The sequence below is a fragment of the Lygodium microphyllum genome, chromosome 24 (genome assembly GCF_053477565.2).
Source record: "Lygodium microphyllum isolate KBCC chromosome 24, Lygodium_microphyllum_v1.1.10, whole genome shotgun sequence".
Taxonomy (NCBI): Eukaryota; Viridiplantae; Streptophyta; class Polypodiopsida; order Schizaeales; family Lygodiaceae; genus Lygodium; species Lygodium microphyllum.
The window spans coordinates 106,614,604-106,758,782 of NC_141158.1; the positions used below are offsets into that span (position 1 = coordinate 106,614,604).

At 42.8% G+C, this 144,179-nt stretch overlaps 1 protein-coding gene and 1 pseudogene across 1 annotated transcript; one reads left to right on the forward strand and one right to left on the reverse strand.

Annotated features, from left to right (window-relative positions):
* Nucleotides 1-2,706: 2,706 nt before the first annotated feature.
* Nucleotides 2,707-96,775, forward strand: LOC148015488 (polyadenylation and cleavage factor homolog 4-like). Its single transcript, XM_087666095.1, has 7 exons — nt 2,707-3,555; nt 33,580-33,681; nt 55,259-55,528; nt 55,615-55,707; nt 67,778-68,416; nt 68,605-70,698; nt 96,077-96,775. The coding sequence occupies exons 1-7, from the start codon at nt 3,010-3,012 to the stop codon at nt 96,122-96,124; spliced, it is 3,792 nt and encodes a 1,263-aa protein (XP_087522221.1). The 5' UTR covers nt 2,707-3,009; the 3' UTR covers nt 96,125-96,775.
* Nucleotides 13,606-19,676, reverse strand: LOC148015489 (uncharacterized; annotated as a pseudogene).
* Nucleotides 96,776-144,179: the final 47,404 nt, after the last annotated feature.

A 144,179-nucleotide genomic window follows, 5' to 3' on the forward strand; every position in this document is an offset into this window, starting at 1 on the left:
TTGTTTAGAAAAAAATTCCCCCTCCACCTCAAGTTATTGACTTTTGAGATATTTCAAGCATTAAGGAGAGGGAGAAACATATGTTTAATGGCTATGGTTAAGAGCATACATGGGACAGTTGATTTGAGCAATCATAAGCAAAGGAGCATTTGTGTTTGTAATACTTTGAGGAATAGGGAAAGGGGGAAAATATGCTCAATGACCGGAGAATTGAATTTTCATCATCCACCATCACATTGCACTTGGTGTAAGATGGTATTTGGGGCTTCCTAAACTCTTACAAGCACTCATGCCTTTATTCGTAATTAGCTCTTCAAATAGATGATACTTTTTCAGACATGGTGCAATATTCGTCTTATTGTTTGAGAAATCTTCACATGCTCACAAACCCTTGGCAACACTTCACCCACACAAATTCTTTCTTCCTTATGAGATCAAAAAAATTTCAAGTGATTTTGCTATGATATTTAGTTCAATAAGTCCTTTGTTTTATCATTGCTAGTCCCATCTACCCCTGAATGGTTACCATCTATTCATAGGTTTATTGAAGCTAGTTGCCTTATGGAAGGTTGAAGATTGCATTGTTAAAATAGCAAAATGGTCATGGTGTCTTTTATCTTTTGAAAAGTTTCAAGCCTTCATGTCATAATATTTATCTTCTTAGAATGCAGAAATAAATTGACAGGCTTCACCTCTGTGAGTATTCTTTTACATCTTCTATTTCTTTAAACCCCTTCTCTTCCATTTACTCCTCTCCTTGAATCTCCCTTCACCCTAATATCTCTTACCCTCGTGGTAGACTTTCGACCCAAATCGCTTTGACACTATGACTTTATACCTATGGCCTAATGTCCTTTTGTATCACTTGCCTTGCTAAACATAAACCTTTAAGGCATGGGCTAGGGCTTGTTAATGTTAAATGCACCTAAGTTAATTAGCTCAAGGTTGTTCTTCCTGCTAGTTCTTGGATTCCCTTTTCAATTGATTTTAATTGCTTTCACATTTTCACCTCGTCCATTTATTGTTTTGTTGTAACAAAGGAGTTGTATTTGATATTTGAAAGGGATTTCAAACTCAAGACAGTTCAAAATTCAAGTGCTAAATCAAGATCATCATATTGTGAGGGTGCCACGAGAAGAGGAAGACATGAGAGCAAGATTATAGGTGCACACTTATATTTCTATTTATTGATTGGGGGATTCTAAATAGGTAAATAGTATATTAATTAGGTTTTTGCTTGGGATTCCAATTGGAGAATGCACACCTTGATCTCTCTACCTCTTGTCCTTTACAATGTATTGATTAGATTAATATTCTTTTGCTTAGAACATATCATTACATCATTACTTGTATCATTGGCCTAGAATGCCACTATGTTTTGAGCATGTAGCTCTGGAGAACCCTGATCTACAAACCCTACTCTACACTTGCATTCTCAATGCCCCCTCAAGGGTAGGTTGTATTTTCATTACATGACATGATTAAATAGGACCTCCCCTTAATCATGGCCTAATATTTATATAATGAACTCAAACTGGAATAGTTTTTGTAAACTCTTATGGATGGTGGGTAGTGTCCCTCTCTTGTTGGGTGGCTGGCATCTTAAATACAATACTTGTGATAATTTGCAAGGGTTTTGGAAAGGGTATTTGATTCGCTTAATTTGTCAAGTCTAATGGATGGTGGGTAGTGTCCCTCTTGGGTGGTTGGCATCTTAAATATAGTACTTGGGATAATTTGCAAGGGTTTTGGAAAAGGTATTCGATTCACTTAATGGTTGATATTCTTCTTGAAACTCTTTCTCTTGGCCTTCGACCTTTGTCATCTTCAATTTCCTTGGTCATATTTGTGCTTGCCTTTTGGTTCTTATTGTCTTCTTGTCATTGTTGACCTTTGACTTTACCATTTGCTTCAGGCCTTCTTGGCGATGGATTCCATGTTAGTCTTCTTGGTCTCCATTTACACTGTTGTCATATGCATTTGCCTCAATAGTAGACATCTCATATTCTGTTTTCTTTTAGATAAAAGACATTGGAAGCTTGAGATGTATGTACAAACTTATGATGCTCTTAGAATTATTAATGTGATGCCATTTCTAGTAGTCTATTTGGTACCCTCAAAATGCCCCATATGGGTAGAGGTGCATATCCACTAGGAATTGAATGTAGCTTCTAATACAACTTGCATAGGTGCCTTATTGATGGCTCCATGTTAAGGGTGCTAGAAGAGTGGCATCGAATTTCGACACCTTTGATGATGGCAATTGAAGAAGAAGGATTTGTTGATGAACGGAGGAGCTTTGCAGGGTTAATGAGAGTTGTGTTAAAAAAAAAAAAAGGTGGGCAGTAATCATGCTATTAGGAAGATCATTGTGCAAAAGTTTTGAGTGAACGTGAGGGATCGGAAGGGTTTAAACTTTTGCTTTGCATTTAGTGAATTCCATCACAATATTCTCCTCTTCGTCCAATCAAAAACTACCAAAAAGTATGCCATAATTGGGGTATCAAACATCACTCTTTCTCGAAGGTTGTTGTTTCGGGGGATCGAACCTCACACTTTCGAGGGTAGCCTGGGTATCCTAAGCTGGTGGATGGTACTCATGGTGGTGCTTTGGAGTTCTTGGGATTCCCTAGTGGCACAATGTTTTGGAAGGGGATTAGCAAAATACCAAGGGTTTGTTGTGCCAGGTGGATAAGCACATCAGGGAGAAAGGGAAAACGCACAGTAGGCAGAGTCACTCATCATAATTCATCGTAAACACAGACATCATCGCTGGGAACGATGGCGTCCGTCGCGCACACAAGGAAACACAGGCGCGCGTTTCTCTGTAACCGGGCTTCGACCCTCGGGCTGTGGCGTCCGGCGCAGCAATCCCTGCCAGCGTCTCGAGGTAAATGAAGCGCTCTCGCCTTCGCCTTGCTAGCAGAAGACGAAGACGACGACGAAGAAGAAGACGATTAATAATATTCCGCAACTGCCAAGAACGGGCCCTGCCTTCCACCCTGAGCCATGGAGCCCCGGAGGCCTGTCCTCTCCGATAGACTGAAAGAGTTCCCCCTGCGCCGCGCGGCAGAGGTCGATGCTGGCAGGAGGTTCGCCGTCGAGAAAGAGCGTCAGGTGCTCGGCCGGGAGCACATGGACAGGCTCGTCGCTCCAACTGCTGAGAGCTCAGAGGACAGGCATCGCGATCGTGGCAGCAATGTGTTCGATACGAGGCGCCCGGAGTTCACAAGGGAAGGACGGGGTATGGCTGCTGTACCTGCGGGTCCCTTTGGTGGAAGGGTTAGGGATCATACAAGCAGAGAAGGAGACGAGGATATGGATAAGAGCAGAATAAGTGTAGATGACGATGCAGCTGGTGTGGCAGCGGAACAGCAGAAAGAGCGGGAAATGTCACCTGCAACAATGCAGGAAGTCATTGCCCAGTATGATGAGGCGCTGGCTGAGCTCACTGTTAACTCCAAAATCATCATCACCAGACTTACTATCACAGCTGGTGACAACATACAGGCTGCAGAGGGAATTGCTGCGATCATCTGTGACCACATTCTAGAGGTACTATACAGGTTTATGTCTTCAAATTGTGTGAGCAATAAGAAAACGCAAGGAGTGTTGTTTTTTTTATAAAGCTGAAAGTAATGCCATGGGATTAATTGGCCAAAGGTATCTCACAGTAAACATATATCTCCTAAATGAGACACAGAACTGCCCTTTTATAGGCTGGCACAGGTTTCACTTTTGTGCAAACCTCTAGAGCTCCATAATGTGTGCAAACAGCCCAGAATCAAATTCTCACTTGACTCATGTTGTTTGGCTCACAAAGCTGATATTAGCTTTCACGAACTAGTTGAAGAATAGCTCAATATAACTCACATTGAAGTCAATCTCAAAGTCAAGGCGACCTTTGATGCAACTCTCTATTAGCCTCTCATAACTAGAAATTTGCATCTGGTTATTTGAAGGAAGTGTGGACATTATAAGAAATTCAGAGTGGATCATTCTTCAAATGAATGACAGCTTCTTGCCATTTGGAACCCTGCAGAGCAGATGGTTTTTGACAAGAACATCATTTCAGACCAAACGACCTCAACTAACTGTGTTTTCTATCGCATTTGCAAATCAGTTTACAGTAATTCAAGCCTGCTTCCAATTGAAATAACTGCATTTCAGCCAGTGAGTCCTTACAGCAAGAAGAATCATCTGGTGTTCTGAATTGCTAGCAGCTGCAGCTACTTTAGACAGTGGTCTTTGAGGGAACGGTGTGGTCCCTCATACCCGTTATATAGAGTTATCGACATTGATAACTTTGTTTGGCTTTGGGTAATACAGTGTGGTGAAATTGGCAAGTAAACGCCCGTATTTACCCAATTTAACTTCAGATTATCCCCTTCCTTAAAGGAAACTCTTGGAGTTCATGAGTAAGATTATACTCACATGGGATGTGGGATGCGGATAGCCAAAAGTAGGGGATGGGGATGGGGATGGGAGGAGACGATGGTACTTAAAAAAATTCATTTTATACTATCAATCTTAGGGGGAAAAAAATAAAAGCCTATTGGAGCTTCAAATGGGAGTTGTACAACCATAAGCACTATGATAATTTAGAACTTCACGTTTAGGCACCAGTTTTAAAGATAACGTTATTATAACCAAACATGATGGACAATTCAAGTCTTAACCATGATTCATTTATCAATGTCAAAGGAATGATAGTAGAAGCCAATATATACGTAATGACTCATGGTAGTAGTACATATATGCATGATGGACAAGGTAAAGGTGTACCACAACAACTAAAGCCTATTGCCTAAACCGTGGTCCAAATCATAATAAACAAAGAGAAGAAGCTTGATAAACATAAGTCAGTACTAGCAGCCAAGATTCAAGTACAAGTAACCGGACCGATAAACATAAGTGCCATCAACCATGACTCGAATACAACTAACTAGTAGCTAAGAGTCTTGAAATCGGCTTGTGGATCAAATTTATAGGGCAATGAACATAAACTTACAACGTACACATTATTTAATTCAGCAAAGGAAATAAGTGACACAAAGGACTTGACAGCTAGAGTGCTCTTGCACAATAGATGAGATCATATTGGCTCTTAATGTGAGCGCTTCTTGTGGTATTTCTTTAATATTCAAGACAAGCCTTTATTTGAAATACTTGTGGTCCGCCTATGTGATCAATATGGTTGTCTTAGGTCAAAGACTCTCCTTGCTAATGATTCATCGTGTATGTGATGCTTAAATGGGTCACATTCGCTCCAATTGCTATGTCCTCAGTTGCTCTCACAAACCTTGACCAATGATGTGAATCAATCTTAATTACACACTCAAACCGGTGCATCTTTAAGCATACAGAGTCACAATCACTCCAATGTTGACCAACATGATATTGAAAAACGCAGTGATGGTCTCTCATTGCTGCCACATTGCAATCAATGAAGAATTTGTATGAATCTCCGCCCCAAACCGATGCACAAATTGAAGTAATCCAGACATATAAACTTGCTGTCCTCCATAAACCCTAATCTTTGATATGCATTTGCCCTATCGATAAACATTTGCCCTAATGTTTTCCTTGAATCTTTAATGATTTGGTGACCCAAAACAATGGGCAAATTGGGGGTTTTGGTTGGAACGTCTTCAGTAAGTAATTTTCACACCCAAGTTGACCGGTGTTTGCAAACCTTGGCCACTGATTTGTTGCAAACAGCAAAGTCTAATTTTGATCTATTGTAAAATAGGATTTGCAGTCAGATAGAGAGAAAGGAGAAGATAAAGATTGATTCTTGGTTGTCTAGCACCTCACGATGGCTGCAAAACACTCTCCTCTTGATGTGTACTATAAAAATCTAGCAAGCATGCATCTCCTCTTGCTGTTATAGCTCTCTAAAACACAAGAATGGGAGAGAAAGAGCCCCAAATAGCCAAGACCCAGTTTTTAAATGAATAACAAAATGCTTTTTAATCAAATCTTGTTTTTGATTAAGAGCTGATTAATGACTCGATCATTAAGTGTAAGGGAGCTGCTCATTAAACTAAACTTAAGCGTATGGTCTGCTTTATAACTTAAGTGTCCTAAGTGAGTCGCTTATTGGGTGAAACTTGTTAGCATTTTTGTATTTTCCATGCTTCTCATCTTCTAGTGTTGGTGACAAAGAGAGAGGAGCTCTAACTAGTCATGCATTTTAGTTTCCAATCCTAGTATTTTAGTGCATTTCAATTTTTAGATTACTTTAGTGTTTTCATTATTGGAGATTGAAGCGAGTCCCATGCATTTTAGTTTTAGTGGAAGTTGAAACTAGTTCTGATTCACACTGTAAGAAGCTGGGGTGACTTGATTTAGTAGGGCAACTACATTTATTGCAATTTCCTACATCAAGTAGTAGAATAGAATCTGTCAGTTTGAAGCAACTTATCCATCCTATAGAATTGGAATCATGGTGCTTGCTTTAGTATTTAAAGAGCTTTCCACAAGCAAAAGATGTTATCTTTATGGTTTGAAATAGAAAACTTAGGAGGCTGCTCCACATAGGCTTCCTCCTCCAAATAATCATTTAGAAAGAGACTTCTCACATCCATCTGGTAGATCGGCCAGCCGTGGTGGGTGGCCATTGCAACCAATTAGCAAAATGATATCCACTATGCAACAACAAAAGGAGATGCACACTTGCTGATTTTCTCATGATGAATCGCAAGAGGAAAGTGCTTTGCAGCCATCTTGAGGTGCTGGATAGTCAGGAATCAATCTCTTTATTCTCCTTTCTCTATCTCGGGTTTTGCAAGCTTTGTTTTGCAATAGATCAAAATTAGGATTCGCTGTTTACAATAGATCAGCATCTTGGGTTTATAGAATTCAATCATCCTGGGTGTGGAATTGCTTATTGAAGACATTTCAACCCAGACTCCCAAATTTCCCCTTGTTTTGGGTTGCCAAATCATGGAAGATTTTGATAGACATAAGGGAAAATGTGTTGAGACATGCCTTATTTTCCAACCTCTAAAAGCATCAAATTCAACATTGAACTCAATTCAAATGCATGCAGAGATTAGAGTTGATAGAGTGTAGGTTTACAAGTTTGAATTACTTCAATTTGAGAGTGATTTAAAGATGCATTGGTTAGAGTAAAGCCCTAAGATTGTTGGATAGACAATTAGCTCTTGAGGCCTCATTCGACCGGATTGGTTTGGAATTGAGATTTGTGCAAATTTTTCATTGATTGCAGTGTGGTAGTAGTGAGAGTCCATGGATGCATTTCTCAATGTCATGTTCGTCAATGTTGGAGTGATTGCGGCTCTATATGCTTGAAAACACACTAGTTTGAGTGTGGAATCGAGATAGATTCAAAGCTTGTTGGTCAAGGTTGGTGAGAGCAATTGAGGATATAGTAATTGAAGCGAATCTTGTCCATTGAATATCCAAGCGGCAAGGCAGCCTTTGAAGGTGTTTGACAACTATGGATGCCAGATCAGTGTCAAATGGGTAGAGATGGAGCAGAAAACTGCAAATGCAGATTGTGATGATGAGGTGGCAGCTTGAGGAAGGTCCAAAACTGCAGAACGCAGCTGTAGAAGATGTTGATTAGGCTGGGCGGCAGCAGCAACCGCAAAACACAGGCAGCAATGTGGTCGCCTATAGTGGACGAAAGCTGGACAGCACTAAACACAAAGTTGTCGGTGAAGATCAGCAGCAAACACAAGCTTTGGTGTGTAGTTTGTAGCTTCTAGAATGACAAATAGATGGTGGCTGGGAATGGTTTGAATCAGCAGTGGATGGCTAGGCAACAGGTGCTTAATGTTAGAGGATGATGATGGACAGCTCTGGTTGAGATATCCTCCGCAAATGGTGTGTGGACAGCGAAGCTACAGCATTTGCAAACTGTAAAAACGAGATTGGGCTGAATGGAGGGCAATCTCTCTACTCATATAAAGTTTGGGGCCTCCCAAATCAAGGTTTGCATTTTACGATGCTTTAATCTTGTCGATAACATTTCATTAAGTTATTATTCAAATGTGCAAAGTTGTTTAGCATATGTGATGCACATGGCAATTATTTCATGGTAACAGGCCAAGGACCTCGAGGATCAGTGGGTGTCAAATGCAAAAGTTGTGATAAGTTATGCCAGCTGGGCTTTGGGGGTCAATTGGCGTCAGTTTTGACCCTAGGACAGTTATTTGGCCAATAAGTGTGTACTATCACATGTTGCTATATCCACTTGGATAAACTTGTGCAACCATGACCTTATATTTTCTTTTATTTTCTATGTTTTTTAATAAAAATTCTTTGATTCATGAGGAGCCTTTTTTAAATTACATTTAATGAATCATTAGGTTTCCATTAAAGTTATATTGTATTACTATTAAATTTGTTAACTTTATAGTTAATAGAGGAACTAAGATATTTCTTAAATGAGCTATTTGTTTATTAGGTTTTGATGTTTTGGATATTGAAATATTTTTGTGATTTAGGGGCTTGCACACGATACTGGGGAGTGAGCATAAAGAATATACACTTTACATTTTAATGTTGCTCATGTTTTGTAAAGGGAAACTATAGTGGATGCACTTTGTTTTGCTTGAATGTTGAGATTAATATTATTAACTCTTATACATTACAGTTTTAGACCTTTACAATCTTCTTGATTTCTAAAAAAATTCCATGGTAAAATGACTAATTACCCAATATCTGTTATATTAGTGTGACTAAAATATTGGACAATGTCACAAATGATGACAAATGAATATCTCAATATTTGTTGTGGAGAAATAAACTACTGAACACAAGATAGAAGAGAAAGAAAGAGAGAACACTGCAAAGAAGAGAACTAGAAGAATGCTTAGGAAATAGAATCCATATATCAAACACGAGATAGTTGCGGCTGTGTGGACATTGGCACTATCTTCTCTCTCCACCAAGGTATGCACTGGATTTGCAAGTGATGAATGACAAAATGTGGAGAAGGAGCCCAAATAAATAGGCCAAACAAAGTGCAAATAATGCATCGGGTCGGCCAGCAATAAATGTCCAGATATGCATCATACATGCCACAATAAAATGCCTAAAGGCTGCAAATGCTGTCACTCAGCTTGGAAAGGCATTAAATGCAGTAAACACAGCAGTCGGACATCAAAATGCAGGTTAATCAGCAAAAAAATAATGCAAAAAATCAAAACACAGCTTATTGGACCAAAACGCAGCTGACAGCAGGCTAGAAACTGGGTGATGGACAGCAAACAGTAGTTGTCAGGCTGTAGTCAATGTGGAGCAGTTGGGAAAGTCTAACAATTAGCAAGGTAAGACATGTAATCAGCACCAAACATGAGACAATCACGTACAAGAGTGAGTCACTGGTTGCGTGGACACTTGCACCAGCTTCTCTCTCCACCAACGTATGCATTGGATCTGCAGGTGACGAATGATAGAATGTGGAGGAGGAGCCCAAATAAATAGGCCAAAACAATGCAAATAATGCATTAGATCGGCCAGCAATAAATGCCAAAAATTTCATCCTACAGGCCGCAATAAAATGCTTGAAATAGCTAGTAATACTAGGTATGGCCCAGACTCACTCATGAGCTGACAATACCACTAACAATTTCATGGAGCGGGTTTTGTAGACCATATCATGCCCTTTGATCCATGATCCGAGCTCCCCTGACATTTTAATTGTCATTAAATGCAGTTGTTGCCCTAGTGTCACTTAGTGCCAGGGTTAGGGTTTTCTATGAAGGTTAAGCCGTTAGGGTTTCATTTTATTGTAAAAAGGCACTTTGTACGTCATTAGCAAATAAGTGTGGCATTATTCATTTTGGTTGCTTTGAGTATTGTATTCTCTTTTACTCATTAATACATCACTTGCCATTTTTGATTGACTATTTGTAATCAGCCTTTCTTCTCAGATAGGGTGGTAAATGACCCGATTAAGTACTATTTACAGCAATTAACAAATTCACAAAATTGAAATGCACACTTTATCTTATAATCTTAGACATTGGACACCTTGTTGGCTGCGAAACTGGCATTCCTCTCGGTATTTATTTAACTTAATTGAAGAAGAAGTTGATGTACAATGGGATTCTTGCAACCCCTTTTGGTATTCCAACTTCCCTTGCTGTTCAAAATGACCAGCAAGTCTTCAATCTGATTTGCCCCTTGATTCGGGCATTCAATTGGCCTTCACATGTTTCGATGGAGATGGAAAATGCCCCAAATTCATTGATTTGCTGGTCCCTCCACTTGAATTTGATTGAAAACAACTTCAACCCTATTGAATCCAAGTCTTGGAGCTTCCAATTTTTGACACGCTTCTCAAGGTTGCTACTAAACCCTAATTTTTGCTGCAGATTAGGATTTACAGTAGAGAAATCTGAAATTTCTCAGTCTCTGGTGATCTCAATGCTATAATCTTCGGAGGAAGGCTGTAGAAAGGTTGGGAGATGAGAGGGAATGCAGATGAGAGAAAATTCAGACTTTCTTCGTGAAGAACTGAAGAAAATCAGTCATTTGTTGTTGTTGCCCTGTCTCAACAGTCTGTAGATGTTATCACCTGCTGTTGATTGGTCTTCTCTTGCCCGTGGCTGCCTCAGAAGGTCCTCCAATGGCTGCAAATCAGACCAACAGCAACTTCTCTCTCTCTCTCTCTTACAGGTTGAATACACTAAAATGCCTCTCTCTAGCCTCTAAAGACGTTTTTCAGTCTTGCATGGGTATTTTCGACAAGTGGCAGTCTTCCCAAATGGTTTTTCCAGCATTATCCATAATTAAGTATTAGTTTTCAGTCTTTAAATATTGAAAATTAATCTAATAAATATTTTGGTGCCTTGAAAAATAATCTCATCGGCCGATAATTAAATTGGTTGGGCAACTTCCATTCCTGAGTATCTTTGCGGCATCTTTGACCATCAGATTGGCGTTAAGTACCATTAAACACTACTTCTCTAGTGTCACCAACTGACACTTATGGCCAAATGAATGACCTAGGCCAACAATTGGCACCAAATACCACCAAGTACATGTACAACATAACTTATGGCAACTTTTGCCTTTGACATCCCGTGATTTCCTCGGGTCCTGGGCTTGTAAATTTACTCTAACCCCAATTAAACCTCATATATATAACATTCACTTAACCATGTGATTAAAAATTAATCCACATGTTAAGTGAGGTTTCAAAAATATATGTCCTCATGATAGCATTTTTGTGCATCAATTAATTCTTTCATTCTTATTTATTCTCTATTGAATTAATTGCACAATTACTCCATACTTTGGCCAACAGTGGATAGTGAAGCTACAGCATTTGCAAATTGCAAAACCGATATTGGTTTGAATGGAGGGTAGCATGTCTATATTCAGAAAGTTTGGGGCCTCTCAAATTAGGGTTTGCATGTGGGACACAGAAACTCTCTAGCACCGCGTTTCTTTTTAATAAAAGGTTTTAATTTATTAATTAATTTGAGTTTTGGGGCTGTTTAAATAAGGCTAATGCATTTTTAGCTCAACAACAGGTTGCTACTTTGTGCCCCAAGCATAAATGCTGACATACACAGGGTCTTGCATATTTCCAACCATACTCAAATACATTGGGCCTTGCACACCATGCATTGGCTGTTGCATACCATAAGGATTTGTGCCATACATTCTGGTATGCGATCCCTGTCCAACCATAGCATGAAAAATCGTGCTTCCACCAAAATATCATGGCTGCCCCATCATAGCATGCATGCTCGGTTGTCCAAAATCCATTGGATTAGAACTTCCATGATGGCCTTGCATTTACATTCCTCAATTGTTTCGTTTCATTAGCATCTTTGGGAGCTTCAAATGAAGGGTTTGGCATTACCTTCCTTGCACCTTACTATCCCAAACATGTGGAGATGCCTTCTTCTTCTTGCCTTCAGTGTCCTTCTTTGGAGCATTAAAAAATCGGGTAAATTGAGGTACGAGGATCTTTTGCCAATTCAGCAAAGAGATTTGCTGCTGTCTTGATCCGATTCTTGAATAGGTTGTCAAATTCCTCTTTTGCTGGTCATCAGCCTCAGTATGCCTTGAAGGTCTTGCAACTTGCCCAACAACAACATTTTAAGCTTGTTGTCCATGGTGAGCCTTGTCCAATATTAGACATTGCATTTTTTTCATTCCCATGTGAATGTTCTATCAAAGTGCAACGGTGCAAAAGTGTATGACCGAGATTGAGAGAGAGTGAACGCGGAGAGAGAGAGAGAGAGAGAGAGAGAGAGAGAGAGAGAGAGAGATATGAAATGATATATTAACGTCTACTAAAGGCCAAAATGACCTATGAGACCATGAGTTACAATCATGTGTATAATGGTACAACTGGCTGGGCAAAATATGTAGCACAAGCAGAATAAGAAAGAAAACTAACTATGGCTATGTGTAAAACATAGAGCTCTATCTAGTAACAATGAGCTCCAAAATGGTACAATCTCATGTGGGTATGGAGAGCCTAGCTCTAGCTCGAGCAATAATCCTCTGTATCCGCCTATGAAGGCGTCGTCAATGTCTCTGTCGAGGCCTAGGACGTTTGATTGGCTAAGCTGAACAGCTCGATCACTCAGTACTCCTTGTCTGTGTGTGGACTGTGGCGGTGAGAGAGGCTCTCGTGTGGACTGTGGCTATAACTGTATTGAAGTCTTCTGAGTCTCCTTTGCAAAGAAGTTTGTGAGCTGCCTCTGTGAAGGGCCTTGGTGTCTTGGAGCAGTTGTACTCTTGAGGCGCATGTCACAAAGCCGTTGTATCTCGAGAAGAAAGAGGCCAAGGCATCGCTGATCGGTAAAATCCATGACTCTGGATAGTGGTCCAAATCTGTCTCTAAAGATATAGTGGAAACAACCGTGGACCTCATAATATGCTTAGCAACGATAGATATAATGCTTCTCTGCCTTTGGCTCTAATTGGCATATCTAGCATACGCGCTCCTCTGGTGGGATGGATCTATATTTGCCAATCTCAATTTCTAACTGATGTGAGGAGGTGCGCAACTAGCCAATAGTACATCTGATCCCATGGGAAAGGTGGGTGTCCATGCATTCGGGCGAACAATAAATCCATCATCTGTGGTATGAAGGAAATGCTAGCGGTAGAAAGCCATCTTTGTCCTTAGCTCCTGCTCTAGCATCAACCATGTCCGCCTGATATCCAATTGGGTAAGATTCATCCTGATGATCTTGCGAATCTCTAACCTGCTCAAATCAAGAGATGGTGCATCAAGGGAGTACTGGAAGGGGGGTAACTTGTCCGTGCTAAAGCCATGTAGCTCAAACCAAGCCAACATCTGTGCATACCAACATGAAGTATCACCCTCTTTGGCAAGCTGCCTAGAGGACTCAAGGGCCAACCATGCATGTGTGTGTCTGGATAAGTCCCATAGGCTATGTATGTGACCGATCGGGTGAGGGCATTTACCACAATCGGTGTAGCTGCTAGCTTGGCTTTGATGATCTCATGTGGCACTGAGGCCTTACATCTGATCATCCTGGATATCGTGGACACTAGGGGTCTCTCCATCGACCTCCATCCGTCATAAGTGTGCCTTGATCTGCTACGATGGTCAAGACTGGGCCCCATATCTGTACTTCATAAAGTAGTGTGGATGTGACCAGGGTATCGAAGAGTCATAGCTTGGTGCGGAGTTCTTGGAATTGCACCTGTGAGCACATCCTCTCCAAACCACCAGTGTTTGTTGCCTCTCGCATAGAAAAGGTGGGCCCTGTGAATAAGACTCCCAAGTATGTATAAGAATCCACATACTCCAACTCCTCAAATCCATATGTGAATTTAGGTGCTGATCTCTTGACCCACTGTGGTGTAGTATTAAATACCATCACCTTGGTTTTACCAAGGTTCATTGAAAGCCCATTGTCCAAAGTATAGGAGTGTAATGCATCCAAGTGTCTCTGTAGACCCTCTGGAGAGTCAGCTATCAATACAATGTCATCTGCATACAATAGGAGAGGTATCCAAGTGCCAGCTAGTGGAGCTCCTCTATCTCCTTCCTGTGAAATATAATCAGCAATCCCATGAATGTACATGCCAAATAATGTTGGAGAGAGGGGGGATCCCTGCTTCACCCCAATGGTGGAGTAAATAGGTGCTGAAAGGCCCTTAGGTGTCCAAGCCCTGCCCACAACTCTCTCATACAGTGCCAAAATACCCCAACTGAGCTCTTTCGATACTCCCATGTCATGTAATCTATGTATAAGCCTGTCTCTCGGTATTGTGTCAAAGGCTTTGCGGAAGTCCACAAAGCAGCAGTAGGTCCGTCGACCATGGGCCCTTCCCTCCTCAATGATCGCTCGGACTGTGAGGATGTGATCCAATGTGGAGAAGTCTCTCCTAAAGCTAGCCTGTCCCTGTGCTCTAAGACCCCACATCTCTGTCCACTTGCTTAACTCATGCTCAAGGATGGAAGCATATAACTTAGCCAATGCATGCCCAACCATGATAGTTCGATAGTTATTGGGTAGAGTAGGGTCCCTTGACTTGAGGATAGGCACAATAGTGTTCATGCTCCAGCTTTCTGGTAGGCCTTCACACATGGCTCTATTAAACATGTAAGCTAGGACTCCTGCCACCAAATCTCTGTTAGAGATCATAGCCTGTTTAGGCAGCTGCACAGTCAGCAGCAGCAGTCGGACCAGCAGCTGCAGTCGGACTGTGCAGTCGGACTGCCACGTGGCAGTCCGACTGCCTGCAGCCGTTTTTACCAGGCTGCGCCCTATTTCTGGCGCCCTGTTCTAGGTGATTTTTCGCCTATTTATTGCTGACGTTTTCAGCAGTCTGGCCACTATTCTCTGTCGCAGATTACAGACCGGTGCTGTGCAGATTTCTGTCTCTGTTCACAGATTTCAGACAGCAGACAGTGCAGACTGCAGCAGACTTCGAGGTGGACAGCAGGTCGCATCGTTGGGGTGGAGACACGCAGTCCAGCGCACTGCGCCCGTGTATATCTTTGTATTCAGCATTCTTTATACAGCAGATCTTCATTGTACACTGTCTCTTTCTCTCCCTTTTCTCTCTGCGTTCTCTCTCTCTCAGTCCTACGCTTCCGCACCGCTGCACTCTGACATGGTATCAGAGCAGTGTTTGAGGGCTGACTGAGCGCAGAATCAACCTGAAGGGGAGTTTCCATCGCGACACAAATTTGCGTTTTTTGCGTTTAAGGGCAGACAGGAGGGCTGCGCCTTGGAACAAGGCTGAAACGAGTGTGGGCGCACAGGAAAGGAGTATAGGTGGTGGATTTGCTGCTGTTTACTGCTGTTTGACGCGGAGAAAGTTTGAGTTTTCAACCTAAAAGTGCAGGTTTTGCTTTTTCATCGCCTCCGGCGGGTGAAGAAGCTTCGGGACGCGGAAGAGCCTTAGCAGGCTGAGTTTACCCAGTCAGAGGGGGCTGCTTTTGCGTTTGAGAAGGCATTGCAGGTGAAGATGTCTACAGAGATGGACTTGGAATTCCAGGCGATTATGGACCGGAAGGTGCCTGTCCTACCGGCTCTTCCTACAGATCAGAAGCTCGACGGCGACAACTACCGCATTTGGCGCGTTATGATGTTGGCCATTCTGGAGTCCTATGATTTGGCGGAGTTGGTACAGGAAGATATTGACCGGCCTTCGGTAAGAGATGAGTCCAAACTCTCTTCCGATGCTCGTGCGGAGTTGGCCAGGGCCCAGTCTCATTGGGACAAACTGAATGCCAGGATTCGATCCTTTCTCTTTCTATCATGCACTACAGCCGTGATCGCTCACATCGAGCACTTGACGGTGGCTCGTGAGATATGGCTGGAGCTTGATCAAATGTACAATCGGATGACCCTGATGAAGAGGGTTTCTTTGGAGGTACAGATGCGGACCTTGTCCGTCAATAAGTCTTCTTCGCTAAGGGAACACATTAACAAGCTAAGGCAGCTACAGATGCAGGTTCAGAATGCGGGGAAGCCGATTTCCTCCGAAGACATGGCGATCACACTTTTGTCCCAGTTGCCGCCATGATTCGGTACATTTTACTCTGCCCTTATTGCTTCGGGGCGAGAGTCAACTCTTCGGTGGGAAGAGTTGGTTCCTATGGTCTTGGACCAAGAGGAACAGTTAAAGGGACAGAATGCTTCCAAGACGGAGGCGTTAACAGGTCAAGCCTCTCAGAAAAAGGGGAAGGACCAAAAGAAGAAGAAGGGGGATAACAAGTCCAAGAAGGACAAGGAGAAGGACAAGGACAAAGACTCCACATGCCATATTTGTGGAAAGACTGGCCATTGGAAGAAGGATTGCCCTGACAAAGACTCGAAGGACACCAAGAAGAAGGAAAACAAGGATTCTGGAGTGGTGGCTGCACCCTCATCAGCTGCATTTCTACATTTAGTTGTCATTGAGGACGCTTCACCGAATGCTTCTGATGCTGCGATGGCGGCTCCCCAATCTCGAGAGTGGATTATTGATAGTGGTGCCTCACGGCACATGACTCCTTCATCAGATGGTGTTGCCCAGCTGCGACCTTCGCGTGGGCAGGTTCTCATTGGAGACAGCTCTTCAGTTTCTATTGTAGGTCGGGGTAAGATGCAGCTTATTCCGGATGGACGAGGTGGCACCCATACCTCAGAGGTTTTGCATGTACCAGGATTAGGGTACCATCTCCTTTCAGTTCATAAGATTTGCTCCCTTGGTCTTTTGGTGGAATTTGACAGTTCTACAGTACGAGTCCTTGATCGTGAATCGAGGAAGGTTCTATCATCTGGATATGAGGAGAACGGCATTTACAAACTGAAGTCTTCCACTGCCCTCTCTACTCTTCTTCTTACCTCACAGTCACAGTCTGAATTATGGCATGCTAGGTTTGGTCACCTGAACTATGACTATCTTCGGAAGGCGTCACGGGGACAGCTTGTTCGAGGGTTGCCGGATATAGTGGTGAGCCAGCAGCCATGTGTCTCCTGCATAAGGGGGAAGCAGCATAGGGATGCCATTCCCCACACCGCTTCGCGGCGGTCTACTTCACCGATGGAGTTAGTATCTACGGATCTATGTGGCCCTATGAGGAATGAGTCCCTGCGTGGGAGCTCGTACTTCATGCTGATCGTGGATGACTATAGCAGGATGATATGGGCCTACTTTTTGGCACTAAAGTCAGAAGCTTTCTCGCACTTCAAGGATTGGCTTCTTTTTGAGGAGAACCGATCAGGCCGGAAGTTGAAGACCTTGCGATCCGACAAGGGAGGTGAATTTGTGTCTAATGAATTTGCTCGGTTTTGTGCAGATAGAGGAATTCACCAGGAGTTTGCCAATACCAATACTCCTCAGCGTTCTCTCTCTCTCAGTCCTACGCTTCCGCACCGCTGCACTCTGACAATCTCTAGCATGGATCAAGTGCTCAGCTACTAGTCCATCATGATCTTGTGCCTTTTCTCTGCTAAGTCTGTTAATGGCCTCTCGGACCCTACTTTCTGTAAAGAAAGTGTTGGTCTCTGGACAAGGCTCAAATGGGTCAGGAAGAGGTGGTTGACCCTCCACAATATAAAGACTAGCTGCATACTCTTCCCATACAGCGGTGGACGTAATAGGTGTGGTCGGGCAATGCTCTTTGAAAAGCCTCCAAGCCTCTCTCGAGTCCTGGCTCAAGAATAACTGATATAGGTCTCACTCTAGCTGGGCCAAGAATGTTCTCTTCTTTCATCATGTGAGGCGTCTAAAGAGTATCTGTGCCTGTCTGTGGGTAGTGGACCTCAGTGCTATCTCTCTCTGTAGCTATACTCTGGTCTCACGGCACTCATCATCATACCAGCTGTTCCGAGGAGTCACCCCAGTGGAGGCTCTTTGTGTGGGTCGTGAGTGTGGGAAGGCTACACCTACAACGATGTGTAGGGCCTCATTGAACTGTTGAGTCAGCTCCTGTAATGGAACGTTGGGGTCTGCATCATGTAACAATTTGAGGATCTCTTCCTCATAGATATCCTCTGTCTCTCTGGAAAAGAGCTATCTCGAGTGTTGGTGAGCTACATGATGGGTGTGCGTGTCAGTGAATTGGAGGTCAATGGTGAATGATAGGTAGGCATGATCCATTGCAACTCCGAGAAGGCGTAGGGATACTTAGAGGTCTCGGATGTGAGATATTGGCATCGGTGGGTCAAGAACATAGTCTACTGTGCTGGCACCGTGTCGGTGAGGATACCATGTGAAGGCGCCGGATAGGGGGTATCTAGCCATGCCATTGAGAATGGCCAACCTGTGTGCTGTGCCCATCTCCATAAGGTATCTCCCATATTTGGTGACTTCCCCCATATCCTGAGATGTCCTCTCCAGTTGTAGCTTTGACACATCCTGCTCTTGTAGCATCTCCTGAGATGCATCAAAGAAAGACACTTGATGGGAGGCTGTCCTGGCATTAAAGTCTCCTAGTAAGATAACCTCTCCCTCCTTCGAGAACTTTCAAATATCCTCATCCAAAGCCACATATGGTGATTGCCCCTTGGGTAGGGCGTATCGGGACGTCATAGGGGGGAAATAGCATATGGGAACATACAAAGTGCATTCCTCACCACGCACTCTCACCCACATGTATCTGGCCTGCTCATCTCTGCGGACTACCTGGATCATCTGTTGTAGCTCCTCCCTGAATAACACTGCCACTCCTCCCGACCCGTGATTACTGTGGTCTGTGCGTGTCTCCTTCCTGCAAGCCGATTCCCACCTATAGCCTGTCACCCATGGAAGTGTAGGATGTGGTCCTTGATGTGTCTCGGAGTAGAACACTATATCTCTCCCTGAATGTCTCCTCAAAAGTTGCCACATCCAATCGGAGGGCTCCATTACAGTTCCAAATTGCCACTGCAAGGTTGGTCCCATAGGTCTCACACCGTCATTTGTGGCGCCTCTCCATGATTACCACTCTCCCTCCTCTGTAGAAGGGAGTTTGCTCTCCTCCTTGGCTGCCTTAATTTTTGGCATGCACTCTCTCATGTGGGCTAGTTGGGTTGGTGTGAGATTGTCACCCAAAGACAGACCGGTCCCCTTCAATGTACGGCGTTGAGCTAGGAAGTCTCTCCTAGCCTCCATGGTGGGGATTCTTTTGAGCTCGCCCTTTCTGTGCTTTTCTTGCCCACTCTCCAAGCAGAGACATGCGTGTCTTTCTTAATATTCATTAATGTGTATAGCACCTTGGTGTCCTCATCCACTTTTTCATGCATCTTCAGCCCCGTCACCCGAACATGGAGTGCTCTCATTTTCCTTTTTTGTTCCTCCTCCAGTGTGTCATTGATTATGCTTGTTGTAGGTGCGTGTGCTAGGTGTTTCCCCTTCTTTGCAATTTGAATCCATTGCTCCGCCTCCTCTATTTGCTGTTGGGTTTTCTTGAGCATCTCTGCCCAAGAAACAGCCTCCTTCGTCATCTCCTTTTTTTGGAAATGTTGTACTTCCTCTTTGATGCGGGTGAGCTCCTCGGTCATGCTAGGTTGAATTTCTCCTTCCTCTAGCTTGGGGCTGAGTTGAATGTCAGTGAGTAGCTGCCTAAGTGATTGAATCTCCCCATCTTGGGCTTCTATCTTCAATTCCAACCATTTAATCTTATCGTTCAACTGCCTGTTCACTATGCTCAGTCTGTTGTCATACTCCTTGACTTTGTTGATGGCATTGGTAATCATCTGCTCTATTTGGACCTTCTCCATTTTGGGGGCGAACTCCGTCTTGTTGTGTTGGGCCTGTGGGGGAGCTCGATTCAGAGTTCAGAATAGAGAATAACCATTTCAGTGTATGTGAGGAATAGCCATTTCATGACAGGTTTACTGTCTGCAACAGGAGGGATTGTGGGACTAGGAGATGGCAGTAGGGAACTGGGGCTGCAGAGGTGGTACTGTGACTGGGCAGTGACGGCAGTAATAGGCAGCATGCGCAGTGATCAAAGGGGCAATGATGTCGACGGGCTGCGGCAGTACGTCTGACATGACGGGGCTGGTCGGCAGTGACAGGGCTGGGCGCACGTTTGACAGTGACGGGGCTGGCCGGCAGTGATGGGGCTGGGTGCATGTCTGATGTGACGGGGCTGGTTGGCAGTGACGGGGCTGGGCGCACGTTTGACGTGACGGGGCTGGCCAGCAGTGACGAGAGAGAGAGAGAGAGAGAGAGAGAGAGAGAGAGAGAGGGGTCAGGCCGGCAGTGATGAGGGATGGTGAGAGACGGGGCAGGCCGGACGGGGCTGTGACGGGGCAGGCCGGACGGGGCTGTGACGGGGCAGGCCGGCCGCCAGCGTCAGAGACCTTCGTCACGCCAACGTCACGCCAGCGTCAGAGAGTTCGTCACGCCAGTGTCAGAGAGAGAGAGAGAGAGAGAGAGAGAGAGAGAGAGAGAGAGAGATTACGAAAAGAAAAGAGAGAGAGAAGAGAACACAGATTTGTGTTATGAAGAATGGCGAATAAGAAATATAGATATGTACACGGGCACAGTTCGTATTTCTGCGTATCTCCACCTCGATGATGTCACCCTGCTGTACACCTCGAAGTTAGCAGCAGCCAGCACGATCTCTACCCTGAACAGAGCTTGAATTTGTGATCAGAATAATGCCAAAGTGTGCTGCTAATTTGCTACTTATAGCAAAAAAAATAGCAGCAAAAATAGTAGTCCGCCTGCCAAATCTGGCTGACTGCCCGATTGCTGCTGATGTGGCAACTGCGCAGGCTGATCTGTTTGCTGCTTGTCTAGGGGATGACCGGATGGCCATGTCTCTAACACCCCCTCTCAGATCTCGGACACGGCAGAAGAATTCGGGATCGGGAATGTTGACAAAGTAAAACTTGGGGAAGCGCCTTCATAAACAAATCTCTTAAGTTGTCCTTTGTCTTGTAGTAAACCACATCGATAGTCTCATCTAGAATCTTTCTCTGGAGGAAATGGTACTGGATCTCAATAAGCTTCGTCCTAGCATGAAACACGGGGTTCCGAGCCAAGGCAATGCGACTTTCATTGTTGCAATGAAGTGTAGTAGGACTGGTTGGCGGACAACCGAGCTCCTCCAACCACCTCTGAAGCCACACCATCTTGCATGTGGTAGAAGATGCCACTTGTTATTGCACCTTAGTCGAAGGTAAGGCAACCGTGGGTTGCTGCTTAGTGCTCCATGAAACAACACCTGCACCCAAGGTAAAGCAATAACCTGTCGTGGGTTGTCAGTGGTCCACATTGCCAGCCTAATCTGAATCACTCCGACCGGTAAGCACAAGATTTGAACCATTTGTACCTGCTGGATACAAGAGCCCTAGATTGAGGGTCCCCCTTAGAAACCGCAAAATCCTCAAAGCAGCTTGACAATGTATCTCTTTAGGTTTAGTCATGAATCTGGCCAACAAACCGACATCATAACACAAATCAAAACGAGTGTTGAGAAGCCAAATCAAGGACCCAAGGACCCAATAAGTTGCTTGTAACGGGTAGCATCCGCCAAAGGAGAATCAACATGGGTTGTGGCCTTCTAATTCGGATCCATAGGAGTCGATAGAGACTTCCTTCCATCCATCTCAAACGTAGTCAAGAACTCTTGCACATACCGTTGCTGAGAGATGAAGATCCTCATACCCTAAGAAAAAAATGAAGTCCCATGTTCATCATCTCGAATTGCTCATGAAGTGCTGCCCTGGTTGTTTTGACCATCTGTACACGATCACCTATCAAAATCAAATCATCCACATAGAGCACAAACAAGGCATGTGCCCCCTCTGAAATGTGGACATAAAGTTGTGGATTGGCCGTGGAGCACCGATACCTCAATCTCTATTGGAGGAACGAGTCTATCTTCTTGTTCCAAGCACGTAGAGCTTGTTTGAGGCCATAGAGGGCCTTCTTCAACTTGTACACTTGTCCATTTGATGAGAAAAAGCTAGGAGGTTGCTCAACATAGATTTCCTCCTTCAAATCACTATTGAGGAAGGCAGACTTTACATCAAGCTGATAAATTGGCCATCTCTTGTGGCTGGCTAAGGCAAGAATGACTCTAATGGTAGCCATCCGAGTTGTAGGTGCAAAGGTGTCATGGAAATCCACTCTTGGCCGTTGGGCGAACCCTTTGCTACGAGCCACACGTTGTGCTTATCTAGAGTACCATCACTATGATATTTGGTCTTGAAGGCGCACTTTACACCATTCAACTTTCTATGAATAGGTCAAGGCTCAAAGTCCCAAGTGCCATTCCGCTCAATAGCATCCAACTCTTGCTCCATAGCCTTCTTCCAATGTGGTGATTGCAAAGCCTCCTTCATAGAGGTGGGCTTCCTATCCTGCATAAGACGAGTTATAAGACAATAGTTAGAACAAACAAACTCAATGGAACATACTTGGTTTCTTTGAGAACGTCAAGGGCCATCTTGCGGCTGCCACTCCTCAAGGATCCATGGAGTGTATCACGTTCCCAATGAGGAGGAGGATGGATCACTCCTTGTCACTCTCCATTTGTTGAAGTCTCGGGAATATCCATTGGCAGTGGCTCATGTGGGGTGATTGGTGGTGAAAAAGAATCCTTATCTGAAGAAGAAACATCTCCAAGACGCAGGGGCTTCAAAGGAACAATCTCAGGTGTCCAACTATCTCCAGGATCTCCAAGTACAGGGTGCTTGCCACCCCCCTCTGAAGGTAGATACTAGAACCTCCACAAATATCACATCATGACTTGTGTAGACATCTCGCTTAATGACATCATACAAGTGGTAGCATTGGGATTGCAAGCTACAAACACATGTCTTTTCGAAGCCACTTCAAACTTGTCCCTTTGAATCTTTGAGATATGAATATAAGCATCACACCCAAAGATCTTGAAATAAGAAACATTTGGCTTGGCTCCAAAATAAGCCTGATAAGGGGTTATACCAACCACGGTTGAAGTAGGTGACCGATTGAGGATGTGGACAGCAGTAGCCATAGCCTCGGCCCCTAGACATTGAGATGTCTGATAATGCTCCATCATGGTGTGAGCCATCTTGATCACACTCCTGTTCTTCGGCTCCAATATGCCGTTCTCCTGAGGTGTGTTTGTGTTGGCACACTCTTGGTGAATACCAGGATTTGCACAAAATTTGGCAAGCTCGTTAGAAACAATCTCTCCTACCTTGTTTGATTGCAAGGCCTCTAGCTTCTGACCTGCCGATTGATTCTCCTCAAAGAGCAACCAATCCTTGAAGTTTGAGAAGGCCTTCAACTTCAGTGTCAAAAAGTATGCCCATGTCATTCTACTTAAATCGTTAGCAATAAGCATGAAATACAAACTCCCCTTAAGGGGCTCAATCCGCATAGGTCCACAAAGATCTGTAGAAATAAGTTCCAAGGGTACGGAAGACCACCTTGAAGCCTTGCTCGGAATGGCATCATGATGTTGTTCTCCACGAATGCAAGTTACACAAAGCTGCTAGCTTACCACTATGTACCTTAGACAAGTTGCCACTGAGATGTCTTTTGAAGACAATCATAATTCAGGTGGCCAAACTGAGCATGCCATAGCTCGGATTGTGTTTGTGAAGTAAGAGGTAAAGAAGGCAAAAGGAGATTTCAACTTGTAGACCCCATTCTCCTTGTAACCTAGAGAAAGAACCTTTCTTGAGCCACGCTCAAGAATATGGAAAGAATCTGTAACAAACTCAACTGACAGGACAAGAGCACAAATCTTGTGTATGGAAAGCAAATGGTAACCCAAACCTGGCACATAAAGCACCTTGGAAGTATGAACACCACCTCATCCATTTGGAATCAATTGCATATCACCACTACCCTGTATGGAAATAGAAGAGTTATCTCCTATGAGAATTTGGCCATGCAAAGGCTGCAAATGGGCAAAACCTATATAGAAGAAAAGGGGTCATGTGCCTAGAGGCACCATTGCAACAATCCATCCACGGGGTGTGGGGCTATCAACGCAGCATTAGAAGCCTTTGAGGTTGATGTCTGAACCACCTCCAAATGGAGGAAAGCAGTTGACGAGGGAGTAGCTGAAACCAGCCTTGCTTTCGTGTATGGGTGGTAAATCCCTGATTACAACTTAATTACAGCAACAAACAATAAATGCAAATCTGAAAATACAAATTTACCTACTAATCTTAGACAATGCACATCCGATTGGCCCCAAAATTGGTGACCCTTTCAATATTTCTTTAGCTTTATTGAAGAAGAAGTTGATTTACAATGGGATTTTCCCAATCCCCTTCGCAATCCAAACTCCCCTTGCTGTCCAAAGTGATCAGCAAGTCTTCAATCTGATTCGCCCCTTGATTTGGGCACTTAATTGGCCTTCACCCACTTCATAGACGATGGAATGTCCCAAATTCAATGGCTGGCTAGTCCTCCACTTGAATTTAGGTGAAATTCACCTTCAGCCTTGAAAAATCCAAAAATTGGAGCTTTCAATTTTTGGCATGCTTTTTGAGGCTGTTGCTAAATCCTAATTTCTGCTGTAAATTAGGCTACTGTAAATTAGGGTTTACAATAGAGAAATTTGCAATTTCTCAGCTTCCAAGGGTCCAAATGCTGAGATCTTCGGAGCAAGGCTGTGAAATGGTTGGGAGATGAGAGAGAAAGTTGTAGAGAGAGAAAATTCGGAGTTTTGTCGCAAAGAATGACTAAAAATCAATCAAATGTAGTTGTTGCCTTGCCACAATAGCATTAAATGCCGTCGCCTATAGCTGAGACATCCAAATCAGCTGTCACCTTGTACGTGGATGCAATCGCCCAATTGTGGAGGGTTTGAATCTGCAATCGCCGCCTCAAAACTCACTCGTGGTTGGATACATTGGCTGAAAATAGGCTGGCCATGGTTGCTCACAGCTCTCCCACATTTGCTACAGCCAGAATGATCTTGTTTTTCCTCTTCTTTAGCCTTTCACCAGCCTGTATAGGCAAGTTTGCCAAGTGGCAGCCTTCCCAAATGGTTTTTCTAACATTATCCATCATTAAATATTAATTTTCAGCCTTTAATTACTAAAAATTAATCTAATAATTATTTTAATGCCCAAAAAATTAATCTGACTAGCCAATAATTAAATTGGCTAGGCATCTTCCACTCCCGAGTCTCTTTATGCCATCTTTGACCATTAGATCGGCATTAGTTACCATTAAACACCACATCTCTAGTGTCACTTGACACTTATGGCTGAATGAATGACTTAGGTCAATAATTGATACCAGGTACCACCAAGTACTTATTGTACTTGGCAACATAACTTATAGCAACTTTTGCCTTTGATATCTCGTGATTTTCTCGGGTTCCAGGCTCGTAGATTTACTCTAACCCTCGTTGCACCTCACATGTGTAACATTTACTTAATCATGTGATTAAAAATTAATCCACATGTTAAGTGAGGTTTCAAAAACACATGTCCTCATGATAGCAGCCATCGGTCTGGAATCCTTTTGAATCCTTCTCCTCCTTGGTGTCCTTCTTATGCTTGTCAAGGCAATTCTTCTTGGAATGACTTGTCTTGCCATAGATGTGACAAGTAGAGTCCTTCTCTTTGTCCTTCTTTGGTTTGTTGTCCTTTCCCTTCTTTTGAGAGAAATGCCTCCGACTTGAAAGCATTTTGTCCTTTAAATTGTTTCTCTTGGTCCAAGACCATAGGAACCAACTCGTTTCATTGAAGTGTCGATTCTTGCCTTGAAGCAATCAAAGTAGAGTTAAAAGCACCAAATCTAGGCGGTTAGTGTGATAGAAGAGTTATCGCCATGTGACATGTCTTCGGATGTGATCACCTTCCTTACATTCTAAACCTGCATTCTGAAGTTGCTGTAGCTTGTTCACATGCTTCTGCATAGAAGATGACTTGGAAGGACTCAACGTCCTCATTTGCACCTCCAAAGACACTTGTTTCATAAGAGTCATTTGGTTCTATATCTGATTGAGCTCCAGTCAAATGTCCCTAGCCGTTGTTAAGTGTTCAACATGGACAATCATGGTTGGAGTACATGAAAGGAAGAGAAAGGAGCAGATGACGGCATTTAGTTTGTCCCAATGTGCTTGAACCTTTGTCAACTTTGCACGGTCACTTACAAAAAGTTTCGATTCGTCTCTCGATGTAGGATGGTCAATAGCCTCTGTAACAAGCTCTACCAAATCATAGGACTCCAAGATGGCAAGCTGTCATGGGGACGTGAAATTTTGAGATGCTTTAATCTTGCTAGTAACATTTGATTAAGTTATTAATCAAATGTGCAAGGTTGTTTAGCACATGTGATGCACATGGCAGTTATTTCATGGGAACGGGCCAAGGACCTCGAGGATGCAGTGGGTGTTAAAGGCAAAAGTTGTGTTAAGTTATACCAACTGGGTTTTGGTGGTTAGTTGGTGCCAGGTTGGACCCTAGGACAATTGTTTGGCCTAGTCAAGTTGCAAATGGCCTAGTCAATTTCATTAAAGGTGGGTATGCTTAATTTTGGGCAGGATCAAAAGGGCTGAAATTAATTTTCAGAATTAATTAATTCTGAAAAATTAATTTAATGGCTGAAAATGCAATATGAAGGTTGCCGCTTGGCAAAACTTTCCCATGCAACTAGGGAGAAGGCTGTTGGAGGGTGGTGGAAGTTGAATTGCAGCCATTCTGAGCTTGGTATAGGGAGAGGTGGTGATCAGATTTGGCTTTGAGAGGCGACGACGATTGATCGCGCGCAGCGATAGGACAGGGGGCAACATGTTTTCTCTTCCGCCTCAAGAGAGGCGGTGGTAGAAGAGGAAGGCTCACTAGCTAAGGTAGCTGAGTTGGTGTTTTACCCCCCTTTTGAAGCTATTGGTGCCATCAGATTTGTCATCAGAGCTATGAATCAAAAGATACATTTCAGCTGATTTTCTCTCTCTCTACAACATTCTCTCATCTCCTCCAGTCTATGCTCAAGCATTCCCAATAATTCTCAGCCATTGGTAGCAGAGTACAGCAAAATTTGGTGGACAGGAGAGAGTTTATTGCTGTAAATCCTAAATTACAGCAGTAATTAGGGTTTAGCAGCCACCTTGGGACCCCTGCCATCAGTCAAAGGTATGTACACTGAAATCGGCACCGGAAATTCGTGGAATTGTGAGGATTTCAGATGCCAGCCCATCTATTGTGAACTCGGGGCAGCATTTTGACTAGTTGGGGTTCCATTAGAGCAAGTCTCGGGTGAAAATCAAGGGGCAATTTGCCCGAATGCTTTGCTAATTATTGGAATAAATCTCGGCTTGTAATTTATCCATTAGCAATTGAAATTAAAGAAATACTGAAAGGGGCGCTAGTTTTGGGGCCAACAGGGTATCCATTGTCCAAGTTTATGAAGGTAAAGTGTGCACTTCAGTTTATGTTCATTTGCTGATTGCTGTAATTAAGTGCTTAATCAGGTTAAACCACCCTATCCGAGAAGGTAATTTATGAAGGTATCCATTGTCCAAGTTTATGAAGGTAAAGTGTGCACTTCAGTTTATGTTCATTTGCTGATTGCTGTAATTAAGTGCTTAATCAGGTTAAACCACTCTATCCGAGAAGGAAGGCTGGTTACATGGTTCCATTGCCAGGACAATCACTCAATCTCTTGATTTGGTGAGCCCGAGGCACCTGATTGCAAGACAAAGCTTTGTGCTAGTGCTGATTTTTGTGCTCAGCTGAGAAATTACAGCAACATGTCTTCATACAGTGAGATGGAATCATAGTACGAGGGAGTTTCGAAAACGGGGGAAACGGAAACGGAAAAAACCGTAGTGTCGGAGTTTCGGCCAAATTTTGGAAACGGGGAAACGACATTTCGGATTGTACACTAAAATAAATACAGTATTATGTGGGTATGTAAATATATCAATGCCTACAATAACATGTACCCAAATTGCATACAAAACTTTTCAGTCCATATCATATGATTGAAATCATGATTCATTATACACGTCACGACTCACGAGTGAAGATTGAAGAGTCAAGACTCAATGGTTGAAACTTAAGATAGCTTAACACAATTAAGACTCAACTTTCAAAACTTAAGGTAACAAATGAATTATAATTTATGACTCATGAATCATCTATGATCTAAAGAGTAGTGAAGACTGACATCAAGAACAGTGGAGACTGACATCAAGAACAATGGAACAAGAATCAAGATGCATAATAAGTGAAATCAAGATACAATGATACATGTAACTACGTCATGTGAATAATCAATTAAAACTCCAAAGTCCAGTGAGCACTGAGCACTGTGCACTAGTCTCTAGACTCTAGTAACTACTGAGTAATAAGTATCAACATCAATGAACAATTGGCAACTACAGTCTGGACAACAAGGCCCAATGTCTTTGTTGGGAACGCATGTCAACTTCCAAGTGGTCTTTCATGCGTGTTACACTCCCCGATTTCTCCAATCCAGACTAGTTGCACCGTCGGAGCCCTCATATCCCTTGATTGGAGTGACGTGTCTCCAATATGGATCCGGTGCCATGATTATCCTTCAGGTAATGGGGAGAAGAAGAAGAAGAAGAGGAGGAGGAGGAGGAGGAGGAGGAGGAAGAAGAAAAAAAAGAGGAAGAGGAAGAGGAAGAGAAAGAAGAAGAAGAGGAGGAGGAGGAGCAACAACAAAAGAGGAGGAGGAGGAGGAGGAGGAGGAGGAGGAGGAGGAGGAGGAGGAGGAGGAGGAGGAGGAGGAGGAAGAAGAAGAAGAAGAAGAAGAAGAAGAGGAGGAGGAGGAGGAGGAGACGGCCGTGGTGGCGGGAGCTTGAGTGCCCGAAACGGACCGCAGGATGCTGAAACGCCGGTTTGCCGTTTCCGTTTTGGTCTGAAACGGCCGGTCCATTTTGGCAGCCCCGAAACGCTGTTTCGGGGTACTATGGATGGAATCAAGTAGTGATGATGCCTCTTAGTATGGACATTCTCATGGGAATGAAGGAAATGCAATGCCTAATCTTGGACAGGGCTCTCATGATGGACAACAAGCTGAAAATGTTGCTGTTGGGCAAGATGCAAGGCCTTTAAGCCGTCATGAGGTAGATGACCAGCAAAGTGAAGAGGAATTTGATGACTAGTTCAAGAACCGGATGAGGATGGTAGCAAATCTCTTTGCTAAATTGGCAAAGGATCCTCAGTTCACCTGATTTTTGAATGCTCCGAAGAAGGACAACAAGGGCAAGAGGAAGAAGTCAACTTCTACACCTTCGAGACAGCAAGGTGCACCGAAGATAGTGCTAAATCCTTCACTTGAAGCTCCTAACGAGGCGAATGAAGCTAAACAGTTGGTACCTATGGGGCAAGGAATGCAAATGCAAGGCCATTATGGAAGTGCCAATCCAATGGATTTTGGACAGTTGGGCATGTATCCTATGATGGGGCAGCCAGGATACTTTGGTGGTAGCACGATTTTTCATGCAATGGTTAGCCAAGGGCCGCATACGGTAATGCATGGCACAAATCCCTATCATATGCAGCAGCCAATGCATGGTGTGCAAGGCCCATTGTATTCAGGTATGGCTGGAAATGTGCAAAACCCTATGTATGGTAGCATTGGCTTGATGCCTGGGGCACAAAGTGGAATGTTTGGCAATGCATCTGCACCCCTGAATGCTTATGGGGCTCAAGGAATGACTGCTGGTCATCCAAATGCTTCATTTGGGCTTGGTCATGATGTAAATACAGCAAATGCACCCTTTTTGCAGCAGCTAGTGTATGACAACTTGACTCCCAAAGGGGAAGCAAAAGACTATGATGAGGGTGGAAAAGTAGTGAAGTTTGAGTCCTTCAATGGTGCACAAGATAGGCTGAAAGCTTTGATCTTCATTCAGCAGTTTGATGCAGCCTATTTAGGCGGAAACTTCACCGAATCCTCTAAGATTCGAAAGGCAGCCACTTTCTTGAAGGGGAATGCATTGCTGTGGTGGTCCACACTCTTGATGCAAGATAGAGCACCGTCAACATGGGTACAATTCAAGCAAATGTTTGCATCGAATTGGTTGACTAGTACCTTTGAGGTGGACATCATGACAGCTTGGAACAAGCTTGATGCTAAGGAATGCAAGAATTTAGAGCAATGTTGGTTAGTTTTGATAGGAAGTGGCACTTGGATTAGCAGAGAAGGTTAGAGGATCTTGGTTGTACTTCATCTATTTGCAATAAAAGTTAAAGAAATACCGCAAGGCGCATCAGTTTTGGGGCCAATAGGCTGTCCATTATCCAAGATTAAAGCGGTAACATTTGCAATTTCCGTTTATGTGAAACTTATGCTTGCTGTAATTAGTGTTAACTCACGTTATTTACCATCCTATCCGAGAAGTAAGGCTTGTTTCAATTCTTGCATAGCATAAGGAGTTGTGCCATACATCCATGTATGTGGTTCTTGACCCACCATAGCATGGATACTAGTTCCACCACAAAAGTACCTTGGTTGTTCCATAATTGCACGCATGTCCTATTGTCCTAAACCCTTTGGTTTGGCACTACGAAGATGGCCTTGCATATGCTTCAATTGCTCTACCAGCATCATTTGCTTATGCTCACTTCCCACATTTGAAACATCATGTTGGTGTATTGGCTCTTCCTTCGGCACATCTTGATGTCTCGAAGCTCTTTGAAGATGGTTTGCTCTTCTTGCCTTTGTTGCTCTATTTTAAGGAGTTCTAAAGGTGCTCGAATTGAGGATCATTTCAGGTACTTTGTTCTAAGCTGATCTTTATACTAGTCATCAAATTGCTTTTTCTCTTGTTGGTCGTTAGTCTCTATAGGGCCAGAAGGACTCACTTTTTGGTCTAAATCAACATTATCAGCTTGCTATTCATACTGTAAGCCTATTGCAAGATTAGGCATTGTATTTTCTTCTTCATTCTGTGCTTTTTTAGAATGAGATGCGCCATCATTGATTCCATCTTAGTATTTGAAGACATCCTTGTTGTAATTGCTCAGCTGAATATAGTTTCAGCACTAGAGCAATGCTTCTGACCTTCAATCAAGCTACCTCGGGCCAACCAAGTCAAGGGATTTGATGGTATCCTAGCAATAGAACGTTGAAACCAGCCTTTCTTCTCGGAGAGGGTGGTAATAACCTGATTTAACAGTAATTACAACAAGTAAATAAATTACATAAATTGAAATGCATACTTTACCACTTTAATCTGGGACACTGACAGCCAGTTGGCTCCAGAACTGGCGCCCCTTGTGGTATTTCTTTATCTTCATTTGCAAATGGATGGAGTACAATGGAGATTCACTAATCTCCTCTGCTAATCCAAGTGCCTCTTGTTGCCATTAATGACCAGCAAGCCTTCAAACGAATTTGTCCCTGGGTTTGCTCAGGGATTGGTCTTCACCGTACTCCTTGAGAGACAAATTTAGCCCCAAATTTGATATTGGTTGGTTGGCCTCTTGAATCTCCCTGAAAATCTTCAATTTTAGCTACTAGAATCCAATTCCTATGCTCTCAATTTTGAGCACGCATCTTGAGACAAGTGTGAGAATCCTAATTTTTGCTATGAGTTGGGGTTTACAACAAAGTTTGAGTGAAATCTCTTCCTTTGATGACTCAAATGGTTGGATTTTGGAGGTGGTTGGAGGGTGAGAGAGAATGCTAAAGAGAGAGAAATTCCAGACTTCCATTGCAAGAAAATGAAAGAAATCAGCTGCTTCACCTATTGCCATAGTCTCTTCAAGGCATGTCACCAACTCCTAGAGGGCCTCTTGCTAGTTGGAAATGGCTTGTTAACTGTTATAGCAGCTATGATGGCCTTCTCTCTCAAAGATTGCACAAGGTTAGAATGACCCTCTTTCTCTCTCTTCCAGTTTCAAAAGCGTTTTTCGCACTTGCATGGGTAAGTTTTGCTAAGTGGCAGCCTTCTAATTTCATTTTCTAGCATTTTTCAACTTATTAATTTAATTTTTGAATATTAAATTTTAAAAACAATATAATAATTATTCTAGTTCTCAAAAAATTAATTTCACCAGCCAATAATTAAATTGGCTAGGCCAATTTGTCTTCCTAGTATCGCTAGGTAGTTATTGGCCCTTATACTAGCATTAATTAATTAATTCTTAGTCTCCAATTTCACCCTTGACATTAGTGACTAATAAATTGGCCTAGGCTAAAATCTCACACTAGGTACCACCTAGTACTTGTCAAACATAACTTATTATAACTTTTGCCTTTGGAACCAACTGATATCTTGGGATTGTGGGTCCCACAGTGAGAAATAATTATAACTTGCACCTCACAGGTGCAACCCACCTTTGCACATTTGATTAACTTTTAATCAAATGCTAAGCAAAGTGAGAAAATTTCATGTCCTTGTGACATAGGCCTACTTAAAATAGCCCCAAAAATCAATTAATGCTGATTACCAAAAGTAAATGGCTTATTTTTGAATGATAGGAAAAATTATTATTAAAGGATATCCATCAAAGCTGATTGGTCATGTGGAAGTGGTGGAATTCTCTATCAAAGAGGTCAAAGGTTGAAAACATGCTTTTGGCACCAAAGACAAATAAACTTATAAAATGAGCACTCATGTTTGAGTTGAGCAGGAGGAGATGGCTGCTCACAAATGTGTGTCGAAGTTCAATGGTCCAAACAGTTTTTTCCATGTAGCTTTGCATTTTCATGCAGGCATCACTTTTTGGGTGTGAACTGCCCTTAGTTTAAGTTGGCCTTTTGGGGGACTGTTCTAGAGGTAATTAGAATTGACCAATAATTTGGTAATCAACTAACAATAGGTTTGTCCTAATTTAGCCCAGTATAGCACCTGTGCAGCTGTTGTTGCCTTCAGAACTGCTCCAACCCTGATTGTTTGCCACTTTAGCCTTCGATGCTCCTGCCAGCCACTAAAACTGCAGCTGCCTGGCCCGATTTTCTCCCCCTGCTGTCCATGCAGCTGTTTCACCCTCCCGCACAGACATCTGCATCAGAAAGCACAGCCCTTGGCTGCTACAAGCTCAAAGTTTGCTGCGGTGGGCCGCTCTTTCATTCAAAACACAGATTTCTGCATGTCATGATCAGCATCCATCTTCAAAGTTCATAGTCCCTCCTTTGAATGCCAGCTGGCTGCTCTCTTTTTGGGTCATATGAGTCACTCCACTTTACTGTTCATGGCATCATCCCAGTCCACCTTTGACACTGCACAGCCTGAACCCAAGTCCTTTGAGGCCCATGTGCTGGGACTTCTATAATGCGGCATGCTTTTAGTGTATCTCCCTTTGCAGTTGGCTCTGTTCTTCTGCATTGTACCTTGGTTATGCAGTTTGTGTCTATTCATTCGGTCCTATCATCATTTTACTTTTCGTTTTAATTTGAGCATTCATTTGGTAGTCATACTTGATTAGCCCACTTCTTTTCACAGGTGGTGCCCAGGTCTACTTTGATGTTTCAAGCTGTCTCTTTTCTCACTAGTTATTCTGTAAACATGTGTCTAACTTCAATGGTGCTTGTCTCAAACCTTCAATGCATCTAATTAAGCCTGTTTACATGTGATTTATGAGGTAGGCGATGCTGTTCTTGTTGTTAATTGAAAAAAATTTACACTCGTTAAGTTCTCATTTTGTGTCTTTATCCTTTTTTTCTAGGTGATTTCCAGGTGTTGTAACCAGACTGAAAAACTTTTGAATTGACACATGTTCTGTTTTGTAGGTTCCTAGTGATCAAAAGCTACCGTCTCTCTATTTACTCGATAGTATAGTGAAGAATATTGGTCGGGAGTATGTCAAACTCTTCGCTGCAAGGCTACCAGAAGTAAGCTATATTTTTTGGAATTACATATTCTTTGTGCTTTTCTGTTCTTCAAGTGTTTTAAGCTTGTCTATTCTCTTTAGTCACATCTAGTTGCTTAGTATGTGGTGGGCAAGCAAATATTGCCATTACTCTAGGAAGATGTGAATTCTGGCCCAGTGGCAGAACAAGGGACGAACCATGTCAGTCAGAGTGAAAGAGCTACCAACTGCCTATTATGAACTGTGTTGAGAATAAAGGCCCTCGTGCCTTTTAATGTGCTCGGGTGTGAACACACCCTTAGCACTTGTACTCACACATATACATCTATCTAAAAACCTAAAGTAGTACCCTCGTCATTGTACCCACAAATCATGCACACTCTCTACTCTGCTCTCTCACTCTGTCTCGCTGCGCATAATGAACACTGACTGCATCGATCTTTGTGCCTCCTGATCGCTACAAACTGGTATCAGAGCGGGCAAGAGACAACTCAGGTGTTGCAGAGTCCCAGGTGGACTTGACAAGCAGCAATCGACAGTTGATAGGTGCAGGGGAGTCGCAGGCAGGCTCGTGAGCAGAGGAGACAGTCGACTGGTGCAGAAGCGTAACGGACAGCAGCAGTTGACTGGTGTAGAAGCGCGACGGGCAGCAGCAGGCGTGACGCGACCAGCTGACGGACGACTAGCGGGCGACCACGCGACAGGACAGCAGGCCTAACAGATGTTGGGCTTCATGGACACTGATGGGACACGAGACTGGAGGCGAGCTGAACGGCGCAGACGACGGATGCGTGGCGGCACGGTTGAGCGGGTCAATGGACCCCATCACAATTTTCTTTTAAAATCAATTTTTTCTTGAAACTCCCTTTGCCAACCCCTCCCCCCACGCTGTCGGGTGTTCACACCTGCGAGCATAGAGTGCAAATCTGTCTTGAAATTTGGGGGTTTTCCCAAATTTGTGCCTGACACACATTGCAATGTTCTCTGGACCAAAAAATTACAGACATTGAAGACGCATGCCTCAGAATTTTTTTGGGGATTCTCAAATGCAAGTGAGATTTTTTCTTGGATGAGTCAATTTCACTGAAATTTGTGCAATCTTGGCCCGAAAATTTGGGGCTTTTCTCGGATTTGGGGATTGTGATGCAAGACAAGACAATTTGTCTCAGAAATTGCAAGAATTTTGTGACATCTTGCCTCTGACATTTGGGGCTTTTCATGTACATGCACAAATGGGGCTGAAATTTACCCAATTTCTCGACAGTGATGCACATTGGACCCCGTGCAATTTGGGGCTTTTTCAGTTTGGGCAAAATTTGTGTACCATTTGGTCATTTTATGTACATGTAGGTTTAATTCCATGCAATTTAGATACCTAACACTTGGAAAAATTTGGGGGTTCTGTTGAAATTGCTCTATTTTGAAGGAGCACATAACTTAGCAGTTTGGCAAAAACAGTGCTACAATATCCTGTTGCAAAAGAAGCAGGCAAAGCGAATCAAAACCAAAGGGGAAAAGCCCGCAAACATGGAACAGGACGATTGGGATGAGTTAAATGAGCTTCCACGCTCAACCATTGAGCTATCGATTTCTGATGCCTTGCTGTTTAACATTGAAGGTTTGGATTCTGCATATGCTATATGGACTCGACTAGAAGAACTGTATGCACAGAAGAGTGCTGCAAGCAAAGTGTATTGGCTGAAAAAGCTTATGGATTTGCGTATGAAAGAGGGTATAGCAATGTCTTTTTGCAAATAAAATGTGGCTGATTATATCACTTAGAAAAACTGATTACAACGGAGTGCTCATGCTCAACAGACTAGTTGGAGCTGATGAAAGTCACAAGTCCATCATGTATACAAGCCTCTCAAGACGGTCTGGGGGAGAAAGGGACAAGAAGCCATGGAGGGGGGATGTATTGCTATCTGGGGCTGCTTGCCTATATCATGAAAAATAGGTCACGGCCGCCCCAAGTGCGCATGAAATGACCTCGGAGCTCTTGACGAGCCTTGGATTTGCCCTACACATGATCCCATCGGCCGTGGAGGGAGTGAATGATAGAGGTCCAAAGTTTTGCTAAAGTCACATGTACTGAAAGTCTCTCTCCGTCGAAAGCCTCCTGACACCGCGCCTTCCAGATATGCCAACCAATAAGACTTCCTATGATCTCCCATATCTTAGAGTGGTCTGCTGTGGGCTCTAGTACTTGGCGGATGGGTAGAGTCTCCAAACGGACCATTGCGCACGACCCTACCTCGCTAATGAATATCGTGTTCTGCATCGCGGCCTCATACAGAAGGTGGCGGCCCTAGCCGACTGCCTGCTAGCAGAAAGCTCCCCATGAGATACATCCAAGGCTGGGTGCTATACAACGAAGGATGCAACATGCACCTCTCCACACGAGCTGCGCCGCCTCACACGACCAAAGGCAGTGCTTTGGTGTTTCTAGAGGCTGTTGTGTGCAATGCATACAACCTCTTTTCTTTTGCATCTGGACAAGCCAACTTCCCACCACCAAGCCTCCATGTGCCACTAGCCATAAGAAATATGATACCCTCCTCGGCCTCCAACTATCCCATAGGCGGCGCTAGAAGGTCCATCGGAAAGGCTCCATGATGCCATGCTCTGCTCAGTGCCTGCTACGTGACAACGCTCATTCCATATCCTCTTGTATCAATACGCGTCTGCCAATCCTGGCAGTGTACTCTAGGAACCTTGGTGGCTTCTTGGCGACCGCTATGGCTGGCCATAGCCACTCTCTCGGGTCCCATTCCAGCTCATCAAACAGGTTGCCCTCCAAGATCTAGAGGTGCCACTCCCTAAGCTCTTGTCAGAAGACAAAAGGGTCCAATTGCCATGTCTTCCCTTGAAGGCCAATCACATGGATTCTCTTCCATGAGAGGACATCTAACTCCTCATCTTGTTGCCCTCTGTCAAGGGCCAGACGCCCTCCCTCTTGTACGGTGAAGAAGGTCCCAGGTGGAGCGCCAGCTCTACCTGCCACCTGTAGGGGGATACCTGCTGGTGAGAACGTAGCAGCCCATACCTCCCCGGGCTTTATCGCCTCTTGTCTCGGGAGAGTAAGCCACTCCTAAGGTATTGCTGCGTCTATCTCTCTACTTCTCAGCTCCACTCCTCTCTAGCAACCAGATCCTTGCTGCAGTACCTCCTTATCCACCATCCTGTACACCTCCCGCCATGTCTTGATGGTACGAGTCGGGCCGGCCTCCTAGCCAGCCCATTGGATGTGGGGGTGCTCGCCAAGCTCTGCTCTTTCCGGATCTTTGACCTGGGGGTTTTAGATGACCGGTTGACGATCTATCTCCTCCTGGCAACTTGGGGGGCTCTGGATTAGGGCCTTGCGGAGGCCTTGCCACACGCAGATCAAGCTGCGCAGGAAAGGTGATCTGGGCAAGATGATTGGAGTTGACGTGAAGATTCATCTCAGGGACGGCCTTCAATCACCGCCAAGCCTCGGTCTACAGTCCTGAAGACCCTCCTGCAATAGGACCTTCCATGTTTGCCCTTCTGGTGTGAGACCGTGGACAACTAGCTTGCCCAAGAGGGCCATACTTTGATACTCTGGATCTATGATCCCCAGGCCTCTCTCTGACTGATGCCCTATGATGGTCATCCACGCCACCTTGGCCTTGGAATCCCTGGAATTGTCTGACCCGCACCAAAGAAAATTTTGAACTAAGCAGTGAAGTTGCACTACGCAGGATGAGGAGAATCACCAACATGAGGCGATATACAAGGCCGTCTCTAGAAGGACATGGTTAACCGCCAAGGCTTGGCCTGCTAGTGAGGGGCGAGACGTACTCCTGTAGGTTAGCTTCTTCCGAATAGAATCGAGGACTGGGAGAAATTGCTGGGCGGGAGTGATGTCGAGTCCCACCTAGAACCCTAGGTAACGGATGGTCTGTCACCTATCTAAATCCCAGGTGGATGTCCCACTCCATGCTAGAGTCCGGGTCTGTGAGGAAACGAACCGACTTTCGCCAGTTGATTTTCGCTCTTGTTGTAGAACAGAACACCTCAAGAGCCAGCCTCACTCTCTCCAGCATTAACTCATCGTCCTCTATGTAGAGTGTTGTATCATCTGCATACTCTGAGTCTAAGAACTTAGTCTCCTCTCTCACGAGAAGTCGGAGGCCGCATAATCCGCTCACATGTGACCTGACGAAATGAGACATCGCCTCTGCAAAGGGTAGAATCAGATACAGGGCCAACACCCTGTCATAAGCTTTCTCGAAATCCAAGAGTAGTACAACGAGTCTCTGCCCATTGTGTTGCGCCCACTCTGTCGCCTCAAAGAAGGTGAATACATTGTCTAGGATGCTCCTATCCTGGACAAAGCCTGTCTGTGTATCATGGATGATATTTGGAAGCACGGGGCGTTGTCGCCTACCAATTATCTTTGCCAGTGCCTTATAGGCCACTGACAATAAGGTGATCGGTCTCCATTGGGAAAGCTCCAATCGGTCTTCCCTTTGGGGAGGAGATTAATAAGCTTTGCCGAAAGACTCCCTGGCATTTGTCCTAAAGTGAAAATCTCTTAGAAGGCCATCAGTAGGGGGTCCTTTACCACCTCCCAGTAAGTGGTGAAGAATGCCTTGGAGTGGCTGTCCTCTCCCGGGCATTTCTGCCCGTCCTGTGTATGGAAAGCCTCCTCTAGTTGTTAGAGGATCACAGCCTGATCAGGAGCAGCAGGGCAGGTGCAGTTGGACAGGAGCAGTAGTGACCAGTCGGACAGAAGCAGCAGTGTGGCAGTCGGACCTGTTCAGGCAGTCGGCTGCATTTAATGCAGCCGACAGGCTGTTTTCTGGCGCCCTGTTTTCGCCCAGTTTTCTGGCTATAAATAGCCGACTTCTCCAGCAGTCTCCCACACTTCTCTGCTCGCAGATTACAGACCGGTGACACGCGCAAATTCTGTCTCTGTTCGCAGATTTCAGACAGGAGACAGTGCAGACTGCAGCGGACTTCGAGGTGAACAGCAGGTTGCATCGTCGAGGTGGAGACACGCAGTCCATCGCACTGCGCTCGTGTATATATCTGCATATCTTTGTATTCAGCACACTTTATACAGCAGATCTTCATCTTCCACTGTCTCTTTCTCTCTCTTCTCTCTTTGCGTTCTCTCTCTCTCAGTCCTACGCTTCTGCACCGCTGCACTCTGACATGGTATCAAAGCAGTGTTTAAGGGCTGATTGAGCGCAGAACCAACCTGAAGAGGAGTTTCTATCGCGACACAAATTTGCGTTTTCAGCGTTTGAGGGCAGACAGGAGGGCTGCGCCTCGGAACAAGGCTGAGGCAAGCGTGGGCGCACACGAAAGGAGTCCAGGTGGTGGATTTGCTGCTGTTTACTGCTGTTTGACGCGGAGGAAGTTTGCGTTTTTAGCCTACAAGTGCAGGTTTTGCTTTTTCATCGCCTCCAGCGGGTGAAGAAGTTTCTGGACGCGGAAGAGCCTTAGCAGGCTGAGTTTTCCCAGTCAGAGGGGGCTGCTTTTGCGTTTGTGAGGGCATTTCAGGTGAAGATGTCTACAGAGATTGACTTGGAGTTTCAGTCGATTATGGACCGGAAGGTGCTTGTCTTACCGGCTCTTCTTGCAGATCAGAAGCTCCACGGCGACAACTACCGCATTTGGCGCATCATGATGTTGGCCATCCTTGAGTCCTATGATTTGGCGGAGCTGGTACAGGAGGAGATCGACCGGCCCTCGGTACGAGATGAGTCCAAACTCTCTTCCGATGCTCGTGCGGAGTTGGCCAAGGCTCAGTCTCACTGGGACAAATTGAATGCCAGGATTCGTTCCTTTCTTTTTCTGTCATGTACTACAGCCGTGATAGCTCACATCGAGCACTTGACGGTGGCTTGGGAGATATGGCTGGAGCTTGATCAGATGTACAATCGGATGACCCTTATGAAGCGGGTTTCTTTGGAGGTACAAATGCGGACCCTGTCCGTAAATAAGTCTTCTTCGCTGTGGGAGCACATCAACAAGCTAAGGCAGCTTCAGATGTAGGTTCAGAATGCGGGGAAGCCGATTTCCTCCGAAGACATGGCGATCACACTATTGCCCTAGTTGTCGCCACGATTCGGTACATTTTACTCTGCCCTTATTGCTTCGGGGCGAGAGTCTACTCTTTGGTGGGAAGAGTTGGTTCCTATGGTCTTGGACCAAGAGGAACAGTTAAAGGGACAGAATGCTTCCAAGTCGGAGAGGCTGACAGGTCAAGTCTCTCAGAAGAAGGGGAAGGACCAAAAGAAGAAGAAGGGGGATAACAAGTCAAAGAAGGACAAGGGCAAGGACAAGGACAAAGAATCCACATGTCATATTTGTGGAAAGACTGGCCATTGGAAGAAGGATTGCCCTGACAAAGACAAGAAGGACACCAACAAGAAGGACACAAAGGATTCTGGAGCGGTGGCTGCACCCTCATCAGCTGCATTTCTTCATCTAGCTGTCATAGAGGACTCTACACCGAATGCTTCTGATGCTGCGATGACGGCTCCCCAGGCTCGAGAGTGGATCGTTGATAGTGGTGCCTCCCGGCACATGACTCCTTCATTAGATGGTGTTGCCCAGTTGCGACCCTCGCGTGGGCAGATTCTCATTGGAGATAGCTCTTCAGTATCTATTGCAGGACGGGGTAAGATGTAGCTTATTCCAGATGGACGAGGTGGTACCCATACCTCCGAGGTTTTGCATGTACCTGGCTTAGGGTATCATCTCCTATCAGTTCATAAGATTTGCTCCCTTGGACTTTTGGTGGAGTTTGACAGTAACTCGATGTGAGTCCTTGATCGTGAGTCAAGGAAGGTTCTATCATCCGGATATGAGGAGAACGGCATCTATAAATTGAAGTCATCCACTGCCCTCTCTACTCTTCTTCTTACCTCTCAGTCACAGTCAGAGTTATGGCATGCTCGGTTTGGTCACCTCAACTATGATTATCTTCGGAGGGCGTCACGTGGACAGCTTGTTCGAGGGTTGCCGGATATAGTGGTGAGCCAGCAGCCATGTGTCTCCTGCATTCGGGGGAAGCAGCATAGGGATGCCATTCCCCACATAGCTTCGCGGCGTTTTACTTCACCGATGGAGCTTGTATCTACGGATCTATGTGGCCCTATGAGGAATGAGTCCTTGCGCGGGAGCTCGTACTTCATGCTGATCGTAGATGACTACAGCAGGATGACATGGGCCTATTTTTTGGCATTAAAGTCAGAAACTTTCTCACACTTCAAGGATTGGCTTCTCTTTGAGGAGAACCGATCGGGCCGGAAGTTGAAGACCTTGCGATCGGACAAGGGCGGTGAATTTGTTTCTAATGAGTTTGCTCGGTTTTGTACAGATAAAGGTATTCACCAGGAGTTTGCCAATATCCACACTCCTCAAGAAAATGGCATTCTTGAACGGAAAAACCGCAATGTGATCGAGATGGCGCGCACCATGATGGAGCACCGACAGACCCCTCAGGTTTTGTGGGCCGAGGCTGTGGCTACTGCCGTCCACATCCTTAATCGATCCCCCACTTGGGCCATTGATGGGATGACCCTGTTTGAGGCTTACTTTGGGACGAAGCCTGATGTTTCTTACTTTAGGGTCTTTGGGTGTGATGCCTATGTTCACATTTCCAAGGCTCATCGTGATAAATTTGAAGCAGCTTCCCGAAGACAGGTATTTGTTGGCTACAGCTCCCAGTCCCAAGGCTATCGATTGTATGATCCCGTCAAGCGGGATGTGTACACTAGCCGCGATGTGTGGTTTGTGGAGGTTCCGGCCATATCAACGGGTGAGGAGCATCCCGTTCTTGGAGATCCAGGGGAGAGTTGGGCTCTTGCTACAGTTCCATTGGAGCCTGTGCCTTTTGATTATGATTCTGTTTCTGACACAGAGTCTACTGTTCCACCGGTCACCCCTGAGGAGTTAGCATCGGTGGATATTCCAGAGTCTTCCGCTGATGGAGAGAGACGAGGGGAGGTTCGGCTTCCTCCTCGATGGGCCCATGACACATTCCGTGATTCAGGGATCGAGGGGGTTCCTGAGGAGTGGGGACCGTAGGATGGTCCGCAGCGGTCATGGCGGCATCAGGCACATTCTACGAAGCTTGTTTGCTCTAACTATTGTTTGATGACCCGTGTTATGCAAGATCGAGAGCCCACCTCCGTGAAGAAGGCTTTACAGTCCGCACCATGGAAGAAAGCTATGGAAGCTGAGTTGGAGGCTATTGAGAGGAATGTCACTTGGTCACTCGTGCCCCGCCCCCCCGAATAAGAAGGTGATTGGCGTCAAGTGGGTCTTCAAGACCAAATACCTTAGCGATGGTTCTTTGGATAAGCACAAGGCTCGCCTTGTTTTTACATTCCGCACCATGGAAGAAAGCTATGGAAGCTGAGTTGGAGGCTATTGAGAGGAATGTCACTTGGTCACTCGTGCTCCGCCCCTCGAATAAGAAGGTGATTGGCGTCAAGTGGGTCTTCAAGACCAAATACCTTAGCGATGGTTCTTTGGATAAGCACAAGGCTCGCCTTGTTGCTAAAGGTTTTGCACAGCGCCCAGGGATTGATTGTCATGATACTTTTGCCCCCACTGCTCGTATGGCGACCATTAGAGCCGTTCTTGCCTTGGCTGGCCATAGGAGAGGGCCTGTTTACCAGTTGGATGTGAAGTCGGCCTTCCTCAATGGTGATTTGAAGGAGGAGATCTATGTTGAGCAGCCTCTTGGCTTTGGATCCTCAGATGGGAAAGTCTACAGGTTGAAGAAGGCCTTGTATGGCCTCAAGCAGGCTCTGCGTGCATGGAACGAGAAGATTGATTCGTTCCTCCAGTCTCAGTTGGGATATCGGCATTCCAAGGCTGATCCGCAGCTTTATGTTCACACTTCCGAGGATGGTTGTGTGCTTTTTGTGTTGTATATTGATGATTTGATTGTCACAGGTGATGATGCACAGCAGGTCCAAGAGACGAAGTCAGCTTTACATCGGACGTTCGAGATGACAGACTTGGGTCTACTCCATTTCTTTTTGGGCCATGAGATTTATCAGTCTCAGAGGGGGATCTTCATCTCTCAACAGAGATATGTACAGGAGCTCTTGGTGTCTTTTGAGATGGAGGATTGTCGGACCCTTTCTACTCCTGTGGATCCGAACTGGAAGGCCACTTCCCATTCAGCTTCTCCTTTGGCGGATGCTTCCCGCTATCGTCAGTTGATTGGCTCTTTGATTTGGCTTCTCAACACACGGGTTGATCTTTGTTTTGCTGTTGGGCTCTTGGCAGGGTTCATGAGTGAACCTAAGATGGTGCATTGGCAGGCTGCTCAGAGGATACTTCGATATTTGAGGGGAAGTCTGATTTAGGGATTCATTATCCAGGGACAGATGGTTCAGATCTTGTACTTGCAGGTTGGAGCGACTCGAATTGGGCCGGTGATGTGGACCACAGGCGGTCTACTACAGGTTATTGTTTTACCTTGGGTGCAGGTGTTATCTCATGGAGTAGCAAGAAGCAGCCCACGGTAGCCCTTTCGTCTACTGAGGCAGAGTATCGGCCCGCGTCTTCCACCACATGTGAGGCTGTGTGGCTTCGGAGATTATTGGAGGAGCTTGGGTGCCCCCAGACTCGTCCTACTTTGTTGCAATGTGACAATGAGAGTTGCATTGCCTTGGCACGGAACCCTGTTTTTCATGCTCGGACGAAGCACATAGAGATCCAGTACCACTTCATCAGAGAAAAGCTTCTGGATGAGACCATCACTGTGGAGTACTGCAAGACGGAGGACAATCTTGCGGATTTGTTTACGAAGGCACTTCCCCAGGCTCTACTTCGGAGACATTCCAGATCCCTCAGGCTTTTGCCCTGCCCAGGCTCTGAGAGGGGGTGTTAGAGGATCACAGCCTGATCAGGAGCAGCAGGGCAGGTGCAGTCGGACAGGAGCAGCAGTGAACAGTCGGACAGGAGCAGCAGTGTGCAGTCGGACTGCACAGTCGGACTGCCACGTGGCAGTCCGCCCTGTTCAGGCAGTCGGCTGCATTTAATGCAGCCGACAGGCTGTTTTCTGGTGCCCTGTTTTCGCCCAGTTTTCTGGCTATAAATAGCCGACTTTTCCAGCAGTCTCCCACACTTCTCTGCTCGCAGATTACAGACCAGTGACACGTGCAGATTCTGTCTCTGTTCGCAGATTTCAGACAGGAGACAGTGCAGACTGCAGCGGACTTCGAGGTGAACAGCAGGTTGCATCGTCGAGGTGGAGACACGCAGTCCAGCGCACTGCGTCCGTGTATATATCTGCATATCTTTGTATTCAGCACACTTTATACAGCAGATCTTCATCTTCCACTGTCTCTTTCTCTCTCTTCTCTCTCTGCGTTCTCTCTCTCTTAGTCCTACGCTTCCGCACCGCTGCACTCTGACACTAGTTCCTTCTTTGTGAGGGGGCCTAGAACGGAGCGTTCCATCTCCTGTGTGATGAGGGATGGGATGTGATCTCAGACTTGCTGCCTACATCGCTGTCCTCTAGTTGAAGTTGTCTCTTGCTGGAAAAGGCGTATGTAGTAGTCGGTGCCAATCTCCATCACCTCGTCTAGGCTAGAACGAATCCTTCCATATTGATCTCGAAGGCTGCATATCTGCTCTCTTGAGGTGCGAGGCTAGTGCACCTGGAAAAACTCCCTGCATATCGTATCCCCCTTTTGCGCCTAGAAAGCTGCGGAGGTGCGGAAAGATAACTTTGAGAGCGTGTCCTCTAAGCCAGCAATGGCTGCTCACATGCGCGCCTCGTGTGTGGAGGGTGGGGTCCCTTGGTGTCTCCTGTAAGGTCCTGCCATAGTGCTCTCTCTTCCTCCCAACTTTGCTGCTTGGCCTATATGGCTACCTCTTGGCAGATACTACTTGACTCGGCTAGGACCTTTGCAACCTCTCTGCAATCCGGTCCCTCGTACCCTACTCCTTGTTCCATCTGTCTCGTTACCTCCTCCCTCCTATAGATCGAGTCAGGGATCTGATAGGATCGTGTATCTAGGGTAGATGTTGGGGAATCAACTGTTAGGAGAATTGGGCAATGGTGGGACAACGTGGTATCCAACAACTACCCAATCTGGCCTCCGCAAGAGCCACCCCACTCTCCCACATAAAACCTGTCCAACCGCTCTAGCAAGACGTCACCTAGCCGCTTGTATCCCCAAGAGAAGTTCAACGACCTCTCCCTCCCGCGGAAGGCAGGGTCTCTCCAGGTATCGCGTGTTCCTATTGCCAGTAGAAAGACCTCCCATGCTCCCTGCTCCTCCCCAGCCATGCCGTGCTAGTTTCTGCCTCTGCCCTGCTGGTCCTTCAAAGCCTCTAGGTTGTTGAAGTCTCCTCCAACGATTTAAGAGTCCACCCTTGGGAGTCCATTCACAATCTCCACCCAGAACCTGTTGCGTGACCTAATCTCCGTAGGGGCATAGACATTGAGAACTCCAAGGTACGAGTCCCCAATATCCAGTCTAATCCATAGAACCCTCCCTGCCACTATCGTCCCGTGGTCTCGTACACAGGCGGTGAGACTCGGGCCGATAGAGGTGCATACGTCTCTAATCCTGCTGTGGGCACCTATGCCGTGCTCCCAGTAAGTGTGCGAGCTGCTCGGGAGTACCTTTTTAACCTGCTGGGCTTGGGTGGGCGTGAGCTTGTGCTCCTGTAGAAGTAGGATGTTAATCTGTCTCGCAAGGGCAGGCTGCAGCTCTTGCCGAACAATCAACTTTTTAGAACCACATGCCCCACTGTAGTGGAGACTGTTCACGTTCTTGGATGCAAGGTGTAAGCTCATGGGAAAGCCTGTGACTGATCGAACAAGCATCTATTCGGTGTGGAAGCTACTCAAGAGGAGGAGAAACTATGGAGCATGCAAGTGCGTTTTGCCGCAGGTCTGGATGGTGAACTCCAATCCCCAATGGTGCCCCTCGGCCGGGACCATAGGGGTGATAGATGCTCCAGGTGGTACTATCAATGCATCTATCAGCCATGCTGAGAGTGGTGATTGTACATTGGTAGAAATGGGCCGTCTGGGCTAGGAGCCACTCGATCACATCCCGCGGAGCTCTCCATTGTGGAGGGGCTCGAAAGATGATGCTCAAGTGTGAGACCTCGGCACCAGCCCACCAGTTAGTGTCCATCATGCAACTAGGCCACTGCTGTGTAAACAATGCTAGTCCTTCATCTCCTATCCATTGGGAGATGTGGTCCTCCACCTGACTCTTCAACTCCTCCTCTATCTATGTTGTCGTCCAACTCCCTGAGTGAGAGGACTGAAAGAAAAAAGCGTAGTTTGGTCAATCCCGTGGTGCTAGTAGATGGACCTTGCCTCTCCTTGACTTACGAACCACGAAGATCCCCACCTCTAGAGGTAGTGGGAACTCTCCGCTCTTCGCAACTCTCAGGTAGGACCATGGGCCACTGCGGAAGAACTCCTGTGGCAATAGCTGTGCTTGTCTCGGGAAAGTGTGACGGGTGGCAGGGGCAGATAAGTTGGTGGTTGTGTGGGAGGGGGAGAACTGCCGGTGCGAGGAGGATGTAGGCGTGTGTGGCTCATCACCCACTGTGGGAGGAGGGGGGTGGGTGTGGGAGGGATCGCTTGAACCGGGGGCGGATCGGGGGGGGATGCTCGGCAAGGAAGGTGGTGGGGGAGAAGAAGATCAAGGGATCGTGGGATGGTCGGAGGTACATGGCGGGTTGGGGGGGGTTGGTGGCCCTGGAAGGGGGGGGGGGCATGAGCCTTGGTCAGTGAGGGGGGTGGGTGTGGGATCTCAGGTGAGGTAGTCTATGGCGCGGGTGATAGATGTGGGGGGCTGCAGTCCCCTGCTGGGTGGAGCGGGCAGGGGGGGTTGCGGAGTGCTCTGCCGAGGGGGCGTCGCTCACCCTCCTGCTCCTTGCTATCGAGGCTTCGTCTGCGGAACTGGCTGTGGCCCCCCCTGCTGTCTCCCTCTCTGTCGTCTCTGGACTTCTGTGAAGCTGTTAATGTCCACCTGTGGGCCTGTCGACGGAGCCGCCTTGGCTCCGAAGCGCGTACAGTTTGGTACCTGGTGCCCAAAGTCATGGCAATGCAGACAGTGCCCTGGTTGCCCGGTCATTGTGATCTGCTGCTTAAAGGAGTGACCTCTGGCCTCTATCTCTAGGAACTTGCATATATTCTTTGTCTTTCACGGCCACTCGTACCTTGGGGACTCTTACAGCTCTCATAGCATTCGTGAAGGAGGCAGGAAGAACTATGCAGAAGGGCCGGTACTCTAGCGCCAGTCCGTCGAGGAAAAGTAAATTGACTGGGTGTCTGAGAAATCTGTTGTGGAGCTCAAATGACTCCACTGTGAAACCGCTGTACGAGGGAACCTTGTGAATGACCCCCATCGTGGAGGCATAGGGCGTTTGCAGAGGTGAGACAAACCAGGAAGATCCCACAGCCCATGAGGATTGCCTCCACGATTTGTGCTGTGCCAATGCGCAGCGTGGAGTTGAGCCAATCCTGAAGCTGGGCCCTGGCTGGAGAGTGTCCTATTATCTGATCGAAAATCGTTGTTTCTTTAGGCTCTAGCTTTGTGGCGCGGACGGCCAAGAGCTGTTCCTCAGAGAGGACAACGCGCAAGGTGTTTGGTTGGGGGGTACTCGTAGAATGCCCCGGCGTCTGACGAGAGGTTTCCATTGCGCTTTCTTATTGAGAATCTACCAAACACACTGCTATACTTCCGAAGGGGGGAGTGTTACTGCAAATGGAGGGAGCAACCGGGGGGAGGGGAGGGCGATGGCGAGGAGAAAAGGGGGGGGGATTGTGTTTTCTGATACCGATAGAGGCACTGGGCAGCACGGATGATGGCGTGGGAGGCTTGTAAGCAGGTGGCCACAAGGTGGAGGAGACGAGAGAGAATGCGGGTGAGGTACCAGGGTAGGGGGGGGACTAGGCGTGGGGTAGGTACCAAGGTGTGGGGGGTGACCAAGGCGGAGGGGAGGTATGAGGCGGGGGGGGAGGGGGTTTTATCAGACGGGGAGAGGGGGGGGGAAGCAGCGTGATAGTGGGAGCCACAGGGGGGGGGGAGGTACTAGGCGGGAACCACAGGGTGCGGGGGCGCACAGAGGGGGGGCAGCGTGATGGCGAGGAGGGAGGGGCGCAGTGTGATGGCAAGGAGGGGGAGGCACAGCTCGATGACAAGAAGGGTTGCAGTGCGATGGTGAGGAGGCAGGTGAGAGGGACGGGGGAGGCTCGATGGCTAGTCAGCGGGGGCGCAGTTCGATAGGGTTATGGGGGCGAGGGCAGCGGTGCGTTGGTAGGAGCTCGGGGTACAGCAATGTCTATTTACTTGAGTGAGTTTAACTCCATTTTTAGCCAGCTGGTTGCCTTGAAGTTCTTTATTGATGAAGAATTTAAGGCTACATTCTTGTTTTGCACACATCCAGAGAGTTGGGATACATTCAAGACTGCTATGAGCATTTCCAATGCGATTCTTTTGTATGCTGATGTAGAGATTGCTATACTCATGGAAGAAATGAATCAGTAGAACAATGCATTCAGTAAGGCTTCTAGTGCTTTGCATACTAGGGGCAAATCACAGTAGAAAGGCAAATCTGATAGCAAGGGACGCAATAAATCACGTGGCAAAGATGTTGAATGCCATCATTGTGGCAAGAAGAGTCACTTTAAACGTGACTGCTACAAATGGAAGAAAGAGAAAGGAGAGGGCAAAAAGACAGATGATAGCAAGGAAGAGAAGAAAGAGGGTCAGCCCAAGAAGAGCAGTGCCAAAATTGAAGAGGTGAATGTAGTCACTCATGATAGTGACAGTGGAAATTATGTCCTTTTGGTCTTTTCACACTTTGGTGCACATGTTTTTCTTGCAAATACAAATGATGACATGCATACCTGGATTCTCGATTCACGTGCTTCCTTTCATGCCACCCCTCATCGTGAGTGGTTCTCTGCCTATATAGGGGGTCGACATGGTGTTGCCCATCTTGGGGACAACTATGCATGCAAGTATTGGCAGTGTGCATTTGCAGTTTCAGCATGGCTCTGTCTTCACACTTCAGCATGTTCGGCATGTATCTCAGCTCACCAGCCAAGTGTTTCTTTGTGGCATGGCTACCTGGGACACATGAGTCAAACATGAATGAAAGTGCTTTCTCGTTTGGGTTACTTGGCCTTGTCTTTGTTATGCTGATTTTGAGCATTGTGATCATTGTATTCATGGCAAACATGCATAGATGTCTCATAAAAAGTCTCTTTAGCTGAAATCTTCTCCTCTAGAGTTATAGTACATTTAGATGTATGTAAGATGCTAGGATTATCTGTAGGGGGAAAGAAATATTTGTCACCTTTGTTGATGATGCTACATGAAAGGTATGGGTTTATCCTATTCATAGTAAGAATGAAGTGCTTGCCAAGTTTAAAAAATTCTTGGCATTGATTGAAAATCAAACTGATAAGACACTCAAGTGTTTTCGCTCTGATAATGGTGGGGAATATGTGTCTAAGGCCTTTCAGGCATTTTGTGACAGCAAAGGGATAAAGAGGGAGCTCACTGCCCCTCATAATCCATCCCAAAATGGAGTTGCAGAGCGTATGAATCGGACCATACATGATAAGGTCCGTACGATGTTGTCTCATACTGCATTACCCCATGGTTTTTGGGCGGAGGCTGTTATGACAGATGTACACTTGATTAATCGGTCACCAAACAGGTCTTTGGGGGGGGTGAGTTTCCCAAGAAGCGCGGTCTGGCAAGCCACCTTCATATGCTCACCTTAAAGTGTTTGGCTGCGAGGCTCTTGTGCACATTTGTAAAGAAAAACGCAGCAAACTTGAGCCAAAGTCCTGTAAATGCATTTTCCTAGGATATGGTGACGAGGGTGAAATGGGGTATAGATTATGGGATCCCGAGAAAAGGAAAGTAGTACGCAGCAATGATGTTATCTTCCGGGAAGATCGTATGCATAAACAGCCTGAAAATATCGAGGAGGTCCACACGGTTATATTCCGGGAAGAAATACCTTTTGAACAGCAAAATGTGTCCGCTATACAGCAGCAAATACCTGCTGTAAATGAACCTATAAATGCAGAAAATAATGCTGGAAATGATCAGCCAGCTATTGCCCATGATAATGAGCCACTACATGTGCAAGAACAGCGAGGACAACAAGCTGTTAATGCTGATTTGTAGGCTGAAATGCTAGGACAGCATGCTGAAAATGGAAATTTGTAGGAATGGCCAGCAAACAATGATCATTGGGTTAGGAGATTGTCTAGGGCTACTAGACAACTTGATAGATTTGTTCGTGGTGCAAACAATGTGGCTAATTGTGTCATGTTGATAGATTGTGGTGAACCATCTTGCTTCAAGGAAGCAATGAACAGACATGACAACAATAAATGGTATAAAGCCATGTCAGAAATGGATTTTCTTGAGAAAAATGGCACCCGGGACTTGGTGCAGTGCCTAAAGGGTAGAAAACACTTCCATGTTGACAGACTCTGGTGAACCATCTTGCTTCAAGGAAGCAATGGACATAGATGACAATAAGAAATGGTATAAAGTTGTCAGAAATGGAATCTCTTGAGAAAAATGGCACTTGGGACTTGGCGTAGTTGCCTCAAGGGCAGAAAACACTTCCATGCAAATGGATTTACAAGATGAAGGTCACTTCTGGCTCCTCACCAAAGTACAAAGCAAGATTGGTTGCAAAGGGGTACAAGCAGGAACATGGAATTGACTTTGATGAGATTTTCTCTCCTGTAGTCAAGATGACTACATTGAGAACAATTTTGGGCTTGATTGCAGCTAAATATATGGAGCTCATACAGATGGATGTAAAGACTGCGTTTTTACATGGTGATCTACATGAAGACATATATATGCAACAGCCTAAAGGGTTTGTTGAAAAAGGGAAAGAAAAGATGGTATTTAAACTGAAAAGGAGTTTGTATGGGTTGAAACAAGCACTAAGAATATGGTATCATAAGTTTGATACATCCATGTAGTCTCAAAGTTTCCATAGAAGTCAAGTGGATCACTGCTTGTACACTAAGAAGACAACAAATGGCAGCCTGATTATCTTGGTTCTGTATGTTGAATACATGCTGATTGTTGGCAGAGATACTCATGCCTTGGACTCACTGAAGCAAAGTCTTCATGGCAGCTTTGACATGAAGGATCTCCTAGTGATGCAAATCACATTCTTGGCATGCTAATACTCAGAGATAGGCCAAAAGGATTGCTCTATCTATCTCAGCAAGAATATATCTCCAAAGTTTTGCAGCGTTTCAATATGGAGGGGAGGAAAACAATTGGGATTCCATTGCCTCTATATGTGAAACTCAGTATAGAGGACAACCCTATATCTGATGATGAGAAGGCTGAAATGGCCAAGATACCATATGCTTCAGCTATTGGCAGTTTGATGTATGGTATGGTTGCTACACGTCGTGACATTGCCTTTGCAGAGAGAGTAGTTAGCAGATACATGGCAAACCCTGGCAAAAAGCATTGGGAAGCAGTGAAAGGTATTATGAGAAACCTCAAAGGCACAAAGGAGTTGTGCATCTGCTTTGGAAAGTAGAAGGCATCTGTTGTTGGGTTTATGGATGCAGACTATGTTGGTCATGCGGATTGCAGAAAGTCCACTTCTGGGTATGTGTTTACTTTCACAGGAGGAGTAGTCTCTTGGATCTCTAGGCTACAAAAGTGTGTTGCACTGTCTACTACAGAGGCAGAGTATGTGGCTGCCACTGAGGCATGCAAGGAATCTTTATGGCTTTCACGTCCGGTGGGAGAGCTTGGCATTACAGAGTTACCTGTTCTCCATTGTGACAGTTAGAGTGCTATCATGGTAGCACGAAATCTCGTCTTTCATGCGAAGAGGAAGCACATACATGTGAAGTATCACTTCATTAGAGATGTACTTGATAGCAAGAGCATTGAGCTTGTCAAAGTGCATACGGATGATAATCCTGCAGACCTTTTCATGATAGGGCTTCTAGCAGAGCGGTTTGCTCATTGCCAAGGCATGATGGGAGTTGGATAGATATATGTATTTCAGCTTTGTACATACCTAGACTTAGCTGATTCTTTTCTCCTCTTAAGGCACATTGCCTTTAGGTGGGAGGTTATTGGGAATAAAGGCTCTTGTGCCTTTTAATATGGTCGGGTGTGAACACACCCTTAGCACTTGTACTTACACATGTATATCTATTTGAAAACCTAAAGTGGTACTCTCATCATTGTACCCACAAATTGTGCACACTCTCTACTCTGCTCTCTCTCACTCTTTGTCTCGCTGCACGTAACGAACACCGACTGCCTCGATCTTCGTGCCTGTCAGTCATTACAGACTCTTGATTTAGTGTGGGTGATAATAATACATAAGTATATGTGCTCGATCTAGCAATTTCAGAGTTGAAGCCTGAAGGTCATTTTTTGTGGGTAGTCTATGTCAATAGCTGTGACCAGCTCTTGCATTTTACTTCTATATAGCTGCTATGGAGCTTCACATTCCTCTCTCCTAGACCCCCGTCAGCGCATTTTCTTGCTGCTATCAAGGTTGCAAGGTACATGATACTGTAGCTTCATGCAAAATACATCAAGCTAGATAGCCATTTTAAGAGGAGGGATTCTGACATTGTTTTAACTTTAACTTGCTAAGGTTGGCTTCAGATTTCCGAATTCCCACTAACAAAACCATTAGTGGTGAAAGAAGATTGGAGCGTCTCTAGAGATGTCTGCATTGTTTCCATCTTTTTGTTTTGCACTGAAGCTCTATTTTGCATCTAATGTAAGAGTCTTCATCATTGACAGTATTGTCAAAGGCAAACTATATTTCGCTGCAAATAATTTTTTGTGAACAATGTATAGTTTGGTTTATTACAAGAGTTGTGTTGCAAAGAAGCAATGTCAAGTTTAATGAGTTGTATTAGCTTTCGATGACCAAAAAGTAATGACCACAATACAATTGTTAGCATTCATGGTTTGGTCCAATGGTCATATCAAAGCACCAAGTCTCAATTTTGATGGGCAGACATAGGACAACTAATGTGTCATCTATGTGTTGTGTTCCTCAAGGAAATAGAGTTATAATTACCCATGTTAGCCAAATATTGGTAATATTTCAGGAAAACCTGTCATAGTCATGTATGAATGGTGTCTTGAAGCATGGATTAAAGATTTGTAGACGTGAGACATAGCTAGGGTGTTCATAAAGTGGGTAGCAGCAAGGAGGTGACATGGCAAATATTATCATGAAGCATGCTTCTGCCAAACATTACGGCACATAAGTGATGTAGCCAAGAGCAATGAGAGGGGTCGAATAGGTTTCATAAGTAGGAAAATGAGTTTCATAGAGAGCAGATATAATATAAATGGAATGCTACATGTTATATAACTTGGTATGACATGAATATATCAATAGATCTTAAAACATCCTTGGGAAACTCTAGTGTATTAACATGATTCATGAAAAGCCAAGCCCTTTATCTCTTTAAACACTACAGGGACTCAACTTTGTTGCCTCGAGAAAGTCAAAATTCTATGTCATGCTTTAAAAAACCTTAAAAAAAAACAAGTTTTGTAAATATGAAACATTTACATACAAGATAACTCATATTATACAAATGTGCATACAAAAGGTTTTTGTGCAACACTGCATACAATGGGAACATTGTTATACAAAACATATAATGTTAGCAACTCACACCAACCTACATGCTCTGCCCATGTCACCTTGTCATACTTGGTTGCATCTCTTTGATCATTGTAAGTTGGATTTCATGCATTGCACATTTAATCTCTTTGCTTTTATTGATTTGGCATGGCATTAGCTGTAGAAAGAGAATAGTGAAGGCAAGAGTGAAGATGATGATAACTCAACTGAATGATGAAGAGGAGATGAAACAATGCTGAGCCCCTGCACATGCTATAGATGTAGCTGCAGTGAGGGCGCTGGAAGGCAGGAGGTGGGAGACAAGAGTAGTCAAGATTGAGTGAATCTCGATGAATATATAAGTGAGGCCTCTAAATAGGGTGGCAAAATCGCTCATTTTGTGCATGTCTGATCCCATAATGGCAAGACTAGTTAGCTTTTAAGATTACTGTCCTGCTTAAAGCAACTTTCAACTCTTGAACAAGAAACAATACAAACTAAGAAATAGAGTAAAAGTTAAAATTGAGGAATCATAAATGCCAATGACATAAAGACTAAAGTCCAATATTAACCACCAAATTATGAGTCCTTGGATTGAAGACTACAAGAAACAGTACAAGCCGAGACACATTAAAACTAGTGGACTAAAAGACTTCAAGAAATAGTGCAAATAGTACAAACCCTATGACACGGGGCGTCTGCGTTCCCTACCGGGGGGGGGGGGGGGGGGGGAAACCCAACTGTGATGAACTAGCCCCGGAATCTCATGGGAGGGCCCAGCATGACCCCGTCCAAGACCCCAAAGGGCTCTAGGCGTGCCGCGGTCTATGGCGACGTCACATGCAAAGGCAGCAAAGAGCTCACAAGAGAATGCTTAGAAGGCATAGAAGGCAAGAGAGTTTGCAGAATGGCCCATCTTGAGGACAATAGCTCATATTCATAAGAAGGGACTTTGTACAAGACAAGCTGTAGGCAAAGCGAGGGACTATGCCACAGGTGATGGTGGCGGTATCGACTCACGATGCACTTGGCTCCCCCCAGTCGTGGGATGCGTTCCCTTGTGATGGACCACTGCACAGAAACATACCCTTTTCAGGATGCATTGGGGATGGCTCCTGCATTTTAGGACGGGATCACTGCGCCCGAGGCACGCATCCCCTATGACTATGGTGGAAATTATTCTGCTTATACAAGTTGTCACTTGGCCTAATATGCATTGTATACTGAAAATACTGGCTAGCAAGCTTGCTTAAAGGTCTCATTCAACCTTTTGGTGCAAATGTGGTACACATTCTGCTTGCAAATTGTTACTTGTCCTAAAGTGCATGCATTAAAAAATGTGAACAAGTTTCTTGTTGTCTATTGAATTCCTGCATAATGACAATCCTTAACTCATTTTGAGCACATAAAATATTTGATGTTCATGTTCCTGATAACAAAACAATCAAACAAAAGTGAAACATAAGTTGCCACCAGGGTCTTAACTTTGAGATTCCAGAGGACCTACAGAGCAGTAAGTGAAACAATTTGCCATTAGAATGTTTTGGCTTGGTATAATTGATTGGAATACATAAGATATGGTTCCATCTGTGGAGTTAATGAAAGTGCAAAGTGAAGATGATTGTCAAAATTGAAGTCTTGATGAAATTGTGATGTGTGAAGTCTGGATTTCTTTGGGATTGCTTGAAAATTATCCATATATTATGATCATAACCCTTGAATTTCTGACGGTGTCAACGATTTTCAAGTTTATTTAGATCTATTAATTCAGAAACTGCAGTTTAGTTTGTAAGTTGGAGATTAATAATCGTATAGCCATATGCATAATAGAGTTGTTAACACTTCTGCACATTTTCAAGAAATTGAAAATCGTGAAGCTATTTGAGATTTTAGCAGACGCCGTTTTTGATTTTCTTTGAATGTTGTCATGGCCAAATCTTCAGGTTTTTTGTAAAGCATATAGGCAAGTAGATTCATCATTACATCCAAAGATGAAACACCTTTTTGAAACTTGGAAGAATGTATTTTCTATGGAGCCGCTCCTTTTGATAGAGAGAGAATTACAGTTCACTTCAAATCGTACCAATGAAGCGGTGCTGAGTAGCTCAGCAAGACTTGCTGAATTTATACCACCACAGTGTGCAGGGCATAGCATTCATGTAAATCCAACATATCTAGAAGCACACAGACAGCGGTTGCAAGAGCCGAGTAAGGTGAGAGGTTTGAATAAAACTCTCTCTGGATTTTCTTGCTGCAAGACTGTCAGGTTCCTCTAAAAGTGATGCTTATTATGTTGCAGGTGGAAGATGTCACAAACACAGCAGAAGTTAGCATAACTGGAAGAGTATCCATAGATGCTGCAACTCATCATACTGGTGTCAAGAGAGCCACTGTATGCTTCCTATGTAGTCTTCACTTGAATCAGAAAAAACTTAGATTAAAAGGGTCATGTATCTGAAAACAGTAACTGAAATAAGATACTGAAATTAACATTTAGCATTTTGCATATTACTTCGGAAGCCACTTCTTGCTTTGGAATAGACTACTGAACTAGCTTATGGAAGCTGGTTTTTGCTGAAATTGAGCATCACCTGGTCTAGGGTTTGGTGTGTGAACTTGGATCTGTCAGAGACTTGGTAGTAGAAGTTGACTTTTTGTGTGATATCAAAGATTTCTCAAAGATGATCATGCATGTTATGAATCATGATAGACAGGCCTACTCACGTTCGGCAACTGAGTGCTTGATGTTGCAGTGATATAGAAACAATGCTTTTAAAAAACATAAGCCTCGACGACAGTTGCTTTGAGGCAAGCATTTAGGATTTTCACATAATATTCAATTTCACCAAGTTTCATAAAGATCTCAGAGATGCTTTTTAGTCTCTGAGTACTATCTGGTTGTAAGTATTTGTGTCCTTCAACAGTCTACCTAATTTATCACTCTCTACAGGGGGATTTCCCATCTGCAGTTTACATCCATCCTCTTTTGGGGAGGTTCTATTGACTTATACAATGTTTGGTGCTTGTATCGCTTGAATCTTAAGTGTTCAATGCACTCTCGTATGGGCGGATAGCAACTTTTACCCCTCAACTTTCAAATCAGTCTTTCTGTGTTAAATTTTTTTTGGACATTTTATGGCATGGGTGGGAAACAACTTTTACCTCTCAAGTCAGACTTGCTGTCTTAAATTGATTTGGACTTTAATCCTGGACCTCTAGGATCCACATAGACAACTTTCAAAATTGTAGCCAAATTCCAACAGAAAAATTTCTGATGAAAAGCATGTTTTGAATGGTGGGGATTTGAGAGACATCTTTAACCCGAGAATGATGCCAGTGAGTATTCCAACAAAGGTTCTTAATCCTGTGTTTGGAAGGTAAGGCATTTAAAGACAGCTTATGATCAGCTTGATTGTCAGAGGTTCTTAAGCATCTCCACCTGTCATCCTAGGGGACCTAGACTAGTGGCTTCTTGACAGGCTAGCTAAGAACCTCGTGGGTCTGAACTGAGAATTAAAGTTTAGCTGAGAGAATAGATGAGAAAAAAAATGGTGGAACTGTCATGATCACCTCTTAGCCTTAGCACAACTCTTTTAATTGGTTATTTAATAATCTTTAGTGTGTCTATCCGCCACATTAGGTACTTGGGCTAAGCTCTAGTTCACACATTATCTTGCCTAAACCCATAAACAGTTTGGCCTTGGCCGATGTCTGCACATGTCTATTACATGTGTATAAGTAGTCACTGATGGTCACAACTCTTCATAATGTTTCCTAGTCACATGGATTGATATGACACTCCTCCCTCTTAAGGGACGTGCTTTACCAAAACAGAATTGGAAGTCTGAACTCCAAATTGGGAGACCATTTTGAATTTTTATATGCTCTCGTGCTGAACTTCCATTTTAATAATCCTTCCACTTTACCAGGGACTCTTGGTAAATAGTATTCCTTTCTTTTCTGTTATAAACATTTAAAATCCTCTCAAGCTCATGTGAAAGTGACTGTTTGTCGAAGAGTTCAACTATTTCATATCGTGACTTGAGATTAACTATAGCACCCAATATCTTTTTATGTTTGCCATTTTCATGGTTTCAAACCTAGGCACCCAAAGTAAACTTGCTCTCCTTTCTCAAAACAAGAGGTCTTCTTTGTGGGTTAGCATACTAAGAAGCTTTGTGCAAGTTGTAACATTTCATTCATATCCTCTAAGAAATCCTTAGCAGCCTAAACTTGTTTTCCCTGTCAGGGATTTTGATTGCATCTTGTGTGAACACACTTTATTGTGTGTTAGTGTGAGTGTAAAGGCATGAACACCCACTACACCATCAACCAATTCATAAGGGTCAAAATGTTGGGTGTATACCCTAGCATATACATTGAGGCCTTATCTTATGTACCTCCATATCACATATCACATCAATCTATGTATTTAGTTTAGCCTTGTACTTGCAACTCTGTGCGTGTGTGTGTGTGTCTCACGGAGTTCCATCTGCCATAGGTGTTGTTCCTCTCTTGCTTTATACGTAACAGTATTATCAGAGCCACACCTCACCATTGCAACACTCACGTCACCAAGCCACAACACGCAATTTGCTGCTAACACTTTCTTCAGTATTGCTGCATAAGGAATTTTAGGCTAAACCTGTACATTAAACATGAGTGGACTATATCTAGCAGTATCTAACTCCCAATCACTGCTGTCAAAAGTGGCTATTACACTTTCTATCCCGAGTTGAGACTATATTTGCCAAAATAGCTGCATTGAAACTCGTTTTCCAGGATTGAAAATATAAGAAATGTTATAAAAACATTTCCCACATATGAAACTCATTGCTTACTGAATCGGGACCAAAAAAGGCCTTCAAACGCCCAAAAATCTTTGAAACTTCAGACTCAAATTCTAGTAGTGGGAGTAAGGACAAGGATGATGTGAAGATTTAGGAGGATGACCAAAATGAGTCATAATTAGTTCTTTAAGAATGATGCTTAGCATTATTCATCCTGTATTGGATATCTAGCAAGACCCGTGGACCTTGTTTGACACTTTATTGTATATGTCCAGGTTAGACACTTCTGTTAAATGTATTTTATCAAATATGTGATGTTTATGCATGCTAAAAACACTTTTTAGATGTCTATAAATAAATAGAGTAGGGAATTGTTTGAAACTTGTTTCCTACCTTTCCAGTTTTGAAGCTTTTGGCTACAATGTTGCTAGAAGGCCATACAATCAGTCTATGCTCACTATGAACAATCTAGCCAATTTTGGAGTTTCGACATGAGATAAGCTTCAAATAAACTAGCCATGTTAACGCCTATCCACAATTATCTCATACAGAGTCATGTACCCTTTGTATTCTAGGTAATCTAACAATAAAATCCATGGAGACACTTTTCTATTTTCATGAAGGAGGTTATTGTGGATGGAAAAGTTCTCGTGTTTCAGCCTTTTAACTTTATTGACTCTGCGTTTATTACATTTTCCTACTTAGTCAAATGATAAAATCCATGGAGACACTTTCTTGTTGTGATGGAGAGGTCCTCTTGTTTTAGTTTTTGAACTTTATTGACTCGATATTTCTTACATTTACCTACATAATCTAGAACGTTATTTACATTCGAAACTACTAAAACTACTTCTTAATAAGATTATATGCCTTGTTAACTCGTGGTGTCCCACATTAGGATTATCATGACACTCGGAGAGTATCTAACACCTCAATTATTAATATTTTGTGTTGTATGCTTTGTTCTATGTATATCTTCAAAGCATATATTGCTACATAGAACTCATTTTGCTATTTATTGTGTAGTTTTTAATGTTTAAATGCTATTGATTGACCCTCTTGCAACAAGACTACACTTGTTACAAAAATGCTTGCTTCAATGTCAACCACAAATTGTTTGTTGGAATCCATTATACTTCATTTTTCTTTCGAGAAAGTAAATTATACTAATAATACCTTGGAGAATTTCCTTGTCAGGTAGCATACAAAGTATAAAGAGCTCTTTGAAGAGTAGCTAAATACATCACAAATACAATGGTTGTGTGAAGAACCAATTTGGTGGGCTAGACCATGTGAGGGGTAGTATGTAAAAAGTTGCACGAGTGTCAAGTGTGCATAAAGGCCTCTCCTCTCATCCTCTCAAAGCCACCTTACATATTCTCCCATCTTTTGTGGAGAGTGTGGATGATCTCTATCCAAATGCGCCAAACTTAAAAAAGTCTCTGCTGTGTATGTATCTTGAAGGTTGATAGTATGAATGCACTTCACAGTCCAAATGTACTAGGCTGTATACTAGCAATCAGTTCTTGTTTTTTACTGTGTCCCTAGGTCTGTTGTGTAATGTGCGGGCAAGTAATCTAGAGTGGGGATCTTTCTTAAATGCTGTCCAATGATGGGGAAAGGAAGGCTCCCCTAAAAATCATTGTAGCCATATATTGGGTCTTTGTCCGTAACTCAAGCTACAACAAACCCACCCCCTGCCAAGTCATGACCATGGTCTTTGTTGTGCCATGGAATATAATCCTTACGGCTCTTCTTTATACCTTTTGAGCTCTAGGATAGTATGATAAGCAATGCCTTTGTGTCTCCTTTGGCTTATCGCAACTCAGGTGTGCCCTATCATATCCAAGCCAAGTGCCAATTGCTAAGCTCCCATGAGCTAGGAGTCATAGGAAAAGGGATATCTTCCTAGGCCTAAAGGTATCATATAGCCTCTTCCAAAAATTTGATAAGAAATGGTTTGAGATGCATTATTTGTACCATAGTAACATGGAACGGGGAATGGGAACGGAGATGGAGACGGGGTCGTAGACGGGGGATGGCTAAAAGCAAGGAATGGGGACGGGGGGTGGGATGCGGGAGGGAACGACACACAAAAACAGCATTTGAAAATGTATGCATGTGATGTGGTGGGTGGATGTGTAGGGATAGTAATAGGGGATGCCCATTTTGTAGCTTCCTGTCCTAGTTCCATTCCCATGTTAGAGCCCCGTCTCATGGAAACAAGGGATGGCAATTCATTATTCTTGTCCCCATCCCTATTCCCAAAACTGGTCGCATGTTACTATGTGTGTGGGTGAATGTATGCTACCAAAGAACATATGCATGTGTAGGCATGCATACATGTATTTTCCATTGTAGAAAAATTGCATGTGTGATGTGGGCTAATTTGATTCGACTTCATATAAAATATGCTGATTTTATATGTGTGTGTGTTACAAAAGGGGAAGTCCTTGGAAGAAGTCCCACAAAAAAACCACCCCCTAAAAGACACCCACTCCACGGCCAAAAAAAAGTCCCACATTAAAAACGTTCCCTAACAGGGGACATGACAAGGGGATGTCTGAGACGAGGGGACGGCTGTTGGGGACGGGATAGGGACGTCCTCCGTCCCATTTCGGCATTCCATTTTGGCCCATCCGTTCGGGACGACAATTCCGCGTTCCGGGGCCTCAAGATGGCCGTTCCCTGTTGCTATGGCCTGTACCAATGGGTAGGTGGCTACTAGCTATGCCATGATCTTCCTCCTTTGAATCCTCCTTACCAACCCAGTAGTGTATCCAAAGAAGGCCATGTTGCATCAAGGAATGGATGCCTCCACACATGTTCTCTTGGATCCCACTATAATCTTTGGAGAGGCCTCTAATAAGCCCAATGTCTACATGCATCTGACAGGCATGTGGTTGGGTTTGGGTCAATGTGCCACTTCCTCTTGCTTTGTCTAGTCCAAGTCGTCTTGCTGGAGGCGGCGACCATCCATCTCAATAATAAAAGAGAATATCTTGTCTTTGCTAGTTGCAAACCATGCAAAGGATATCCCCTTTGGAGAAGATACCAACTTGGGCTTGAGAAGTTGTATACATTTGCTAATTGGGGGGTACTCCCTCTATCATGGCCTCCATCATAGCCCTAGCTTCCTTAGCGTACCATCACTCAAATCCTCTATCTGGAGCGTCTTGTGAACTATGTGTGGTCCAAGTCCTCTTGTTGGAGGTGGCTATCCTCATCAACTTTAAAAGTGAATGTCTTGTCTTTGCTAGTTGCAATGACCACTAGAAAGATGTCCCCTCTAGAGAAGATACCAACCTAGGTTTGAGAAGTGCCTATATCCATTCATTGTGTCGTCACCTTAATCGGCATGATATTTCCCTAAGCATATGGACCTTTTTCACTAGCTTGTTAGTGGTTGCATACCATTACTTCTTTGGGTCTTGTGCTTGGGCACTTCAGGCACTCACCACTTCAAGTCCTTTAGTGATAAGTTCTTTGTTGTGCAAGAGAGAGTGATTATGTCCTCTTCCATTTGTTAGCCTGCCTTATTTTGGCAATCTGTCATCTCCTATTGTGAGCCCTAGTTAGAGTTTGACAAGGAAATTTGGAGCTCTGACTGTGTTTTCTTTCCAGTTTTGTGTCTGTCTGGCACTTGTGTTGCCCCAAATGGCTGCGGTCAGCCCGGGATGGCTGTGAACTGCCACGTCAGCATGTCTGTGCAGTCACCAGCATTTATTGCTGCCGCGTCAACATTGCAAGCATTTATTGCTGCCACATCAACAGTCTATGCAGGTTTTCCAGCATTTATGGCATATTTTATTGCTGATTGGCCAGTTTTTTACCTTTTGGGCCATTTATAGCCATGCTTTCCGATTATTCTGTCTTCAGCAGGTGCTTCGTCAGGTGGCTGCAGTCTTTTCCGTCTCCGTCGTGGACAGTAGGTTGCACACTCTGTCTTCATCACCCTCACTATCTCCGTTGCCATTGAAGGTGCTGCCATCATTATTCAGTCTGATCTGGCACCTTCATTGGCACCTTAAGCTACGTGCAGGGACTGATTGGTCCTTTTTGTATTCAGCTTTCTTCTTTGTTCAGTGCAGATCATTCTTCTTTTCTTGCCTTGTCTTCTCTTCTCATTTTCTCTCTGTGTTTGCAATTCTCTTCTGTTGCACACTCTCACATGGTATTATTGCCTGCGTGAGGACATGGAGTTTACAGCCAAAGAGGAGACCACGCTGTGGCTGAAAACTCAAATTTCAGCCTGCTGTTTACTGCTGTAAATGCAATTTTTTTTGCATTTTTTGGTGACATTCAACAAAGGTGGGACATCCACAACAAAAAAAGTCTTTTGGAGGCATCACTGATTTTTCCTCCATTTGGGCTCTCCTACAGCAAAGCGCAATAGCCTCTGCATGTTTGCAAGTTATATGAAGATGTTTGATCTTGGGTTCCAAGGCTTCAGTGACTCAAACAAGGAGGTTTCCCATCACTCCTCTAAGTGGCGGCATGATGATAAGGGTCATCGAGCTCTTTTGTATGGTCTCATCATTCAGAGCAATCTTCTCATTTCACCTCTCTCTATGTTTCACATAGAGCCCGTTCTACTGGTTTTAAATTGTCTAACACGACACCACTTGTCGAGGTGCTTGTTTTGCTTTCTTTACCCAAAAGAGGACCGGTTACATGGTTCCAACTATTCACTTTGGTCATGTAAGGTGGAATGCATACTTGATATCTTCGATCTTTGGGAGCTCCTTACCCTATCTATATCCCTTCCCATGGAGGATCTTGGTGAGGGAACAACAATGGATTGTGCAGTCCTATGGGATCACCTCAACTCTCAAGCCTAAACTTCCGTTTCATGATCTTAAAGGGTTTTGTTCTAGTGTATGTTTGCAAGTTGACAATGTTGGAAGTATGGAAGAAGCTTGCGTCTTTGTACCATCAGTAGATGTTTGCCCTTAGGATCACCCTTGAGAAGAAACTTCGGATGCTTATTGTTGATGACTCTCCTTCCATGAAGGATCACATCAACAAAGTGGAGGACATGAGGGATGAGCTTGCATCCCTCGAGAGGACTATATCTTCAAAGGATGTGGCTATGATTTTTTTGACTTATGTGCCATCTGCGAAGTTCAATGTGTTATACACTAGCCTTCTTACATCGAGGACCCAAGATAATCTTCTTTGGGAGGAGCTTGCCCTATTGAGAAACCAGTTCTTCAGTTCACACACTTCATTTAGGGTTTCACACTGATAGCCCCACAAAGGGTTGGTGTTTACATTTTGACCACTTTTTTAGTGGCTTCTCACACAGTGGTGCACCACCCTAGACAACTTATGCCTATAAATAGGCAGTCACTTCATTCATTTTTCACTTCTACCACTCTCACCACTCTTCAATCATTCTTTACCCCTCTTCCTCCGTCATCAAACACCCCTTCTCTCACCATGACCTTTCTCTGTCCTCACACCCCTTCAGGAGGACATTGCGGTTCATGGCTCGTGGCTGCCTTCAACCTTCCTCTTCTGCTTCAAGCGCCCTATTCTAGCATCAAGCTTTGTGTTTAGAGCATCTTCTACCAAGTGTCACTATCATCTGCTTGGCATCCGCAGCCTTTTCCATTTGTAAACGCCCCGAAACAACATAGTATGCTTAACAATTATGATATTCGCTTGTTTTCGAGATTTAATATAAAAGAGAATGAACACTTAAAGCTGAAAATGAAAATTACTCACAAAATTACAGCCATAAAAATGTAAAAGTAATGGAGACAAGTTTGAGAGTTGAAGATGGGCCCAAAAACCCCCCCCGGAAGGAATGTATTTCTGGTCAACCGAAGTTCCTTAGGGAAGAGCTCAGTTACAATCACCCTGAGAGTGAGGAGAAGTAATTCTCACTCTCACAAGATCATGCAAAGATGTGCAAACACACATGCATTATCTATTATGCAATGATAAGAACTGATTTCTTTACAGTATGAGAGAAGAAAGAGGAGAAATCAGCCTTTCTCCATCGTTGATCAGCAGTATATGGATAGGGCTTGCTTCTTGTTGCTAAAATGGAAGAAAGAGCTCGAGAAGTAATGACTAATTGGTATAACTTAACACAACTTTTGCCTTTAACACCCACTGCATCCTCGGGGTCCTTGGCCTGTTCCCATGAAATAACTACCATGTGCATCACATGTGCTAAACAACCTTTCACGTTTGATTAGTAACTTAATCAAATGTTACTAGCAAGATTAAAGCATCTCAAAATTTTGACTTTCTTAGCAAAGAACTGAAGAAAATTTGTTATTTACTGTTGCTGCCCTATCTCAACAGCTTGTAGATGCAAAGAACCGAAGAAAATCAGCCATTTACTGTTGCTGCCCTATTTCAACGGCTTGTAGATGCTATCACTTGCTGTTGATTGGTCTTCTCCTGCCTTGGCTCCCTCGGAAGGTCCTCCAATGGCTGCAAATCAGACTAGCAGCATCTCCTTCCTCTCTCTTGCAGGCTGAATATACATTAAAAATGCCCCTCTCTAGCCTCTAAAGACGTTTTTTAGTCTTGCATGGGCATTTTTGACTAGTGGCATCCTTTCCAAATGGTTTTTCCAGCATTATCCATAATTAAATATTAAATTTCAGTCTTTCAATACTGAAAATTAATCTTATAATTATTTCGGTGCCTTGAAAAATAATCTGACTGGCCAATAATTAAATTGGCTTGGCAACTTCCTTCCCCGAGTGTCTTTGCGCCATCTTTGACTATTAGGTTGGCGTTAGGTACCATTTAATGCGACTTCCCTGGTGTCACCAATTGACACTTATAGCCAAATGAATGACCTAGGCCAACAAGTGGCACCAGATACCACGAAGTACCTGTGCCGCATAACTGATAGCAATGTTTGCCTTTGACATCCCGTGATTTTCTCGGGTTTGGGGCTTGTAAATTTACTCTATCCCCAGTTATACCTTACTTGTGTAACATTTACTTAACCATGCGATTAAAAATTAATCCACATGTTAAGTGAGGTTTAAAAAATACATGTACTTATGACACTCTCCCTGTGGTTGACAGCTCTTATATTCTGGGATTTGCATTTTGCTACATAGGTAACTTTCCAGTGATTACTTTGATAGCCCATTGCCTAGAGGACTGCATTGCGCTCCCTTCATTATGTGGATTTCCCACAGGTGTTGCCACTTGATTCACACAAGACAATGCAATTATTTTTTGAGCTTTGACTTCATTGTATTAGCTTTTCTTTTCATAGCATGATTCAGTACATCATCACCGTATTTTTATTATGTTTTTGAGTTTCTCTTCTCTCTCAGTGCTTATCGTACACACTGTGTTACTCCCCGCAAACCGTACTCTCTCTCTACAGTCGCTTATTTTGACATGGTATCAGAGCATACTTATTATTTTTGACATGCCATGGTAGTCTTGTTTTGATGTGGTATTAGAGTATACCTGCTATTTTTTACATGCTTTGGTAGTCTTGGAGCATAACGAGCAGCTTAAAGAGTTAGGAGCCAGTGGATCCGGCTCCATGAAGGCTTCCATAGTGGGTTCGGGAGGAGGGAAGCAGAAGGTGAAGTTAAAGGCAGAGAAACAGGATGACAAGAAAAAGGACAATAATGATAATAAGAAAAACCCTAAGTGCCCACACTGTGGGAAGAGTACCCATCGAGAGGAGAAGTGTTGGAGCATAATAAGCAGCTTAGAGAGTTAGGAGCCAATGGATCCGGCTCCATGAAGGCTTTCATAGTGGGTTCGGGAGGAGGGAAGCAGAAGGCGAAGCCAAAGGCAAAGAAACAGGATGACAAGAAAAAGGACAATAAGGATAATAAGAAAAAAGTGCCCACACTGTGGGAAGAGTACTTATTCAGAGAAGTGTTGGGCAGAAGAACCCCCATTTGAAGCCCAAGGAGGAATCTTAGGATTCAAAGGCTACCCTATGTATCATTGAGTCCGTCTTGGTACATGTGTCCGAGGAGGAAAACATTGCTCTTGCTTTTTCGGTTTGTGGAGAAGTCGTGGCTTGTGGACAATGGGGCTTATTCTTTCGTGATCTATTGACAAGATTGGCTTCAGGGCATGAGTTCTGGAGGGGGATGCATTACTATGGGTGAAAATTAGTCCTTACCTATTCCTATCGCCGGACTGGCGACATTATTTTGCCAAAGTTCTTTATGTGCCAATTTTGGATTTTAACCTATTGCTTGTTCATGGTCTCACACAGCTAGGTATCTGCATTGTGTTCACACAAGATATAGTGACTGTGGAGGATGCTTCTACAGGAGCTGTTCTTTGGACAGGTACACTAGAGGGTGGGCTTTGTACGTTCATAGACCTTGCTGTGAGGACTTCCCACGAGCTAGAACTACTTTGGCATGTTGGATATGGTCACCTCAACTTTGATGCTATTAAGCGGGCTTCTCGGAAGAACATGGTGGAGGGACTTCTCCATTTCTCCCCCATTTACACTTGTTTGCCCCAGCCTCTTGAGGGGCAAGGAACATATGTAGTCCCATCCACTAGTTGCCTCTCGTAGGGCTTCTACACTGTCGGAGTTGGTCCACACCAATCAATGCAGTTCCATGGGCATGGCCTCCATTGGGAAGGCTAAGTATTTTATGCGGATTGTTGATGACTTCAACCATTATGTGCTTGGCTGGTCATTAATATTCTGTGTCTTCAGCAGGTGCTCCGCCAGGTGGCTGCAGTTTTCTCCATCTCTGTTGTGGACAGCAGGCTGCACATTCTCCGTCTCCATCACCGTCGAAGGTGTCGTTGCTGTTGTTGTTGTTCAGCTTGATCTAGTGCCCTCACTGATGCCTTTGGGCTGTGTGCCAGGACTGATCAGTCTTTATTGTATTCAGCTTTCTGCTTTGTTCAGTGCCGATCATTCTTCCCTCTCTGCTTTCTCTTCTCTTCTCCTTTTCTCTCTGTGTTCGTGATTCTCTTCCATTGCGCACTCACACCATTTTGCTGGTTGTCCTTTGGTGCTTCATTACCATGTGTAATCAGAGCTTAGCCTTTCTGTATTGAGCCCTAGATTTGTACATGTCTAACCATTGCTATGGTCTTTCGATCAGGACTTGCTACAACTTGAAAGGTTTTTCTGCTACAGAGGTTAGCACTTGCAATTACAAACTGTCTGATAAATAAAGAACCTGCAGGCAGCAGTTCTCATAATCCATATTGCAAATATTGCAACCTTTTGCTCTTCAAACCTCAACCATATTGTCCACAATTGAACCTTCTCTTTATTAATCCCACATGCCATTCTCCAAGCCCCTAAAGGTGAATTCCCTAGATACATAATCCATGATCAACAAAGTAATATACAATTGATTTGATTTCCAATCATCTGCAGAGCATTCTTATGTAACTATATGAGAGGAAAAAGTCATGAAGAATGTAAAATTGATTTGATTTCTGTTTCATCTGCAAGGAGATCTAACCTGGCAGGGTTTGTTTTACATATATATTAGATGTTCATAATCACTTTATAATCAGTTTAAGCACGTTACATGAAACGGCAATCGGACTGCACCTCATCTTGTTTATTAGTTTTATGTTTGTATCTTGTGCCATGTTTCTTGAGTCCTGGATGCACCATGTGGTCTTGTATTTGATTCTGTACACCTATCTTAATTGAAAATTTGTCTATTTTTTAAACAGTTTGCTCAAAGTACTCTGGGAGAAGATTCACTCAATGCTTGCTTTGACAGTGGTCAGAATCGATTGGACAATTTTTTGGACTATGATTATGTGTGCACAGATATAGGAACTACAATAGGGGGAGAAGGCTTTAGAAGAGAAGAGGCCTGGGAAAAAAGGTGGTTAAAGGATGATGCCACCAGTTTAGTGAGGCCATCTCCTGAAAAGGACTCTGGGAAGCTTTATGCTCAAAGGAGTGCTTATGATGCATGGAAGCCACCGGTTGGAGTTCTCGTAGATGGCTATGGTAATATAAGGATTCCACCAGCTTCAAGGAAGCCCATGCCAAGCATAACATCTTCTCATGATCGAGAAAAAGGTAGAGGGAGCTTTCAGAACAGATGGCAAACACCAAATGGAGAAGATGGCTTTTGGAATGGGAAATTTCCAAGGTTGGTGGACAACAATGATCGACAAACTTCAAACAGAAATGACTGGCACTCACGAGAAGTGGGTACCGATCATAGTTCCTTCGGAATGCCCCGAGAAAAGGTGGTAGCTAATCAAGTATTTGCTAACAATCCTGGCTGGCATCATGATTTATCACCACATTCAGCAGATCGACCCCTCCTTGAGCGGAGTAGGACTAACCTTAAAAGAGTAAGTATATTTCCAATTACTTACACATGCGGCTCACCAGCACTTACACAGATGCTCTAACTTGTCTATGCGGTTACACAAGTTTTTTTGATTCTGCCTTCTGTTCTCTCACATAGTTGGATCAGAATGCTTTGCATGCAGATGCTTGTGTACATGTCTGAAGTGTGATGGTCATAGTTCTTTTACAGGATCTTCATCAGAGAAATGCTGATCCTGTGATTTTGCAAGAAACTGGTGCTCCCATTGTTGCAAATGCAGATATGGACATTTCCTCGTCTGGTTTGAACCCTGGGTCAGGCATAGGCCATCATCTTTTGACTGAATCGCTTCTCAATTCTCCACAAAGAGTGAGCCCCATACGGCAGATCAGGCCACGGCCTTACCCGCCACATCAGCAAAAAACACATCCTTCACCCTTTAATACCGGATTGGCACCAGTTTTCAGAAGTTTACCTGCAGATACAGATGCTATAACAGGTATGCCATTTATAGCTCCAGCAAGACACCTTGGAGGGTCACAGCATGCTTTGATGCATTCATCTTCTCAAGCAAACAACTCTCAACCGCTTCTACCAATCCCAACAAACCCTCAGTCTGCATTTCATCCATCAAAACATCAACAACAGCCTGTCAAGCCTATCCTGCCTCATGGCCAGCTTCCTCAAGCTCATGGAGTGCAGTCATCTGAGAGCCACAAACTTGGGCATAGTTTCTTACAGCTACATCAAGATGCTCAACGTATTTCAAACATGGAGTTATCCATACAGCAGCCAACAATGCCGAACTTGCCACCACCACCGTCGCTGCAAACATTGCAGGCATTACCACTGCATGTTGTAAAAACATCTGTAGAGCAGCGTTTGTTACCTGAGCAATTATCTCAAACAGCTCCAAGGCAGCCTCTTCTTCCACCTGATTTATTACACTCACTTCAACAGTTGCAACAGGTTTTGCCTTCACTTACGGCCTTTCAGCCACAAGAGCTTAATGGAATCCAAATTCAGATTGCTTCACCAGCTCAGCCCTCTGGGAATCAACAGTTACCAGAAATTATGTCTCAGTCCCCAGAGTCGGGACAAATAACCAAGAAATCTGGGGTCGTGCAATCCATGTCATATCTGGTGACAGCAAATGCTATGCCAGTTACAGGGCCAAATGATCAAGTTACTGACTCGACCAGTCTTTTAGCAGCTTTTCTTAACAGTGGCATTATGCCGCCATCTGAAGCTTCAGAAATTATGTCTAAGCATCACCCTACCCCAAATATTTCTGCACAGCAAACTTATTTGCAGGGCAGCGCATTCTTACCCACTGGACAGCTCCCTGTCAGTACTGTTCAGGGTGGTATAAACTTGTCATTTGATGAAAGTAACACAGCTCTTCCAGCTACTGGTCTTGGGCAGGCCTTGCAAACATCTCAACCATTTCAACCTCCTCTGCCCCCTGGACCACCACCTTTGGCTACTCAAATGATAAATCTTGGATCTCAAATTTCTGACCACTCAGGATCTTCATCACAACCAATGGGCAATATCTCCTCTCTTCTTTCTTCTCTTGTGGCACAAGGAGTGATTAATGGTGCCACACCTGCTTCTACTTCTGACGTAAAGCCAGTTGCAAGTATGGCAATCCATGTTTCTGCATCTGACTCATCCCTGATGGAGGCAGAGACAACTGGAATTGTAGCTCTGCCTAATCAGGACTTTTCTTCAAATGCTATAAATGCGCTGTCCAGCAGTGGAACTCAGAATCTGAACAGAAACGAGTTTGAGCAGGAGTATCTCAGAGAGCGCCATGATCCTGTTTTGAATGCTTTATATTTTGATCTGCCTTTTCAGTGCAGATTATGTGGGCTGAGGTGCAAGTCACATGAACACTTTTCAAAGCACAGAGATTGTCATACGTCTAGAAGCAATATGCTGAATACATCTAACAATCTATCTAGACAGTGGTTTGGTGAGTTGGCAGAATGGAATAAAACTACAGATTTTGTGGCCTCGAAAGTGGTACCATCACATTGTGCAGCAGAGACAGCTGTAGAATCAGAAGATGATGAATGCCTAGCAGTTCCTGCAGATGAGAGTCAAAGTATTTGCACGTTATGTGGAGAGCCCTTTGAAGATTTTTACAATCATGAGACAGATGAATGGATGTATAAAGGTACTGTCTATTCTAAAGCAGTTCCTGGCATTTTGGGCAATGAGAGTTCAAATGGTGCTTTTGGGCCAATTATACATGCTAAATGTCGACCGAACGATGATACAGACAGTGTCAGTGAAATGGTAAGTGATTCACAGTGATATTTTCAGTTAATGTGTACTTAAATGGCTAACAGGATCTTCATCAGGCCTCATGTTTTGATGTGTAACACACCAAGTGTGCAGATAATTTAAGAGGAGTTAAACTCAGTAGCATCATCATTGGGCTGATCACTAACAATATCGGGCACCAATCCCACTGATGTTTTGGGCCTTTTACCCTTAGGATCTCCCTGATTTTCTTATTTTGCAGCTTGCTGCCTATTGGGACAGTTCTTGGCAATATGACCCTCCTGTTCACAAATAAAGCATTTATTTGCAGCCATCAATTCTCTACGTTGTGCCAATGTTTTCCAGCCCTTTCTTTGCTGTTTTGGCCTCTTTTCAGGCTGGTTTTCAGATATGCCTCTTTTCTCAGCCTTAAATAACTTTTTATTCGGCTTCTCCCCACTCTCTTGGAAGCCCGAATCCTTTCCACGCAGCAAAGCATCGGCTGTAGCAGCAGTCTCTATGAGCTGAGACATGCTAGACACGGTGGATTTTATGCAAAAATCCCTGATTCCTTTGGGCAGTCCACATACATATTTTTCCACTTGCTCATGAAGGGGTACGGCACGATAAGAAGTGACGGGCAGCAATGCATCCCAAAACTTCTTATTGTATTGCTCTAAATTCTTGCATTCCTTTGCATCAAGCTGGTTCCAAGCTGTCATGATGTCCACCTCAAAGATACTAGTCAACCAATTCGATCTAAACATTTGCTTGAATTGTACTCATGTTGACGGTGCTCTACCTTCCATCAAGAGCGTAGACCACCACTGCAATGCATTCCCCTTCAAGAAAGTGGCTGCCTTTCGAATCTTACAGGATTCGGTGAAGTTTCCCCCTGAATAGGCTACATCAAACTGTTGAATGAAGGTCAAAGCTTTCAGCCTATCTTGTACACCACCGAAGGACTCAAACTTCACTGCTTTTTCACCCTCATCATAGTCTTTCCCTTTGGGAGTCAAATTGTCATACACTGGCTGCTGTAAAAAGGGTGCATTTGCTGTATTTACATCATGACCAAGCCCAAATAAAGCATTTGGATGACCAGCACTCATTTGTTGAGCCCCATAAGTATTCGGGGGTGCAGATGCATTGCCAAACATTCCACTTTGTGTCCCAGGCATCAAGCCAATGCTACCATACATAGGGTTTTGTACATTTCTAGCCATACCCGAATACAATGGGCCTTGCACACTATGTATTGGCTGCTGCATACCATAGGGATTTGTGCCATGCATTCCCGTATGCGGCCCTTGGCCAACCATTGCATGAAAAATCGTGCTACCACCAAAGTATCCTGGCTGTCCCATCATAGCATGCATGCTGGGCTGCCCAAAATCCATTGGATTGGCAATTCCATAATGGCCTTGCATTTGCATTCCTTGCCCCATAGGTACGAATTGTTTAGCTTCATTGGCCTCTTTAGGAGCTTCAAGTGAAGGATTTGGCACTACCTTTGGTGCACCTTGCTGTCCCGAAGGTATAGAAGTTGACTTCTTCTTGTTACCCTTGCTGTCCTTCTTCGGAGCATTCAAAAATCGAGTGAACTGAGGATCCTTTGCCAATTCAGAAAAAAAAAAACTGTTGTTCTCATCCGATTCTTGAACTGGTCATCAAATTTCTCTTCACTTTGCTGGTCATCTACCTCATGACGGCTTGAAGGCCTTGCATCTTGCCCAACAACAACATTTTCAGCTTGTCGTCCATCATGAGAGCCTTGTCCAAGATTAGGCATTGCATTTCCTTCACTCCCATGATAATGTCTATACTGAGAGGCATCATCACTGCTTAATTCTATCTCACTGTATGAAGACATGTTGCTGTAATTTCTCAGCTGAGTATAAAAATCAGCACTAGCACAGAGCTTTGGCTTGTAATCAGGTGCCTTGGGCTCACCAAATTAAGAGATTGAGTGATTGTCTCGGTAATGGAACCATGAAACCAGCCTTCCTTCTTGGATAGGGTGGTTTAACATGATTAAGCACTTAATTACAACAATTAGCAAATGAACATAAACTGAAATGCTTACTTTATCTTCATAAACTTGGACAATGGACACCCTGTTGGCCCCAAAACCGGCACCCCTTTCGGTATTTTTTTAATTTCAATTGCTGATGGTTAAATTACAAGCCGAGATTTCACGATCTCCTTGGCTGATTCAAAAGCCCCTTGCTGTTTCAATAATTAGCAAAGCATTCGGGTAAATTGCCCCTTGATTTTTACCCAGGACTTGCTCTAATGAAACCCCAACTGGTCAAATACTGTCCCAAATTCACAATAGATGGGCTGGCATCTGAAATCCTCACAATTTCACGAATTTTTGGTGCTGATTTCAGTGTACAATGCCTTTTGACTGATGGCACAGTTCCCAAGGTGACTATTAAATCCTAATTACTGCTGTAATTTAGGGTTTACAGCAGTAAACTCTCTATTGTCCACCAAATTTGGTTGTACTCTTCTATCAATGGCTGAGAATTACTGGGAATACTTAAGCATAGATTGGAGGAGATGAGAGAATACTGTAGAGAGAGAAAATCAGCTGAAATGTGTCTTTTAATTCGTAGCTCTGATGAGAAATCTGATGGCACCAATAGCTCAAAAGGGGGGTTAAACATCAGCTCGGTTGACGAGCCCTCCTTTTCTACCACGAGCTCTTTTGAGGTGGAAGAGAAATCCTACTGCCCCTTGTCCTATCGCGGCGCGCGATCAATCGTCGTCACCTCTCAGAGCCAAATCTGATCACCCCCTCTCCCTCTACCAAGCTCTGAACGCCTGTCATTCAGTTTCCACCACCCTCCAATAGTCTTCTCCCTAGTTGCATAGGAAAGTTTTGCCAAGTGGCAATCTTCCCAATGTATTTTCAGGCATTAAATTAATTTTTCAGAATTAATTAATTTTAAAAATTAATTTGAGCCCTTTTGACCCTGCCCAAAACTAAACATGCCCATTTGTAATGAAATTGGCTAGGCCATTTGCAACTTGGAGTGATTCCCAACCTTTGTTGACCCTTAGACTAGCATTAATTAATTAATTAATGCTAGTCCCTAGTGTCACCACTGATACTTAATGGCCAAACAATTATCCTAGGGTCCAACCTGGCACCAACTAACCACAAAAACCTTGTAGGCATAACTTAACACAACTTTTGCCTTTAACACCCATTGCATATTCGGGGTCCTTGGTCCATTCCCATGAAATAACTGCCATGTGCATCACATGTGCTAAACAACCTTGCACATTTGATTAATAACTTAATTAAATGTTGCTAGAAAGATTAAAGCATCTCAAAATTTCACGTCCCCGTGACAACCTCTCACTTGAGCATCACGCAATACTCTGGACGCTTGCTCTGCTTAACTTGACGAAGCCTAAACCAAAGTCCGCTGTATCTAAAAGGCATCTAGGTAAAGTTGCAATAACTAAGGATGGTATGCCAAGTCATCCTCTTCCATCCATTTGGTATCCATTGGTGAATAATTCTTATATTTCAATAAGTATATCTTCAAAACTTTACATTTGACCTTTCTATCTTTATGTACCAAAATTTGCTCAAGTATCAAAATCTCATCTAGCTCCTCAACCTCAAGCTAAATTTCAGCGAACATACTATGTGGCACATCACCATGAAAATGCCTTAACAATTCACATGAGAGGCTGTATTTTCCAATTTGGAGGTAGTTTCAGCTGATATGCCACATCGTTGATCTTCTCCAATACTTGGAAGGGCCCTTAGTATCTCATACTCATTTTCAAATGCAATCTTTCTCTTCCTTTCATCTTTCTCAACCTTGCTTTTTCAAAACATAGACATAAATAATCGCCCTTGAGGGCAAATTGCAAAGCACATCTGTAGCGATCAGTTCCCCTCTTTTGCTTTTCTTGCGATCTCTAAAGTGCATACTTTATCTTTGCATAGGTTGCATCCGAGTTTTCCATATAACGATCAACCTCAAAGATCTTATCCTTAGTTTGCAGACTAGGTGGTACCTTCTTGCATACCTTCTTGCGATCTCTAAAGTGCATACTTTATCTTTGCATAGGTTGCATCCAAGTTTTCCACATAATGATCAACCTCAAAGATCTTATCCTTAGTTTGCAGACTAGGTGGTACCTTCTTGCCACACTCGACCACTTGAAATGGAGCTTTACCCATAGAAGTGTGCACTGTGTTGTTGTAAGAAAACTCAACCAAGGACAAATATTGCTTTCACTGTGTCTTGTGGTCTGAAACATAGCACCTGGAATGATCTAACACTATGGATTCTGCTTTCTTAGACTGATCATCTTTCTGTGGATGGAAGGTTGATGAGAATTTCAGCGTGGTAGACATATTCTCAAACAATCCGTTAGAAAATAAAGTGGTCATGCAGGGGTCTTGATCACTAATGATTGACTTTGGCATACCTTGATACTTAAATATGTGCGGCAAAAACAATCATGCCATATAATCAACCTTTATTTTCTTCCTCACCAGAATAAAATGGGCTTGTTTGCTAAACATGCAAATGATAGTCCATATCCCATCATTTCGTATAAACGTCTTAGCAAGCTCAAAATTAAAGTCCATTGCAATGCTCTCCCAAGGTCTATCTGGAATAGGCAAGGGCTGCAACAAACCCGACATCTTTTGCCTATCATACTTTACCTTCTAACATACGATACATGTCCTAACAAACTGTTCTACACCATGTCTCGAAGCTAGCCAATAAAATAAATGCTTCACTACCTTGACCGTGGCATCAATACCTATGTGTCTTGCATATGGGGAAGCATGACTTTCAGTGATAGCTTTGCGCGTTAACTGCTTTTTTATGACACACAGATCTCCATCTCTTCATACAAAGTATTCATGCCTTTGGCCATTGCAAAGCTGATCATAAACATTAGCCAAGTTCGAATCAGCAACATATTGCTCTTTCATGGCATCCAACATAGTGTGATAAACCATGTTGATGGCTGAAATTTGTGGCTTACGCGACAATGCATCAGCCACGACATTCTTTTTACCATCTATATGTATAATTTGAAAGTGAAACATAGAGTGAAAATTTGCCCATCTCATATGCTTCTATGACAACTTTGTTTGCATTAGAAAGTACCTCAAAGTTTGATGGTCTATCTGCGTTGTCAAATCAATCCCCCAACAAATAATGTTTCCATGTAGACAGTGCATGAATTATAGCCAAGAGTTCTTTCTTATAGACCTGCAAATACTTTTCTACACTGTGGAGAATTCGGCTCTCATAAGCCACAACTCAGTCGTCCTGCATAAGAACAGCCCCAATGGTACCTACACCCTCTATTTTATATGCATAATTGTTGCCCAAATAAACCTTGCCCAGGCAACTTGTAATGTATTGAGAAAATGACTCCAAAGAGGGAGTAATATGAAAAGAGGCACCGCTGTCCACTATCCATGGTTGAGATAGCCCATCATGAGCTAAAAGTAAGGCATCAATCACCTCCTGCTGCCAGAACATCTTCATCATTACATGAGGCTGCAACAAGTATCTTTCTAGTGTCAGAGAGCTCTTCAATGACCACACTAGATGCAACATTTGCCTTTGCAACTTCTTTTGAGGGAGAGCTGTTATCCTTCTTTTTCTTTATTTGTTGTTTCTTTCTTTCTTGCTCTTTCTTGTAGTACTGACAGTTGGGCTTTTTATGCCCTTTACACCCACATCGATAGCAAGTAGCATCTTGTTGTTTGTCCTTGCTTTTACTTGTGCTTTTCCCTTTATTTCTTACATTACCCCTCTTTTTTGACTTGCCTCTTAAGATAATAGGCTGAACCACTACTTTCTCCACGAGACTTTCTTCTGACCTCCTCATTGAGATTAGAGCCTCTAACACCATCAAAGGTTAATGCAAGGTTGTTGCTTAGTGAAACAACCAAAGACTCCTAGCTATCAAGCAAAGTCATCAACAAAAAAATAGCCTTCAATTTATCATTGAAGGGTTGCAACCCCGAGTCTTGCAACTGACTCAAAATCCCTATGAAAGTACTCAAATGCTCCGATGTTCGCTTAGACTTATCCAACTCCATGTTCACAAGCTTGCGCATGAGATGCACTTGATTTGCTGGAGTTGTGTTTTCATAAGTGTCCATCAACTTTTTCCATATGGCATAAGCCGTATCAAGACACTTAATGCCTATAAGTATATCATTAGATACAACCATTTTAATATATGCAATGGCTTTCATGTTGAGTCTAGCCCAATCCTGATCTATCATAGCTAAATGCTTGATTTCTAAGAGAGCATCATCAGTCCTTGAGAAACAAAATGCCTTGCATCCTATCCTTCCACAAGTCAAAGTGAGTGCCATCAAGCCTCTTGATTTCAAGAAGGGATTGAGTATCGCTGCTACTAGAAGCATTAGTGGCCTTTATTCAGTAAAGTGCCAAGTACCAATGCTGTATTTTATGACAATAAATATTAGGCTGAATATTCAGCTAATTTCAGCCCAAAATTTCAGGAAATGAGTGCGAGATTTGATCCAAGTTCATGTACAACAGTGGAAGGAATGATTTTCAACAATATAACTGAGATTTCAGCATATAATCCATGCATAGACCACTGCAAGGTGACTCCCACTTCAGCAATATCACCAAAAATACATTTGCAACAATCCTAGATTTGCAAGTGATCACTAAGATTGTTGCACCATGAATATTCAACAATATGTCAACTCAATGGGAGCTGCAAAACATGTGTACTTCATACATATGTGCCCAAAAGCACTTCTGATATACAAAAACACTTGAATTCTTTGCAATTTCTTCAAAAATCACACAAGCGGGAGATAATGAACTCAAATTTCACTGCTTACAGCACCAAGATTGCTTCAGCAATGTCCCCAATGTACATTTCACACATCAATTTTGCCAAAATTCACAAATTTCGGCAAAAGCCCGAAATTTTCACTTATCAATCTGCCCCAATTGCATTAATATGTGTTTCCGAGAGCATAAAACAAGCACATTTAGCAAATTTTTGCAGAATTTTGCAAAAGCCCCAAATTTCTCATGTCCAAATGTGTACCAATGTCAGTAAATTTGGCTCAGCTGAGCAAAATTTCACTGACACATGAAAAACCCAAAAATTTTCAAGACCAACGTACACAATTTCTGCAATTTCCAGGTCCAATGCAACTATTATGCATGACCTCTCGGAAAACCCCCAAATTTTTGGGCATAAAAATGCACAAATCTGGGAGCCGTGCTTATGACTGTGAATCCCCATCAGTGAGAAGGGAAATAGGCTGCACGAATTTATTTATTTTTAATTGACGAAAAAGAGCTTTCGAAGTTGCGCCTGTTGACCTACCGACTTGCCTGTTGAGTCATGTCGTCGCTGGCCTGTCGTGCGTGACATGTCTTGTCCCTTGTCATCGCAGTTGGTCTCCGTGTGCGTGTTGAGTCACGATAGTTGCCAATGGGCTGTCGCCTCACGCCTAGTCATGCTGATTGCCTGCGCCTAACCAATTTGGTCAAAACGATAGCTGGCCGAGTGCCCACACTAGCCTAAAGAAGTGCAATTGACGAAATTGACCAGTCAATTGGTCAAGATAAATGCCTGCTGCCCATTGATTGGCTGAAAGGTGAACAGTGTGACTCCTTCGTGCACGCAGAATCGACTCGCACTGTCCTCGGGAAGCTTGCACACTCTTTCTGCAGCTCTGGTACCAGTTTGTTGAGATGAGTGCGCAATGAAGTGTGAGACGGAAATGGAGCAGGAGCAATGGTAAGAGTGAGAGTGAGAGAATCCCAAGATGAGTGTACTAGTTAAGTGACGGTACACAAAGAATAAAATGTATTTATATGTTAGGGTACAAATAAGGGTGTGTTCACACCCGTAAGTTTGTTCATATAGAGATTAAGGGACTTTACACCCAACAATTGTCATACACTGGATGTTGCAAAAAGGGTGCATTCACTGAATTTACATGAAAACCAACACCAAACGAAATATTTCCATGACCAATACTCATTCTTTGAGCCCCCTAAGCATTCAGGGACACAAACATGCTGTTTGTGCCCCAAGCATCAAACCAATGCTGCCGTACATAGGGTTTTACACATTTCCAGTCATACTTGAATATATATTGGGCTTACACATGCCATGCATTGGCATCTGCATAGCATAGGGATTTGTGCCATACATTCCCATATGTGGTCCCTGTCCAACCATAGCATGAAAAATTATGCTTCCAGCAAAGTATCCCGGTTGCCCCATCATAGCATGCATGCCTGGTTGTTCAAAATCCATTGGACTGCACTTCCGTGATGACCTTGCATTTGCATTGCTTGCCCGGTAGGTACCAACTATTTTGTTTCATTAGCATCTTTGGGAGCTTCAAATGAAGGGTTTGGCATATCTTCGGTGCACCTTGCTTTCCAAAAGGTGTAGAAGACGACTTCTTCTTCTTGCCTTTGCTGTCCTTCTTTGGAGCATTCAAAAATCGGGTAAATTGAGGATCCTTTGCCAATTCAGCATAGAGATTTGCTGTTGTCCTCATCCGATTCTTGAACCGGTCATCAAATTCCTCCTCACTTTGTTGATCATCAATCTCATTATGCCTTGCAGGCCGTAGATGTTGCCCAACAACAACATTTTCAGCTTGTTGTCCATGGTGTGAGCCTTGTCCAAGATCAGGCATTGCATTTTCTTTATTTCCATGTGAATGTTCATATTGAGAGGCATCATGACTGCTTGATTGCATTTCACTATATGAAGACATATTGCTATTATTTCTCAAGTGAGAGCAGGTGGAGAAGTATATTTGTGGTTTGCCAAAGGGTATTCGGGATTTTTGCAATAAGTCCACTCTTTCCAACATGTCTTAGCTTATAGAAACTGCTACTACAACCAACACATTGGTGCATGGAAAGGATGCAGGAATCTAAGATAGTGATGCCAAGCCACATGTTACTAAGGCCAAGGCTGAAAAAAAGGGTAAATCTGAAAATAAAGCTGAAAATCAAGGCAGATGTCAAAATAGGGCTGGAAAGAGGAGTAGATTGCAGAGAAAGAGGGGGAAAAATGATGCACAATGTAAGGAGCTGATGGCTGCAAATGAATGAACAGGAAGGGCACATGGCACGCAGTTGTCCTAATAAACAGCAAGCTGAAAAGGATGATAATAAGGTAAAGAAAGGCAAAGCCACTATTGGTTTAGTGTTTGATATAGTGGTAGATTAACCTAATGATGATAGCACTGAACTTTGCAAGACATGGGGCAAAATTAGAGATCAGTATGCATTGATTTTCTTGATCCAAGGGCACGATCAAATTTCATCTCTTTTGATATGGCAGCCGGTTTAGGTATCAAAGAGGATGAGATGGGGCCTATGGGTGACATTGGTTTGGCATGCAAGGGACACGTAGAGCTCGTTACTCCTATCAACTGAAAGCCTCATATACACATTCAGAGTTATGTGGACAGCGAAGAGTTCTTTATTGCTCCATTGAAAGGATGTGATGTTTTGCTTGCTACCTTGGTACCATCGTGTGCATGCAATGATTGATGCCCATAATAAGATTATGACCCTCTTCCATAGAGGCAAAGTTCATACTTTGGATGTAAAATTGAAAGGGGATTTGTCCCTGTTGTATCTGCTTCTACTATTTCCAAAGTAATGAAAAGTCATCTTTCAGGTTACTTGGTTTTCACTAAGGATAAGAGTGATAATGGAAATGTTGGGAATGTGACTAGTTTGGATAAAGATCGCATGTCATTTTTGCAAATGTATGCTGATTGCTTTTGTCAGTCACTTCCAGGACACTTGCCACCTGAAAGGCTTGAGGATCATGGCATAGATTTGATCATGCCATGCAACTTGGTGGAGAGCTGATTGGGGTTGGTTGTGGGATGGATCGAGGCCATTCTAGGTAGATGACTATTACCAGAAGAGATTCTTAGTCATCAAGAAGAGGAAAACTAGTAGGCAACTATTACCAAAAGAGATTCTTAGTCATCAAGAAGAGGGAAACTAGTAGGTGACAGAAGATTGTGCATGAGAGAGGACAAGGGCAGTAGATTTCCTTCTCCACCTTTGTGAGAGGCGGCGATAGAAGAGGAGGGCTTTTCAGTTGGGCTTTTCCGCCCCCCTTTCAAGGCTGTTGGTGCCATTAGAATTTCCATCAAGGTTACCATTCAAAAGATTCTCTCTCTCTCTCTCTCACAACAAATTTGAAAGTATCCATATCTGTTTTGCTGTAATTAAAATTGATTACTACTGTAATTAGTGTTTCTCAGCCACCTTGACAAGCATCTCCATAAATGGAAATCAGTGATGAGAGCAAATGTTGGGATTGAAGAAATTACAATAGATTTGAAGGGTATTGCAATCCGCATTTAGATTGGCTCTTATGTAAGTGTTCTCGGCTCAATTTATACCCAAATTGCATCATAATCAAGGAGCGAATTGCAATCTGCATTTAGATTGGCTCTTATGCAAGTATTCTCGGCTCAATTTATACCCAATTTGCATCATAATCAAGGAGCGGATTGAATCCTGATGCTATTGGTCATTGTGTCAAGTCATTTACCACCCTATTTGAGAAAGAATGTTGGTTTCGCTTGTGTGCAGGGGCATCCCACCCATGCGGTACAAGCCCCTACCACTCCCTCTATCTCATAGGTGGCCACACAATTTGCCAACATGTCAATGCCTAGTGTGCCAGCCTACTTTTTTGCCACATGCACCACATTGGTGAGTCACCTCCTTTGGGGCAATCACCTAGAGTCACCATGTTACACACTTCAATATAACATGTAGCACCTAATAACCCACATGTTGGGGTGATATGTTTTGCAATTACCTTGCTACACTAGCCTTTACTCATTGAGTAATCATCAAACCTCATCAGACTACTCTTGTTGTTTTGGGATCCATTCAAGTATGTCACACTATGACACTGGCTCAAATCACCTTCTCCTATATCTTAGAGACATGGAGGTTTGAGGGCTATTGATTGTATCATCTTCATTCTTATCATTAATATAGTATCATTCAACATTCTATAGATTTTTCTTTGTTGTCACACTTTGTGTTTTGTTCTTTTGCTGTACTATTCTTTTACATGAGACACTACGATACCATGCTTGTTACCTCCTCACTAGACTTGAAAGAAAAACCTTATTCTATCATTCATATTCTCATTTACTTGTTCTCATTCAACATGCTACCAAGTACATTTTGTGTCTCTTTGTGTTTGCCATACCATTTCTTCACAAGGTATCACAGTAGAGGTGCTCTCAAATCTAAAGTTTTTCACTCTTTGAGTAACATGAATTGCAAGGAATGACACGACTAAAGTTAACTCTGATTCTTGCATTCCTTTCTTTGCAATACTAAGCACTAGTTTTGCTCCCTTCTATCCTTCCATTATAGGTTTGTTGCGCTTGTGTTATGGCTTCTTCCCCACAAGATAGAGCACAAATCATTGGGGGCATCTACTACAGTAAGTCAAGAACTAAAGCTTATTGTCATTGATCTTTGTTTCCTACCCTATTAAGAACTGAAACTTATCATCATTTATCTTTGCTTCCTATCCTATCAAGCTATGAATCTACTTGCAAGCACTCCTTGTGCCACATACCCATTTTGGGTAACGGAGATCATTTTGCATTGGCTATTGGAGTTCTATGCTCAAGGCAATAAGATGCCTACGACCTCCACTAAGCCCTTTTGAGTAGCAAGAGGTTTGAGGTCCTAAGATTGCACAGCCATCCTTGATATTACTACTTTTAGGTTCAATGGCTTCCACGACGCTCAACTTTGTAGTTTGCTCCATTGAGAGACATCAGTTGTTCACCACCACCTTCACCTCCATAATGCTACAGTGAAAGATAGAGGCTATCATGTGAGAAAAAAGGATCGGCAATGGAGAAGAGAGAAACGAGATAGTGACTATGAGGAAGCTATTACAAGAGAGTAGAGTATACTTGCTGCACTAAAAGATAAGAGTGAAAGTACAGCACTAGTTTAGGTCATAGGTTGACCTAACCAACCTTCCACCAACTAACTAGAGAGTTAGGCTAACTTACTTTGGTTCCTGGTGTCACTTTTTTAATGTCTAAGGACACTAGGTACACACACTACATTGACACTTGAATAAGTGTCCACACCATACTAAATACATTGGGCATTGCCCAAAATTACCAAATTCTAACACCCCCTTGTAGTACCAATATTATGAAGTATAAGAATGATCAATCATCAAAGCGTAATAAGTTCAAGGCTTTTGAAAAGCCTTAAACTTCTCGTGTGGTAATACTTTCGTGAAAATGTTTGCAACATTTTCTTGTGTTGATATATATATCAAGCCGATCTCTCTTTTATAGCATCTCTCTTTGACATAATGGTAATATACTTGAATGTGTTTTGTGCAAGCATGAAACGTAGAATTTCATGCTACTACAATAGCAATCTGACTGTCGAAAAGAATGGGTGTAGGACCCTCCCATGGTAAATGTAGATCGGCCAACAATCTGCACAACCATACACATTCCAGTGTTTCTATGAAGATTGCCCTATACTCGTGCCCTATACTCGGCCTCACAAGAGGAGGTAGCCACTGTAGGCTGTTTCTTGCTTAGCCATAAAATGCATGAACAACCTAGAAAGACACTCTTTGAAGTTATCATATCACAGGTTCACGGGTGTCCACAGCCTAATTTATGGGCACCCTCTTTATCCTTTATTTGGTAATTAGCCAGACTATTTTGTGGTAGGACAACTTCTTTATTTTTGTCTATAACAGGAGAAAGTGTAGCCATAGTCCATTATCCATCCATTCATATACTCGCAGAGTGTGTGAGCTAGCACTCAACCATTGTACTCTTGTCATAGTGGATTCCTATTCGCAATTACATATTGTACATTATTTTTTTCATCGATCTTGTGTCTTTCATTATTCCATTGTATTTTGGTCTTCTAACATGGTATTTGTCACGAGGATGTGAAATTTTGAGATGCTTTTCTAGCTTATAACATTTAATTAAGTTATTAATCAAATGTGCAAGGTTGTTTAAGTACATGTCATGCACATGGCAGTTATTTCATGGTAACAGACCAAGGACCCTGAGGATGCAGTAGATGTTAAAGGCAAAAGTTATGATAAGTTAAGCGGATTGGGTTTTGTTGGTCAGTTGGAATCTGATTTCATCCTAGGACAGTTGTTTGACCAATAAGTGTCAATGGTGACACTAGGGACTAACATTAATTAATTAATTAATGCCAGTCTAAGGGTCAACAAAGCTTGGGAACTACTTCAAGTTGCAAATGGCCTAGCCAATTAAGTTATGAATGAACACATTTAATGTTGGGCAAGGTCATAAGGGTTAAAAAATTAATTAAATGGTTGGATAATGCTGGAAAATGGGTTTAGAAGGTTGCCACTTGGCAAAAATGCCCATGCAAACTAAGAAAACGTTTTTGGGAGGTGGTCTCAGCCATTCAATTAGTTTACAGCTTGAGAGAGAGAGAGAGAGAGAGAGAGAGAGAGAGAGAGAGAGAGAGAGAGAGAGAGAGCGCTAGTTGCTGGTCCATTTTCTAATCAGAGAACAACAATTTGTTGTAGAAGACAACCATTTGAGTTCCTCAACAGGCAAGGGACAACATGGAGTTACCTTCCATGGGCTGGCAACAATATTGCTAATCAAGTGACAGCATTTTGGAGGTGTCTGGAAGTAGATGACTACATTAGATGCACGCTAGAGCAAGCAACAAGCAGAATTTAGGCTTTCTCGCGAAGAAAAACAGATATCTCTCTCATCTTGGCTTTCTCTTATCTTCTCCAACCCATTCTCAAAAGATCTCGGCATGTCTCAGCCATTTTGAGCAGATCTTAGCCAAATTTGGTGAACAACAGAGAGATATCTGTTGTAAACCCTAAATTTTTGCAAACATTAGGGCTTGATAGCCACCTCAAGACTTATGCCAATTGGTGAAGACATTATTCACTAAATTCAGCACCTGAAATTTGTGTAATTGTCAAGGAATTCAAATGCCAGTCCATTCATTGTAATATGGGGCAGCATTTGGCTAGTTGGTGATTCCATTTGTGCAAGTCCTAGGTGAAAAATCAAGGGGCAATTGACCTGAATTGATTGTTAAAGAGGCTTTTGGAACAGCAAAGAAGATTGTGAATCTCAACTTGCACACATTCCATTAGCAATCAACTTAAAGAAATACAAAAAGAGACGTCAATTTTGGGGCCAACAAGGTGTTCAATGTTCGAGATTATTGAGGTAATTTGTGCATTTCAAGTTATATTCATTTGTTGATTGCTGTAGTTAAGTGCTTAATCAAGGAATTACCGCCCTTTCCAAGAAGAAAGGCAAGTTTCAATATCAAGTGTTAAGCTTTATTGCTTGAGATATGCTCATTTTGAGTAATTGACCACCAAGTTTTAATGATGATTGTTCACATGTTGTGATTGTTGTGAATCCACCTACTTATATTGACCATTGGGCTTGTGTTTTGTTCCTATGGTCGTGTGTCTCATCCATTGTCTCTAAGTTGCAAATCTTGAATAGTTTTTCACCAATGTTGTCGAGCTGTGTACATTGCATTTACATTGATTTGATTGGATGTAGTTGTACTCAGACAGGTGCTACTCTTGACATTTGTTGAAATCTTGAAATGCAAACTGTTGCTCACTTGATTTCCACATGTTTGGACGTGGTGGAGATAGCACACATGTAGCCATAGGTTGACTAGGTGTTTGTTTGTAGCCATGGGTGCTTGTGTTTTTCATTGAGTGTCGCTGATCTGCTTGTTCTTATTGTGTGGCTGTGGTGCATTGTTTGCGAGCATTACATCGACATACGGTTGTATTTTTGACGTGGCGTTGATGTAGGTGCATCGATTTTGTGATTGTCTGATGCTATTATTGACCGTGATAGTGCTTTGCCATGTCTCTCTTATCCGCGGAGTACTTGTGTTTTTTTATCAGCCACGAGCCGTTTCATTGATCAACTCATGTCCGTTCATGTGGAAGATTAGTTAGAAGTGATTCACTTGCTATGCTCTTCTGATTTCTTTTGCTTTTGTGTTTGTCCTATTGTTTGAGATTTTTCAGACATTCACATGTCAAAGATGACGTATCAGCGAGACAGTAAGGTTTGCAAGGAGGAACACGGAGTGAACTCAGTAAACATGGAGAAGAGAAGAGAAGAAGGAAGAAACTCTGATGAATGGAATGACGAAGATCTGAATCATGGAGTGAATGTGATACAAGGAAACAAGGGCACCGTAGCACAGGGAACATGATGAAGACAGCCACGAACCACGAACCGCAATGTCCTCCTGAAGGGGTGTGAGGGCAGTGGAGAGGCTAGAGAGAAGAGATGACGGACTGAATGAATCAACCGTAAAGAATTAGTGAGAAAGGTAGCCTATAAATAGGCAAGAGACTGTCTAGGGTAGCGCTCAAAGGGAGGAGGCCGGTTGTCTAGGGTGGTGCCCCATTGTGGGCGCCTAGCCCCTTTTTGGGGCTGCCCACTATGAAACCCTAAATGCAAAACGCGAAACGCAAAATAACAGGTGAAGGGTTTCTCAACACCCTCTCTCAGGCCCAAAAAGGGGAACAAGAGAAGAGTGAGATGGAAATGGAATTCTACATGCTGAAGAATGCTCATGTAACAAGTTCCACTTGGACAGTGGCCCTCGTGGGAAAATTGTTCACTTGCTCAATTGCCCTAGCACAAAGATGATGAAAACATGCAATGCCTAAGAGGAATGTTGGACTTTGTGTGGTACCAAGAACCATAAGGATATGCCCGTACTTGATCTCATGAGTTGGCTTCATGCTGACCAAGGGACGAAGAAGATCCACCCTGTAATTTGAGAATACCACTTGAAAGGAGATCTTTGAAGATAGGCAAGAGACTGGATGAGCTGTAGAATCCGAAACTCAACCTTAGGAGAGAAGCCTCTAGCTCCGTGACTCCATACTGGAAGGAATACAAAGGCCTAGCCACCAAGTCGCTGCTGAAGATCCAAAGGGCCCCAATCTAGGTAGATCCTTTAGATCCGGGATATAAGTAGAGGAAATGACTGCTCAAAGGAGAGCCACTCCTCGAAATTGAAAGGTGGTGGTGTGTGAAGAACTTCATGGCACATAGGGTCCCTCTCTAAATCGAAAGGAGTAAAAGTAGGAGCCTCTTCTGAAGCTGAAGAAGAATTGAAAGTTTCCCTTTGAGGGCGAAGTAAGAAAATCCTTCTTTGAATTCCAGTCTGAGAGAGAAAGGGAATCCAACCACTCATGGCTCAGGAACTGCGAAGCATCTGATGACGAAGGAAGTGCTGCTGGTCGTGCCGAAGAAGGTATCTGGGGCTTGGAAGAAAAAAACCGGAAAGCACCCAAAAGTGGCCTCTCGAACCTGAGTGAAAAAGGGTGGAAAAGGAGGCTCAAGATGAGCCAAGGGTAGGGAATAATCGCGGGCTTTCAAGAGAGTGGACTGTGGAGAAGATGTGGGCGATGGAAGCCACTGTAACCATCGGCCCACATCTTCTCCATAGTCCAATAGCCGTGGAGTGCGCGTCAGTTGCAGCTTATTGCCTTGAGCATAATACTCGAATAGGTGATGGAGAATGATCTCTGTGGCCTAGAAAAGAGAGGCGGCACAAGGAGTGCCTGGTGCAAGATACGTATACTTCGAAGGGGTGGGGAGCAAAGGTCAAAGTCCGCAAGCATTGATGGTGTGTCCGATGATGCCACAATAGGAGCACCTAGTAGATTAGTCATTTGTTGGTAGAGAAGCCATGGGCATTAGTGTGCCTTGCCGAAGAAAAAAGAGATCAGCCACGAACCATGAACTGCAATGTCCGCCTCAAGGGGTGTAAGGATAGTGCAAGGGCTGGAAGTGAATTGCCAATGGGAGGAGGATGCTACCAGCAGTAAGAGATTGCAATGAGTAGAAAAACGGAGGGTACAACAATATAGTGGAGCTGTCGGGTTGTAGAGAATAGTGGCCAGTCAACTGGCTAAGCCAACACTCCCATCGCTTCTCTCTCTTGACCAAGGTAACATGCAAGTATTTTTTATTCTCATTTCACTTCATTATGATCGTACAGGTTTCCTTGTGATTGCGAGATTCACTATCCTGGCATATCTAATGAAGCTATGGTTGAGTATTCCTATGCTCACTAGTGCTTCTTAGAGAAGGTTTCGGATTGCTCCGGTATATGGAGAACTCTCTACTTCTATCACGATGTGGCCCAATTGCAGTCATGCATATGAAGGTGAAGAGACAGAATAGTGTGGCGTAGTGTCACATTTGAAGAGAATGCAAATACGAAAGACATGCTGCTACTTCATATGGTGGATCTCATGGTCATGCTTGGCGGAGCACAAGACTGCATACTTGTCTACATCATCTTGGTTTGCTTGAGGCCTACTGATGGCTCGAGTGGACAGTTCTTCTTGGCTCCAGTAATACTACATGCTTGCGCATGCTACTAGCCAGAAGGGGCAAGTGCACAATGTTCGAGCACGGGTGGAGAGAGGGCATGCTAATGCTCTTTCATTACAGGTGGATTTGGTGTGTGTCATCAAGTTTACATCTTCTAGCGATCCAAACCTTGGCCTGCATATCTAATGCCCTCATGGTGAGCTATCCATGGAGCTTGTGTGGCTACAGGAGGTGCAAGTGGCTAGCTCAACTACTTTGCTTTCAAAGAGGGCTTATGGCATTTGGACCTCTTCTTCAAGGTGCTTTCTTAACGAGGCATATGCAGCAAAGTACACGCTATTGGAGTATCCATGGTGCATCTTGGGTGTTCTTGTTCATTGCTTATTACCTTGTTCTGAGAGAGAGGGTGTTAAGAGTGGTCATACCACAGGTTCACTGGTGCCCACGGCCTAATTTATGGACATAGTCTTTATTTTTTATTTGGTAATTGGCCAACCTATTTTGTAGTGTGACATCTCCTTTATTTTTGTTTATAAAAGGAGGGAGCGTGGCCACAGTCCATTATCCACCGATTCATGTACTTGCAAATTCTTGGTATGGAGAGAGGGAGCCTGCAAATTGTGTGACCCAGTGCTCAACCATTGTACTCTTGTCATAGCGGATTCCTATTCTCGGTTACATCTTGTGCATTGTCTCTTTCATCGATCTTGTGTCTTTCATTATTCCACTACGTGTTTTGCTCTTCTAACAAAAACAATGTCCACTAGTAGACTGCCTAGTGTTTGCATCACCAGCCCAATCTGAATCACTGTAAGCCTGTAAGTGCAATCTTGTTCTCCCCCCTGGGGGGAAATAATAATACATGTGACTGACTACCTTGCAAGTATTTGAAGATCTACTTAGCAGTTTGCCAATGTATGGTCCGTGGGCTGTGCATGTATCTACTCACCTAAGATAGTGCATACTGAATATTAGGGCGTGTGTTGCAAAGGTAAATGAGACAAGCCAACAGCCTTGGCTCTAAATTGCAACATCATGCATCTCTTCACAATCATGCATAGATAGAGCTTTAAGCTTGGCTTCCTAGGAGTGTACATAGGTTTACAATCTTGCATATTAAACCTATGTAGCAGCTTATCCACATATTGTGACTATGACATGATGATACCGTGTTGATTTTGAGTGAACTGAATCCTGAAATAGTAATATAGACAGCCCATGTTTGACTTAGCAAATGCATGTTTTAATTCAGCCTTAAAATCTGCAATTTTTCCTTTTGTAGGTCCAATGAGCAACATGTCATCCACATAAAGAATGAATCATGATAATCGGCAAGTCCCCCCATTCATTCTTAATGTATAGAGTGGAAGCAATTGGACTATTTTTGAACCCTTTTGCTGGCCAAATATGCATTAATTTTTTAGTACCATGCACAAGGAGCCTGTTTAAGACCATAAAGAGCCTTATGGAGCTTGCATACCATGTGCTATTTTCCTTTAATCACAACCCTCGAGGTTGTGACACATAAACATCCTCATGCAAACCCCCATTCAAGAATGTTGTCTTAATGTCCAACTGATGTACTTTCCAACCATAATTTGTAGCCATCGCAATCACACATCTCACTGTACTCATACGGAATGTAAAAGAAAAAGTTCCCTCATAATCTATGCCTTTCTTCTATGCATAGCCTTTTGCTATCAACGGTACCTTGTACCTGTCAATTGTACCATTACCTTTACGTTTGAGTTTAAAACCCCACTTAGTGCCAATGGCCTCCTTGCCAAGTGGTAAATCCACAAGATCCCATGTAGAGTTAGTGGCAATGGAGTCTAATTCCTCCTCCTACATGGCTTGCATCCAATCATCGTGCTGAGCTTCGTCCAAGGAAAGTAGGCTCATCATCATCCAACAGTGAGCTTGTAAACACATGCTCATCACAATCATTTACTTCCATTATATCAGCCAAATGTGCCATCTAGCAGCCCTTCTAGTATGCTGAGATAAGAGGCATCCAGTTTACTCTCTTGGAGAGTTTGTGAGATAGCCCCTTGCTTTTCAACATACAACAAGTCGTTTCCATGAGTGTGATTCTTCCTTTTAGCAACTCCATTTTGTTGAATCATTCTAACAATGGCTTAATGTGTAATGCCACGATCCCACAAATATGTGTCAAATGCATGAGATATGTAGCCTTTCCTTTATCCATGAGAAGTATCTACACTTTTAAACAAGTTTTAGGCTCAATCTTTGCCACAAGATGTTTAAAATGCATGGATACATCATATTTGGCCTTTAGTCTATACACCCATGTATATCGTGAGTAGTTATTAATAAATGTAAGAAAGTAAAGATGACCCCAAGTGCATGTGTCCTCATGGGATCACAAACATCAGAGTGAATAAGCTACATTTTTCAAACAACACATACTGCATCATTCTTTTTTAAGGCAAACCTACACATATGTCGTATGCATGAGGAGATGGAATCTCCACTAGAGACAAAGCATCTACCATGTGACACCTCTAAAGGGTCATCAAACTCCCAAAGCTCATATGTCCATAATGGGCATGCCAAAACTACACATTCTACATAGTAGGCGTAAGACTACTGACTACTAGAGCATCATGAGATTGTATGTCATAAGTATCTAACAAGAATAAACCCTTGTATAGGATGTTGGACAACCTGAGTGCATAGTCCATCTCTCTATCTCTAACAATGCATTTTTCATCCTCAAAGATGATATGAAAGCCATGCTTATTGAAGGTAGAAATAAATAGCAAGTTGTTTGTAATGCCAAGCACAAACAAGACATCGAGAAGCATGAAGTCAAAACCATTTGTAGCAGTAATAGTGACTGTCCCAATGCCACATATATCATAACCGCTGCTGTTTGCACATGTGACATGCTTCCTAGTAGGGGCTAACTGCAAAGAAGAAACAAGCACTTCCTGGCAATGATGCGCTTTGATACACCACTGCCAAAATACCATGTTTGCTTTGTTTCAGCAACATTAAATGTTGAATCAACCATAGAAGAATCATAACATGTGAGAAATGCATAATCCTCCTCTACCAAGTTGGCTAAAGCATCACCATTTGCTGATTTGTTACTTGATGCCTCTTGGACAACCAACAAACCAGAGTATTTCTTCTTCTCCTTGACCAATCTCTTTCGGCATCCATCAATATACTGATTGGGCTTCTTGCAATAATGGCATTTTTCCTTCTTATTAGACTTATTTGAGTCTTGGACAGCCTTGTTTGATGGCTATCCAACATTACTCTTTTATTGATTTTTTGCATTTCACCTAGCTTTATCCTTGCCTTTAAACTTGGAAAACATAACCACATCACCTAAAGGCAATGTAACATTCTTATGAATCAGCTCCTCTTGCAACAAGAGACCTTCCAACTCCATAAATATAAAAGGTTGTTATATCCTTTCCTCCCCCTTGCCCAAAAAGACAATATCAAAGAGGTGCAGAAACCGAGATATGACTCTAGAAGAGAATTCAATGTGATGTTCACCAAACTAGCATCTTGAATAATCTCATTGACATTGACTAGCTACTCACACTAATCTTGTATATAAGTAAGGTGATACGTCATGCTATCACCCTCATCCATGGTTACATTTGTCAACTTTCTGCGAAGATAGGAGGTCCTGGCTTCATTGCGAGCTGCAAACATACATTCAAGTATGTCTCGTGCTAATTTTGAGGACTTGCAAGACCAAATGTGCAGAATGGTAGCCCTTTTTACTAACAATGCTATCAAAGAAAGTGCCTGAGCATCCTTCGAATACCATTTCCCCTCTGATCATCCGTAGGACCTATCCTCGAGCATGATGCCGAGGTGTCTGAGGTGTGAGACCTCCTAGTCGCTACAACTCACCTGTAGCATAGACCCACATGTCCTTATGTCACCTCAAGATGTGTGTGAATAGGGAGCAACAACTGAAATCTACTTCGAGATGTGTGCCGGAGCCTTAGAAACAAATAGCCCCAAATTTCTTACACAAATGATGAAGAAATTATGCAATGTTGGCCCTTTGGGTAGGTGAATACAAACTGGTGGTGCAAAGATGGACAGAGTAGTAGAGGACAGACGCATAGTTGTCAGGTTTGAAAGGTACGGTGCGGTACAGTACGATAAAATACGGTACTAAATCGTACCTTAAGATTTTATAAGGTACAGTACGATATTAGTACGAAAAAAATAACTTGATTATTTTGGACTAGAGATAATAGAATAGATATTTCAAGTCTAAATAGCAATGCTATTAGAGTATATAAGATGAGTACTTGAGGGTAACATGCCAAAACCTAATGCTACATGCACAACATGCGCTACTGCTACCTACAACTTATAACTACATAGATGGGAGTGGATACATCGTACATGCATGATCATGCACATAAGAGAAGTGTGGGCTTGAGAGAAATTGTTGAATCTCAAATAACCTAATCTCATTGGAGAATCGTATTAATATAAGGAGCATTTAGCTCGTCTCAAAGTGTAGTTCGAATGGGAAAGATGTATCCATTAAGTTGGTACCTTATGGTACTAATACGTAAGGTACGGTACCTAAAGTATGGTATAGTATCAAACCTTTCGTACCTGGTACTAGTGCAACTATGGACAGACAAAATGGTGTGCAGAGTAGGGAGACGACCAAGCTGGCAGGTGGGGCTGCAAAGTGGCAAACATGGTGCATTGCAATAGGCGGTGGACTAGCAGGAGGTTGCGCCTATATTAGGCGCAAGCATAGACAGCCAGGGGCTGAATGGCACACGACAGGTGTAGCTGGCGGGCAACTTGAGCACTGGGCAAAATGTTTGTGAGCAAACGCAGACAACACACATGGCAACAGCCCATGGGGCTGCAAAGTGGCAGGCATGGTGCACTGCAATAGGCGGTGGACTAGCAGGAGGTTGCACTTGTATCAGGCGCAAGCGTAGACAGCCAGGGGCTGAGTGGCACGCGACAGGTGTAGCTGGCGGGCGACTTGAGCACTGGGCAAAATGGGTTTATGAGCAAATGCAGACAACGCACATGGCAACGGCCTCAATGGTAACAAACAGGCGACACTCAGTTGGTAGACAAGCTTGTGGTGCTTGGCAAATGCAGGTAGGGCTGGCAGACAAGAGGGCAGAGTGGCACACAACAGATGCAGCTGGTGAGCAGCTTGAGTACTGGACAGAATGGCATCTGTGAGCAAGTGCAGCCACCGCACAGGGCAGCAGCCTCGGTGGTAACAGATGGGCAACACTCAGTTGGTAGACGAGCTGGTGGTGCTTGGCAAATGCAGGTAGGGCTGGCAGACAAGAGGGCAGTGTGACACACGACAGGTGTAGCTGACGGGCAGCTTGAGCACTGGGTAGAATGGCATTTGTGAGCAGGCGCAAGCAGCGAACAGGGCAGCAGCCTCGTTGGTAACAGACAGGCGACACTCGGTTGGTAGACGAGATGGTGGCACTTGGCAAATGCAGGTAGGGCTGGTGGACAAGAGCTGGGTAGGTAGTGCTGGTGGTGCCTGTCCGATAGGTGGCTCAGTTGTGGTGGTGGCGGCTCTGTTTGGAGCACACTGACAAGTGGCCTGGCTCAGTGGGCTGAAGGATTAGCTGGCAGGTCTTCCTCCTCTTCGTTGGGTTGAACATTGGCTGGCTATAGCAAGCTGCAAGACCTTGGCAGAGCGACACTGGCTGACAACGGCTGTTCAGATTCCACATGTAGAAGCCGCTCTAATCACAAGTGTGAGAAAACAGGACCAGCAATGGAGAGAGAAACGAAATAGTGATAGTGAGTGAGCTGTTGCAAGAGAGTAGAGTGTACTTGCTGAACTGAAAGATAGAGTGAAAGTACAACAGTAGTTTAGGTCATAGGTTGACCTAACTAGCCTTCCACCAACTAACTAGAGTTAGGCTAACTTACTCTAGTTCCTAGTGTCAGTGCTTTAATGTCTAGTGACACTAGGTACACACACCACATCGACACTTGAATAAGTGTCCACACCACACCAAATACATTGAACAGTGTTCAAAATTACCAAATTCTAACATTTCATCTACCTATGGCTTGTCAAGAGTTGCACATTCCTTCTCTTTCTTATGAATCCTCAAATCAAATTCCACCATGAGTATAGAGGGAGATTTATATGTGATTCCCCTCCCTCCTATCCCTCTTCTACTTGGCATCACAAGGGCACCTTTGGTACTAGCTTAGAGGATTGCATTTTTCTCCCTCTACAACACCCCATTTCAAGATACCTTTTTTACCCTTGGGAGGTTACCTCCCCTCCCCTAATCACCCACAATATGTCATCCATGAGTTTCTAGATTCTCTAGCACTTGTAGAGGGGGTCATGGATCATGGACCATTGTGGTCATTCATCAAAGGGTTGTGTTTTGCTCCTTCCATCCCACTATTATATATCGAAGGACTGTATTTTACTCCCTCCACACTATAGCTATTGGCATACCAGGGTGAGGGCTATGCCTTTCAACCTTCGTTTTTGGCATCCACCCTTAGGATTTATTGGTTGTACTCAAGTCAAAGTCTTGGACTTTCAAGCATGCCTTGGTGGTTGTGTTTGCGAATCTTGTCCAACATGGTGACAGGGATAGTGTCCTCTAATGACTACTCAGGATTAGGCATGCCTCCATATTCTCACCAACATGGAGACAGAGCTAGTGGGTTTTCCCTCAATGTCAAGCTTTGGGCACCTTCATCTATCACCTTGGGCTATCATTCTTCCTCACAGGTTTCCTCTCTAGTGGAGCTTCTCCTTGGATTGCAGGCGCTTCTATTTCCATTTTCTTCTCTTGGACAATTGGGATGAATTGCATTTTGCGCCCGTCTTCGCTTTGGATGATCTACTTCACCACCTTCCTTGCCACATAACTGTCCTTTATGGGGGATCACATTGTCTATTTATTGCCTTGCATTATCAAGCTGATAAGCCAGTGGAGTATGACTTTCTCTCTGTCTGTGCCACCACAATCAATGCTAGCGTTAATAATGTATTGTCATGCATTCACACTTAAATTTTGCTCCTTAACAGGCCTTATTCTTGTTAAAAGACTTTATTTGGCATTGTGGAAGAGATGCACCAAAATCTTTCACAAATAGAGTGGGTTGTGGGCATCCCTTTATCCTGCCTTGAATCTTGATCATTCATCATTATCCTCAGCCTAGGGCCACCTCTCCCCACTGTGCTGCTCATACCTCATCTTGGAGTTGGTGCTTCCATGCTACTTTCTTGCAGCCGCCCAGCCTGTTGCCATCATCTTGGAGTAGTCTCCAACCTGCTGGTATCATTTATGGCCTGCTATAGCTGCATTTTATGCTGCATACTCTGCGTTTTCTGCTCCAAACTGGTTGCTAGATGATATGATCGATCGTAGCTTCTGTCATCATCGTTGGGACCTGTTGCACATGTGGGACTGCTGCATGTTACAGCCTGAGATCTGCATTTTGCTGATCTACGTCAACTTTGACACCAGGTTCACCCCAGAGGACTGTGTTTTGCTCCCTCTGCTGCTGGGAGCTGCCATCATCATCGTCATCCTTGGTGGACTACTGCTACTGTGACTTGGGATCTAGGTCACGAGTGCAATACACTTTGTCACCATTCTCATTCATCTTTTTCCCTGTCCTTGAGACACAAAGGTTCTAGGGCCCCTCATTGTGTCTATAATATTTCATGCACTTATTCTCATTCAGCATTCTATAGATCATGTTTATCATGCTGTCATACATTTTGTATTTCTTGTAGATCTCATGCTTGTGATTGTAGATCATGAGGTGACTACTGTTTACATGTTGTGCCTCTCTCCACTACATTGAATAGTTATAGTTTGAGTTGAAATCTGAAAGATAAGGATGATAATAAGTTAATTCTGATGAATCTACGTGCAGGCAGGTGAACATGAGCTGGGTCGTCCAAAAAAGAGAATGCGGAGTTAACAATTTGCAGGGTAGATTGGCATTTGTAACATATGAAATCCAAAGCTAGCGCATTCTTTCTTCATGTATTTTAACTCCTCACATATCACAAAGAAAAAATGTTCTTAAAGCAGTGTAGACCAGTTGTCTCATCTTATTCTAGCATTCTCTTTGTTACATGTCGTGTATGCAGAGCACATGCACTTGTTGATTTGCAGGTTCATGAACATCGTGACATACTTGTGTCTCACCATATAGAAAAGCAAAGTAGAGATTCAAAGAGTCTCTTTCTTCCAATTTATGGTGCAACACGGTGTTTGACATCAAAAATTGTGCTTTTACATGCTGCTTGCTTAACACTTTGATGAGGGATGTTCTTCTAGCTACTTGAGAGTTGTAACAGATTCAGTAGTGAGGTTTATCAGATTTGGAAGGTTTTAAAGAAGACCTGTTCAAGGTGGGCTCTAGCTTTAACCTTCTGCAATGGCAGATTTAGTAAGCTCCTTTTTCTCATATCAAGTGGACAGAACAGTTTTGTGTTTTGTATCAGAAGCCAATGTACTTTTGACTTGGTTTTGGTAATACACTACTTTAATGTGCCAAACGCTTTTCCTTGTATACATCAAAGGTTATCTTCTAGTCCACTGTTCTCCTCCACTTGTTATCATGTGTATTATTGCTTTGTAATTTTTAATGGCAGCATTGTGCGGTGTGCTGTGTATGAGAAAATGTGTTGTCTGGACAGTATGTTCCGACCAAACTAACATCAAGAGTAACCAAAGAAAGCATTGATGAAGATCTGTCGAGAAACTTGTACAGTAGGTATTCTTTTGTTTGGCTTAAAGTTGAAGGCTCGAGTTTAAAGAGTTACCAAAAAGAGATTTGAGAGCAATATATGCTTGGGTTTTTGTGGATAAGGTGTTAAGTCATAAATTCACGTTCTGCTAATGAGTTCGACTCAGTTGCTTTAGTACTGAAGGGGTCAGGTTGGTTGTTTTGCTGAAGAACTTAGTTTAAATGTAATGAATAGACAGACGAATCATGAGGCGTTTGCTCAGTTTGTTGTGTACTGGCACCAAATGATGCTGTCACAAAAAAATGGTAAATTTGTGATCAAAAGAGCAACTCCAAACTGAGCAATAAATGGAATGTTACTTACTAGTCGTATGCAGAACTACGAAGGTTGATTTTATCACCCATTGCATATGTCAGATATTTAGTGTGTTTTGTGAAAAATTTTAAGTGTTAGGAAAATGAGTCATTGTTACAGAAAGCAGTGTTATGGAAAACATAGTCAGCAGTGAGAGAACATTCTGGACAGATGTTAATGTTATATAGGTATTTTGTGCATAGGTTTTAAGATGAGAAGTACCTGTAATTTTTGAAATGTTAAGGGGAGCACAGGTATTAATGATGCTACTTGGTATCAATGATGCATAGGTTGTGACACGAGAAGTACCCGTAATCTTTGAAATGTTAAGTGGAGCACAGGTATTAATGATGCTACATGGAATGATGAAAATGAGTCAGCATATAAAAGCTTGCTTACATCTGAGCATGACCATCATGCTAAGTTGTCTGAATACTTTGTGAAAGCTTTGCATCCTCAGATGAAAGTATAGGAGTGCAGAATGCAAGAGAGACTCTGTGCTTTGTTCATTGCTGTCCTGGCCTAATGCATATGTTGCTCTGCTATAATTGTATAATAAGGATATTCCTTGTATTCATTTGATATTGCATGTCATGCTGAACCTTAAGGTTCCCTGGTCACTAGCACTTGGAATGCATTACTCAAGTTGTATTTTGATTTTTCACAGCTTTTTTTCTTCAAGGCAACATATCACATTTGATGAGCTATGCTAGGTAGGGCTGTGCAGAATACATCGACCTCAAAGCACATGGACCGAGGGATATGAGGAACCTTATAATCCTAGTGGCCATCTGGAAGTACAAAAGATGGCGGTAGTTTAAATGCCGGACTGCTTTACAGTACATTGTTACATTGATTAATGCAAGTTGAAAATTGTTGAGGTGTCTACCTTTGCTAAAACTTCGTAGTAAATGTTATGATGCATTCATGCCATGATTAAAGTAAGGACAAGGGTATGGTTTATATGTAAAATGACATTATTAATACTTAGAAGTAAAAATTGTGAACATTTTGCATTAGCATGTGAACTTTTGGTATACATTGAATAAATCTTGACTGTAATCAATATAAGATGCTTTATTCCTAACTGCTACAGACCAGTGGGGGAGAGGGATTTAACTTTCTAATATGGTAATCTTATAGACTTGAGGTTGCTTGTTGAGTTATGCACAACTATATGATATCCTTGTGGGTACTTTTCCTTTCTTTGTAAGGGAAAATCACCTTCCTATAATGAACACGAGTCGTGTTCAAAGTCATTTTGGAATGTAAGACAATGGTTTGAAGTGGGGCCAACTCTTTGTATCTTACACGTTTGGAAGAGAAAATCGCTATCCATAGAAGTCTTGTTCAAAGTCATTTTGGAATGTATGTAAAATACAATTGTTTCAAGTGGGGTCAACTCTTTGTATCTACATGTTTGGAAGAGAGTGGCTATCTACATTGCCATTTTCTCTCATTTTCCTCCCATATTCCATTCTTATAGTAATAAGGTGAGACAAAACATGTGCATAAGTACGAAATTATCTAAGCATGCTGAAAGCTTGCAAGGGGCTCTTGAGCTCCTAGTTTTCATATGGATTATATGACATCAGCTTGTCCAAATACCATTTTAGAGTCGAAATGAAAGGGTTGCAATAAGTTTCAAGAGAGGTCTTTAGGATGCTATGCTAGCTACACCCTCTTTGATGGAGAATGCAAAAGACAACCTTATGTTCTTCAACACTTTTGTTGCTTCACATTTACCAATTTCTTTGGTGATGCAAAGTTCAACCCTATGTTTTTCATCACTTTTGCCTACGGTGCAAGTTCTTATTTACATTGGTGTTGGTTATTAATTTCTTGTAATACTTTGACTTTCTACTATATTGAAGAGATACAATCTACCATGATTAAACCTTGCGAAGTAAGGAAATGCAAATATGCAATCTATACTAGAATGGTTAAGCTCTTGTAATAAAATTTTGGCAACCAAAATGCAAGTTTGTATGGATTAGTTGTGGTAGAAGTTGACAGCTTCTAAATAATTCGGTGGTATTAGAGCAATTGACTCACATGACTAATATCATATTGTAAGACTTAAATTACAAGCATGGATGGTCATTACTAATGTTCATGAAGTTAGGAACTATTTGAGCTCACCAATCTAGAAGTTGAATGTCTAGAATATAAGGTAAGGGTGTTTCTCTCTTTAGGAAAATTCAAGAGTACCCTTGAAAAACACAATGGCCTACCCTTGGGAGGCCAAAAAGATCTGAGAAAGAAGGCAATCCCATATGCACAACCCTTAGTGTCCTTTACATTGAAATTAACTATGAGAGAGAGAGAGAGAGAGAGAGAGAGAGAGAGAGAGAGAGAGAGAGAGCATAGTGCTAAAGTGTGAAAGCACATCCATCTCATCCCATACATCTATTCCAAACTCTTATAAGGTAGCTAGATTATGTCTTTCTTGCATCTTCCTACACTTTTTCAAAACCCTTTCACAAACTTTTCGAAATGGAGTGGAACTCAATAACTCATTGATCCAACTCTTGAATGTAAGTCACTAATAGTTCAAGTGCTATCCTCGTATTCTACTTCCTAGCCTTTGAAATCTAAATGTTTTTTAACACATTTTCTAGTATCCTTGGGCCGCCTTAAGCATCTTCTTGGGGATTATGGTGACTAGTGGAGCTTGGAATATCCACTTTAATTATGTTAGGCAAAGAGGCACTATGGTGATTAGTGGAGCTTTTTTAAAGATGGTTGGGCTTCAAGTGTTGCGTCGATGGTACGTCGTATAATATCTTCGGGTTGCGATCCATCTTGGTCGGTGGTAGATCATTGCAGATTGGCCAATTGAACTTGCAAAGCTTGTCGGGCTCTTCGTTCTTCTTGAAGCTGCATCATAATCAAATCCAACTTTTGCTCCGTTTTTAGTTCGGGTAGATCACTTTCATCCATAAGATCGTCCATGTTTTGTTCAGTCATCTTGCAAAATCCAAAAGACCTCACACTCTCAAAATCTTATTAGCGGGATGAGCGTAGCTCAAAGGTGGGTTTACAAGGCTTGTATATTTTGTTTGGTTTTTGTAGTCTTTCTCCTTTACAATTACGGTATTCATTGTCACAACCGTTTTCCAAAAGAATAGTGTTGGATCCATATTTCCAAGCTTTCTTAGAAGATATTTTGATCTTAGTTTCCCAATTTGGTGTGGCCATGCTGAGTGACATCTTTTGTGCTATGTTTGTGCATTCGTTTCTCTCATAATTATCTTGTTAGACTTTGCTAGGATATCGTTAAAAAATATCAAATTTATCATGTTTTCATTTCACAACCTTGTCCTTAATATTGCTATGGTAGCCAATTGATGCTTTAATAAAGTCAGTGCTTGGATTCTTGGGCAATGTAGGGGTCATTAAGTGATTCATTTTAATAGCATAGTGTTGATAACAGCTTGCACCCTTTTCAACTCAAATACCTATTCACATAATTGTGTGGTACTTCCATTATCTACTCAATGTGATTGAGTCTTTGAATTTAGATAACAGAAATATTCAACTTAGCATCCATAAGCACTCATGCTTTTCTCAATTCTTAGGTTTAACTATTTCAATTCCACCTAATGGTTTCCAAGGTTGGTAAGGCATTAGGTTCACATTTTTCGTATATCAATAAGAGCAAATATAATGTGTTGTTGATTTGTTATTTAATATACATACATGGAATAATCATTTTGTTATCAAAATAGGCTGCAAGATTTACTCTTATTCTTTCTATTTTTGGTTTTTGGAATGCCATCTCAAGGGGTGCTCCTCCAAAGAGACAAGTGTATCACATGAATTCATTAGGAGGAGTATCTAATTTGATAAAAGTGGATTTTGTATTGCACTTTGAAAAAAAACCATGAATTTCTCAAGAAATAGGTGTCATTTTATTACCTACAAAACATGTAGGTGGGGGATTTTTTTAATACCCCTTGAATGCGTGTGATATATGGAGATTCTTATAGGTACATGGCCCGAAGAAACCATTCATTAATTGGTCAGGTGACCTACGGTATCCCTTGTTGTTATAACCTTAATGGGTTCCCATCAAGAACTATTAGTCTAGCATTTGCACTGTTAGATATCTTTCTCACACTAAGCCTCTAAGCTTAAGTTTCTATTTATGGCTTTGTAGAGGATGTAGGGAAAATTTCCCTTTCTTAAATTGTTGTTCCTTGACATGCCTATCATACTATTGTTTCCTCCTCATTTTATCTCTATATTTTGTTAATGTAGAATTCAGTGCTCATCTCTCTTCCACTATCACTAGCAAACTTGGAATTAAAAACTTTACAAACCTAAGTACTTTGATTTCACCTATCATAAAGAAGGGTGTTTGTTCCATGTTAGCTTTTTTGGGCCACTTGATAGGTGCCATAATGTTGCTATTATTGTTGTCTCCTCCTAACCCATGCTTAAAGTAGAGACAATCCTCATTGAGGCTACTTTGTGAGTCTTGTTGGTGGATTTGGCCTAATCAACCATTAGCCTATGAGTACTATGGCAATGATTTCAAATGGACAGCCATAATATACATGTCATAAAGAATGGTGTTTGTTCCATGTTAGCTTTTTTGGGCCACGATAGGTACCATAATGTTGCCATTATTGTTGTCTCCTCCTAACCCATGCTTAAAGTAGAGACAATCCTCGTTGAGGCTACTATGTGAGTCTTGTTGGTGGATTTGGCCTAACCAACCATTAGCCTATGAGTACTATGGCAATGATTTCAAATGGACAACGTGAGCATTCAAGTCCCATCCATGCTTCCATTTGAAGATTTTGAAGACACTCCAACTGCTCCGGTCATCGTGCAAAACTCAAAGATGATGATGTCTTTGCTTGAGGGGGACATAGACATGAACATGAAGATCAGTACAAGCAAAGTCCACCATAAAGAAGAAGACAAAAAAAGACCATGAAGAAGAGAAGACGATTAGCCATGAAGACCAAAAGACCACATCATTCAAAGCTAAAGAAGAAGAACCAAAGATGAAAGGAGATAAGATTTTCCATGTTGACAAAGAGAATGTTTATGCTGAAAAAGACCACAAGGGCCTATCGGTCCTTGTCTTTTTTTGTTTTAAAAAGCATTGTAACTGCCTTAATGTTCCTTTCATAAACTTGTAAACTCCTCAGTTAGTCTTGTACTACAACCTCTGTACATTTTGTGAGGCCCCTACTACATCCTCTGGATGTCCAGCATGTTTGTGGTACCCACACTTAGCCTTTTTGCGACAGCCTCTGGAGTTTTGCCATGTTTATGGTGTGCTCACACTTTGCAGGAGTTGCTCTCACTAAAGCCTCTACACACTTTGTACTTCTGGTTATGATTGAGAAGGGGTGTTGAGATATTTGCAATCACACCTACTTTAGTCTCTTTGTAAGGAGGAGTGAGGGCTCAGGACCATAATCCCATATGCACAGTGGATGTAAAGTGCTACCAAGCTACTATATAAAATGATGTACTTGACTATCACTTACACACAATATGATAATGCAATAGTACTTATCTCTTTCTATCAAGTATCCGTGTCATTATCTCCTTACAGAAGAATGTCTTTATGAGTCCAAGCTTCCATGTTGGAACCTAATTCACTTGTGTAACAGTTGGTCTTCAGTCCTTGGTCAATGTCATCATGAGTTCAGTCTATGCCTACAAGCCTCCATAGCCATGCTCTAGATCTGCATCTTTGACACATCTTGCAATGCATCGTGTGGCACATGGTTTGTTTACCAAATATAACAAGGCTTGATAGTCTACAAAGAAGGTGAAAGCGGTGGTAAGGAGGTAATTGCAAAATTTCTTCATAGCCACATACACCATGCCAAGTCCCTCATGTTTTGTGGTGGAATAATTCATTTTGGCTTCTGTAAGCTATTGGCCTAGTGAAGCTCACAAGGAAGTCCATGTTGTGTTTTCCTTGGTTAATAGATCACAACTCCAATAGCAATTTTAGATGTGTCAATGTGCACATCGAATGTCAACTTGCTATCAAGGGCTCCTAGGATAGGTGCGCTAATTAGAGCCTTTTTTAGGGATACATAAGCATGTTCATTGGTCCATTCCCAACTTACCAGGAATCTATACAATGGTATGGTTATAGACTTTAATTGAGCATAAAGCATCTATTATAATTGGTATGTCTGAGAAAGCATCCATTATTTAAATTCCTTCTAGAGGCTAGGACTAACACACATTAATAACCAAGAGATATTGTTAAGCTGATTGAAGCCAATGTGGCAACAAGGCTAGGTTCCACATCTTATATTAAAACCAATGATTTGGTTGGTTGCTATTGTCAAGGATCATAAGGCTTTGGCTCGTTCTAACTTTAGGTGGATCAAAGGCCAACTTTTTTATCTTAGCTCCTTGTCTTGGGCAAGACAATGACACAATGCTTAACACTCCTATGTTATTCATGTCAAATGCAAATTTTCGGCACTTGCTCCACCTCATGAGCCTTTTGCACCCATTTCTTAACTTTGTCGAATACTTTTAAATGTCACTCTGCATTAAGATACTCTTTTTTCTTTGAGGTCACAATCTTCTCAATTTAAGAAGCAGTCATAGCACTCTCAGCACTAGATGCGACTTTGTTAGTTGGTTTGGTGGCAACTTCCTTATTTTGAAACAAAAATTTCAAAGTTATTCTCTTTCTTCTCTTTTTTGCATTTTTCTTCCCTATAATGGATTTATAAGCATAATGAATGGTCCATGAATACTAATGCAAGTTCTCTTACTTTATGCCCTTGTGATGGCTTTGACAAGTAAAGGTATGGTGTCCTCCTTGTGGATCATCTCAACTCCAAAGCGCATGAGAGGTACTAATGGGAAAATTGCCTTACTTATTGGGCGGTTCAATTTTTTGTGGACATCTTGAGCATACACATCTTGCTTGTCCACAATTCAATTATTCGATGGGGTCCTTGTATTGATTTGGGGTTCTTCCTCTTCCTTGGCCTAACACCATGACTGGTATAGATTAGGAGTCCATAAGAACTACATTACCCTCATCATCATAGGTCCTATATGGATTTGAATATTCCACCTCCTTGGTTGATTCCTCAATGTAGTGGATGGGAGCATCGCTCGAATGATGAGAGACTACTGGGGCTAGGGATTGAGGTATGCTAAGGGATTAATTTCATATCTTTGAGAATGTTTGTTTCTTTCAATGGGAGCTAGCAAGGCTAGGTGTGGAGACCTGGGATAGTATTGCATCCTATTCTATAATGGTTATGGATTATTGTTGAAAGGGTTCCCATAAGGCAAGCATCTAGGAGCATGACAATAGACTCTATTATGTCCAAATGCCCACAATTTTCATAAACTCAAGAGTGCCTGGAACACTCAAACGGAAGATGGTTGCCTCCACAATGTACGCATTGAATGCCTTGCCAATACATCCATGGTTGTTTTAAGGCATCGATGAGCCTAGCTAATTCGGCTTGGTGTTGTTTGAATGCCATGACGAGATCCTACACTACTAAGCTCTATACTACCTCTTGAGAATGCAACATTATTTCCAAACCTATCCTTTTTTGTCTCTGTGTCTTTCTCGATGCAAATCATCAATGTGCATTGGCTCAACCAAGATGCCATTGAGATCAGATCCACCTATTGGCCATGGCCTCATAACTATGCATGTCCTTGATTCCCTTGGTCAAGTTACTAGTCATGGCCTCATAAATGCACTCATCCTTGATTCCCTTGACAAATTCTTTCAAGATAGTCTTGGGGTTTGGCCTCTCAACTAGAGGAATTCATTCATACAAGCTTCGCATTAGAGATGTATTCAAGCATACTCTCCTCCTCTTGTTGCAATTTCATGAGCCATATCATGAGCTTGTCCACATATATGGCCTCAAGAAATCATGAGATGAGCGAGTCTTTGAGATTGGAGAAGGATGTTTTCTCCTTTGTGTCCAGTTCAATAAACAACGTTCTTCCTTTGTCACTTAAGTAAAGTTTGAAGGCTTGAGCCTTCTTGTCATCAATAATAAGGTTGTGAGCTTCACACACCTACTCAAATTGCTTTATAAAGCTATAAGGGTCATCTCCTACTCTATATTTTTCTATCTACTTGGCAATTAAAGGGATTTTCAATTGGTCCTTTGATCCTCGCACACTGCCAAGTCCCAGCAACAATGAGGTGGTTGCATGTGTTGTAATGTGGAGGGCATATGAATTATCTAACAACCTCCCTTGAAGTCAGACGCACTCAATCAATAGAGGATCTAGCAATGTTCACATTTTGCAACAACCTTCTTATGTCGTCCATCTCTTGTTGTATGCTCTAAGTGGCTAAGGTCAAATCCAATAATTTATCTAGCATATTTTTTCTTTGTTTAGTCAAGGTGCTATACTATTTTTCTAAACCTATTAATGACACTTTCCTAATGTCCTTATTAGTAGCAGGTTGAAAGTTTTCTAGCACTGCCCTCAATTCCTTAGGCACATCTCTCAACAATGCTTTCTTATCCATTGTTTTATTTCCTATAAGGCTATTCTTGGCAACATATCTCTTGAGCTTAAGTTGAATTGATGGCTACCTAATATTGAAGTTTCCAAATCTTGCTTTCAAGTTCTGATTTTGTTGAGGATTTTCCCAATTTGTAGCCTAGATGTAGGATTTTCATGCACTTTAAATGACAATTTGTCTCTAAAAATGTATCATGCTCAAATAGGCTTTTTAGACTTTCCAAGTGGTGTCAACAATGCAAGTCTAGTTTTCTCAATAGTGTGCTTGTGCTCACTCAAGCTATATGCTTTTTCACAAAACAATTTATGATTTTAGAGATAGTAATTGACCTCACGATTGTTTTTCAACTCGTAGACACCACAATTTTCAACAAGTTTTCTCATAAGCTATTGCAATATGTCACAAGCAAGGTCAATGATGTAATTTCCCAACCCAAGAGAGTTTTAATCAACTATCTATTGACAAACAAAACACACTTAAAGAGTCAATAGTTTGATGAGTTTCAACAAGTTGATAAGTTTGCATCTAAACACATTCACCGAGCTCTATTAGCAAGTTTTTGGGTTGACAAGTTTCATGTGTCAACATGTTGACTAGTGAGAGAGCTAGAAATTAACAAGGCAAGACTAAGGTCTAATGAGTTTCAAGTTAGGTTTGGTTCTCAAGTTGACAATTTTGTGTTTTAACAAGTTAACCAATTGTTGGTCTCTCTTGTTGACTGGTCAACAATTTAACACATTGACAAGGTGACAAATTGACAAGCTAATGAGTTGACATTTTGTTTGTGCGACAACTAGTTGCCAAAGTTTTCTTAATGAGCTCAAGTTTTATGTAGCGATGTGTTGACCAGTTCAATCCATATCTTGACAAGTTAAAGCATCACCAACTTAACAGGTTTTCCAACTAGTTGACAAATTTAGATTGACAAGTTGTGGTTGAAAAGTTAGGTTGACAGTACACCTCACATGCCTTTACAAACTTTTGTGCAAGCCATGGTATCAAGACAAAGTTGACAGCTCCTGAGAATCTTGCTCAAAATGGTGTGGCTAAGAATATGAACAGAACCATTCAAGAAAGGGTTCATAGTATGCTCTCTAATGTTGATCTCACTAATGGATTTTGGGTTGAAGCTATAAAGACAACAATACATTTGATCAACAAGCCTTGTGCTTTATAGGATAGATAGATAGGACAGCCAAAGGCTCCTATTGAGCTAGTTTTATGTACATTGATGAGGGTTTATAGATCACTAGATAGATACACTCCATCTCGAGACTATGTCATGGTTATGGATTGTTGTGAGTCTTCTTGTTATGTAGATGCTATGACTAGGGATGATAGTCATAAATGAAAGAGGGCTATGTGGCCAGAAATGGATTCTTTGGAAAAGAATGCTACTTAGGAGGTATTTCCTTTACATAAGGGAAGATGCAATGCCATGTAAGTGGGTCTACAAGTTGAAGGTATCTCCATTTTCATGCATTGTCTAAATACAAGGCAAGATTGGTGGCAAAAGGGTTTAAGAAAAAGAAGGGAATTGACTTTGATGAGAATTTTTCACTAATGGTCAAGATGATCACCCTTCATACGGCTCTTGCTTTGATTGCTAGAGAGGATATGATTCAGATGGATGTAAATATTGCTTTCTTGCATGAGGATTTTCATGAAGATATTTACATCCAACAACCTGAGGGGTTTGCTATGGAAGGAAAGGAGCAATTGGTATGTAAGTTGCATATAAGAGCTTATATGGTTTGAAACAAGCTCCTAAGGAATGGTATCACAAGTTTGATGCCTTTATGTGGGAGTGAGATTGATTACTGCCTACATAAGAGGAAGGCTAGGGATGGTAGCCTTATTATCTTGATTCTATATGTGGATGACGTGCTATTTGCTAAGAAATTCATTATGGATGTGGATGTTTTAAAGAAAAGGTTACATGAAACCTAAATGAAACTTATGAGTCTTAATAAGACTCATGGAAAAGGAGTCAAATAAAAGAAAAACTTACCTTGTTAAAAATGATTGAAAGCAAGCGACATGAAATATCAACATATGCACTGGCTAGGGTTGCATAGGTCTAAGACATCTTCAATCAACACAACAACTAATTTTTGGCACAAGTTAATCACCAATCTTCTCTTATTTTTTCACTTATTTATCTTTGGTACAAATTCCTAATAGATGTTGACCACCAAGGCTCCAAGAGTGGGTGTGGCTAGAAAGCTAGTTGTAGATTGCATGTCAATGATGTAGGATATGTGCCATCCTTTCAACTTTTGAATGTCTACCATATAGCAAGGATTCTTTCCTCAAAAGTCCAAGTGGAATTGATACATTGGTGGTTGCGAGGGTTGAGATAATGTTAGGTTCTTTCTCCTAATACTAAAATTGGTATTGCCCTACATCATTTGGAGTGATGATCTCTCACTCATGTTTACATTGGCCAAAGTAGAGTGATTCGATGGTAGAGTTACCAAGGTTCATCAATTCAATAGGCAAAGACACATGCAAAGAATTAGATAGGCTAGGGAGATTGATGCTCTCCTTCCACCCATTCCTTAACCTTATCAATCGTGGAAAACTACTACTTATGATTGAGGTATTTTCCCACCTTTGTTGTAACATCCTTCTCTGATTGGGGTGTTGTTGCGCTTTCAACACTTGATATAGGAGCGGTGCCTTCTGGAGTGGTCATGCCTTCAATTTTCAATTTGAGCTCATCGTGCCTTCATCTTCTCTTAGCATTCTTCTTACCTATCATTGACCCATTTATTGCGATCAGTCCCTCAATGATGATTCTAGCTTTCTTATTCTATACTCTTGTGATAGCATTGACTAGAATGGCAATGGCATCTTTGTCCTTAATCATTTCAATGATGAAAGAGACTCAAGGGTACTGAGGGCATGATTCCTTGCTACTATTGCTAGACTTTTTTCTCAAGTAACCCTGATATATGTGTATGATCCATAGTTAGTGTGTTCAATTGTTCTTATCTCTGTGGATAGCACAAGGACACATATCTTGATTATATGTGATTCCAATGTTTTCTCATAACTAGATCCTAATGTCATGATAGGCATATGCCAATAATCAATTAGAATAGGATAACAAGATGATGACCCTCTTCATCATAGCAAACAAAGGAGTTAGTGTACTCCTTGTCCTCTATCAATTTCTCAACATAATGAATAGCAGCATCACTTGGAGAATGAGCAATTGATTAGGCTTAGTGGGATGGGAATCTCAAAGGGGTTAATTTCATTCCTTGGTACTATTTGTATTTGCTTCTAGGGAGTTGTAGGACCAAGGGCGGTGCTACTTACGATTGGTATGGGTAATTGAGACAGTTATATTACAAATAGCCAAAACTAGGATTGAGGCTTAGAAGCCTTTGTGGATCTCTATAATAAGCAGCTTCATGCCCATAGCATTCAAAGTTTATGTAAGTGCATGCTAGCCTCAAGCACTCTAAAAGAGGTGATCTCCACTATAATGAACGCACTTTGTCAATATGGTTAGGATAACTAAAGGGTTTCTACCATTTTCAGGAGCTCTTGCTATTGTTGATTCTTGACATTAGCCATTAGGTCCTTGATGTCACTCATCTCAGCCTTGCCATTACTTACTACCCTAGTACCTATGACTTTCTTATATTGGTTTCTCACGCAATCAATGTCATCAACGTAGATTGATTCATCAAGTATGTTGGTGATGCTTGAAAAATTCAGATTCGAGTTGGCTGCCATGGTTTTATAAATCCTCTCATCCTAGATATGCTTGATGAAAGCCTTGGTTATAGCCTTGGCAGTGGATCTCTCAATAAATTTGGGATACACTTGAAGAGACTCTTTACTTTTGAGACATAGTCTAGCATGCTCTCTTCCTCTTGTTGCTCAATATTTATCAACCAAGTTATCATAGAGTCATCTTCACAATACTTGTCTAGCTGCTTGGGCAATTAATTTGGGAATTTTCCTTGATCCTGGTTCCCTAGGGTATTTTCCATTCTTGTTAAGAGGATTTGAGCTATGTGCATGCCTACTTGTAGCATATGTGTGCAATTAAGTAGTCATCATTGCATGAGATCCAATAATGAATCTTGCAAGGATCCTATAGCTCCAACATTCAACAACATCCTTTAAATACTATATATTTCCACTTGTATGATCACAAGCTATTGTTTCATATCATTTCAATGATTTGAGTAGGTTTCTAGTTTTGTTCTCTTGTTTTTGTTGTTTTTCCCCCTTCAACTTTTCCAGGTTTTCCTTTTTTTTTTTGTAGTGTTTAATTAGATTGATTTCATTAGTTCAATGTGTGTCCTTCCTTGCATGCATACAAGGAAAAAGAAGGGGTGAACTACATCAAGAGGACAAAGGTGTACCACCCAAGTCCTGAAAAACCAATGATGAAGGGCAAAAGGAAGCAGAAATATATGATTCCCATGCTAAGGAAAATTTTGCTAATCTTGAGGCCTTGGCTATTGCCCTAGTTTCAAACATGTAGAAGATTAACAATGCTCAGAGAATGGTTGGTTCAACTACAAAGAAGAGAGCGTTTAAGGCAAAAGTTACATTACGTATGGAGTCTATTTGCTCTTACTATCATGATTTCACTTTTTGTGGCATTTTTTCTACTTCATGGGGGAGAAGTGCCGACTATCACCAATGAGTTCAGTAGGTAGTTCACTAATGCTTTCCTAGTGCTTTTCTCTCTCAAATACTACAAAATCATTGGAAAAGGATTTTATTGAGTGTTTTAGGGGACCTAGAAAGAAAGGGATTAGGTGCTTATGTGCTTGGTCAAATTCAAGGAAAATCTTATTTACTATTTTTCGTGGTCTACTGCATACTCCTCTAATGAGCTGCTCCTATCAAAGTGCCTAGTGTGAATATCATTTCCCAACCCGTACTCAATGTATGATTTTAGAAGTCTTGTAAATGCACAAAAAAAGGTGTTGTATGTGCCCCCTCTCCCCTTTAACCTGCAAGAAGAGAGAGGAGGCCATGCATATTATGGGATAATCATGTGAAACCACCGAATTTTTGGAGGTACAGGATGAGAGAGGTGATGAGATTGTGCGTGATGTCAATTTTTCTCTATTCTTGGACACATGCTACTCCTACCCATGAGTTCGGGCGTTTTGCCAAATCCTACCCTAAGAAGCTACAAGGTAATCCCAAGGAGAATAATACAAAACTAACTAATGATGTGACTAGCAAGGTAGATATGAAGGATGTCCATGAGAGTTCCTCGAAGAATGTTGCTAGGAAATCTAAACCCTCAGAGCAAAAACTTGGAACCTTAAGAAAAAGCACTAACAAAACCAATCAAAAAACAAGGAGTAGAAAGAGAAAAATGAAATGTGGAAGGGTTGAGAAAGAAGAGCAAAAGTGGAAGCAAGAAGCTATGGAGGTTGGAGCAAGAAGAAGAATTACACCATATATCGGAACTCCAACTGTCACAATGTGCAACCTATCTTCCCTTATTCTAATGACGTAGAAAGAATAAACAATAAAGTGATAGTGATGGGTAGTTGCCACCTATAGTGTGCATGTGTTCGGGCACTAAGTACAACCTCCCATTTAAAGGTGAATGTACCTAAGTGAGGAGAAAACAAGAAAAAGTGACAAAGCAGAATGTTTACATATAAATACAACTGGCTGAGGAATGGAAGTCATCTCATCTTACACCCATCATTTTCCTAAGGAAGGCATAACATTTCATTGGGAGACTTTTAGTAAGCAAGTTAATAGGATTCTCATTTGTAGAGATCTTGACAAGCTATGTTTCTCTGTCCTTAACCATCTTTCTAATAAAGTGGTAATGGACCTCAATTTGCTTGGTCTTCGCATGAAAGACCAGATTACGTGCCAATTGGATGGTCTGAATGCAATGTAGGAGACATATCTATGATACCAAGGTCCACAATCAGGTGGCCTAACCATAGGGCCTCCTTACAAGCTTAAGTGGTTGTAATGTACTTATCCCTGGTAGTAGACAAGGTAGTGTATTTTTGTACCCTAGACATCTAATAAACAACACCTCCAACCAAGATGAAGATATCACCAAAGGTGGTGGACTTCCTATTATCTACATATCCTGCTTAATCTGAGTCTATGTAACCCATGACTCTAATGTCATGGCTGCCATAGCAAAGGCACAAGTCTGTAGTGACCTTAAGGCATGTCATGATACCCTTCATGCCATCCCAATGTCATGTGCCAAGTGTTGTTATATAACAAGCCACAATCCCTACTGTAAATGATATGTTAGGTCTAATGGCTATCATGGCATACATCAAGCTACCCACTATGGATACATATGGGATCTTTGCTATCTCGGTCTTATCATCTGACTATGGATAATTTTCTTGCATCACCTTCCCATGAGAAGGTAAAGGATGCTAATTGGCTTACCACCCTGTACATGGAACTACTCAAGTACTTTGTGAATATACTCCATGTGAGTTCCCTAAAGCCCCACATCCTTCATCTCAAAGCTCCTCTTGAGCTAAGTCTTCAAAGCATCCAACTCAACATGGACACTCCCAACAATCAACATATCATTAACATATTGTACCAAAATGATAAGGCTACCATCATGGGCCTTCTTCATGTAAAGTCATGAATTCATATCACTACAGGGATAACCTATGAATCCATGAAGGCATCAAACTTGTGACACCACTCCCTAGGTGCCTGGTTAAGTCCATAAAGACTCTTCCTCAAGTTCCATACTAGGTGTCCCCTACCCTTTTCCACAAAGCACTTAGGCTACCACATATAGATGTCCTCATGTAGGTCCCCCTGTAAGAAAGTTATTTTCACATCCATATAGTACAAGTCCAAATCCACCTACGCAACCAAGGCCAAAACCAAGCAAAGGATAGTCATCTTGACCATAGGGGAGAATATCTCATTGAAGTCGACTCCCATTTCCTATTTAAAATCCTTAGCAACCAAATAGACCTTACAAACTAGCTTAGGACAACCAGGGTGCTCTTCAACTTGTACATCCACTTGCATGGCCATGCATATTTTCCATTAGGCAATGGAACCAAATCCCATGTATGATTCTTCTACAGTGAGAAACTCAGACTGCATGGCCCTCTCCCAAGGGTGACTATCATCTCTACATATAACCTCCTCATAAGTAAGGGGCTCACTAGAATCTATCACTAATGACATAATGCATAGGGGCCTCATAGCAATCAGGAGGATGCGAGGCCCTAGTAGAGCAACTCAAGACTAGCTAGGGGGACTTACTTGTACATCTTGTGCTCTCTGTCCAACATCATGATCCTACATAATAAGTGGATCCTGGGCCACTACATCATCAATAACTCCATGTTGTCTAGATGGGGTTAGCTATACTATAACAGGAGGCTCCTCTTGAAAGATCGCCTTGTGTATCTCAATCATTGGCTCTAGTTGCTAATTCATCTTGTCCTTATGAAAGAAAACATCATGGCTATGGATAACCTTCTGAGCTATGGATTCCAAAGGGAATAGCCCATCTCATTTGCATCACCATATCTAAGAAAGATGCATTTGGCAAACTTTGGATTTGGCTTGTTGCATTTGTCTTTGGAAATATGGTAGAATGCCTCATATCCAAAGACTTGCAAAGGGGCATAAGAGGGAGGTTTACCATACCATACCTCCTTTGCAACTCTACTATCAAGAGTAGTCACTAGGATCTTTTGGTCAAGTGAACAATAGTAGTACTTACGTCAGTCCAAAATATATGTGGTAAGCTTACCTTATGGGATAGGGCCAAACTTTATGCGAATAATCATCAATGAATGTAACGAAATACTTAGCACCACCCAAGGACTATGACAAGGCATAGGACCACAAACATAAATCAAGACATAAAAAGTCTAGGGACACGAGATACTACAAACAAGTCAATGCTTTCATTCCTTTTAGGGACATATCCCCAAGACAATGATGCCAAAGAGATACGTGTGGAAGATCGGTCACATCCAAAACATGATCAGTAGTGCATTAGCGCCTCTAGCCAAAATGAGATTTCCACAAGTGATTTCCTATGTAGAGTCGCCAGACGAAACATGATACCTAGCATCATCTAGCTATCCTATATAGACATAAGGCTCTTAGTCAAAGTTGACACATGGCATACATCATGCAACACAAATGAAGTACCAATAGCAAGTTGCAAATGAACACCTCTAATGCCAACAATATCACAAATATGATCATCACTCAGTCTCACAAAGCCTATCATAAAACAATAGATATAGAATCGAGCACGATATGAGGCCACATGAGAGAAAACCCTCGAATCAAGCAATCAAAACTAAGAGAAAGATGACTAAGTATCAGTCAACCGGACATCAAGTGAAGAAGCAACCAAAATGTACACATCAAAACTGTACTCCAATGTATTCATCTCCTCAATCTTGATAGTAGACTTTGTAATGCTACAATCATCCAAAGTCTTAGAATTATCCTACACTTTTTTGTTGCCTTTATCTTGCCCATCCTAGCACATTTTATGGCATTATAGCCAAAATCTAACCTTGTTGTATGCAATAATGACATGTAAGAGATGTCTTAGGACCATGGGATTTATTGTGACCCTACCCATGAGATCTAGACTTTAGCATGCCGCCCTGCTTTGCATTTCTACCACGATAGCCATTATTAGAGCTACCATCATTATGACCTCTAATATCAATATTCTTCCTATTTACTTTCTCTAGTAAGCAAGGCACCCTCTACATCTTTGAGCGTAATACCATCTACAAAAGCATTAGTACTTATCGCAATGTAGAAAGTATCCCAAGACTTAAGGAAATTAATAAGCAAGAACATAGCCTAGATATTTTCCTCAAAGGTAAACCCTTGCAAAGTAAGCTGGCTAGAAATGGAATGAAACTCATTCAAGTGACAAGACACAACAGTGCCTTCCTTTATACAAAGATCCATGAGTTTCTTAAGCCAATACAATTGTGAAGTAGGGCTTTGTTTATCATAAAGATCGCATATTTTCTCCTATAACTCCCAAGCACCATCCTCTATCTCAATGACATTAGAATAAACCTACTTTGATAGAGATAATATAATAGTGGACTTTCATAACTCATCAAGATCGACCCAAGCCTTTACGTCAAACTCTTCAAGCTTTATACCTTTGCATTTCAATGGTCTAATTTACTTCTTTTGGACCAAAACTTGCCATATCTGGGTCTTCCAATAATTGAAGTTGCTACCACCTAACTTGTCTATTGAAAATGGCACTATTCCTAGAAGCAAATGCCATTATGACTGCAAAGCAAAGAGTGAATGGATTACTATAATAATAGTAAATTAGCCCAAAACTAAATGCAAGAAGCGAGGTGCAACACAATGTAGGGTTGTCCACAAAATGAATGCACTAAGAGTCCTCAAACCCAAGTGTCTGTCACAACAAATTGACTCAAAACTAACTTTCATTATTGTTGTCCATAAAAATGCAGTAAAAGAGCATGTAATTGTAGGAAAGGGAAACCCAATAGCAACTAGGATATACAATGCATGTGGAACTATCAAGAAGGAGCATAAGCCACCAAGGTACCAAGTACTATCAAAGACCCAAAGATGTCAGGTACATTGATGTGTTCCCAAGAAAAAGAGTAGCATGTACATAAGCCAACTATGCATAAGAGATCTCAAGCAACAAACAGAGATTCACCAATCTGCAACTAACTCACTACATATTAATAGTGAAGCTCAAGCATATAACTAAGCATGCATCCAAAACTGACAAATTCATCTCACAAAGAGGAAGTATCATGTGTAAAAATCAAATATAAATCAACCCACAATCATTAATATCTACAAAGATAGTGTATGCATAAACCAATTGAGCATATATAATAAACAAAAAACTCCCACATCTCTAATAAGCCAAGATCTGCAAGAGTGAAAATGTCAAATTACTCCCATTAGAACAAAGCTCTGAATGGCAAAGAGCAATGCAAGCTTAAGGCATAAGTGTCATAGCATTTGAAAACCCAAGAAGCATCAAATGTTCACCTAGGAGCATATGCAGAATAGAAGTGGCCAAACCCATAACTGATAAAGTTCCAAAGCAAGTAGCCACTTCAAGTATGTGAATATCCAACCTCAATAGCAAAGCTCAAGGCTCAACATAAGCACATCCATGCATATATACCAATGTGACAAGCATCAATGCAACCATATGCTATACCTCGAAAGCCTTAAGGTGTCAAATACATAAGCATTCACAATGTGTGCTTGTTGCCCATAGGGTATTACAGAAATAAACCTTCCAAATGTCAAGCTAAACAAGCTCTAATCGATCCAATAATCTTTTCAAGCATCAATCCACCATTAGGGCATCACAAACTTTCCCCATAAGCATCAATTAAGCATTAAATAATCAAATATATGCTACCCCAAATAGTGAACACTAGTCTACCCTAAACTATGAGTCAATGATTGACTCCAATCTCTCCAAATGGTGCTCAAGATCAAGCCAAAAGTACTCAAGAGGAAGTGCCAAGGTGTGTCAATTCTTGAGCAATGCCTGGAGCTAAAGCGGAGTTGGAAATGGCTAAAGAGGACTAGCATGGACATCAAGTGCAATTAGGTAAGCTCTTTAGGAGGGGCTCCAAGCTACTTTGAAGCTCAATGAGATCACTTTGTTGAAGCTCAAATCATCCATGGAAAGGTCTAGATCAAGGCTAGAAGGTATGGAAGTGATCCAAGGAGCAATGTGACTGATGCATACATTAATGAGTGGCTGTCATGAAAATTGTGAATGAAGCTCTCTCCTTGGACTAAAGTGAAGGTTGATAAAGCTCCTTGAATGCCTACTCTGATACCAGCTAAAAGATGAAAGGGCTAAGCAACAAGAAGAAGCAAGAAGCTATGGAGATTGGAGCAAGAAGAGAAAGCAAGAATATATGTGGGAACTCCAACAGCCACAATGTGTGACTTGTTTTCCTTTATCCTATTGTCATAGCAAGAATAAAGAATAAAGTGACAATGATGGGCAACCACCACCTACAATGTACAAATGTGTGATTAGTAAGTACTAAGTAAATGTGGACAACTAGGCACCAGCAGCCTTTAACCCCCAACACAAAATGATGGGGTCATGTCCTCTAATGAAGCCCATGTTAGGCTATGAAGGGGAAGAGTGTGAAAAATTCAAAGATCAACTTTGATTATGAGAAGGAGAATAAGGACCGTGAGTCAAGTAAGGAGAAAGTATCTCTCAAGAAAAGGTTGAGAAGTGGGTGAGGCTTCACAAACCTGAATGGGCTACTTGCAAGCTGGAGAGTCACAAGAAAACACACTTTAATCATTTGCAACATTAGGGTCTCTAATCAAATGAGAAGCAAAGCATGTGTAGGTACCTACTAACACAAAAAGCCAACATTTTAGCTTTACAAGAGATCAAAGTGGAGCCTAAATTTTAGGTTGAGGTGGATGGATATAGGTTATTCCTTAACACATGCAACTAGGGAAAATGAAGTCTTCATTAAATAAGTTTTGAAGCTAATGATGCCTTTTGGAGACCATCATGATTGTGTCATGGCCGCATGGATCCATATACAAAGTGAAGAGTTGGATGTGATTTCTATTTATGTTCCCAATGTGTCAAGGGGGAGGGACAAATATTGGGAGTGGACTAGAAATAGACTAGAAAAGAAAACCATTTTGTTATGTGGTCTGATTGGAATATGGCCATTGAGAGTGATGATAGAACTCATAGCTCTAGTAACATGATAGAAGAAGAGCATTGTGCATGGAGGGCATTCAATAGAGTTGATGTGGCCTAATGTACATGACCCTCTTAATAGGGTCTTATCAAAAAGTCCTTACCTTGCACAATGAACACAATGGTGGCATGTGGTAGTGTGCTTGTTCGGATCGAGTTTTTATACTAGAGGACTGGCAAACTGGATTGCTGTTGACATGAGATATGATGACATGGCCCAGGAGACTAGCTCTTTGGCAACCTAGTCAAGTTAAGGCTTGAAACTTTACATTTTGGTAAGGGTTTTAATATCCACTATGGGAAACAAGATCCACTATGGGAAATAGAGATCCACTATGAAAAAAACATATGAAAGATACAATGAAAATTCTTTAGAACAATTTGTCAGAGTTGTTGATGGTAGCGAAAGCATCTTCTTCTTCATTCATGAACTGGTTCTGGTGGTGATCATTATGCATCTATTGTGCTCTCTTTTTGTGGAAACATTCACTGGCTGTATGGCCATTCTTGCCACAATAATAGCATATAATCTGATCCTTGTTGTTGTTGGTGCTAAGTCCTCGACCATGGCCTTTTGCTCCATAAGTGCCCTTGGTGTACAAGAGACTGTCTTTGATGGTGTATTCCTTGCTTTTAACTTTGCTTTCTCCATCAAGTAGTGAGTGCTCAATATCTTTAAGTAAGAGACTTGGAACATTACTGAGGGTGGATACAAGATTCTCATATGGATCCTTATTTACACTTGCAAGTAGTATGGCTATTGCTTCATCTTCATCAATATTCTTCTTAAGAGTTGCAAGCTGGGTTTTTAGGCTCTTAAACTTGTTAATGTGTATGGTCATGGAAGCAATGTCTTTTATATCTAGTTTATAAAACTGCACGAGTAATTTTACCTTTGAATTCTTTGCTTGGGTACCAAAGATCCTATCAAGTTCCTCCCAATTAGTTCTAGCATCTCTTATGCCAAAGATATGATGTAGCACATCATCACTTAGTCCTCAAGCAATAATGCCTAGAGCCTTGTTGTTCATCTTTTTCCACTCCTTTGTCTTGAGCTAGTCTTCTTCAATGAACCCGTCTTCATCATCTTCCTTCTTGTTATTTGCATCATCCTCAAATAGGTCCCACAAGTCCTTCCACATAATGTGGTAGATGGTCTTCTCCTTCAAGGGCATGAAAGCCTTCTCCATTGAACTTGGCTATTTGCTCAAGTTCAGACATTTTGAAGGAAGTCTTACCACGAATGTACTCGGGCAGTGTCTATCCTTTTACAATGAGATTAAAGCTTACAAGAGATTTAATCAATTCGGCATTCCACATTAAAAATCTTCATATTTGTCATTACAAGAACTGAAGTAAAACCAGAAAATGAATTGTTCTTGGATGTGTCAAGAAACATAGGTGCCAAGAAGCACTAGGTTTTTATCAAGAGATACTAGCTTGATTTCTGGCTTGATGTTGCCTAATTTCAGGTGGTCTTCTTGATCTTTAGGTGGACTACTTGAATTCCCGTGGGTTGCTCTAGATCTTCTTCTTGAAGTTGCACCTGCTAGAATTGCTCAGACTTGAATGACAGGGACTCCAGTTGACTGAGAAGGATGAGAAATTGAAGAGATTTTTTAGCTTGACGTTCAAGGCTATGGAGTCTCTGTTTTAGGGTTTCCTACAAATCTGGTTTTTCGCTTGTAGCAGAAGCTACAATGGATCATTTACTACAATATTTATGTGGGAGATAGCTTATGTATAGGCCTTCAAAAGCCCTATATGCACAGGGTGAATCGTGGCACATAGAGGTAGATCAGGTCATATGATAGGAATCAAGCACAGAATTACAGTGACAATGAAATCATGCAATGTTGGTTGCTCCGTGCATCAATCAGCTCAATTTTTCTCATGAGATGAAGCGCCTTGAACTGTAGAGCAACTCTCTAGAAGAAATCGAGTTGAGATATGGCCTATAGAGAGAGTTATGAAGGATCCAAGTGCTATAGGTCCAATCGAGTTGAGATATGGCCTATAGAGAGAGTTATGAAGGATCCAAGTGCTATAGGTCCAATCTGGCTATGGCTGCCAAACAGTGAGTGTGAGATTCAAGTGAGAACTAAAGGCATGCATTCAAACTGAGTTGAAGTTGAGCAAAGCTAAGAGGAGTGAGAGGAGAGTTGAGCCATTCTCCACTGAGCTCTGATACCAGGTTGAAAATACAGATCTAGAGCATGGCAGGAGTTATGGAGGTTGGAAGAAGAATACAAGACTGATGATGACATAGACTATTAGAATATTAGAATGTACTCATATGAACATATACTTAGAGAATATCTAGGAAGACAATATCTAGATATTTATGAGAACTAGATAAGATGGATCTAGAACATGTGGATGATACTTCACTAAGAGAACCTACCATATCCACACCTTCATTGTATATATATGTGTACTCTCACCTATTCCAATGTAAGAGTGTAAGAAAGTGTAGAATACAAGTGTGTGGTTCATTCTCCATCTCATTGTCTCATTGTCTCTCTCTCTTTCTCTCACCATCACTTTCACTACATGGTATCAGAGCACACCAAGCTCTTGAGGGCCTAGGTTATTAGCTTCTGGCTTTTTTTCTACTCAAGTTAATCATAAGATTCATTTCTTGCATGCAATCTAAATCAATTGCTTTATGTGTAGATTAGTAGAATTTAAGTTTATGTCAAGGTAAACTAACCTTATCCACATGCACCTTATCCTCATTATCTTGAACTTATTTTATCCTATCCACCTACTTCTTGTCTATTCTTATAATCTTTACCTACTCTTATCTTCTTCCTTAAGAGAGAGAAAGATATATGTCCTCTTTATCATTATTGTCGTCCTTATCTCATATTATCTCCTCTCTTCACCTACCTACCCCTTTGGTCCTTTGCCATATTAAGGTCTAAACCCTTTCTCTCTCACACTCATTTGTGGCCCACCCATCCATTACCCATTAAAGTGATCTCCCACACACAATCCATTTAATTCTCACCCAACCTTATCCTCAAAGAATCTTTTTCCTAGCCACACATATTTTCTATATTTTCTCAAACCAACCTGATCTTATTTGCCTTAAGACATTGAGCTATCAATGCCATATATACGTCACTCATTTCTAATCTAGCTCAAGCCTTTACATTACCTCCCATTTTTCTCCACTTTTATTAATCCTTATCCACAAACCTTATCTCTAATATTATCCTCACTTACATAGACTACCTTATTACTTTGTGCCAATATGCATATGCTTCACATAGTTTCCTAGCTCCTTGCCCTTGCCACATACTTACTTTTACCTCTTTTGTTAAACTTTAAGTGTTTTTCCTATATAAAATATTTGTCATAAGATATTTCTCACATCATGCAACACATATGTTCCATGCTTGTATCCTCATTAAGTCCATTGTCCACTCTCTCTTATCAACTAGTGGAATACATAGAAAATTCTTTGATGGACAACCCCAATTCTCTACCAAATGAAGGCTCCTCACATCCACCTCTCTGTGACTCTTCCATTTTGTACTCTCATGCTTTCAGCTCATCCATCCTAGCATGTTCTAGCTCTTGTGGTCACTCTCAATACTACAATGTTTGTCATCCATGTCAGTCTCTCCTCTTGCATCCTGAAATAGACTCTATCTTAGTTGGAACAACAATTGAAGAAGGGGGCGCCCTTTGTACTCTATATCATCTCGAGGCCCAAGAAGGCATTGTCCGAGGCCTCTCTATTGGATTGTGTTCTTCAGACTTTTTTAAGGTACTTCAGTGGCAAAAAGATGGAAACCCCTTGTCATTATCTCAGTTAATAACATGGATTCGACTACCATTCCTCATCAATTCTTATTGGATATTTCTACCAACCTTCAAGGTCACTCCCTCATCGGGTACATTGCTTCCATTTCTCTTACATCTTTGTGTTCTATCCTATTTCCTTACATATTCACTCAGCATCTAGTCTTTATCTAAACTCTGCTTCAATCTCAATATCACATCTTGGTCCTTATGTCACACTCTCTCTATGGGCTCAATATCCTCATATTCTAATGATCACACACACACTCCACTTCACCTGTGTGCCACTATCTCTTGAACAAATGCAATTGCACACACTCTTGGCTTCCTCTCACACATTCGAGATTCTCAAAATGTTTTCAAATGCACATAAAAATCCTATCTCCTTGAGTTTCTCATTTTCACATCACTATTTCTCAATGTGCAATCTTAAATCCCTACACATGATGTTATCCTACCATCACATTCCATCCACACTATATTTATTTATGTCCCATCAATCCCAATCTATCAAATCATAATTTCTTTCTATCCTATCCTATCCTACCTTCCTCTTGAAATCATCTTACTCTAATTGTATACCCAAATCTCAATCATTAGTCTATCTTACATTGCAACAACCTCATCAACAATCACAAGTACTCTCTCTTCCAATTTTTTCTAAGTTGCTCTATCCTATCCTATCCTACCTTCCTCTTGCAATCATCTTGCTCTAATGTATACCCAAATCTCAATCATTAGTCTATCTTACATTGCAACAACCTCATCAACAATCACAAGTACTCTCTCTTCCAATTTTTTATCAGTATCATCATGAAATGGTCTACCTCCTACCTTACCCAAATCATCATCTACAAATTGTATCTTTCTCAAATTGGCCAACTATTTTATCCTTCCAAAGGAGGGGAAAAGAATGGATAAAGTACAAAGAAATACTTGTACACATTTGCACAAACTACTTTGTATGGATAAAAGAGCACACTAACACTAAGTATGCTATTATTGAAGATGTGATACTCAACTCTTGGAGTCCTCTCAAAGACAATATGCTTGAAATTGCTCATCAATCACTTGCTAGTTGACACTTCCATATTCATCAATAACCTTCCCAAAGATCATGTCACAAGCACCTTATCAATCTCTATCTTACTATGATATCTAGTCACATTGGGATCATATTTCCATCTACAAACATGCTCTCACTGTTATTTTACTCCACAACTATCAACAAAGCTCCAATTGAAATACATCATCTATCTACATGGTGAGCCCATCTCTTATCAATTTTATCATGAAGCAAACTATGGTGATCAGCTCTTCATCAAGGTATCCATCAACCAAAGCTTGAAGATCTTCATCATCAACTTACATCCCTTACATCATTGCAACCAAAGATTGATGTATATCTTCTACAACAACAAGGACAAGTTCTCATGCTATAGTCATCATTGTAATCTTACTTCTCTTGTAGCCAAAATGATTGGCAGAAAGTCTTTGTACTGCAAAAGAAAATCCTATTTTCTTTAGAAGGGAGGAATAATGTTAGAAATTATTGTTAACCTTTTCTAGAGAGGGGAAATGTTAGAATATTAGAATGTACTCATATGAACATGTACTTAGAGAATATCTAGGAAGACAATATCTAGATATTTATGAGAACTAGATAAGATGGATCTAGAACATGTGGATGATACTTCACTAAGAGAACCTACCATATTGTATATATATGTGTACTTTCACCTATTCCAATGTAAGAGTGTAAGCAAGTGTGCAATATAAGTGTGTGGTTCATTCTCCATCTCATTGTCTCATTGTCTCTCTCTCTTTCTCTCACCATCACTCTCACTACATAGACAATGGACTGACTGTTACACAAATGAATTAGGTTCCAAGATGGAAGCTTGGACTCATAAACACAATCTTGTGTAAGACACTGACAATGACACTAACTGAAATAAGAAAGCATCATGATATATCGCATTCAACTCTTGAAAGTGATAGTCAAGTACAATGCTTTATAGTAGTTTAGTTGTTCCACTCTCCTCACTGTGCATATAGGATTCAGGACATCTCTTCCTAGAGCTTCTAGAGCATACATCTTTGTCATTTTTCTCATAAAAAGCCACTTATGGGCAAGCCTCTTTTGGGCACATATCCAGACTCTATGGGCAAACATCTCAAGAATCATTTGCTATTGTCAACACAACCTATCCCTCATTTCATATTTAACATGTCCTTTCTACATAATAAATCCTTTGTAAAGAAGCTATGTGAGAGATGGAAGAAGACATCATCCAAAGTAGTTGATCCCACTACCAGCTAGGAACACTATATTTAAAGAATAACAAAATTGGTTGATATCATGCTCAAATGGGTAAACAATCATTGGATTCAATTGTTCTTTTTCGTGACCATATCCTTGACTATCTTTAGTCCTAAAGACTATCATAGGCTCTTACAGGACATTCAGGCTTTCATTCAAGGTAGGCAAGCTGATCAAGTCTCAATTTCTAAGATTCAATTAAGGGTATGCGATGTGGTCAATGAGAATCTTTCCAATAGTTTCTTTCATGCTCTTAAGTTTAAGCAAAGGTGTGACACTATAGTAACAATGGAAGATGAAACAAGGCAAATAGTTAAGGATGAAGAGACCATCTCTAATATTTTTGTCCAACACTTATCTAACATATAGGTTCACATCCCATTTTAGTAGAGCACTATGAGTAGAGGCTAACTAGTTTTTTGCATCATATATATTCTAAGATTAGCAAAAGCAGACTGCTTTGCTTCTAGATAGGTTGCTTACTAAAGAGGATTTGTTATTTATCTTAAGGAAGATGAAGAAGAGTAAAACCTCAAGTCCTAATAGGCACCCAATATCCTTGAATTTGCGTGTAGCAAGCACAACACTAGAAAATAGCTAGAATGCTCAAAACAACATAGGTACTCAAAAAGTACTTGTTGAAACCTTATGGGGCAAAAACTAGGCTTGAAATGACAACTTATAGCCAAAATTTTACTTTAAAGTACCTAAATTAGTTAATTTAAAAAACTTGTTGATCACTTTACTCACATCAAACAATGTCTCAATTTGAGATATTAGCTTTACCAACTTATCTACTTCCCTTAAAAGTGTAAGTATGGCAATAGTATTATTGTGAGCAATCCATCAAAGTATTGCTTCCTCTCATGCTTTTCCTTCTTTCTTGCTTGTTACTTGTTCCTCCTTGAGCTATTCCCAAGCTCCTTGCTTACAACCTGATCTATCATATCATAATGAGAAAATGGAGGCAATCCAAAATAGAGAAGAATATAGATAAGGCAATGAACAAATATAGATAGAGGGCAAACTATTTTCATCTTTTCTCTTTCTTTTTCTTCATGTCCATAATGCAAATTTGGTAAAAATATTCTTTACGAAATGAAAGTAGATGGGTTAACTCTTTATCTACACCAGTTATGTTGTAGGTAACTACTAATAATAGTGGAGAATCACTAGCACATATAACAACCGTGATATCCATCATCCATGCCAATGTTATAAGTGTAAACAATCAACCTAGTGGGCCCCAATCACATATTGAGCTTGAATTATTAATAGAGATTTTGGCTTTCTTCTAGATTCTAAGGGTTAAAAACCTTGTATCGCACTTTAGTTAATGATAAGGTTTAGAAAAAAAAATGATTATACACGTAATATGAAAATAATTTTTCATTTGTTTTTGGGCCACTACAAGAAGTTCATTTTAAGAGAAAAAGAGGAGAGCTTCAAAGTGGCTTTTTTGTGGAATATCTATTAACATATTCAACATAACACTAATGCACTTTATTATATTTGTCATGTGATGAGAAACTTACATGAAAAGCATAGTGTTGGTGTGAAGTGATGGGCACTTCACATTGAAATTTGATCAAGTTTCCACATTATGAAGTGACTCAACATGCTAGAAATTGTACAATTATAACTACTATTATAAAGTAATTTAAACTTTTTTTTATTATAGTTGTATTCTATGGTCTTCAACCTTGTCAAAAGAAGATAATTCAATGTTTTTCCTTGCGTAAAGTTACAGAATCACAATGCTTGAGTGTTGTTAAACAAAAATGTTAGGATAAACTAAGTTATGTGCTTTACTAGCACATTTAAAACTTTAAGTGGCCATGCTAACAATATAGCCAGCATGGTTGACCAAGCCTTGAAATATCATCCCTTAGATAAAGACTCTAGTTATTTATCGGCTAATTTGCAATAGAAAAACCACATGCATAATGTTTGAGTGTTGTTAAACACGTGCGGACATTGATGATAGATCGCCTAACTAGATGGGTCCGCATGTCTACACTTAGCACATTGGTGGCCATTATGATACTCACATGGCCATTGGCTTATCACTTATTATATTTAGTTTGTTACACCTACCTACAGCTGGCAAAGATATAGCGCAAGTCGATTAGTGTAGTCTGTTATGCACTGTTTGACTCAATAGGCCACTTTCCTTTATGTTGTATCTTATCTATACTTTGTGTACATTGTATAGTGTGTGAAGAATAAGAAAAAATCAGCAAGAAAACATTTTGGCCTCCATCTCTCTTCTTGTGTTCTTGAGTGAGGTTCCTCTTGTGTATACAATGTGTGTTTGGCGTAATAGCTCAAGCAAGTCCCCCCACCACACATGATTCTTGACATGGTATCAAAGTAGCGCCACTGAGAGAGGCTAATTTTGAAGGTTGAAGTGAAGGAAAAGAAGCAAGGTTCAAGCAAGCACGCAACAGGTAAGAAGCTCTCCCATTCTTCAAGTGCGTGCGAGAAGCAAGCTTTTGAGCGAGCTTCTCTGGGAAACCTCCATTTCTTGTTCCACATAGTCCACTTATTCCACCCCTTGATTTTTTTTACCTCCACCACTACTACCATCGTCATTGCCGCCACTACTATCACCACCACCACGCTACCTCCACCACCACTACCACCATCTATGTGGCCGCCACCAATATCGTTGCCACCTCCACAACCGCTACCATTATCCCCACCACCTCCACGATTGCCACCGCTACCTTCACTCACTCACACACACACACACACACACTCTCTCTCTCTCTCTCTCTCTCTCTCTCTCTCTCTCTCTCTCTCTCTCTCTCTCTCTCTCATAATGTGAATGCTTGGGTGGCCACTCTATGTTTTTAGAACTTTAATTTCAATGCATTGATAGCTCCCTTTCCTCCCCCTCTCTCTCTCCCTTCCCCTCCTCTCCCCAACAAATATGATACAAGGCAATTCATACAAGCAATCCAAATATACATTTATATTGTGTTAACTCTGGGAAACGTGTTTTTGCTTGTCAAATTAAGAGAGACAAGTTCACCAAAGGCTTGCCATCCAAATGGATTTTATTTTTTGTGACTTCTCAACAAAATAAAATGTGGTTGTGCTAAGAGGTAGCATTGGTATTGCATTGTTGGTCACTATATAGGTGGTGTTGGAAAAGTTCTTCTACTTCCAAATACAATGTGCAAGTTTTCTTCAGTGAGTGTGGGTTGGTGTATAAACACGTTGGCATTTGCATCCATCCCAAACACTCGGAGGTACACATAGTATAAGTGCTTGCATGCCAAATACACTTTTCCTTATGCGGCACGGTCCAAAAAATCCCAGCAATTACATGTTGGATTCTTTGCAATGTGCACATCATAACACTCATGCATGACACTTGAGTTAGCTATCTCTAGTTTGAAAACCTCATGATTCAAGTCCTTCACCATTATATGGCCCTTCACAGTTGCATCTAGAGCCAACGCTGAGTCTGTCCTTTTCCCTATAGCCTGTGAAACACCTCTTCGATATCTACACGAGCCCTTGTTAACATCCGCCTCTTGTGCCACCTTTTGTAAAACAAACCCACCACTCTCCAACATGTGGATTTCTTCTATGGTCAAATTAGTGCCTCATTCCACTCGCTATACTTATGGAACCTTGGGTGGTGCATTGGAGGGGAGCTACGAGCTCTACCCTGAGACCTACGAACCGCTTATTGATCAAGCATTTCAAGCCGAGCGGCCATGGCTACCTCTCACATAGCCGATGTGCAATGCCTACCTTACATGTGTAGTGAGCTTACCTTGATGCTTGATCAAGTTCCCTCCTCTCTCTTGCACTCCGGTAGCTCCACGATCCTTGTGGCAAGCTCAAGCAACCTCAAGCCCCCTCCGTCAAGCTCCATCCTCCATAGCTGCATGAGAGAAGAGAAGAGAAGAGAAAAAGAGAAGATGAAGAGAGAAGATGGAGAGCTTCTTCTCCACGATCCCTCACTCTCACACACTCACTCCCTCACTCCCTCACACTCCCTCACTCAAGCACAAGCAAGAAGGTAAGAAACAAGAGAAGAAGAAGAAGAAGCTTTGGCCACACACAAGAATGAGCTTCTCATTCACTTTTGAACTTTATATACATTCCCTACTTTTCGGGTGGTCATCCCCACTTTTTACATGGCCGGCCATTAGCCTAGGCCCTCTTTTCCTATTTCCCACCATTCTAACTTATCCCATTCCCAACTAATGCATACAATTTGCACAAGAGTGAGCCCGGCACTCTTTCACAAGGATTCGGGAGCGCCTTCACATTTAGTGGCGCGCTTTTACTCTTCTCTTTTCTTGAGGTGACACTGAGGCCTTCAGGGGAGGCCGTCATTCAAATTTTCAGGGTCTGACCTCCATCCGGGGCGCCTTTTCCTTCCTTTGTCTTGTGCCCTTCCAGTTATCTCCTTCTTCTATTTTTTTCGCTCCTCTGCTCCATTTTCCGATCCTCTGTGTTGCGGTAAACATTACCCCCCGCCTAGCTCCCATGGCACTGGGGTGGGGAGTAGTGGGGTAGTTGGGGTTGTTGCTAAGTGGAATTGGTGGGTAGATGACCACAATTAAAAGATGATGTTGTGAATGAGAGGTGATGGAGTATGATTAATGATGACCGGGAGAGATTCTGACGTGCTTTGATCTTCATGAAGATGCTCGGTATTTATCACACAGTTGTAGCTCCCCTTATGCAACAGCTGTCAAACCCGGGGATCTGTAAAAATTTGGAGAATATGAGGCTCCAAGATCTATGCCAATGGTGGGTCCACCACTGAGTTTTCCTTCTGCTTGATTTGGTTTATTCATGGTAGCCATCAGCAGGCAAATGGTCAGCCACATCAAGCATGTTGGTCCATTTAACCGTCGGAGTATGCAAAAGCTCCTGAAGCTGCTGTAGTGGTGTCATGTCCGACTTATGGAAAAATTCTTGGTCATTAGTGGGGATGTCATGGCTGACCTTCCTTAGCTAGGTCGCCAGTCACTGAGTCACAATCATAGCCTACAATAGAAAGTTGTGCACTCCCTAAGGGGTGTGTTTGTCTCACGGTGTCGTGTAAGTACATGTGCAGTGGAACTGGGAGATGGGTCTAACCTTGGGTAGGCCCTTGGTAATGTAATGTCCCACACTTAAGGACCCAGTTCATGTGTTATTGGAGGTCCAGTGTAGAACTTAGGGTGATAGGTCTGGAAGTCCTGCCCTTGATGTGCCCTAAGCATGAAGTGGGGGGAGGGGCTAGGGGTGAACCCTAGGTGTAGTGAGCAAAATGAGCCCTCGTGCTTTTTTCTTCTTCTTTTCTTTTTCTTTTTCTTTTTTCTCTTTTTTTTTTTTGAGAATTGCATACAAGGAAGGCGTTCTGGCTAATGCCTATCACCTTCAGCCAGATTACGGGGTGGTCGCAAGCATTGGGATAGGAATGCGCGACTTTGTAGATATTCTTTAATAGCAGCCCGGGCCTTCAGAGGTGTGGATGATAGGAAAGGGTGATAGCACCTCATGAAGTGGGTATCATTCATAGCTTCTAAGATTTCTAGGCAAAAGGAGGGAAGCAGGGTTGCCCTCATCATTAATCTAGTCATGGCCCTACTATCTATCCCTAGGTTGATGTCAAAAAAGAGTGGAGGGAGGGTGCCCTCATCATTAATCTAGTCATGGCCCTCGTCATTAATCTAGTCATGGCCCTACTATCTATCCCTAGGTTGATGTCAAAAAAGAGTGGAGGGAGCTGGGCTTCCTCAGCTGTAGGTCTCTGTATTAATAGGAATTTGATAAGCCTAAGATAATTACAGGTGGTTAAGAAAGTTGGATCCGGACAAGAAGAAAAATCCATGAGGAAGCGGTTTATAGATGGGAGGAGATCCTCTATTCTAAAAACTAGGCATTCCTTGGGACTCTGGGTATTTACATTATATATTCTAGGAAAGTCAAAATCCCCATGAATGTTTCGGTCATAGTCAACTCCATGCCTATAGGGGTAGGGCATGTAGATGGGGTCGTTACGTTCTTCAGGAAGTGAGCTGCAGAAGGCGGTCCAAGCGTCAAAATTGGCATCCAAAATCCTCCTCCTCCACTTCGGTTATGCCTCCTAGCCTTGGACGATTTTGGGAACCCTTTTTACCTTGTCCTGCCAGTAATCTGCAGGCTCTTGCCTCCACCTGGTTATTATGAGGCTCCTTTCCTCTATCCACCTGTTTGCAAGATCATTGGCCAAGTCCTTGATCTTGGTTAGAATGCCGAGAGGCAACACACGGTCCACAGAGCGTGGATAAGCAAATGAAAGCTCAAATGGTCTCATCTGGAACTCCCGGTCACTCCATATGACCAACTCCTGAGGCCAATCGATAGGGTTGGGATCCCCTCGTAGTGGCACTGGCTCTTCAGGGAATTGTCTGGGCAGTGACCGTGCTCTACGTTGGGCTTCCTCTACCGGTTCCTGCCTTCTTCTTCTGGCTGCCACAATGCGCTCGGGCATGTGGGCAATTTCAGGCTTTTCAAGTGGGAGGTCTGGTAGAGGCGGACTGGGCATTCTTTGTTGTTTGTCTTCAGCATCTTACTCCAAGTCCGGACCCTCTTTGACATTCTGCTCGGCCACTGCTGGGGCCACTTGTGGTGGTGGTGTTGGCTATGCATGTTCTTCGAACCCAAGTTCCTTAAGCTCAACAGTGGAGAGGCCGGCACTGCGCAGGTAGTGAAATTGCTGCTCTTTCGTGATTCATGTGCCTGTTGGAAGCTCCCGTTCTTGAAGGCCATACCTTAGCACTTGGGCAGTCAGTTCTAGCTTCCTTCTTACCTTCTCCACTGAATCATTGCCCTCCGCTTGGGTGACATGTAGTACTGTGCTGAGAAAGGCTTGCCTTTGTGCGTTGGCACATACTCTCTTGCACTCAGCCACCGCCAAGCGTTCTGTTAATTGCCTAAACCTTTCAAAATTGTTCTTTTCCCACTCGTTGGCTCTCTCGTCCATCTTCTTTCTTCCCTCTTCCAGCTCACAAGGTGGTTACCACCTACTGCTATTCATTTGTTAAGACCCAAAGTTGGTTCCACTCCCTAGATTTTCGAGCCAGTTGTCCTTCAACAATTTCTCTTGCTTGATTTGTAATGCTGGATCTCTGTTCTGCCTCAGCAATTAGTTCTGACTTTTCTTGCGCTAGCTATTTGTGGCTTTGGATTTCTACAAGGTGCAGTCTTCTTTGTGTGAAGGCCATGGCCATGAGGGCCTCTGTGTCTCCCTTGGCAATCTCCAATGCACCTTGCAGTCGTTGTGCCTCCTATCCTAGCCCTTATGCTTCTGCTGCAGTGATTGCCAGCCTATCTTGTGCTAGGAACTCTTTCTCTCTCTCCAGTCTGTCTTGTTTCTCAAGTCCATACCATAGATGAAAAGCTATGGTATCCTCGTATCGCTCGCTTGGCTTGCCTTTTGGAGCTACTATCTGTCCGTACCTTTCTAGTTTGGCAGTTCTTTGTTCCAAGTCGACATACTACTACACTAGCAACTTTAAGCTCCGCTGCTCTGCCACCAAGTTTTGCTCTTCGTCTTCCAGCCTTTGTCTTAGGCAGCTTTCATTGTCCTAGGCTTCCTTCGTTTTTGCTTCTAGTTGCTCTTGTAGCACTTTCACCTCCCTTTTTCGGTTAGCTTCTTGCTTTGAAACTTCCAGCCTCAAGGCTACCGAACTTTCCTTTTCCTTCTCTAGCTCCACCAGGGCCACCTTCTTTTCTTCTTTTGCCTTGTCTAACTGTGCCAGGAGCTCAGCCACATAAGCGTCGTAGTCCGCACCAGATGGCATGGGAATAAGAGCTGTGGTGGTTGATGCCTCTAGCTTTTGCCGTTTTGGATCTTTCCTGGACTCAGCATCTGCAACAGCGGGTCTTTTTGTTTGGTTTCCAGTACAATCTCAGTCACATTACTAACAAGCATCTGCAACATGCTCATCAATTGGGCTGTGTCGAGAGAGGGTGTGGATTGTGGGGCGGTTGTGGTATCGGTTGGCATCGGCACGAAGGAGGAAGGCGAGGGGTGCAGGAGCGACTTGCCCTTGCCTACAACCACTGGGGCCACTTCCACACTGCCACTTGCTTCAACCCCATGGTGGGGACTCAAAGGGTCGATCTCTCCTCCCCCATGGGTTTCTTCAATAGATCTACAAGTGGCCTCTACCAACTCAGCCAGTTCTTTCATCCTTAGCTCGTCGACTTCCTCCTCCGCCCTTTTTTGCCTCTCTTCTTCTACTCTTTTTGACTCTTCCATAACTCTTTCGAGTTCTTCCTCTTCCTTCTTCCTTCGTTCTTCCTCCACCCTCCTTGACTCTCTTTGAGCCCTCTTCACCTCGGCTCGCTCTTGTTTGCTCAGCAGTCTTTCCTCCTTCTTCTTCTGGCTCTTGTCAGTCTTCATTTGTTTCTGTGGTTTGGCCATTTGAGTGGGCGGTATTTTTGGCTCTCCTTTGTCGCTTACTGTCTTTTCGCTCAAGCCTTCTTCCTTACGGTGAGGTGAGCTTTGGTGCATAGCTTGCTCTTCATCTACGCCAGCATCCTTGATAGCCTTGTCGATGATTGCCGTTAGGACACCTCCGTATCTTGATTGTAGAGGATTTTATGGCAGGCTTTTTTCTTGTGGATCGTGCGGTACAGGCCGGAGATTCCCCGCCAGCTAGTGTTGCGGCTGGCGCCAGGAGCGCGGCTGAACTCCTGATAGTTTTCTAGACAAAGCCGTTCCAATCCACCTCCTCTGGAACTCTTGCCCACGATGCTTTCCAACAATGGCACCCCGATTCTGTTCATTAGTGCATTGTATCTGTGGCCCGAGGAAAGAGACTAGACTATTTTAGCTTGCATCCTTATCGTAGGGTCTGGAATGTCAGCCAAACTTATTCCATCCACCATGTGCATATCCTGTTTTTTTACTCCCATCATGGCGTACACATCTCTTTTTGGGCGCCTCTCCTTCTTGGACACAAGCCCCAGGGCTTTCTCGACAATATCTGCATTAATGGGCACTTGCACCCTTCTTTCCTTGTCACCAGTCCTTACTGTGACCGTGCCACAGCTCCTCCCTTCATCAAAGCTCCTTAAGAAGTCAGTGCACATGCTATAGTCCATAGCCTATCCGACCTTTTCCACATACTTTTGGAGGTTTCATTTGTCTACCAACTCCCTTCATCTAAATTCATGGTATGCTTGAATGTGAACTGGCTAAATCCATGCGTCTCGACGTTGATTCCATACTTTGTCAGCTCCGCTTCAGTGAATGGGAGTTTACTTTGTGCTGAGTTTTTTCAAATTTCAGCAAGCAACACGTGGCCCAATGTAATAAGACTGCTTAGTAGCACTAGAATGCGTGTGACAATTTGCCGTGCTGATTCATAGGCATGAAACTTGGAAATAATTCACAAGCAACATCTAATTTCTCTTGCATTCTTTCCTATTTGAATTCGACTGATCATTTTCATCCATTATACATTTTGCTACATCCCTTGGCTCTCACTTTGCTCCCTTCCTCTTCCTTAAGTTTTAAGGGAATCCTTCCTAGGATTAGCAAGGGGAGAAAGAGGGTTCGCATTGATTGTTTGGGGTGAGTTACTTGGCCAATAGCCAAGTATAAAGGTGAGGGTTATATTCAAGCTAGGCATGATGATCAAGTTTGCATGGTCATATGGAAGCTTGGATGATATAGGTCAAGACATCATGAAAGATGTCCCTAGAGTTGAGGCAATTAGCAAAGTGCAACTCCTCTTCCGTGAGGAATTGGTCAATATAAGGGTGAACCAACACCTGGTCATCTAAGTGTATGTTGCGTGTAATGGCCAAAACCCTAAATGAAAGAGGTGCCACATAAGTAGGATCGTGTTCAATTGTTTTGATTGCCCTCCTTTGCTCAGCATTGGTCATGATATGGCTGCCTTTTTTCTCCCATTAGAGTCGTAAGGCATACCACAGTTGTAAGAATGAAGAAGCAGAGCTGGCAAGCTACGTGAGCTCCTCCAGTTCTTGTTCAGGTGTAGAGCAAGCAGGCTTGCGGTAAGAGGTGATTAGTCTTTTGAGAACAGCTTGCTCCTTTGAGATTTCTCCATTAGCAATTAATTCGGCGGCAATTTTGGGAAATTTGATGGTCATAAACTCGTAGTCTTCCCAAGTGCATGGCAATGCACGAACATCAAAAGCAAGGGGTTCGTCATGAAGTCCTAGGTCAAGCCTCTCATAGCTCCTAGCGAATGTGGTGAAGGTGTCATCCAACTCCTTGATGCATGTCACTATGCCATCTCCCGAGGTCTCAGCAAGATCCTTGGCCACTGAAAGGAAAGATTGTCTTTCGTACGAAGACCTAAGACCTGCTGGTGGTGATGGTGCAATTGGGCTGGACAGTGGTGACTCCATTGCTAGCGCCACAGATGGGACTTTGCACTCTGGAGCACTTTGAGATGCTGCAGTGGGCTTCAGTGGCATAAGAGGTGTGCTGCATTCTATTTGAGCCGTCATAGGGATGCGCAACTCCTCTGACTTGGATGATGCTGGGGCATCCAGCTTGGGACGATAAATGTGTTGGGATTCATTAATCACAACCGGTGCTGGTTCAACTTTCTTTGCAGTTTGTGCTTTGTATGTGCCAGCATGTCTAGCTGGAGTGGGGTTGCTCAGAATTGAGCCTCTTGAATGTCCACTCTTAGGCACCCATATCCAGGGGTTGCCCTCATAGTATCCTTGTGCTCGCAAGAGATCCTTGGGGATCCATCGTGGCGGTGCACCTATGTCGATAGCATCTAAGCTGTCTCTTAGACTGTGAGACTGATAGTTTTTGCATCTAGAAGCACGTTTCTGCGATTTACAAGGAGGTGGCCCTTGTCATTTTGGCACCCATATGAGAGTGGACTCTTTGGCCTTGTAAATGGCCTGGGTTGGCTTGATTCTAGCGGTTTGAGTGTGGTGTGAGATATCATTGCCCTTCTCCTTAGGCTTGATCATGGGCGTGGCCGTAGGGGTCTCTATCAGTGGCTCTGCAATTGTAGGAGGCGCAAGATAACCCTTGCTGAAAGTAGTCACTATGCACACGTTGCCTACAGCAAGATGGATGCGATCTAGATTGTAGTCCACATTGCAGTTCATCTGCTTTTTAAAAGTGCAACCTAGTAGTGACTTATTACCGGCCCCTTTAGTGTTTGGCAACACATAAAAGAAGACTAGGATACTTTCAGACTCAATGGAGATAGCCACTTTGCATTTTCCTAAGAGTGAGTAAGTGTTGCCCCCAAATGGGCTGAGTTTATCTTTTGTGGGCTGTAATTTAGGTTGACCAATGCGTGTCCAATGGTCATGCGTCAAGATATTACAATCGGCACCTTCGTCGATCAAGGCATCAAAAGAATACGTCCTTTCTGTAGTGACTGTGATTCGTAGGTAGGTGGGTGCTATTGTTTCTTCATCTTGATCTATCAGTTCGGTAATTGTGGCCACGCAGATGTTGACAGGGGCTTCAAGCATAGGTGGCTTGTGCAACGGATGGGGGAAGGAGGATAGTACTTTTTCATGCAACTGCCATTGAAGAAGCCTATTCCTTCACCTTCGAGTGTCTCCAACTCAACATTGCCTGTTCTACTAATTGCACGTACCCGGCAAGGTCCCAATCCTCGAAATTTCATTTTCTGTTTGTGACCTTTCACAGAGTATAATAGAACGAGGTCCCCCTGATCAAAGTTGCGCTGTTTGACATGCTTATCAAACCACATCTTTCGTTGTGCCTTCTCACAAATCAGAGCATGGGTGGCTAAGAGTCAAGTCTCCGTGAGACGCTCTAACTCCACGTAGAATGGCCTCCATTCCATGAGTCAGCCTAAAGGGCGTCTATCCTACAGCTGTCTTATAAGCTGTACGATAGGCCCACAAGGCCGCCATCAATTTATTATCCCAGTCTCTTCGTGATGTGGATACTACTTTAGTAAGCACGTTTACTAGGATTTTATTCGTGGACTCTACTTGGCCATTTGCTTGAGGATAGTAGGGCGAGGACCTTCTACGAATGATTAGGAAGGTTGAGAGCAGGTGGGATATCACTTCATTAATGAAGTGCATGCTCTAATCACTCACTATTTTGATTGGACAACCAAACCGTGAAAAGACCTGCTCCCACAGGAACTTCGCAGTGGTTCTAGCATCGTTCTTCCTAGTGGGTCTTGCTTCTACCCACTTTGTCAGGTAATCAATTGCCACAATGATGTAGCATGCCTGGGAGTATTGTGCCGCGTGACTGATAGGTCCAATGAAGTCAATGCCCCATTTTTCGAATAGCTGTCATGCTATTACGGGGGTCAACTCCATCTTATCCTTGCGCATGGGCACCTTAGTCCTCTGGCACTCATCGCAGTGTTTGACAAACTTAGTAGCATCACGGAATAGGGTGGGCCACCATACTTGGGATTGTAGCACCTTACGGGCAGTTGTATCCCCACTAAAGTATCCTCCAGCTATCCCACCATGGGCTTCTATCAATACATCATGCATCTCATGCTCACACACACATCTACGCAACAAACTATCTTGTCCTAACCTATAGAGTTGGCCGGCAATCAGTTGGTATGGCTGGATTTTTAAGATAAGTCTCCTTAGCCTGGCTCTCTCAATAGGTCTCTCAGGCAGACCGTTCTCTAGCACTTGAACTACATCATCGCCCAATATGCCGTCAAATCAGCCCTAAACAAGTCTCTTTCGCTAGACAGGCCAAAGAGATGAGCGTCCGGTAGGTCGTCAGGTATGCCTTGTCCAGCAGCTTCTCCTATGGGTATGCGGGACATGTGATCAGCCTTGTAGTGCTGCTTCCCCTTACGTACAACCACAGAAAAGTCAAATTCCAACAAGAGGAATAACCATCTCGCTATGTGACCTGTAGCGCATGGCTTGTTCACAAGATAAAGCAAGGCTTGATGGTCAACGAAAAAGATGAAGGGTGTGGCCAACAAATAATGCCTAAATTTCTTTACAGCAAACACCATGGCTAACCCTTCCCTTTCTGTAGTGGAGTAGTTCATCTCCATTTTGGTGAGCTGCCTGCTGGCAAAACTTATGGGGTAATCAAGATTATGTTCACCAGGCTGGCATAGAATAGCTCCAATAGCAAACTTAGAGGCATCTATGTGTACATGGAATGTTATGCTCCAGTCTAGGGCTCGTAAGATTGGTGCAGTGGTGAGAGCCTTCTTCAACTGTTCATATGCACGCTGGCATTCCTCAGTCCACTCGAATACGATCAACAGCTTGTACAATGGTCTAGCAATCAGCGCGTAATTCAGTACAAAGCGTTGGTAGTATCCCCTATGGCCTAAGAAACACTGAATGCCCCTGTAGTTAATGGATGGTGGTAGGTTGACAATGACCTTGACTTTTGAGAAGTCGGTGGCAATGCCATTCCTTGACACTACGTGCCCTAGGATACATCCATGCTTCACCCAGAACTGGCACTTTAAGGGGTTCAACGAGAGGTTGTATAATCGACACCTTTCAAAGACAGCTCTCAACTTTTCTAAGTGTTCGGCCCAACTAGAGTGTATGCATAAGTCGTCCACGAACACCTCTAACTCGCACCTAAGCATATCTTTGAAGATGGTGCATATTAATCGTTGGAAGGTTGCAGGCGTATTCATTAGCCCAAAGGGCATAACGATGTAGGTGAATATACCCCACTCCGTGGCAAAGGCAGTCTTGTGCCTGTCGTTAGGGTGCACTTGCACTTGATTATAGCCAGAGAAGCCATCCAGGAAGCTGTAGGCTTCTTTGCCTACTACCCTTCCCAGCATGTGCTCGGTATATGGTAAGGGGTAGTTGTCCCTCTTTGTAGCAGCATTAACTTTCTTGTAATTCACGCACACTCGAATTTTACCATTATTTTTCATAACGATCACTATGGGCAATACCCAATCTGTATGTTCAATCTCATATATAAATCCCGCCTTCATGAGCTTATCGATTTCTTCATTCACTGCATGGGCGTGTTTGGGATTCATAGGGTAAGGTCACTGCTTTGTTGGCACCGCATCTAGAACCATTGGGATATTATGGGTCACAACCCTAGGATCGACTCCTTTAAGTTCCTCCAAGGACAGGCAAACGCATCGACATACTCTCGTAGGAGAGCAACAAGTTTAGCCTCCTCATCCTTGGTCAAGTCATCAGCAATAAACACAGGTCAAGGCTTCTTGCCTTCCCCTGCTAAGTTAACTTCCTTGACCTTGGCGGGTCCCTCAATTGGCTCACTGGTTTGCCCTTGCCTCTTAGCTCCCAGCAGAATCACCACTCTATCACCCTTCTTAAACCTTGTGAAGCGTTTGGGGAGATCCTGTGGCTTCTTTTGCCTCTTTGCTTCTAAGTCCTTAGTTCACTTCCTGGCCTCCTCCCTTAGCCGTCTGCGCCTTAGGTGGACTGGCAAGTCCCCCTTGGTGCATCTGACCTTTGAGGGTTGGGGTATTTCGGGATCACTCTCCGTACTGACTTCAGACTCCGAGTTAAACTCACATCCCTCGCTTGAGGAAGGAGTTTCACCAAGGGGTCGTAATTCAGTAGGTGTATCTGTCTTAAGCACTGGAACTACCAATGGTTGCGCCACCCCTGCCTGCTCGTAATCCATGGCTCCTATGTGCTCCAACCAGGATCTATCACACTCCATGCACATGACTCCTCTTTCATTCCAGCATGCCCTTTCCCTTCTAGGCCTAGAGTCTGCCTTGATCTGTTCGATCGCTCTTCCTTCAGTGTCATATTCTATTGTGTCTAACTCTTCTTCACTCTCGTCTCCAATAGAGCGGCAGTCCTCGTACTCCTCATCATCAGAATCTTGCCCCTCTGACTCTCGTCATCCCCCAGGTTTTCCTCTCCAATCGCCTCTTTGTCAGTGACTAAAGCCCAATTGTATAACAAGTTAAGATCGTTAATTGTGGTCCATTTCCACTCAGGCCTAGCCAAGAGATCACTTAGGTGTTTTAGATTAGTAGCCATGTTGCCCTTCAATTTATCGGTCAGGCAGTCTATGATTTCCTGAAGCTCGAGCTTGTTGGTGGGGACATGGAACGAGACTGTTTTCCCTGGTTTACGTGTGCTTCCTGCCATCATGCAGAGTGGCATGATGGGCTCCCTTGCTGGCCTGCTTGGTGATTTAGCAGCTTGCCTATATAGCTCCTCCTCATCTGAGAACGGTAGGCATCCAATCCCGCTCGTCCTCAGGGCAAGCGATGTACTTGGTCAATGACCCATAGGGTTTGCTTGCCTGTGCATCACCTTTTAGCATGGTTGAGATAGCATTGAGGTCGGCTGGGGTAGTCTTCTAGGTATCCATCTCAACCTTTACCGCTTCTGTTCTATTACCCAAGAATATGAGATTGTTACCCCAATCTTCATAGCAATACGTCATAGTCCACTCCCTTCATGACAATGAAGTTCACGGAAAACTGCACCCATGCAACCTTCACAGGCCAATTCTTTAGGACCCCAAATGGTCTTGACCTTCATTCCATTGGCCAATGTGACATTGAACCTAGCCGTTTCCACAGGTGGGTTTCCCCAGGCCTATAGAACTATGTGGCTCAAGACACTGACACTGGCACCTGTGTTTTCCGTGTTACATCCCCCAAGGCTAAGATAGGTAAGACTGTGTGCATCTCCGTGCCTTCCCAGAAAGCATTGACATGCAGTGACCTTGGAACTGAGTGTAGCATTAGGCTTGGAATCTGCGTGACTGCGTCCTGCTCTTGCAAGTCAGCAGCAGTATGCTCCCCTCTTCCCTCCACCTAGTGCTTTAATTCTTGCATAAGGGAGGGTGCTGCCGAAGCAGATCTCCTAGGCTCACAGTTACTGGGGTGGTTACTAAAGTGGTGAGGAGGTTGCTAGGTGGTTTCCTTCCTCCTTGGCTAGCATTCCTTCGCCATATGTCTTGGTTAGCTTGCTAACAAGCTTCTTCTTGGTCTTGCCTCTGTGGCATCTCACGTAGTGTGGGTACATTCCCCGATTGAGGTCGCGACGGTGAAACGGGTGTACTCACACTAGAGAGGTTTTCCATTCGGTCTTCCAATATGGGTTCTACATCTTTAAGGTGTTCCTGGGCGTTCTTGGCCCACTCCTTGACTTTGGCTATAGCCTCGAGTTGCCATCTAGGATGGGGGTATTCCCCTACCTTGGCACTCCCTAGTTCTACTATCTTAGGAGTTGAGGTCTCTACCTCTGCATCAGTGACCCTCTTTCCTGTCACTAGAGTTGTAGCTTCCTTAGTCTTAAGGGTAATCTTTGCATTTGTTCTCTTTCTCCTTCTCCTTTGGCTTTTCTTTCCCAATGAGGCTGCATCCAGGTCACTTGGCCTAGGCAATGAGATGCATGTTTGTTTTATCTGTGCTCCATCATGACATGCAGTGGGATGGGCGTATCCTCACTGCCAAAGGTCTCCACACTGAACAGCCCCAAGGGTACTGAAAGCACGTTGGAAGAACTAGTTGGTAGCTTCCATCTAGGGCAATCAGGAAATAAGTGTGTGATTCCACATTCGGTGCATCAAAGCTTTGTCCTTGTTTGCTTGTTCCCTTTCCGAGCAACATGATGAAATATGGCCTGGATGACCGCAAGTCCAGCATGAAATTGGATCTTGGCTTGGTCCTCCAAAGCCTCTGCCTCTTCCTCTACCTAGCGCCATTACCGGTACTGGTCGGTAATCCATCAGGACTGGATTGCCTTCCTCGTCATAGGATATGTATGGGTTCACGTAGGTATCCTCTTCTCTTGCAATCGTGCAAGATCCATTCTTACCTTATCCAGCTCCTAGCCTTGGTCAACACCCTTTCCCTTTTCCCATATGTTAGAGTTCTCTCTCTCCTGAAGCTGTTGTCCGCTCTGGAGCTCTCTGGCTTGTACTGTCCCGACTGGTGTTCCTCATGCTTCGCTCTCTAAGCTGATCGTCCACCCTTATTGCCTCTTCAAAAACTCTAGCTAACACGTCTCTGTGTAGAGTGGAGTTACTAGCCAAAGCCTTGTAGAGCTCCTCGCTTCTAATTCCATTTATAAACACAGTAGACACCGCCTTCTCGTTAGGTCACTCATTTGCAGGGATCCTCTTGAATACACTGCACATGAGTGACATAGTCTCTTACGTCTTCCTTTTCCCTCGAACTGACATTCATCAACCAGACGATGAGATTGTCGGAGTACCCTGCCTCAGAGAATCTTTTGATAAAGAGGTCCTTAGGACGAGCAAAGTTTGTGCACCCAGCTGCATCTAGACTAGTGTACCAAATCCTTCTCTTATCACCTAAACACAGCCCGAAAGCTTGAGAGCATTGTGCAAGGTCCGTGAGACCGTTCGCTTTGTAAACTTGTTCAAATTGCTCCATAAAGCTATATGGGTCATTGCTAGGTTCATACTTGTCTAGCTGCTTTGCTACTATATAGGGATCCTAGATTGCCCCTTTGCCCCTTTCGTGACCCCTAATCCCAAGAGTAATGTTGTGGCTAAGGCTGTTGCGCTCTGCTCAGCGGACGTATTGTCCATGAGCCGCTTGGCTACAAGTTCACTCAATGTCAAGTCAGCCTTTGATGCTCGCTCTCTCTCTGCATTTGGTCCTGCTTTAGCTGTACCAGCCAAGGCTAGCACGCGCCGGGCCTCGTACATGTCTACATCTTGTTGGAGTTTTCTAGCCTTTTGCTCGTGCTTATAGGCAATTATGCTCTCCAGCACCTTTCTAGTCGCCTTTCTTTTCTCTTCTAGGTTTGCTACCACTTCCTTACTGGTTTGCCCTGAACTACCATCCTAGTCAACGAGTCGTACTCATTGACTAACTCCGCACTAAGATTGGGAATTCTCCCAAGTCCAGTCAGTTGTCTGTCTCGTGATCCTGACATTGCTTCCACTTCCAGCTCCACAAGGTCGTCGATCAACTTGAGTAGCTCCAGCAGCGTCCGATCCTCTATGTTGTCGCCTTCTAGATCGTCGTGTCCTCTTAGAGTCCTACTGATGGGGCTCCCAGGTAGCCAACTATGTTTTGGGATCTTCTCCTAGTAGTGGATTCCTTGATGTTATTATGTCTCCTGATGAGTTCCTTGTTATTGAAAGCAGTTGTCAATCTTATTCACAAGTTGTGCTTCGTGCTTTCTAGTGCTCAGTGCGAAAACAGGCTTCTCCTTTTCTTGTAATGCACCTTTGGTGATGAAATCAAAAAGTGAGGTGCGGATGTAAGAAATGCTCAATGCAAACTCCACTCTTCCCCTCACGTTCGTAGCTTGATGTGGCTCTAAGCATAGGTTCTGGTTGATCTAAGGTTTTATTAAAAGTCCCTGCTGCGTTCTCTATTTTGCTTCAGGGTTAGTTGGTTGGTTGGTCTCCGAAAGTCAAGTCAAATTCTAAATTTGGTCTCAGTGTCTAGCTATTCAGGGTGAATCCTCGGTTATCCTGTGTGGCATCTGGCTTTTAAGGGCTAAACTGGGTTTCCTGGGGGGTCAGAGATGTGAACAAGGTGGCCGGGACTGTGGGCCAGGTTTAAAAACCTTCTATTTGAAGTTCTGGTGAATTGGTCCAATTCTAGGAGTCGGACGGGCTGGTCCGATCCTGAGAATCGGACAGGCTAGTCCGAGTTTTGTTAGAAATCAAGCTCACCGTTAGTGTGTCTTTATCTATGACCGACATCTATGACAGCTAGTGTGTACAACTCTCTACATGTGACTACATTAAATAAGTCGGGTTAGTAGTCTAGAGTTAGTCAGTCTAGTCTACATTTACACTAGGTCACTTTTATCTTGCAGTGTATGTGCTTTTCAATATAGTGTGTGGAAATGAAGGAATGAGCTTGAGAGCCCGAAGGCTCATGGATATGGAGTTTTTCCCTTTCTCTCTCTCTCTACTCTTTGAACATAGTATCAGAGCTTCATCCATGAGGCTGTGGGAGAATGGGCATGACAATTTGCAGTGCAAAGGAGATGGAAGTAAGGAATGAGGAAGAAGCTGGACACTTGCAAATGAAGCCATAGTCAAAGAAAGGAATCAGTGTGGACTGCCTTCTTAAAATCGTGGACTGCCTCCTGAGCCTGAAAATCGTGGAGTGCCTCTTGAAACCTGTGTCTGAAAATCGTGGACTGCCTCCTGAAACATGTGTCCTGAAATCGTGGACTGCAACCTGTGTCTGAAAATCGTGGACTGCCTCCTGAAAAACAGCAACCTGTATCTAAAAATCTGCGCCTGCTAATCTGAATGGACAGCAACCTGTATCTGAAAATCTGCGCCTGCTGATCTGAGTGGACAGCAACCTGTCAATCTTCAGTGGGGCACCTGGACAAGGTTCATAGAGCATGTATGCTCACTATTGAAGGTATTTGAAGTGTGCAAGAAGTAAATGCTTGTGTGGGAGCTCTGTTATGAGCTGGAGTGATAGACACAGACCTGTAATCATTTCTGAACTACTGTAAACATGAATGGACAGCATGCATTCAATCATTACTGACACACAGGAGCCTTGTACTACACTCAGAAGGCATCTTTGGAGCACAAGAATGTGTCAAAGCATGTATACATTGGATCAAATGTCTTGAAGCTGAGATCTCTTGCTCAGAATACTCAGATCTGAAAATCAATGACAGGCTGAAAACTATCATACACAGTTGCTCAGAATACTCAGATCTGAAAATCAATGATAGGCTGAAAACTGTCATACACAGTTGCTCAGAATACTCAGATCTGAAAATCAATGACAAGCTGAAAACTGTCATACACAGTTGCTCAGAATACTCAGACCTGAAAATCAATGACAGGCTGAAAACTGACATACACAGTCAATGACAAGTATTGTGCATTACTGAAGCAATACAGGTCATCTTGGGGGTTCCATCATCTATATGAATTGGCCTATACATGCTGAATGCATGGAGAATTGAAGCAAGCAATGAGCATCATTGAAAACTGAATTTTGAAGCTGAAATAAATGCAGTTACACTATCCTGGTTAATTACAAACAGCTCATGTATTGAACTTGCCACTACAAAGTAAATGTATGACATGGTCAGTTGACACACTCAGTTTTGGACTTGAAATTGCTGCTGGTTACTCGCAGTTTACAGTTTTCAGACTGCATGTATGTACCCTAGCAGTGAGGTTACATAAGCTTAAGCTGAAGCAAACACATAGCTTATGTATTGACAGTTATATCTACAGTTGAGACCACTTGTTTGTGGGTTGTTTTGGGGTGTCAGTGGGCTAAAATACCCTGGTTTTTTTCTGCAATTTAGTGCAGAAAACTGTCATAAACTGTTACGGACTGAACTTAGTCAGTCATACTTATTGGACTGCAGGGAGTCATGCACTTGATAGACAGTCTATTGCATCATGGCTAATGCATGGGACTGACAATATCACTCAGATAGTTGGAGAGAAGTTGGATAATAAGAACTTTACATTATGAAAATTCAGAATGAAAAATTTTCTGGTTGGCAGAGGTTATTGGGATTTATGTACAGGAGATGAAGTTGCTCCTGAGTTGCCTGCACATAATCCAACAA

What these genes read in the sequence shown, in the direction of transcription:
- LOC148015488 (XM_087666095.1), top strand. Translation starts at nt 3,010, where the DNA reads ATGGAGCCCCGGAGGCCTGTCCTCTCCGATAGACTGAAAGAGTTCCCC. An exon ending in TCGCTGCAAGGCTACCAGAA is followed by an intron (nt 33,682 to 55,258) that starts GTAAGCTATATT and finishes CCAAATCTTCAG; the next exon opens with GTTTTTTGTAAAGCATATAG. An exon ending in GTAGGACTAACCTTAAAAGA is followed by an intron (nt 68,417 to 68,604) that starts GTAAGTATATTT and finishes GTTCTTTTACAG; the next exon opens with GATCTTCATCAGAGAAATGC.